This window comes from Solanum stenotomum, chromosome 4 (assembly GCF_019186545.1).
Source record: "Solanum stenotomum isolate F172 chromosome 4, ASM1918654v1, whole genome shotgun sequence".
NCBI lineage: Eukaryota > Viridiplantae > Streptophyta > Magnoliopsida > Solanales > Solanaceae > Solanum > Solanum stenotomum.
The window spans coordinates 62,948,957-63,093,135 of NC_064285.1; the positions used below are offsets into that span (position 1 = coordinate 62,948,957).

The window sequence follows — 144,179 nt, forward strand, 5'->3', positions numbered from 1 at the left end:
TAAGTCAAAACTTCTAACTAGACCTAGTAAAGCTATTTATTCGATTAAAATTACCTACACACTCACACACCATCATTCCAAGGGTATTATCTAACTTAGATTCAACTAATTATGCAAGCATTTTGAATTACCCAAGGTCAAGTTCAACGTTGTGACTTCAAGTTTAAACAATGAACGATTCAAAGTTTGGGAGAAATCGATTACCTTACAAGTAAACAACGTTGGTGAGTGTGTGATCAAGTACAAATGCTCCTAAAACAATGTGGACACCGAACCCGGACCTTAAAAGCTTGATGGAGAGGAAATGGAGATTTTTTTTGGGGGGGGGGGGGGGNGGGGTTATGGCAAAAATGAATGTGGAAGTGATTGGAATCAGTTTGGGAGTGATGGGGGGGAGTTTTTAATGGATGAATATGGGGTAATTGGGAGGTTTGTAACGGTTGGGAAAAAAATTGAAATGGGGAATGAATTTAAAATGAAAGGTTATATTTAATTGGGGTCCGGGTCGAGTCATCAAAAACCTTAACTTGGACCCACGAGACCCCGCCGACGGTCTGTGACGGTCCGTCGATGGGGACCGTGGTTCACTCCAAGACTTAGAATTATTTTGAATACATACCTGGGATCTACGGATGCCATCCACGGTCCGTGGTTGGATCGACAGACCGTCGATGGGATCCGTAGACCACTGCAACAACTTATTTTCTGTAGATTTTACTTTTCGCCCCTGTATACGTAGCAAATATTAGGACTTCCTTTTTATATTTTTTGGATACTTTTTAGACACGGACCCTATTCTATCTATATCTAGCCAACACTAAACATAAAAATTAATAAACACCTATCTGAAAACACTAAAATTTTAAGAAAAACTCATATATCGAAAAGAAACTCCTATAGTTGGCTAGAGTGTACATCTTGGGTTGCATTACCGGGCTGGGACAAAAAATACACCGAACCGGCCAAGTAAACTTAGTATGTGGGACAGGTGTTGATCGTGGGCTTTTCGATGCCGATTCCTTAGCGGGTCGGGGCTGGGGCACCTGGCACAGTTGACAAATTTATGTTAGATTCTTCAAAAAAATATCACATGGTGTGCTAAGAATTTAATGCAAAAGTATAGTGAGTTATGTTGCTTAAATTCTTTTAAAATATCATGGAATAATTTTTGAAGAACCTGACACAAACATGCCAACATTTAATTTTTGGAAGATCAAGCCAACTATTTCTCCATCTCCTTTGTTTAATTAATGAAGCATCAATAAAGCTTTCATATTAATAACCAATAAATATGAATAAAAGTGTATAAAACGCTTCACCTTTACCCCCCCCCCCCAAACACATTGGTTGCATAAGTTTAAGTACTAATATATCCATATAGTATCATTGTAACATCTCGCAAATTGAAATAACTAGGAAAGAGTTAAATGTTAGGGAAAGAATCATTTTTGGAAAGTATATGAAAGTCTGGAAAATTGTGAAGTATGTTAGTTGAGTTTTTGGTCAACTTCAAGTGGCCATAAATCCTAGCTCAGGATGATTTAAGTGTATTTCTATATATGGTTGGAAATCTCTTGGAATAACCTTTCCAAAGCCTCTGAGTTTGCGCGATTCTGAGTTTGTATGAGTGAGTTATACCCTTTGGAAGTTGAGTTGTTGAATAAGGAAAGTCTAATCCGGATTTTGGAAGGGTAATTTAGTCTTTTCCTTAACTAATTATTCTAGTTCGTTTTTAGGAGTTAATTGGGGTAAAATTAGATTTTAGTCAGTTTAGAAAAGTTGAAGTTTCACCCTAGGGCTTGGAGAAAAGAGGAGAAGGGAGAAGAGAAATCAAAATTCGTCAAGATCGTCGAGTTTAACTTGTGGATTTCGTCAAGGGTGATCCTTATGAGGTATGTGAGATCACATAGCGTTGGCTTAGTTTACCCACGCGCCAACCATGATTCAATTCAGCGAATTTAAGTCTTTGAAAGTTTAGAAATTGAGTTCTTTATGAACATTGTTGAAAGTTTCGTTTGAATTTCTTGTGGGCTGTGTTGTTGGAGTTTCTTGCGATTTGATTCTTGTTTCTGGGTGTAATTTTGGTTTGAATCTATCATATATTGAGGGTATAAATGATTCTAAGTATTTGGGGAAGGAACCATTGAAGTTTAGAGGGTTTAGAAATGAAAAATGGAGAAGATAAGTCGTCAAACACCTGGGGAAAGGGGTGGGGAGTCGCGCCAGCCAGCGCGCCCCAAAAAGGTTTCTGAAGTTTCACCCTCGGGGCACCGCACCAGCCAGCGCTACCCGGACCAGCCTCTGAATATCGAGGGCTAGCGCCCCGTGCCTTTCAGGGCGCCAGGGACGCCAGTTCTTCCCATTCGTTCCCCATCTTTTCGTACTTGTTCCTTAACAATGTACCTATGTTTCTTAGTTGATTTCAACACTCTTAGCTACATTTAAACATCATGAAATCATCCATAAACATGAGATCATGAACCTTGAATTCATAATCCAATTCACGGAAAGTTAGGATCAAAGTCAAGAGAAGTTAAAAGTCAAGTCTAGAAGTTAAGAAGCAAGTCAAGAGAAGTTTATAAAGTTTTTCTAAAGTCTTTCACAAACGTTTTAACTTTGCTTTAATACTTAAGTTTCAATTTAAGCAAAGAGTAAAGAGTTGAGTTCATTTCTCAAAAAGCTTTAAATGTTTTTCACATTTGAATAAGAAAAGGAAACACTGATTTCCAAGAGAGCTTTTAAACTAAAGTTTTGAGTAATTATATCAAACAAAAGAAAGAAGTTTTGATTTTAAATCACATGAGCTAAGTATATTTTGGGAGTAGTATTGAGTACCGATATGAAAATGCGAGTTCATATTAACTCAAGTCTCCATAAACTATATTGCCATCATGGGTAGTAAAAGATCATACTTTTTAGATGACTCCTTAACTTTTAGCATAGACTAGTGGATCCACTTAGTTAAGCGTTCTATATGACGGCAAAGTATAGGACAGTTCTGGCAGCATGAGCAAGACGTTATATCACCACTTAGGCTCATAGTGGTGGTTGTCGGTTAGAGAATCTTCCACAAAAACTATATTACTTTATTATATGAGTAAAGTTGAGTTTGTTGTTGCATTTTCTTTAACGAACTAAGTTGTTTTCTACTGTTTTACAAGCTTTCTATATATTGCATATGTTTATTGTTTTATATTGAGTTAAGTTATTCAGGGGTTGAGTAAAGCCAAGGTAAGTGTTCCTTTCAGATCCTTTTCAAGCTTAAGTTGTGTTTAGCATTCCAACTCGCATACTCGTACATTTAATGTACTGATGTCAGTCGGCCTACATCTTATTATGATGCAGACGCAGGTAACCAGGTTCAACATTCAGCGCCTCGTTGATCCAGTTGAGCACTCAGAGTTAGTTGGTGAGCCTCATTGCATTTCGGAGGACTCTTTTTATCATTTGCTTTCAATATTTCATTGTTAGGATGATCGGGGGTCTTGTCCCGACATCCCTCTTTGTTTTAGAGGCTTTATAGACAGTCAGACAGTTAATAGTTCAGTTGTCTTTACATTTTCATTTCATATGTTAAGACTTGAGTTGCCATTTTGGCCAAGTTGAATGTTGACTTTTAAACATTCTAAGTTATTTTATTAAACCATTGAGCAAGTGCATTTGATCATTGTAATAATGCTTAGAGTCTTCCGCTGAGTAAGTAAGCCAAGCCAAGGGTTCGATTGGGGGCAACAATGGTTCTCGAGTGCCAGCCACGTCCGGGGTGTAGGCTCGGGGTGTGACAATCCTCTAAATATTGTTCTTTTTACGGATTGGAATTCATGATTTGAAGTTTATGAGTCACTATAACAATCTAAAATTGATTTTTACAACAATAATTGGATTCACCATCAAATATTTATATACATTTTGTATATTTCTTACTATATACACAAAATTTGGACGCAAACTACTCCTTTGTTTGAACCCGTAATCGACCTTCTAGATCCACCTTGTTTCTTTTAACTTTTAGATTAATTCATTCAATTTTTTGTGCTTTTCCCCGATTAAACATGTGTTCTTGTACACAGATAGATAGGGAGGAAGTAAACATAAGTGAGTTAGAAATGCTTGAAAGAACAGTCTGGTGCACTAAGCTCTTACTATATGCAGGATATGGAGAAGGGTCGGACCATATATAAAAAAATTATTAACATAATAATAGCTACATTTTTACAAAAGGTTATTTCATCTGTAAATACTAATGTCTGTTTTCTCTTTAATGGACTTTATGTAGCTCGAATCACTATAGAAAATCGCTAATCTTCAAACAAAATTCTCAATAGAATCCATCAAAATTTAGTCGTTGGTTATATCTTCTGACAAAAAATCAAGGAGCCAATTCCCAATTAAGCATCCATTGGAAAATAACATTTTTTGGATCAGTTTAGTGAATATCAAATATCAAATAATTATGGGTGATTTCTCTGGCTTGTATTAATGACACAAGGGCACTCATATGCTCCTCATGAGTGCACTGTTAATTATTTTCTAGTTTCTGTCAGTTTCTCAAGATAGATATACATTTATACATATGATTTTTTTTTAAATTGACAAGTGCATGTGCACTTCTACTTAAAGGTGTGGGTCCGCCTTTGATCGTAAATACTAATTCACACATGGTGTTTATATCAAATTAATAAATATATGTATTATGTGTTCACACATATATCTTTTTCAATTAACCACAACAACGTATACAAATTATTACCTTGTTAAATCACTTAATTATGCTAAAGTAGTGTAATTTTATATAAACGTCTGATACAAATAAATTTAATAATATGTTACTGTCTAGTTGTATTGATTGAAATCTCCCACACAATTATTGTGAGTTTAATTCTCATTATTCCCCTTCCTCCTTTCTAATCCTTCAATGTAATACTAACAAACTTAATTATTTTCTTGATCCCTTAATGTAATATGAAAAATTCAAAATTTATTTCTTTTATGAAAAAAGATATATGAATCGATAATTATCTTTCAGCTAAGCTAGCCTTCTTCATTTCTCAAGACCAACAAGGAATAATACATGAATATTCACCTGTTCTAATAACTTATAGTTGCAAAAGAATTTTATAATAACAATAATAATAATATACTCAATATAATTCTACAAATAATAAATTGATTTATGTCTAGAAAAATATATTAAAAAAAGAGAGTAAAAAGACATTTAAAATGCGCTTCTACCTTTATTATTGATCCAACTAACAAGGATTGAAAAAAATTATATTGTTTTAAGTGCACACATGCAACACCAAGTTAGATTCAAGTCATTTTCCTCCTTAGCTCCTCATGTGCTAACATTCATGCATCTAAGTTATAATATTACCAAACATATTATGCTTTTTGGTCCTTAGTTGATACCAAAATTCATTTTTTTTTATTCATAATATTCATAAAGTGTGTTTTGTATATCAATAAAGATTACGGAGGAGTGATGCGATTTTTCAAAAATTTTAATGAGAGATTTTGGTTCGAGTCTTGCACGTATGTAATAATTTTTATTACGGAGTGCTTTATTTTCAATGTAGAATTTTTTGACATGGATCTGAATTTAGACAAATATTTAATCATAAATTAAGACATAAATGTATATAGGTGGATAAGAGGAAGTTGCGCGGAGTACCTATCGCCTCCAACCCTTAAGAGGTTGTGGGTTCGAATCACCAAGTGAGCAAAAAGATGAGAGATCTTAGAAAGGGGCAAACAAAATGTATATGAGCGGTTGATTAAGATCAGTAGCCTAAAGTCAACTTTAATAGAAGACCTTATTTTTTCAGTTCAATATGTTTGTTTTAAAAGAATTAAACTATATAAATATGTTATAAGTAAAAAATGAACCTCATCATCAACTAGACAAAAAAAATCTAAATAAGTCTAAATACCCTTGAACTACTAAAAATTGTATAAAACTACCATTCATTCACCTATTGGCATCCAAATATCCCCGTCATCCACCTACTGTCTCTCAAGTACCCTTGTCATCCATTTATAACGGATTATCATTTAAATAATTTTTAAAAATATGTGTCGATAATCTATTGTTACAATTTAATTACTTAAATTAATTTATAAACCCACCCATTACTGATTGTACCAGACCCATATTAACTACACCAGACCCAAATTAACTGTACCACCCCCAATTGCAACCGATTAAAACAAAGACACCCTTCATTCCCAACATTTTACTTCATTTTCCAACCATCTTCCCCAATATATTAGCACATAATCTCGAAAAACACTACCTAAACTCACACATGTATCACCATATAAAACACCAAAATAATCGTAATTTTTAATGGTAATAAATGAGTGTATTTAGGTAGTGTTTTTTTTTAGATTGTAGGCGAATATATTTGGGAAGGAGGTTTGAATAAATATTGAGAATGAAATGTGTTTTTGTTTTAATTAGTGGGATAAATGTAATTTTAGGCGAATGTAGTTAATTTGGGTCGAATGTAGTTAATTTTTAACAGGTATAATTAGTAACGGGTGAGTTTGTAAATTCATTTAAGTAATAAAATTGTAATCAATAGATGATCACCATGTATTTAAAAAAATTAATCAAATTATTTAAATTATAATCCGTTATAAAAGTGGTCAATATTGGACTCAAATGTGGATGACAGAGGTATTTGAGAGTCAATAGGTGGATGACAGAAATATTTGGGAACCAATAGGTGGATGAATGGTAGTTTTGTACCATTTCCAATAGTTTGAGGGTATTTTAGGCTCTTTTCCGATATCATTAAGATGTATTTTCGTGTGAATAATTTTCACCATCACTTTATCCACAACCACCGACCATCACTAATAACCACCTCTGTTTATCACAACAACAATTGTTGTGGCCAATCATCAATCACCACTACCAGCTATCTTTGTCATCACAACCACTATTGACGACCTTTATCATTGTCAATTATTACTGTCACTCTGTCAGCCACTACAACATTTATCACCTCCATTGTTACAATTATATTCATGGTCATCACTATAAGTGTCACCACCTCTGCCATCACTATATATTGCAACCAATCCCTACTAAGTACTTCCAACTATCACCTTAATCACGACTAACACCATCACCAACTACCACCAACATCATTGTTATTCATCGCACATTCTTCAGACAACACTTATACTAACACTATCAACTTCTAACATCAATCAATTTCACCATCACAATCTCCGCCGTCACTATCATGTCAGTCATTACAACACCAAACATCTCCACCATCACAATCAACATGCACCAACTATCATCAATCACTACAAACATTTCAACAACCACCACCAAATACTAGCAATAGCTAGCCAACTCCACCTCACAACCACCACCAATAATACCCACTGTTACTATCGCGTCAATCACTATTATACCAATCACCTCCATCAACATGATTGTTACTATCCATTAATATTTTTTTATCAAATAATAATTTTATTATATTAAATTTTATATTTTTTAAAATAAAAATAATTATTTTTTATTTAAGTTATATATATTTAATCATTTGATATTCGATATTAAGAGATAAACATAATCCAGATAATTAGGAGCATCAAATGGGAAATGGAGAAAAACTATTGTATGAAAGGGAGACTCACTGACACAGTCTTTTTTCCACACTTGGATACCTCAAAATTTCCAAGGGGACCTTTTTCTCTGTCACATTGTGACACATACCTAAATGCTTATAGCTACAAACAACCTACAAAGGCTACAGTGTTGTGTAGTGCCATAAATACATGGCATGAATTATATAATATAGTATTTTATTAATACTACAACAAAGTAGGAATAATAAATTATACCAGTAGTACTATTACTAATAAAGACTAAAACAGTAGTTTCCCTAGATTGAGCTAACAGTTCAGCAATCTATCACTTTCTATAATCTTCCTTCAAATCTTTTGAGGGTCCCTCTTTCTTTCTTTACTGCTTTGAATACTTGAACAGAGTCTCACTGAAAGAAAAAAAAAGATCTGTACCAAAAAAGCTGCTTGATTTACTGTGCTTTTTTCTTTTAGGGTTTCAAGATTTTACTTGGGAACTTGAAGATCTGTTTTTGTTTTGATGTAATTAGTTGGTTCTGTAGTTTCTTTGGAGAAAAGGGTGATTTGGGTTTTTTCTTGATTTTTTCAGTGATCTAGGACAAGTATGAAGGAGCTGACATTGGTGGTGTTAAGTTGTGGAAGTGGGGTTGGATGAGAAATATGTTTGCCTGCTTCTTGGCTTTTGCTTAGGGTGAGGGTGGGGGTGGGGGGGCTAGACTAGTGCCAAAGTTTTCATCTTTGGCTTTCTTTTTGCTCTTTTATACATATTTGGGGCTTTTCCTTTTTAACTTTTTTTTTGAGTTAGTTGATTTGAGGGAATGAAGGTGTCTACTTCTGGCTTCAATTCTCAGCCTGAGGAAGGTGTGTTTTGTTTCTGTCTTATTTATTTTTGTCATTTTTTGTTTATTGAGCTTGAATTGAAGTATTCTTTGTAATGTATGTATGATGAGTAATTTTTTTCCTTTATTAAAACTTGGGAGTAAACTTTTTTTGATGTTTGATTATAGCAGCAGGGGAGAAGAAATGCCTGAATTCAGAGCTGTGGCATGCTTGTGCAGGGCCACTGGTCTCTCTACCACATGTAGGAACCAGAGTAGTGTATTTTCCTCAAGGGCATAGTGAGCAGGTTAGTAGTAGAACTTATATTTTTATGAAAGGGGGATAGAGGAAGGGAAAATGGAACCAACTGATTCGTATTCCCCGCGTAGAACTTAGTTTATGCCATAAACTCATTAAGTTAATTAAAGCATAGGTCTTTGACATGGTTGGTAGTAAATTCTTATGTTCTGGTTCTTCATGGTGATGCTCCATTTGAACTTTAAACTTCTTTTTTTCCTTTCATTTAATGGTGGGCTATGGGTATAAATAACCTTCAAGATTTAACCTGTGCCTCATGAGGTATGCTACTATTTTTGCACTTCCAGGCATGTTGTGCTTATGTTTTTCTGTCCATACGTGTCGGAAATAGGTATAGGACAGAAATCTTTCTTTCCAACTCTGGAGAACTAAGTAATTCCAGTGGCGATATTAATCTTGGTGAACAGAGCTGAGAAAAAAACATTATATAGTTGTTGATATAGTTCTTTTTTATTAATTTGTGAGATTCTTTCGTTAAGCTATTTCCTAGATTTGATCTTTCTCTTGATATAAGTCTGCATTATTTGGAAATTAAGATGTTGTTTGGCTAATTTTCGATGCAACAAAGAATAGAATGATCCATTGGATTCCTAGAATTTCTCTTATTTATTGGTGAAATGACGTTAGTTGCAATATTTTGTACTGAATTTTTTTAGTTTTGTATAGCTTGTAGACTAGTGGTTGGCACCTTTAATCTTTATGAGTCTTACAGGTTGCTGCATCCACAAACAAGGAAATAAATGGTCATATCCCTAACTATCCTGGATTACCGCCTCAACTTATTTGTCAGCTTCACAATGTGACCATGGATGTAAGTTTGACCCTATACATTCTCTTTGTTGTGACAATCATATGTTTTGGAGTGTTACCAGTGGGTAGAGACTGAAGAATTTCTAAATTACAGGCAGATGTCGAGACTGATGAAGTATATGCTCAAATGACTTTGCAGCCACTAACTCCAGTATGTTACATTCATCAATTCATTCGTTTTGTTTCGAAATTATTTGTAAGTGTTAATTGACTATTTCTCCATAGCAAGAGCAAAAAGACGTGTGCCTTCTACCGGCTGAACTTGGGACCCTGAGTAAACAACCAAATAACTATTTCTGCAAAACATTGACTGCAAGCGATACCAGTACCCATGGTGGATTCTCTGTCCCTCGACGTGCTGCAGAAAAAGTTTTCCCTCCTCTTGTAGGTCCATCAGTTGCACTCATCAGCATCTTTTTCCTTTTTCTTTTTGCTTGAGGTGTTTCATGAGCATTTGGTTTTTCAATATCCTGCTAGTGGGTGTTTGACTGACTTTAATTTTATCTTTCTTTTGCAGGATTACTCGCAACAGCCTCCTGTGCAAGAGTTGATTGGTAAAGATCTTCATGGAAATGAATGGAAGTTCCGGCATATATTTCGCGGTGAGTTTCTGTTCAGAGAGTTGATAGAGTAGTATTACAGCGAAAGACTTTGTTACAATGTTGTCATGGTGGTTGGTACCTTGATTTAAATTGGCTATCTTGAAAGTTCTTAGGGATTTTATATACTCTGCATTATTGTATGAAGTTTGAATTCACTACATTGTGGCGGGAAGTTTATGATGCAACCAATATACTTGCTGACTTCTGATTCTTTCTAAAAACAAATTCTGAATGCCTTGTGTTACCATTCGAAAAACAAAAACAAATTCTGAATGCCAATTCCCAGCTATAAAACTGATCTTACTGTGATAAATGCAATGACTACACCAATGGGTGAGTGCCCCAGTTCCCTGGCCGAATAGACCTTCTGCAGAGTGAACTAGTGACTATATAATACCTTGTACTGGCGGTTAAAACTCTGTTAACCTTTTTATATTTTAGAACTGAGAAGCTTCACTCTTTTCATTTAGCTTCTAAAGCACTGAAGATGACATAAAGAAAAAGTTGAAAATTGAGAATTCTTGTTTATCTCTTAAATTAAATGAAGAACCTAGTGCAGTAGTGTATGAATGTTTTGACTTAGGTTCTGTTGTCTCTTTCCTCTGACGTGGATTCATTATGGATGCAATCTGATCTTTTTCCTAGTTATTATCCTTTTATTGTAAGGCAAGAGGTTCTGGATTCTAGTGTTGAAAATTTCTGATTGCAGTGCTATGATTTATGAAATTGGACACTAATGATCTAATTCCTCGTACTTAGGCCAACCAAAGAGGCATCTCCTGACGACAGGATGGAGTGTGTTTGTAAGTGCGAAGAGACTTGTTGCAGGCGACTCAGTTATCTTTATCTGGTAGATAAATATTATCCTAGCTATTGCAGTTCCTTTAGAAGTTTCTGTAAACCATTTAAGACTCACAGTTGATGTGTATATGTGTTTATAAATTGTATGTATCTGAGCTGCAGATGCGATATGACTGTTCTGTTGCTTGTCTTGCATATCCAATAAGGAGGCTGCCAATTAAATGGATTTGTTATTTGTCTTTCCTTAAAAGGTGCACATTGAGTAGGTGGTTCTGTGGGGTCTGTTACATTTGCCTATGGTCTTTCCTTCTCTGATAGAATGCACAAACATTTGAAATCTCCACGTTTGTGTTGTATACTTGGGAAAGTTAAATATTTACTGCTCGAAAATTTTACAGCCAAGTATAATATATTAAGTTCATGAAGTTTAGGACTATTTAACAATTTTTACCTGTCAGCATGCAGTATATATTGGGTGATGGGTGCTGATGTACTTCTTGGGTCATTTTGCAATTAAAAAACTCTCTTGTTTCACCCTCTCAATTTTTTAGATCAATTTTTTCTACCTTCACGAATGTAGGGGTAAGGTCTGTGTACACAGCAAACCCCACTTGTGAGATTACACTGGATATATTGTTATTGTTGTAATTTTATCTGGCTAAATTCTGTCATCTCCCATCAGGAATGAAAATAATCAATTGCTTTTGGGGATACGACGTGCCAATCGTCCGCAAACTGTTTTACCTTCCTCGGTATTGTCAAGTGATAGCATGCACATTGGTCTTCTAGCTGCAGCAGCTCACGCAACTGCAACAAATAGCCGGTTTACAATATTTTTCAATCCAAGGTAAAGGTTGCGTTTCTGGTTAACTAATGGACTTAAGTTCACATTTGACATTTTAGCTTTGCAATTTCAGGGCTTGTCCATCAGAGTTTGTCATACCTCTCGCCAAGTATGCTAAAGCAGTGTATCATACACGAGTTTCTGTTGGCATGAGGTTCCGAATGCTATTTGAAACAGAAGAATCGAGCATCCGTAGGTAGGTATAATCTTCTAGAATTGTTTTGCAAGTATTCCAAATTACAAGGTCAGTTGGAGAATCAAATCTTTTATTGATAAAGAGGGACATTATATTGAAATGGGAGGGGGTGGACCAGGGGCTAGTACCAATTTCTCATTGAGTTTGGTGTGAAAATATTTCAAGGGATCTTTGAAAATTAAGCCAATTTTGTCTAAAAATGTTCTTGTTAAAATAAGGGAAAATTAGGAGTAGGAGATCATAATTTGGAGGGAGCTGCTGCCTAAATCTCTCCTCCTCAAAAACGTTGTGGGGAACTTATCTTGTTTGAAAGAAATGGAAATGCTTATTGCTAAATAAGTTTCAATCTAGGACGATATGAATTTCAGAGTTGTTTATGATTCAGTTTTTTCTGCCTTCTATTTTTGCCACAGTTCGTGATAATTTCCTAAGAGAAAGAAGATAACTGTCTTTTCTGTTTGTTATCCCCTTTTTCTCTCTAATTGATACAAATAGTTTAATCATGTGAATATATTTGGTCTCAGGTATATGGGCACAATTACTGGCATTGGTGATCTAGATCCTGCTCGTTGGCCAAATTCTCATTGGCAGTCTGTAAAGGTTAGTTCATAGCAGGTGGTCATTTAGTATTAAATAATAGGGATAAGGGTCTAAAAAATACCCTAACTTTGGTCGGATTTGCTGTTGCGATACTAAACTTTCATAAGGACCTATTACCTCCCTAGGCTATTTAATACCGTATTTTTTACCCCCTAAACTATTTAATAGTGTATTTTAAAGGTATATATGTGCCCACGTGGACACATTACTATTTATAATTTTGCATTATTTTTTATGTCCACGTGGACAAATATATATGTTTAAAATACGGTATTAAATAGTTTAGGGAGGTAATAGGTCCTCATGAAAGTTTAGTATCGCAACAGTAAATCCGACCAAAGTTGGGATATTTTTTAGACCCTTATCCCTAAATAATACATTGAAACTATGGCTACTTAAATCCTTTTAATACTTGTGGATTTCTCAAGTGCATGATGTCCATTTTGGTTTAGAATTTCATCGTCGACCCTCTTAATATGCAGGTTGGATGGGATGAATCAACTGCAGGGGAGAGGCAGCCTAGAGTTTCACTGTGGGAAATTGAACCTCTGACAACCTTTCCAATGTATCCATCTCCTTTCTCCCTTAGGTTGAAGCGGCCATGGCCACCTGGACTACCTTCATTTCCTGGTCTGATATATTTTTGCTGTTGTTACCGGGGATATCTGTATTCATCAATTTGATTCAGTTCTAATTTTAACTGTTCACTATCTTCTCATCCATTCAGGTCTATCAAATGGTGATATGACTATGAGTTCTCAACTTCCATGGCTGCACGGGGGCATGGGTGATCAGGGGATACAATCACTTAATTTCCAGGGATTTGGTGTTACTCCATTTGTGCAGCCAAGGTTTGATGCTTCTATGCTAGGTTTGCAGCCTGACATTTTGCAAGCAATGGCAACATTAGATTCTTCTAAGCTTGCAAATCAGCCACTTATGCAGTTCCAACATATCCCTAGTGGTTCAGCATCTTCGATTCAGAATCAGCTTTTGCATCCATCCAATTTGCAACATACTTTCCTCCAAGGCCTCCCGGAAAACCAACTAATATCTCAGGCACAGATGCTACAGCAGCAATTGCAGTGCCACCAATCTTATAATGCTCAGCAGCAACAGTTGCAGCGCCAGCAATTGTATCATGATCAACAACTTCAGGAACCCCATCAAGTACACTTGCAGCGTCAAGATCAGCAGCAAACCAAGGCTCAATTGTGTTCAGCTACTCGGTCACAGCTATCTCATTTACAGGTCTTAGGTTCAACAGGTTCTCAACAAACATTTTCTGATTTAGTTGGTAATCATATTAATACATCTAACAACAGATCCACCATGCAAAGTCTCCTGAGTTCAGTTTCCCGTAATGAAGCATCCACTTTCCTGAACATGCCTGAAACCAACTCTCTAGTGTCTCCTTCCTCATCATCAAAGCGAATTGCTCTAGAATCTCAGATCCCTTCACAAGCTCCATACATAGTGACACAGGCTGAAGTTTTGACGGTGCCTAATACTAAGGTCTCAGATTTTTCCACTTTGTTTTCACCAAATCCTGGCAGACAAGTTTTGGATTATCAAGCTGTAGCAGTTAGCCAAAACAATGCGCTATTTGGAGTTAATGGTATGTCAAACCTGAAGGGTAACAGTCCGGAGAACAGATCTTTACCTGTGCCTTATGCTACCTCTGCCTTCACAAGTACAGTAGGTAGCGAGTATCCCGTTAATTCAGACATGACGACTTCAAGTTGTGTAGATGAATCAGGTGTCTTGCAGTCCTCAGAAAATGTGGATCAAGCAAACTCACTTACAGAAACCTTTGTTAAGGTGAGTGTAAAATTTACTGGGAAAAATATGGCATTTTTTATTTACTGATGATTTAATGGCACATCTTTTTATATTAAAAAAATGTCTAGAAGTTGGGAATATTTGCCAATAATTTCTTGATTCACGTTTCTTGGTTCTGGCAGGTTTACAAATCAGAGTCCTTTGGACGATCACTGGATATCTCCAAATTTAGCAGCTATAATGAGCTGCGAAGTGAGCTTGCTCGCATGTTTGGCCTTGAAGGCCTGTTGGAGGATCCTGAGAGATCAGGCTGGCAGCTTGTATTCGTTGACCGTGAGAATGATGTTCTCCTCCTTGGTGATGACCCTTGGCAGTAAGTATCCAACCACTTGTTTTCTGTGGCAGGCTTGCTCCTACCACTAACATTTTTTGTGTGCGTTGGAGAGGGGGCAGGGTGGTTCTGTGTAGATATCACTTAAGTCAAATTATTGTCCTCGCCAATAGTTCGATATGTGAGGTTTTTGGGATAGTCTTCTGATGTTTTCTTACAGCCTACGAAAAATCAGTTTGGATTGGACCACCTCTAAAATGACTCAGAGGAAAAAGCTACATAGGCAGGTGACATCTCCAGTAACTTTGTCTACGGAGAGACTCGTAGTCGCTTCCTCTTTGGTTTACACTTTTGAACTTCCACAGATTATTAGTTTCTGCTCCTCTTTAGACATTATGAGCAGCTTTTGGTCAAGTGGAAACCGATCGTAGTTTCCACTTGAAATACTACCGATTGCATTGATCAGCTACTTAAAGATATCAACTCTATCGTTTTATATCATCATATTTCCCACTTACACATTTTCAAGTATGCTTATTTTACTGTATACACCAACAATGTAGATTTGTTTTTGAACCGTTACTCTGTCAATGCTATTGCGTATTTGTTAAACCTTTTAGTTATCACATTTTTAACTAATCTCTGTCTTGCTGCAGTGAGTTTGTGAACAGTGTTTGGTACATCAAGATACTCTCTCCACTTGAAGTGCAGCAGATGGGCAAAGAGGGCCTCGACCTACCAAGTGCTGGCAAAACGCAGAGGATCACTAGCAATGGCAATGGCTGCGATGACTTCATGAACCGGAACCACTCGTGTAATATTATGAACGGAATCCCCTTGGGGTCACTTGACTACTAATTTATGTTGCTTGGACACTCAAAATGTTATTGCACCTGTGTTGGATCCTTTGAAAATGCACTACTTTTGGAGGAGGATACGACACACACTCGTTGGCAATTTTGACGAGTTTGAGCAACATAAACTACTAATGAACAAGAACAACTAAGTGATCCCTAAGGTAAATGTACCATGTAGCTGCTAATATCAGCAATTCTTTGTACCTTGTTCTATCAATGTTATTTTGTCATGTATCTCTTCTACCTAAAAAGTAATGGGGTCAAGTCTCATTTGAACCTTGTACACCAGATAGTTTTCAATGTAAATTATTTAATGTTTATTGTTGTTATTTCTGTGGAACTACCTCAAGAGACATCTGTACAAATAGTGTTACTAGCTGAAGCAATGTTTTTTCTACCTGTTGTAATTAAGAATAGACTGATTATTTACAACCTATTGTGCTCAAATTCTAAGACTGGTGAACTTTAATTTGTAAGTGCATGATAACATATCGCTCGGTCTTAATTTGTTTGTCTTACTTTTTTGTCTTCAGTCCGCTTAAAAAAAGAAAGTCTCATTATTTTTTTTTGACAACTCTTTAGTTTAAGACTACCAAGATTAAAAAACATCTTGGATAATACATACACTTTAATTTGACCTCAACTAACAACTAAACACTTTAACTTTGAGTATACACATTTAGAAACCTCAACTTGTGTCCATTGTGTTAGTTGAACACTCTAATTTATGAACTAATCATCTATATACCTCTTAAAATTATGTGTCACGTTATTGTTGGGTGTCTACGAGACACAAGGAGACGAGTTTAATTGTTTAATTGCCCGTTGTGACTAAGATGAGATGTCCAAATGTGCACTTTTAAAGTAAGTGCTTACTTGTCAGTTGAAGCCAAGTTTGAGTGAGTCTATGTGTTATGCCTATATTCTACATTTCTTTAGTTTAAGACCATGAGATTAGAAAAATCTTTTTTATTTTCTTAAATTATTTCATGTCAAATCAAAATCAGATAAACAAATTGGAACATAGAGAGTATACTATAATTGTTGAGAGATTTAAACTTTATATACTGACAATTATTTGTACTAATAAACTAATATTGTACAAAACTCTAAGTTTTACTTTGCTAGAATTGGCCAAATACTAAAAACTAGGTGGAAAACCAGCCTAGGAGCAGATCCACAATGTAAGCGGTAGGTTCAACGGAACTCAGTAGCTTTGATGTTGACCCTTTAATCTTTTATAAATTTTACTAAATATGTATAAATATTAAATTTTGAATCTAGTTATTAGCACTTGAGGTCACTAGAACAAAATTCCGAATTCATAAAGTTCAAATCTTGGATCCATTCCAAAACAATTCAGTTGCTACCTAACTTTTTCACCACTCAGTGATAACCACACCTAAGCTTCTTACTGATCTACAAAGCTACATAAACACTTAAGTCTAAACAAGGACTGGTAGTTGGACCTGTTCTGTTTACCTCATTGAATTTTGTACAAACATATTAACATCTACTCACATTTTGTTCCTCTCAATGCATATAAGGTTGCATTGTTGTTAAGGGACAAAAGATAGTGAGAAAAAGAACAATGGAGAACCAACATCCATTGCTACCTAGTATACTTCACTCAACAGCTAAGTTATCAGACATATCATCGGACGAAATCGAAGAGTTCTTGGAACACAAGAATGTGTCTTTCAAGGTGTATCTCAAGTTGTTTGCTTGGGAATCAAGGCTACTTTGGCTTCTTTCTGGGGCTGTTATTATAGTCTTGATTTTTAACTATATGCTTGGCTTTGTCACACTTATGTTTGTTGGACATTTAGGTTCATTGGAGTTAGCTGGTGCTTCCATTGCTAGTGTGGGAATTCAAGGCCTTGCTTATGGTGTTATGGTATGAATTTAAGTTATATATACTAACAGTGTAACGATTTTTACGAGTTTACCAATTAATACTTATCATAGGGATTTACTTATAATTACCTTATAAGTGATCTGATTTTGTTGATATAAGGGTCATCCTAGTGCATGAAGCATCCTGCATTCACATAGGATCTAGGGAAGGGAAACACCTCAAGGGGTTGTGATGTTTTACATTGTCAATGATAGAACTTAAACTCATAAAAAGTTATTAAGATTGTTAAAGAGTTTCATATAAGTATTGATGATGCACTCGTTATTTCAAATCTTGGATTCGTCTGTATCATATCACTTTGAACTTTTCTTGACAACAGTTGGGCATGGCAAGTGCTGTTGAGACAGTTTGTGGACAAGCATATGGAGCAAAAAGATATGCAGTTATGGGAGTGATATGCCAAAGAGCAATTTTACTTCACCTAGGAGCAGCTTTTCTCCTCTCATTTCCTTACTGGTTCTCAGGGCCATTGCTTAAAGCAATAGGACAATCAGAGACCATATCTGAGCAAGGGGAATTATTCGCCCGCGGATTGATCCTTCAGCTATATGCATTAGCTATAAGTTGTCCAATGCAGAGGTTTCTGCAGGCTCAGAACATTGTTAACCCTATGGCTTATATCGCGGTTTCTGTGTTCATTGTGCATGTTGTGATCACTTGGCTGGTGGTTGATGTCTTGGAATATGGTCTATTCGGAGCTGCAATGGCACAGAGCTTCTCGTGGTGGCTGTTGGTCATCACTCAAGGTCTTTACGTCGTTTTTAGTCCTTGGTGTAAAGAGACTTGGACTGGTTTCTCCATGAATGCTTTCAATAGCATTTGGCCTTACTTCAAGCTAACTGTTGCCTCTGCTGTCATGTTATGGTAATTGGTTCATATCTCACAAACTCCCTTGACCCGGCCCATTTTCCTGTTTAAGTCGACCCTTAACCGGCCTGGCCCACCTGATGCATTTACCAATCCACTTCCTTTAAAAAAGAGGCCCAGACCGGATCCGGCTTGGGGGACTGCTTAGTGATCCATGGACAGCCCAACCCAGCCCAGCCCGGTCACCCGCCACTATCAATCAACAAATATCCCACAAACATACACTTGCATTTGCCAAAAATCTCTTCCCTCTAAACTACACCTAACAAGGGTCGGGGTCGATCCACAATCCGGCCCATTTAACCATTTTCGACATACCCCTTAATTGGCCCGGCACACCTCATGCATTAACCTATCCAATCCCTCTATATAATGGCATGGGCCAGTTTTGCGTATGTGACCTGTTAAGTAGACCAGGCCCGAGACCGTTTAGTGTCCCACAGCCACCCGGCCCAAAATCGGACAGCAGCCCGGCCCGTCTAGTTAAACTAAAAAAATCCCAATGATCAGCTGCTACTATCAACAAATATGCCCATAAACTAACACTGACTTTTGTAAAAATTAAGTTCTAAGTAATAATTCTTGATCTTTTTCCTTCTGAAATGTAGCTTGGAGATATGGTACTTCCAAGGCCTAGTGCTTGTATCAGGGCTACTTCCCTATGCTACAGTCTCACTGGACTCCATCTCTGTTTGGTAATGTAAAGAAAGATAAAAACCTCCTTTCTTTCTCTGTTACCATAAATGACTTTTTTCAGATGATACTCACAACTTTTAGTGACAATAACAGCATGAATTACTGGAACTGGGATATGCAATTTATGTTGGGACTAGCAGCTGCAGCCAGGTACTTATACATCAGAAGGCCAACTTTCTTGATAAGCGATCGGAGTATGTATAATATATGTGTATATCGGTTAGGAAAAGTAAACAGTGAATCCGACTGGCTATTTGTGTAAACATCCCATAATAGTTTGCTAGTTGCACATGAGGAATCAGTTCATTTCAGAGCTAATAGAGACATTATTGTATCAATATTAACATATTGATTGCTGAGAGTCTATCAAAAACAACCTCTCTACCTGCATACATCCTACCCTCTCTAGACCCTACTTGTGGAATTACACTAGGTATATTGTTGTTGTTGTTAACGTATTGATTAATTCACGTACCTGCAGTGTTCGAGTTAGTAATGAGCTTGGAGCAGGACATCCGAGGGTAGCTAAAATGTCGGTTATTGTAGTGAACATGACAAGCATCATGTTCAGTACAATTATCTGCATTATTGTGCTGATATTCAGAGTTGGATTCAGTAAACTCTTTACAAGTGACTCTGAAGTCATTGAAGCTGTTTCTCATTTGACTCCATTACTTGCCATTTCTGTTTGGTTGAATGGCATTCAGCCTATTCTCTCTGGTAAACAAGTCCTTAACATGTTGGCTTTTCGTAGAACTGTTTCGTTCTAGAGTTTAAGTTCTATGCACTGACAACGAAAAGAATATAGTACTTAAAAGACAGTTACATATAATCTTTATAATTACGGTCAAACCTCTTTATAACAACGCCGTTTGTTCAACTTAGCCGTTATACTGAAATATTGTTATAAAAGATGACTGTTATAGAAAGGTTTGACTGTATAGTGATAAGATAACTTGAAACATGTTAAGCTATTCTAATACTACACGAAATATTTACACTGTCGGTGTATATAACTTAAATCGTTTATCAAATTCTTAAATTTTTCTTGAACCTAATTGCTTGCAAAGTTTAGGTGTGGCTGTTGGAAGTGGATGGCAAGCTGTGGTAGCATATGTCAATCTAGCTACTTACTATTGTATTGGTCTCCCAATTGGATGTATTCTTGGCTTCAAAACAAGTTTGCAAGCAGCAGTATGTTTTTTTTTCTATCCTCTTAACATAATTGGATATCCAGACGCGCAAGTCGATCCGAACACCATAATTATCAAAAACACAAAAAAACTACGCCTCAATTTCAAACAAGTCGGAGGCCAACACACAAAGAAAATGAGTGGTTTTTTCCCTTCTTTTTGACAGGGAATATGGTGGGGGATGATTGTTGGAGTTGTCTTGCAAACATTCAGCTTGTTTATTTTAACAGCCAGAACAAACTGGAATACTGAGGTAACTTAGTAGCTGCTCCATTTTTGTTACTACATTCTACGTTTATAAGTCGTAAGTTATATTCAAGCACAGACAAAGGTGGATCTAGAGTGGGTTCAATGAGTTTAGACAACAAACTCACTCACTACAAATCTTAGATTCGCCTCTATACTTTAGTATGCATGCTTCAAATGATTCTTCTTCCAAACCATGTTAGAATTTATTTCATTGTTCCTAGATCGATATAAAAACAAACCATGTTAGAATTTATGGAGTAACGGAACAGAAGAAAGTGGACATACATAATACTAGAAGCGGATTCAGAATTTTAAGTATAAAAGGGTTCCTATAGAGACCTCAACTCCTCAAAAACTCATATTCAAAAACATTTATAGATATTTAGTGATTCTCTTCACATGTATACTCAGGATCTGAACAAAAGCTATTGAATTTTCGTAAATCCATATGTTTGTACTCTAGATCCGCCTCTACTTGTAACGTACTTAAAACTCTCAACTTGTATATTGCAGGTTGCAAAAGCTGCTGATCGTTTGAAGGAAGCTGGAAATAGAGTAAATGAAGATCTTGTAGACAGGCCTTGAAGAGAGTAACGAAGATGTAACAGAAGTGAAGAAGCCACGATAAAGCATTCTAAACAAAATAATACTATAATCGAAGTACAAGAAATAACATATAGTTACAGAAATCGAACAACAAGAAACTACTTACGACTACTAGCATGAAAGGATAACTGAGATAACTCTCAACTACCTTCTAACCATAATCCTTGTACTTCCCTGGCTTCCTATCTATGAAAAATTCTTTAAAAGGCAAAAGAATAGCAAGCATTTCTAGTATTTGGTAGTTAAAAGGACACTAGAAGATCAACAAATCATACAGCTATGTGTTTTGTGTTGAGAAATGATTAGTGATGCATCTGCCAAAATAAAAAGAAAACAAAATACTCATCATTACGCGAAAATAAGGTAATTTATCAGATAATTTTTCTTAAACACAACAATTCGCCAAGGTATTATGAACCAGTTATCACCAGAAGCTGCAATTTACAGCTTTGTATTACAAGAAAAATGCCCTCTATTGCTCAATTCACCTGGAAATGCTAAATCTTCGACCAGGAATGGCTACCCAGTTTTAGCTGATGCTGAAAACACATTTAGAAACCTTGTGATTTCAACGATTCTTCGCTAAGCAACCAGCCAAACAGTGATGGCTCAGTCCCATGTATCGACTAAATTAAAATGTTTCTGTGTAAAGAAACCTAAGAGTTACATTCTGGATATCAAAATGGGAATAAGTGTTTCCTCATCCATGACTGGCTGGAAAATATCCAACTCTCCATGTCGCTCCAGGACACGCATCCTGCAGTCCTCAGCAGCCAGCAATCCGGTTGAATATGCACCATGTACAGAACCTGGGTAATCAGCACTCGTTGCCTCCCCAGCAAAGAATAGGTTATCTACTGGTATTCTAAGCTTTTCATATAGATCATGGGCCATCCCAACAGTATCATAACTATATGATCCCAGTGAGTTTATGTCTGAACCCCAGTGAGAAACAAGATACTGAATCTGCATCAGGACCAGGAGAATAAGATAAAGAGTTAGATATCGGAATTATCATGAAAATATTAGTGAAACTGAAATGGTTTTATAACAGGGAAAGATGACTCAAACTATAATTGAGTGTTGAAACCGATACTGTAACCTACCGAGTTACTTGAGTTATCACTCAAATGAGCCAAAGGCTATTCTTTTTGAAAAGGTCCCACTTATTGCCACAGGTAACATGAAGGTTGACACAAATCACAACAATTAAATAGACAATTTGTACTTTAATGCAATTAAATAGAAATCTGTACGACATAATTTCAAAAAAGTTTATGCAATTTGATTAAATACATCACGTTTGACAAACAAAACTAATGACCCAAGGAAATAAAGAAAAAAAGACAGAAAGATAATGTAAAGAACTCTTCAGAGTCCAGACAATTAGTCAGGCTTCTTCCACTTTGAAGTTAAGAGAATAAAGAAACTAGAGGAAATTTGCATTACTAAAACTGTCAGCCAGTAATATCTTGACGAAGAAGCAATCAACACGCATAACAAAGAGTTTATTCGCAGGATGATACTAAGCAGACAAAACAGAGAAGATAATTTCCAGAGCAACTCAATAAAGTAAAAACCAAGAGATATGGGAGCAAGAAATGTAAGCAAGAAAGGAAGTGTAGCATTACAGGAGCAGTCGCATTGGGAAGAATCCTCTTAAGTTGAGTAAATGCAAAATTAGCAGCAGCTTCATCAGACAGTTCTCCAATGTCACGGGCCAGTTGCCCAGCAGGCATATAAACAAGGACAGGATGGCCAGTAGCTTTGTGAAGATTAAGAAAGTAACTGCACTCATATGAGCTTTCTGCAACTACTCCCAAGAACTCAACATTTGGCCAGAACACGTCTTGAAAGTGCAGAATAATCTTGTTCTCAATTCCTACACCAAGTTCTTTAATGGCAGCCTCTTTCCACTCAGGTAATCTAGGTTCAAACTTGATACAATTTGATTTCAGAACACCAAGAGGAACAGCAATAATGGCAGCATCGGCTACAAAAGTACTCCCATGCTCAACTGTTATCTTCACACCATTATAACGTCTAACAATTTCTGTAACCCTGAGGAATGATTCCAAAAATAAATGAGGGAGTGTCCCTTGTTTCGGGGGAAGGGGGGGTGGGGAGTGGGGGTGAGATGTCAGGAAGGTATTCCTTACCTGTGACCTAAGCGAATGTCAAGCCCTTTTGCTAGTGTATTGATGACAGGCTTATATCCCCGAACCATAAGACCATGCCCACCAGGAAGCAATTCTTCCTGTATAGCACAATCACACATCTTAAGGAGAAACTTCAAACAACATTTTCAAGGTCAATAAACTATAACTCTATTTGATGTCTTTCCTGTCAAACTTTACTTATAGGAAAGCAATTATTACAGTCACACATATTTTATACAAGGGCATTTTCAGAGCTTCAGACATCTTAGATGATCATTTTGACACAGGTATTAGCCTATTAGGAGATCTATACTTTCCTGAGCTGATGTAATCCCTTCACATATTCAAACCAGCTGCAAGTAGAACTCAAATGTTAAATAAACAATCAATAGATAGTCTTTTGGCCTATTTTATGTGACATAATTTGATTAGGCATAGAGCTTACTAAAGTAACTTGACTTATTGTATTAGTAAAAATAGAAGAAAATACTACAGTAGTTGATAAGTTAGTGTTATATGGAAACATCATACCATTTTTTAACTTAGTTCGAATCCATGAAAGAAGTGAGACTTTTATGGAACAGTACTATAAACATGAGCCAGACATCTTAAACATCCCAACATGACGAGTTTGTCGGATTGAAGGAGTATGTGGAATGAAAGCTTGTGAAAAAAGATAACACTGGCTAAAGGCATAAAACTGATTGCATAATTCTTCAGAGCTAGTAACCAGCCGAGTGCCTGGAACTGCAGATAAAGCCTACGGCTGTTTTTGTACACTGAAATTATTTATTCTCTTGGCCAATCATCTTTCTAACTAGTATCTTCTTCGTGAAAGTTGTATTGAATTTCTATATTGGCAACTTCAGTATCTCAGCCAAGTGTCCTGCTCACCAACATTTTTTGTATCTCTATATTGTCAAGAGGTTTTTTTTCTCATTCCCAAGATCTCTTTACTTACTAAATAATTAGACCTATACTAGACAAATGACAAAGATCCCATTTGGTAACAGGAAAGACAGAATGAGATTCTCTTTTTGAACAAGCTGTTGTTTCAGGTGTATACTATGGTGAGACCTAGAAACAGTCCAAATGTCTCTGGAAGACAATAGTCAACGAGAATATAAGCATTATCCAACAAGTAAGCTCTGAAGTAAAAGAGCAAAAAGGAAATTAACCTGGTCCCAACACTTGAGTGATATGGTATCTGCATCCGCAGCAAACCAGCCTTCCATTCTGCATAGGTACCACTGCAACACCTTATGACCAAGGCCATTCAACCTGTATTAACAGTTATTCTCTTAGTGAAAAAATATTCTCTTTTTTCCTCTTTAATTGATTCGGGGAGAGGTGGTCGATATGTTGGAAAAACAGAATTAAGTAGGACCTTAAATCAGGTCTCCTTTCAAAAACCATTGATATAGCACGACCGATAGACATGTCTTCACTGTTTTCTTTCCTAATTAGATCAGTCTGCAGCCAAAGCAAGTCAGCTTATAGTCAGATAATGGCCAAAATACTACATACTATAAATACAGATCCTCTCCTTACAGAAAGAATCAGACATTTCACAAAAATGATTCACAGAGATTTAAGGTGGATAGAGAAAGGGAAAACATGCCTCCTTCAAAATGCTCTCAAAAGTCTCGCCAACCTTTGAGACTAAGTCCTGGGGAACTTGATTACCGTCCATGTCAAAAAGTCCATAACTGGACAATCAAAAGATAAGTTAATTAATTCTCTTACATGCTTAGAAAGGTCACTTCAGAGAACTAGCAATCTCTAATTTTTTCAAAATTCCACATAATGACATGCAGAAGCATATAAACTTGATATGTAAATTTTTATGCATTAATGTGATGCATTTTTTAGAAAGTGGACTTATGATCGGTAAGGACAACTTAGAATACAAACCTTTCCAGATCATGGTCGTACAAAACTGAATTGTCACCACTTGTACGATAGAGAGGCAGTCCTAGTTTTCCAATTAGAGGTGCCAAAGGATTCTCGTTGCCGACGCCATGCAACCTAAACCAGTTAAAACTTCAATATCCATTGGAAGCAAAATGCATCTGTTTACTGTATTATAAACACACAAGTGTTGTTCCAAAAAGCAAAAATTCGCTACCATGATGCACCCAAGTCAACAGGAAAACCAAAAGAATAATCAGTGTGAACACGGCCTCCAATTCTATCTCGTGATTCTAGCACAACCACCTGCAAGAAAATATTAACTAGATGAAATATATCCACCATCACCATTACAGCAAGTAAAAAGTTATAAGATGATCATATTTTTACTAATACATATTTCCGGGGTATACCTGAAATGATGCATCATAAAGTGTCCGAGCAGCTGCAAGGCCTGCAAATCCACCACCTATTACAATGACAGATGGTGAAGCCGCATTCCTCCGTCCAACATTTGAGAAGCAAGGAGCTAGGGAGAAAACAACAACTCAGTTTGGTAAAGTTTTTAACTTGAAAAAAATGATAAGAATCCATAACGTTAGACACAGAAATGTACAAAATCATGTCTGAAGTGATCATATAGACAGCCAAATCGCAAGGTGACAAAATTTTGTATCAGTATAGGCAAAATACAAAATGGCCTAATGGCTTGCTTTTATTAGCTCGCTCTATTTTTTTCTTCATGCGCTTCTCATTCCAAACACATGAAAGCACTGTGATTATCATTTATTGGGTGTCTTATCACTTGTTCCAATTATAATCAAGAACTCAGTTATACTAAAATTAGCAAACTCTGCCTCTTCGATAAGCAGGATAGCTGGTTATTATGGAAATAAAAAAAAAGGCCCACTAAATGGCGTCTAACCAGTAAAAAGTTCAATTGATATGTTACCACTACCAGCATACACAATCTATTAGTAACCCATTATTATTCTTGATATAAACAACGAAAATTATGCAGTGTCACAATGACAGAAACCCATTTTAAAAGCATATTCTGTACAAGTTAAAAACTTCAAAGCGATTTTTATAATACCAAATTGCTGTTTGCTGACATGTTCCAAAAATTCTACTAATAACCTGTTATTGATATAGAGGACGAAAACAGGTAACATCACTGACAGTTGAAAAAGCATATTCCTTGCAAGTTGAAAACTTTAAAAGTCTCTCTTTTTAATACAGTAATAAAATAAACCAAATTTCTCCATTATGATGCTGCAGTATACACATTTTATATGAACAACATAAAAATCAAACATCAATCACCTTAATTCAGCTCAAATAAATCCAAATTTAATTGATCATACAAACTAACGGACGACACCACTTGTGCGACTACATAGGGTATGTTGTTGTTGTGTAGTGTAGCCCAAAAGGTAGGGACAAGATTGCCTACACACTACCCTCCCCAGACCCACTTATGAGACTACACTCAATATGTTATGTTGTTATATTACATAGCCCGGAACACACTACCCTCCTCATACCCCACTCGCGCGACTACACCCCATACTTGACCCGAAACACTATCCTCCGCAAACCCTACTTGTCAAACTACATTGGGTATGTTGTCGGTAACCGGGTAACCGGGTCACAGGTCAAAATTGGTTAAAACCGTTAAGAAAAAGCTATATTTGAAGAGAATTGATCAAAAATTAAAACTTTACGAAAACAAACCTCTCTGCACCTGGCGATTACTCCTGTTTTGAGAATCCATAGCTAAAATGCGATAATCCACAATAAACCCAATAAAAAGATAATCGAAATCAATGAAATTAACTAAGATTAATCGTTAATAATCTTAATCTTAACAACAATCTCAGTATCAATGAGTTAATACTGCAATTATTAGAATCAGAAAATGCGAAAATCCGAGGTGAAAAATGAAGAATAAATATCAAAAAACAAGTAATGAACAGATTTGAATTTGAAGAAAAACCCAGCTTGATCAATACACACATGCGTATTCCAAATCAACCCAGATGAACAAAAAGGGCAAAAATAGTCCAAAAAATTTGAAATTTTTTTTGGAAAAATTCTCTCTCCTGATCAGAATCGAACGAAATTCGTTTCTAGGAATTCCGTTTGAATGAATTTTGAATGAACAGATTGTTAGATCGGAGAGAGAATGAATTGGGAATTGTAAAAAAAAATGAAGAAAAGGAGATGGGCTTTTATGGAGTTTTTGGTTATGGAGGTTGAGAAGAGGAAAAGGGTAGGAATATTCCAAGTATTAATTAATTATTATTAATTTTTTAAAAATAAACTCATTTATAAAAATGAGATATTTCGAGTTTGAATCTTGAAAAAAAAGTTTGGTGAAGGAGCATTTTAACCGTTAAAAAACTTGAGTTTAACTTCACAAGGTAATTGTAACGTCTGTGTACTCTCTATCTTTGTGGGTATGTTGTACTCCCTTTGTTATTTGTTTTTCATTTGACATATTTATTAAGAAAATAATATTAGAAAAATAAGAATATTTTGATATATTTTATATATTTTTAATTTAAATATCATAAGACTAAAATATATATTTTATTTTAAATTTTTTTATGCCAAGTCAAAATAAGACAAATAAATTAAAACGAAGAAAATACGTTTTTTCTATTAAATTTCAAGTCAAGGTAAGCATGCTACTAGTTTAGTTCTTGCGTGATAGCTAGCTATGTTGTTTGAATTCTCTATGTATTTGATGATGAAATTTTTTTAAAAAAAAAAACTTAACTTTATTAAAATTTTTAAAAAATTGAAATTTTGTTTAGCTATATTTTCTATGATAAATATTTAATATTTAAAATATTTATTTTCTTAAGTTAAGAGTTATTTTATTAAAATAATAAATTAGAATTTTAAAAAGTGACCTTTGGAGTTTTCTCTATAATTGTGGAGGGACCATGAGATTGCCTCTTGGGATATTTTCTATTAGTATCTCTCATTAATTAATGGAAGAAAATATAATAACCACAAAAAGAAAAATGATATTTTCTAGCTAGTTTGGAATACTCTAGATCTTATTAAGACCAATTATTGAGAAAATTTACTTTTCATCTATTCAAAGCGTGTTTAGACGAGAATAATATTAAGATAGATAAGTATTTCTCGAAAAATCTTAATATATATTACATTCTTTATTTCTCTCATTGTTATCATACATTGAATATGATATAAAATAATATCAAAATCATAAATTTTCAATAATTACGTAATAAACAATCTCACGTTTTATTCAGAATTATTATCCTTATTTCTTATACCAAACAAATACAAAAGTACAAATGTAACATCTTTTATTCTTAAGGTAGATAATTTTCTTATTTTTTTTGGTTCAAACAAAAAACATTATTTTAACTCCATATCAAAATTTCATATTATTTTGTAGTGAGACAAATTAGAATTGCCATCAAGTCCTTTCTTGTTAGAATATTCAAAGAAGTCCTTCATTGTTGTTGCTCTATACTTTGGAGGATTATCTTTAGATAATAACTCCTCAATTGGTCCATAAATTCTAGAAGTTGCAAATGGCCCTGTGCTGAAGAAACTTGCTATTGATATTCTGGGACCAATTTTATTTGCCAATACTCTGTGCACTATGCTCTTGTATTTGTCATTCGATATAAGCTGAAAAATAAAAAATTAAATGGAATTTTATAAGTTAATATTGACTACTTGTTAAGTTCATTAAAAAGGAGATTTATATTAATTATATGAATTTCATCAATGATCATTCAATTTTTTATTCATAGTACCAAAATTGTGATGGAAAAATCGCTCAATTAAGTCTATAAATTGCACAACATTAGAAAACATAAAAAAAAGTAAAGCTTAAATAAATCCTCAATAACACAAAGTAGAATGTCAAATATATAAATTTGTTACAGTCATGTCAACAATTCACCAAACCTAACTCATGTGATATATAGGGTGATTTTTTTGTTTCAAAAGTAGTATTACAATTTGGATGTAATAAATTAAAAATTAAATGAACACCCATGAAAAAAAAAGGGCAATTTAATATATGTAGCGTATCTCATTCAAATAAGATCCTAGGAAGGGATGGATCCTCGTCGAAATGTAATTTAAGTTATGTTGCTCAAACTCTTCAAAATGATTGTCATAATTGTGTTGGTTCTTTAAAAGATACACGACTTTTAGAAGACTCGTCATGCAGCAGATAATATTTTGAAGATTCCATGAAACATATAATGTAACAACCTAGCCTGGCATATTCATCAAGGATTGATTTCATGACTCAAACCCCTAACCTATAAATCACACATACGAAGACAACTTTACGATTGCGCCGACTCAATCCTTTAATGAACACCCATGAAAATTATGAAGAATTATCCTAAATAGTTGTTCATCAAACTGGTAAAACTAAAAATAGTTGGCCAATGTATAATATATGCATAATCCATATATAATATGTGTATAATCATGTATAATGAGTGTATACTCTACGTATACTGACTAGAAAAAGTATACAGTAAATCTATTTGACTGTTCGTGTAAAGATCCAACAAGAATAAAAGAACACTTTACCTGAAGAATGTCACCAATATTGACAACTAAAGCTCCATGAGTAGGAGGAACATCAACCCATTGATTCTTGTGAAAAACTTGAAGTCCACCAATATCATCTTGCAAAAGCACTGTGAAAAAATCATTATCAGCATGTCTACTTGTGCCAATTGCAACTTCTGGTTGTGGACATTTAGGATAGTAATTGCACAAAATGCCTAGTCCCTCAGCACATCCCATTTCTTTAAGATGGTTTGGTTTTAGACCAAGTCCTCGTGAAAATAATTCAAGCAATGTGTATCCCAAATTCATCACATAATTTGAGTACTCAATTGTAATTTCCCTACAAGAATGTAAAACTTGTTAAATTTAAAGTTGTACTATCAGATCTCTGTATAAACACGCCGTTTGTCTAGATGTTATTTGACTGATATAGTGAAATGATATTAAGATAACGTATAATATAATGTAACATTACATAAAAATCGATTCCAAAGATGACTTGAAATGTTATGTCATTGAAAACTCTCACTATGTATATTATCAACTAATGGTTAGTAACTTGTAACATGTTATTATTCTATTCTCTTTGTCCCCCTCTATGGTCAATAATGCTTTGGTTTTTTCAATAAAAAAGTATACTACTAACATTAAGTGTACCTAATAATATAATTGTTTTTCGTTGTCAGTATATATAAGTTGAATTTTATAGAAAAAGTACCTGCATGTCTCGGGGATTTCCTCGGGATTAGCAGGATTAGGAGCCATGACAGAGTAAAGTGAGTCTCTCCAATTTGCTGCAAGAGATTTCTCACTAAATAGATCAAAATTGCAATTGTACATAACTTTCCTCGCAACATCTCGACTATAATATGGTTTTTTAACGTCGATATCTTGCTCGTGAAAACGTCGTGCCCCACGCAACATTTCGTCTAGGACGGGTACCGGAATACCATGATTGATCACTTGAAAGAAACCCCATGTCTCTGATGCTTCTTGAATTTGTTTCACTATTTCTTTATTGTTGATGTTGATGTTTTGGAGGTCTATTAATGGGAAAATGAAATGTGTATTTTTGGGATTTGTGGTTTCTTTTTCTAAAGCCTCTGGATGAATGAATATTTGAGGTACTTTAGTAATTCCACCATCAATAAGTCCTTTGACACCTGCTTTTGTGTCATCAAAGGCTTTTAGTTCACTAATTTTGTCATAGTTTTGTTGTGTGTTGCAGGCTGCCATTAATACAGCGTGGTGAAATGATTGAAATCTCTCTGCTTTTTAATACCCTTTAGGAAGAGCAAAAACAAATGTATCACTTAAGTTGTATCTTAAAGTAGAGATCTCGAATTTCGAGCCGCTAAATCCTTATGGAAAGCACAATAGGAAAAGATGCGGTCTGTGTTGGTTGAAATCTCTCTCTATTTCTAAAGCAGAAATCACTGAGAACTCAAACTCGAACTTTCGAGCGGAGAGAACAAACAAATATTTCAATTAATTTGTCTCAAAAAGGTAATAAAAAGATAAGAAACACAAATTTTGTTATGATAGAGGTGATTTAGATTTTAGTTTAGTATCAACATAATATAGTGACAATTTTCCTTGGAGACCAAGTATGGTCCTTTTATTTTTTTTAAAAATAAGCACAGTATAATATATGAGGGATCATGGGGTTGGTGGTACTTGGACATCAAGTATATATGGTCCAAGTCAAAAGTTTTTATTTTTAATAACATTAATTTTTAGTGTATGTGCTCTGCATGTGTATCAATAGCTTAACTAATATTTAAAGAATATGTTTATGACATAATTAAATGTAATATCGATGTCTCTAATGGTATCAATATTGATTTGGCGGGAATAGGCATGGTGCTACGTGATCACTTGAGTCAATTTATTGCGGGGAAAACTTATTTCTTGGCCGCGTGGCTAGCCTGTTATTTGTTGAGATCATAAGGTGCGTGAGGCTCTTAGTTGGCTAAAAGGAACGGTTCAGTAGAATGAGGTTGGTTGTGGAAACTGATAATTTATTTGTGAAGCAAATTTTGGAAGAAAATTTGGTGAATTACTCTTATTTTGATTCTTTAGTTTTTTATTGTAAAACTCTTATCAAAGAGGTACATTTTCTCTCTTTGTCGGCTGTTAAGAAATCAACAAATCAGGTTGCTCATCGTCTTGCTAGAGCATCAGTTTCTATGTTTGGTTCGATGGAGTGGGATACTAACTCTCCATCTCTCATTACCAATGTATTCGTTTTCGATTTGAATAATACAGGAGAAAGAACCATTTTTTTAAAAAAGGATATGTTTATGTATATAATTATAATATTTTCAAACTGATAAATAATTATGTTTAAGAGTCTAATAGCAAAACATATGTATGTTCATTTCTTTTGACAACTCTGATTCTAATTCACACAACTCCAGTGGAATACGTTTGATTCCCGGAAATAGTTCCCTTTGCTCTGTTAGCTTTGAGACGTGAGACAGCTTACTAATAGTTCCAATGCTCATCTGCAATTGGATTTTGGACAGGCAACTCAGTAGCAAATGTTAAGATGATGTGATTTTATTTCATAATGAAACGTGGTATATATTCTGGTGTAAGAAAGATGTCGTGTCACCTTTACTAATATATAAGAGAACGGATTATTGCATACCCAAGTTCTTTCACAAATCTCTTTTTCAGGCCAAGACTCTAGTTGTTCTGTTACAAACAGAAGAAACATGTGTCCTTCATAGGCAGAGTTACTGATGTTGTTCTCAGAGTACCGTGATCCCAGTTTGCACTGCAAAAGTATCAAAAACCAAAAGAGTGAAACCACATAATCAGTAATCGAGATATAGACGCTACTTATTACTTTCATAAAGATTGAAGTCAACAAGCTAAACAGCAGACAGTAAGATAATATTCCTAATCACAATGATTTCACAACATCTTATATTTCACATTTTCCTTCAAAAAGAATTACACGAGAACTGAAAGAGATCACGAGGGAGATGAACCTCAACTTCACCCCCAGTCTCACACTGTGCTGCACTTTGATTGTTTCATCTTAATTATTCCCAACTTCCCTGCCATAACAAGAGAGGTATTTACATTAAAAACAGAGATTTCTGAGAGAGCATCAAAATCAAAAACATACAACAAAGTAAAAATCGCGATACTCAGAAAAGCAGAATACTGGCTTTGCAGTAAATGAATACAGATTGAACTTTCCGTGTTTTACTTGGTACAAATATGTAAATGCCCCCGGCAAAAAGTGTATTGCTAAAGTTAGAGCATGATCAAATACCTTGTAATGTTATCAAAGTATTCGATAGATTCTGGTCACGGAGTCATGGTGTTTATACAACAAACGAAGTCCACACTCCTTCACTTCTTCAGAAAAAGCTAACTTAATGCACCCATAGTCATTTGGTGTTTTTCCATTTGCCTTCAATTTATCCAATAAGCCAGTAAGAGGTACCAAGAAAAAATGAATAGCAGGTACAAAAAGATATTCTGAATAGTTGGATAAGGCAAGTTTCTGGGAGATACACGTCACCGGCCTCCCATGATAACAAAACAAGTGAGCTATGCCGTCAATAAATTGGCCAGAGAAACATACAGCAAATCCCAAGAAGTTTTCACTTACATACCAATTTTTAGGCAATTTGACAAATATACTTGTACCATCTTCCCGATGGTGGAACCATCTTGGGATATTATCCCCCTCAGTGGTGAACACTCTTAATGATAAGGAATCTGAAGTACATATGTCATGCTGCAATAACGAGATACTCTGAAACAACGAATTACAAATCAAATCATTGCTCAAATCTGCCGCTAATGTATTTAGTTGTAGTGGAAATTCTGGCAGTTGTGTAAGCCTCATGCAATGTGATAAGTCCAAGGATTGAAGAGCACCAAGTTGGGCTATGCTTCGTGGCAAATGCTCAAAATTATTTCCACCGAGTTTCAACTCTTCCAAAGAGGATAAGGATCCAATGTCTTCCGGAAGTCCTCCATCTATTAAATTGCAGTAACTGAGATCCAGATATTCCAATGAGCGTAACCCTTCAGCCATTCTAACACCTAGAAACTCTTTCATCCTCCTGCACTTTGATAAGTCCAAGGTTTGAAGAGCACCAAGTTGAGCTATGCTTCGAGGCAAATGCTCAAAATTATTTCCACCGAGTTTCAACACTTCCAAAGAGGATAAGGATCCAATGTCTTCCAGAAGTCCTCCATCTATTATATTGCAGTAACTGAGATCCAGATATTCCAATGAGCGTAATCCTTCACTCACCTGAGGGAACACGAAGTTCACTATATCTTCTGATTTTTCTTTATAAAAAGTCAATGATTTAAGCTTGTTCAATCGGACGATGGAAGATGGAGGTCGTGAGATTAGAGTAAAGTGGGCATCAAGGCGCTTCAAGTTTTCTAAATCGCCTATCTCTTCTGGCAATCTTTCAAGTTTTACGCAGAAGGACACATCTATCCTCACTAAACCTTTCAACTTACAAATGCTGCTTGGAAGAGATACAAGGTTTTTTAAACCAAGCAAATGTAGGTCTGTAAGATGAGCTTGGGGATGAATGATCGATAATGGCAGTTCCCTTATCCCAGAGTATCACATTGTAATCTTTAACTCAGGCTTCATTATTCCGAGGAATTCTGGAAATTTCTCTAAACTAGAGCAATATTTTAGATTCAGAGATTTAAGAGATTCTGCATTAACATATGGGAACCTCTCAAGGCTTTCACAATAAGACAAATCTAACCCAATGAGTTTTCTGGAACATCCCAGGGAATTTTGAACCTCTTCAAGACTCCTACATTCTCTTAGATCCAAATACTCTAAATTTGGCATCGCCTTGAAATCTGGTGTTCTCTTCAGGTTTTTGGAGCCCCTTAGATCTAGAAACCATAGAGACGACAATTGCTGCTATTCAAAACACATAAAGAATGAGTAAAGTAGTAAACGACATACTCAGCATGTGAAATTAGAAATTGTTTATTTACTTTATATGGAAATTACATGTTCAGAAACTAGATAAAAACCATGTTATTATACATAAAAGGTAAAATAATAACATGCTTAGCATGTTATTATTTGATGTACATTTGAATATTGCAATTGTACTCTTAAATGTCCCCCTATCTCCCTCTGGACGTTGATGTGGAAAAGAGTGTGAAAACACCTTTAATTTTTAGGCACATTTTATCAAGAACAATGGCCAAAAAACTTAACTAGAAAACAATGGCAAATGAGAAAAGTAGTGCCAAAATATATTTCTTTTTGTTTCTTCTTTAGATGCAGAGGTTGGAAATGCAATTCATAGAGATGAGAACAACCCAAAATAATGTAAAATATCTACATTAATTTGATTTTATGACTTATTTTATTTAAACACAAGATTTATGATTTTAGGACAAGATAAAATATAAAGCATCTCAAACAGAATGGTACCTTTGTTTCATTCCATAAATAATGCAATGAACTCCACCGGAGATCAAGATGAACGAGCCTTTTAGGATTAAAATTTTCTGGCAATAACTGCCAGACAAACCAACGCAAGTTGTTGGAAAGGTACTCAATGGAGCCATCATGACAATTGGAGTCAGATGAAAAGAAGGAGGCCTTCATCCTACTATATTCGTCTCCATTGTGTATGCATAATATCCTAACCATTCTCATATTTTTCATTGCCTCTTTATTAAAGCTTAGTTCTTCAAAATAAGTAAACCAGATTGCTTCCACTGCCATGGTCCCCTAGTAAAAAGATCATCAGACAAATTATAACTTCAGATGTCATGTAAAATGCGCAAACCAATATCACTATTTTTCTTACTCCTTGCTACGACTAAAATGACATACCTGCGAGAATGCTCTCTCTGCCCCTAATTACTTATCCAATTTTTCATTTTTATTTGTCCATTTTGACAAATCAAGAAATGACAAAAAAAAATTTTACATATTATACCCTCAATTAATTAATTTTGAAAAAGGTAGAACTTTTGAAAATCTTAAATTTTTAATGCATCCCCTTCATAATTAATAGAGGTAAAATGGTAAACTCACTATGTCAATCATTGTTTTCTTAATAGGTGTGTCAATTCAAAAGTGGACAAGTAATATTCTATATGCTTTTGGAATATGAAAACTAAAATTGAATATTAATCATTGCATTATTTCGCCTACTTACCATATTGTTGTCTATCACTTCTTTGAAATCTTTAACATTCCATAATCTGCTATATTCTCCCGGATGCTTTTGCATTTTCACTATACATTTACCCATATCTTGTATTAAGTCATGCATTTCAATCTCATTATTTTCAGAGATGATCACAAGAGATTTGTTAACTAGAACACGCAATCCAATTTTTGGTCCAGAATAACAGCTCTCAAGAACTTGCATGACTTTTTCTTTTTCAATTCCTCGAAAGAAACATGCTATATCTAGAAATATCTCTTGTTCTTCGGGCTCCAACCCATCATAACTTATTTTGAGATTTTCAGTAATTTCTACATCAGAGTTTTTCTTTATTCGGACCAAAGCACTTTCCCACTCAGTTATATCCATCCGGTGTAATGAAGAACCCCATACTTTCAGGGCTAAAGGAAGGCCTTTAGCAAAACTTACTATCTCCAACGTTAGATTCTTAAAACGCTCATTTGGAACTTTTTCTTTGAAAGCATATTGATTAAATAGTTTAATAGCATCACAGTCAAGTAGTGTTTCCACTTCAAATACTACATCATTTTCCCCTATCAAACACTGGTCTCTAGTGGTTGCAATAATTCTACTACCCTTGCCAAACCAACTGAGATCCATTGCTAGGTAATCCAATTGGTCTATGTGATCTATGTCATCAAGCACAACTAAAACCTTCTTAAGCCGAAGCCTCTTAGCCAACATGCTCCTCCCCGCCTCCTTATCTTTCACGGAATTATCCTTCTCCTCTAATAGTTTAGAGAGAAGGATATTTTGCAGAGAGTCCATTTTGTGTTTGTTTTCCTTGATATTCTCAAGGAAACAAACAACTTCAAATTTGGACGAGAGCTTATAAAAAATTGTCTTTGCTATTGTCGTTTTACCGACGCCTCCCATACCCCAGATCCACACAATCCGAACATCATTGATTTCCATATTTAGTAGGGATTCTACTTTCTTCAATTGAGTATCTATACCCACAACTTCTTGCAAATAAGATACTGAAGTATTGCACTTAGACGAAATTTGATCAACAATACAATTAATACAGTCTGCATCTGACTCAAACCTGCAAAAAAAAAGAAGAATAAAATAATACTAATATAACTATGTGTAGCTAGTCTTCATAAGTTATTCCATCAATTTAAATTTTTGTGTTTTCGACTCACCCGTCACGAATATCATATCCTTTTAGATTTGCGGCAGCTGTTAGAGCAGTTCTCCATCCTTGCACCTTCTGCATCCCCTCAACATCATCCTTATACCTCGATTCATGTTTGGCAAATGCTTCTGCAAAGCTCTCACTTTGGTATCGAACATGTGATGGATCCACATCATAGAAGATCGGTATGACTGTGTTTCCATTTTCTTCCTCCTTGCATTCCATGATCTTCACTAATTCATTCAAGCACCACCTCGATGTAGCATAATTCCTTGAGAAAACTATGAGTGCAACTTGAGACTCTTCGATAGCTTTTAAGAGTTCTTCTGAGATGGAATCGCCATCCTCTAGACTTTCATCATCTAGAAAGGTGAATATTCCTCTGCTTTTCAAACCTTCGTACAAGTGACCCGTAAATGTTCTTCGTGTATCGGCACCTCTAAAACTTAGAAAGACATCGTACTTCCATCGAGGACAGCATTGTGAATCACTCGCAAAAGAAGAAGAATATACCATGGATTCGGTTAATTTGTTGAAATTTGAGAAGAAAGATAAAAAGTGTGTGGATAGATAGAATTGATGATATTTGGACAACAAATATGAAAAGTTTCCAGGAAGATGGGGTCTACTCCAGTTGTATTGAATTATTGCTATGTGGTCCAAAGTAATATGAACACAATGGAAGCTGTCAAGCTGCAAAGAAAGACTATATGAGTAAAAATTACTAGGTTTTTTCGAACGCGTCTCCTAGACATTATTTATGACCAACATTGCAAGTTGGAGCACTAGACAATTTTCTTTCAGAAGAGAATTACAAGGTAATTTACCTAAAGAGTATAGTTAGTAACAAATATTTCTATTTTGCTTCTTCTTCTTCTTCAAAAACAAAAGAATCAAATTATGAATAGAAAAAAAAAGAAAAAAAAGAAGAAATTTGGTTACCTTGTAATTCTATTTAAAATCAAAAAGAAAATACTCATTTCGTTTCAATTTGTTTGTTTTATTTTTTTGTTTTTTAGTCGGCTTAAAAAAGAATATATCTTTCCTTTTATGTGGTATATGGAGATTAAATATTAGTTATTATAAGTGTATATTTAATTATTTAGTATATGTTTAATGTTTTACACCCTTAACATAACTGAGAAGAATATTTCCACACCCTTCGCTAAACTCCTATCTCGACCACGGAATTTATTGCTCCACAAGTACAGACACCAACTTCCCTTTCTCTTCTCTACCAAAAGTCGATTGAAATTTGTCTTTAATTTCACAGAAGCAGACTGTGAAATTGTATTGACTGGTTATCTATCTTCAATACAATGAAGTCTACTCTTCATGCTTGGCCAGTCACAAAGAAATTGCTAGGACACTACCTTATAGTTTCAAATAAACAAGACTCACAATTTGTTAAGTAAAGTTTCATTTTATGTCTTTCTATTTAGATTATTTTTATTCATTTAATTTATTTTTGACTAAGAAATGTTTTGATCCTAAGGTTAATTTTAATGGATATCAATAAAATCGGTATAATGTTTCAATTAAACTTTTATCTAAGGCAATATCTTCTTTGGATTGGTAAGGTACGTATGCCTAGCCCCTCTAACTAGTAACTTATCCTTATTGATATTTTTTTATTTTTAATAAAAGACTACTAAACACTTTGTCTAGTGATAAATTCGCTATAAAAAAAGAGGTGATTTAGTTCCTTTTACCAGCAAGATGAATAATTAATAAATAGGAGAAAATTCAATATCATAATTCAATGTTTCTGATAGCAAAAGATATGTATGTTCATCTCTTCTGACAACTCTGATTCTAATTCACACAACTCCAGTGGAATATGTTTGATTCCTGGAAATAGTTCCCTTTGCTCCGTTAGCTGGTGTAAGAGAGATGTCGGTCACCTTTACTAATATATAAGAGAATGGATTATTGTATACACAAGTTCTTTCGCGAATCTCTTACTTAGGCAGAGGAAACATGTGCCCTTCATATGCAGTGTTACGCGAAACTCCAAGTTTGCACTGCATACAGTAAAACATAGACGTTACTTATTGCTTTCATAAAGATTGAATTCAACAAGCTGGAAAACAGACGGCTCCTTAGATTTGAGTAGTTAAATGTAATTAAATACTGAGAGTTGTGCACTCCTTACTGTATCGTTGCAGCACGATGAGTCCCTTCTCTGTTGACAAAATCCACGCATCTAATGATATTCAAGACCTTCATATACATAAATTTTTGTCAGATAAAATATATAATAAGAACTTGTTAGCTACCCTCACTGTCTCACTCCATGCTGCCTCTTTGAGAGAGCATCAAAAGTTATATCGGTTATTGCATACCCAAGTTCTTCCATGAATCTCTCTCTCGGGCCAAGAGTCGAGTTGTTCTGTTCACAGGCAGAATCACCGGTTTTGTTCTCTGTTTCCCGGTCTGCTCTGCATAGGCAATCCAGAACCAGAATAAAACTTGTTACAACCACTTATAAGTAATCAAAATATAAATACCAAATTGCTGTTTGCTGACATGTTCCAAAAATTCTACTAATAACCTGTTATTGATATAGAGGACGAAAACAGGTAACATCACTGAAAGTTGAAAAAGCATATTCCTTGCAAGTTGAAAACTTTAAGTCTCTCTTTTTAATACGGTAATAAAATAAACCAAATGTCTCCATTATGATGCTGCAGTATATACATTTTATATTATATGAACGACATAAAAATCAAACATCAATCACCTTAATTCAGCTCAAATAAATCCAAATTTAATTGATCATACAAACTAATGTACGACACCACTTGTGCAACTACACAGGGTATGTTGTTGTTGTTGTGTAGCGTAGCCCGAAAGGTAGGGACAAGATTGCCTACACACTACCCTCCCCAGACCCACTTATGAGACAACACTCAATATGTTAGGTTGTTATATTACATAGCCCGGAACACGCTACCCTCCTCATACCCCACTCGCGCGACTACACCCCATACTTGACCCGAAACACTATTCTCCTCAAACCCTACTTGTCAAACTACATTTGGTATGTTGTCCGTAACCGGGTAACCGGGTCACAGGTCAAAATTGGTTAAAACCGTTAAGAAAAAGCTATATTTGAAGAAAATTGATCAAAAATTAAAACTTTACGAAAACAAACCTCTCTGCACCTGACGATTACTCTTGTTTTGAGAATCCATAGCTAAAATGCGATAATCCACAATAAACCCAATAAAAAGATAATCGAAATCAATGAAATTAACTAAGATTAATCGTTAATAATCTTAATCTTAACAACAATCTCAGTATCAATGAGTTAATACTGCAATTATTAGAATCAGAAAATGCGAAAATCCGAGGTGAAAAATGAAGAATAAATATCAAAAAACAAGTAATGAACAGTTTTGAATTTGAAGAAAAACCCAGCTTGATCAATGCACACATGCGTATTCCAAATCAACCCAGATGAACAAAAAGGGCAAAAATAGTCCAAAAATTTTGAATTTTTTTTTGGAAAAATTCTCTCTCCTGATCAGAATCGAACGAAATTCGTTTCTGGGAATTTCGTTTGAATGAATTTTGAATGAACAGATTGTTAGATCGGAGAGAGAATGAATTGGGAATTGAAATAAAAAATGAAGAAAAGGAGATGGGCTTTTATGGAGTTTTTGGTTATGGAGGTTGAGAAGAGGAAAAGGGTAGGAATATTCCAAGTATTAATTAATTATTTATTTTTTTCAAAAAAATCGTCAGATTTATAAAAATTAGATATTTCAAGTTTGAATCTTGAAAAAGAAGTTTGGTGAAGGAGCATTTTAATCGTTAAAAAACTTGAGTTTAACTTCACGAGGTAATTGTAACGTCTGTGTACTCTCTATCGTATGTTGTACTCCCTCTGTTGTTTGTTTTAATTTGACATATTTATTAAGAAAATAATTATTGAAAAAATAAGAATATTTTGATATATTTTATATATTTTTTTATTTTAAATATCATAAGACTAAAATATATATTTTATTTTAAATTTTTTTATGCCAAGTCAAAATAAAACAAATAAATTAAAACGAAGAAAATATGTTTTTTTCTATTAAATTTCAAGTCAAAGTAAGCATGCTACTAGTTTAGTTCTGTGTGATAGCTAGCTATGTTGTTTGAATTCTCTATGTATTTGATCATGAAAATTATTTTTTAAAAAAACTTACTTTATTAAAATTTTCAAAAAAATTGAAATTTTGTTTAGCTATATTTTCTATGATAAATATTTAATATTTAAAATATTTATTTTCTTAAGTTAAGAGTTATTTTATTAAAATAATAAAATTGGAATTTTAAAAAGCGACCTTTGGAGTTTTCTCTATAATTGTGGAGGGACCATGAGATTGCCTCTTGGGATATTTTCTATTAGTATCTCTCATTAATTAATGGAAGAAAATATAATTACCACAAAAAGAAAAATGATATCTTCTAGCTAGTTTGGAATACTCTAGATCTTATGAAGACCAATTATTGAGAAAATTTACTTTTCATCGGTTCAAAGCGTGTTTAGACGAGGATAATATTAAGATAGATAAGTATTTCTCGAAAAATTTTGATATTACATTTTTTATTTCTCTCATTGTTATCATACGATATAAAATTATATCAAAATTATAAAATTTCAATAAATCATAATAAATACTCTCACATTTTATTCAGAAATTATTATCCTTATTTTTTATTATACCAAACAAATACAAAAGTACAAATGTAACATCTTTAATTCTTCAGGTAGATTTTTTTTTTTTTTGGTTCAAACAAAAAACATTATTTTAACTCCATATCAAAATTTTATATTATTTTGTAGTGAGACAAATTAGAATTGCCATCAAGTCCTTTCTTGTTAGAATATTCAAAGAAGTCCTTCATTGTTGTTGCTCTATACTTTGGAGGACTATCTTTAGATAATAACTCCTCAATTGGTCCATAAATTCTAGAAGTTGCAAATGGCCCTGTGCTGAAGAAACTTGCTATTGATATTCTTGGACCAATTTTATTTGCCAATACTCTGTGCACTATGCTCTTGTATTTGTCATTCGATATAAGCTGAAAAATCAAAAGTTGAATGAAACTTCATAAGTTTATAATGACTTGTTAAATTAAACTCGTTAAAAGGAGATTTATATTAATTCTAAGAATTTCATCGATGAGCATTCAATTTTTGTTGTTCCAACTCTTTCATTTAAGAACACCCATGAAAATTATGAAGAATTAATTTAAATAGCCGTCCACCCAACTAATTTAACTAAAAATAGTCGGCCAATATATAATATATATATAATCCATATACAATTATGTGTATAATCATGTATAATGAGTGTATATCCTATGTATACTGACTAGAAAAAGTATATAGCAAATCTATCTGACTATTCGTGTGAAGATCCGATAAGAATAAAAGAACACTTTACCTGAAGAATGTCACCAATATTGACAACTAAAGCTCCATGAGTAGGAGGAACATCAACCCATTGATTCTTGTGAAAAACTTGAAGTCCACCAATATCATCTTGCAAAAGCACTGTGAAAAAATCATTATCAGCATGTCTACTTGTGCCAATTGCAACTTCTGGTTGTGGACATTTAGGATAGTAATTGCACAAAATGCCTAGTCCCTCAGCACATCCCATTTCTTTGAGATGGTTTGGTTTTAGACCAAGTCCTTGTGAAAATAATTCAAGCAATGTGTATCCCAAATTCATCACATAATTTGAGTACTCAATTGTAATTTCCCTACAAGAATGTAAAACTTGTTAAATTTAAAGTTGTTCTATCAAATCTCTCTCTGTATAAACACGTCGTTTGTCTAGATGTTATTTGACTGATATAGTGAAATGATATTAAGATAACGTATAATATAATGTAACATTACATAAAAATCGATTCTAAAGATGACTTGAAATGTTATGTCATTGAAAACTCTCACTATGTATATTATTAACTAATGGTTGTAACTTGTAACATGTTATTATTCTATTCTCTTTGTCCTCTATGGTCAATAATGCTTTGGTCTTTTCAATAAAAAAGTATACTACTAACATTAAGTGTACCTAATAATATAATTATTTTTTCGCTGTCAGTATATCTAAGTTGAATTTTATAGAAAAAGTACCTGCATGTCTCAGGGATTTCCTCGGGATTAGCAGGATTAGGAGCCATGATAGAGTAAAGTGAGTCTCTCCAATTTGGTGCAAGAGATTTCTCACTAAATAGATCAAAATTGCAATTGTACATAACTTTCCTCGCAACATCTCGACTATAATATGGTTTTTTAACGTCGATATCTTGCTCGTGAAAACGTCGTGCCCCACGCAACATTTCGTCTAGGACGGGTACCGGAATACCATGATTGATCACTTGAAAGAAACCCCATGTCTCTGATGCTTCTTGAATTTGTTTCACTATTTCTTTATTGTTGATGTTGATGTTTTGGAGGTCTATTAATGGGAAAATGAAATGTGTATTTTTGGGATTTGTGGTTTCTTTTTCTAAAGCCTCTGGATGAATGAATATTTGAGGTACTTTAGTAATTCCACCATCAATAAGTCCTTTGACACCTGCTTTTGTGTCATCAAAGGCTTTTAGTTCACTAATTTTGTCATAGTTTTGTTGTGTGTTGCAGGCTGCCATTAATATAGCGTGGTGAAATGATTGAAATCTCTCTGCTTTTTAATACCCTTTAGGAAGAGCAAAAACAAATGTATCACTTAAGTTGTATCTTAAAGTAGAGATCTCGAATTTCGAACCGCTAAATTCTTATGAAAAGCACAATAGGAAAAGATGCGATCTGTGTTGGTTGAAATCTCCCTCTATTTCTAAAGCAGAAATCATAGAGAACTCAAACTCGAACTTTCGAGCGGAGAGAACAAAGAAATATTTCAATTAAGAGTCTCAAAAAGGTAATAAAAAGATAAGAAACACAAATTTTGTTATGATAGAGGTGATTTAGATTTTAGTTTAGTATCAACATAATATAGTGACAATTTTTCTTGGAGACCAAGTATGGTCCTTTTATTTTTTTAAAATAAGCACAATATAATATATGAGGGACCATGGGGTTGGTGGTACTTGGACATCAAGTATATATGGTACAAGTCAAAAGTTTTTATTTTTAATAATATTAATTTTTAGTGTATGTGCTCTGCATGTGTATCAATAGCTTAACTAATATTTAAAGAATATGCTTATGACATAATTAAATGTAACATCGATGTTTCTTATGGTATCAATATCGATTTGATGGGTATAGATATAGTGCTACGTGATCACTTGGGTTAATTTATTCCTGGGAAAACTTTATTTCTTGATCGTGTGGCGAGCCCGTTGTTGGCCGAGATCATAGGGTGCGTGAGGCTCTTAGTTGGCTAAAAGAATGGTTCAGTAGAACAAGGTTAGTTGTGGATACTGATACTCTACTTGTGAAACAAGGTCTAGAAGAAAATTTGGTGAATTACTCTTATTTGATTCTTTAGTATTTGATTGTAAAACTCTCACAAAAAAATTACCTTTTCTCTTTTTGTCCGTTGTTAATAAATCAACGAATCGAATTGCTCATTGTCCTGTTAGAGCATCTAATTCTATGTCTGGTTAGATGGAGTGAGATACTAGCTAACCCTCCATCTCTCATTATCAGTGTACTCATTTTTATTTAAATAATACATGAGGAAAGAACCAATTTTTTTTTAAAAAAAGATGTGGTTATGTATATAATTATAATATGTTCAAACTGATAAATGATTATGTTTAAGAGTCTAATTCAATCCAGTATTTTTTTTCTTCCGTTTTTTAATTATTTTTATTTAAATGTATGCTTTATTGAACAAAAGCTTTAAATTGTGGAAGAAAATATAATAACCACAAAAAGAAAACAAAAAAAATGGAAAGAGACATAAAGTCAACAAATAAAAAGTATCAGAAGATATTTTCTAAGCTGATTTGGAATACTTTAAAAAGACAAATTATTGAGAAAGCTTATATATATGATGATAATTATATAATGTATGGATTATTAGATACTTTTTATCCCAATTTATGTGACACATTTTGTTTTTCGAGAGTCAAATCATTTTGAGTTTGACCTGCAATTTGCGCATGAAATCTTCATTTTTTAAAATGAAATCTATATTTTTGTAAACTAAGTAAAAAAGTACTATAATTCACAATAATTGACAATTCAAAACATGTCAAAAATATATGAAAAATTTACGATCTAAGATAGACTTGTTTGAATCTCGAAATCTGAAATATGTCACATAAATTAGAAAGGACGGAGTAGTACTTATAGTACTTAAGAAATAGTTATATTTGAATATTTACTTTAACGATATTTTAGTTTTATTTTACATACTTTAACCCCCCTATTACTAATACACACATTTAATTAATTTCTTTTTTCGATTTTCTATTCTACATAAATAATATATAGATTTTTCACATAATCTTATTAGAGAATATTTAATATCATCAATCAAACGCAGCATAAAATAATTATTTTTCATAAGTTATTGCAACAAAAAAAAGTAAAATCCCTCTAACCAAACATAATATTATCTAATCCATGATTTTGCGCTGGAATTATTTTTATTTATGAGCATGTTATAAAACTAAAATTATAATTTGGGATTAAATAATAATGATATTATTTAGTGAATATATAATTCTTGGTACATAGAGGTTATAAAACATGTAGTCATTTTTACACTACATACACTTTAACAAATTATTATTTCAATTTTAACTTTAATCTTAACAAAGACTTTGGAAAAAAGAGTTTCATGAAGAAGGGCATTTTTTGTCATTTGATTGTTTTACACCAAAGATTATCTTATCTCCATATTATTATCGTATAAAAATAACACCAAAATTATAATATACTAACCAATTCCGAAATTACTTATATCGAAATAAAAGTTTCAACCAATATACAATAAATAATTTTACACTTTTATTCTGAAATTATTATACTTACTCCTTATACTAACCGCAAAGTACAAATATGACATCTTTTCCTTGGAGTTAAATCACAAAATTTTAATTTTTTTTTGGTTCAAACAAATTTAAAAACATTATTTCAATTTCACATAAAAGTTTAAATTTTGTAGTGAGACAAATTAGAATTGTTATCAAATCCTTTTTTGCTAGAATATTCAAAGAAGTCCTTCAATGTTGTTGCTCTATACTTTGGAGGATTGTCTTTTGACAATAACTCCTCAATTGGTCCATAAATTCTAGAAGATTCCAATAGCCCTGTGCTGAAGAAACTTGCTACTGATATTCTTGGACCAATTTTATTTGCCAACACTCTATGGTCTACGCTTTTGTACTTGTCATTCGATATAAGCTGAAAAAATAAAAATTGAATGAAACTTTATAAATTAATAATGACTTGTTATAGCTTATTCTAAGGAAATTTATTTATCAATAATGCTATGAATTTCATAATGATCATTCAAATTTTTGTTAAGAGGAAGGAAGCGAACCAAAAACACCATATTTGAAAACATAAAAAAACACACACACACACACACAAAGTAGAATATCACAACTCACATGTATAAATTTGTTACATAGGTATATTTATGTCAAACAATTCACCTTACATTAACCCGTGTGAACACCACTTTAAATTATCCATGATATATAAGATCATTTTTCCATTTAAAAAATTAGTATTATAATTTTAACGTAATAAATTAAAAATTGAATGAACACACATAAAAATAGGACAGTTTAATGTACAAAGTATTATGTGTTCAAACAAAGACCTAATAAGAATGCACCCTTTAATTAAAGAAGTGTCATGTAAGCTATATTACTTGGACAACTTTCCAAAAAAAATTACCTCACCTATATTGGATTCTCAAACTTAAGATGCATTATTTTTTAGGATCTGTCATATGCATCTAGTAACATAATACACGTAGAACACCATGTAGGATGTAAAATGTCAGGTAGGATATCATGTAGGACGTATGTGTCTATTTGTACAACTTTATACAAATTTAAGTGTCTACTTGTGCACACTCAAAGTTGGAGAGCATAAATATGAGCTGAAACCAAGTTAAAGCAGACATATTTATGTGTTATGCCTTTTTTAAAAGCATGAGAAACATAAAATATAATCAACCAACTTTGACATATTCATCAATGATTGATTTTATAGCTCGAATCAGTAACTTATATAGATCACACAAAGACAGTTTTACCTGAAGAATGTCGCCGATATTAATTATTAAAGCTCCATGAATAGGAGGAACATCAACCCATTGATTCTTGTGAAGAACTTGAAGTCCACCAATATCATCTTGCAAAAGTACTGTGAAAAAATCACTATCAGCATGTCTACTTGAGCCTAAGGCAAGTTCTGGTTGTGGACATTTAGGATAGTAATTGCACAAAATGCCTAGTCCCTCAGCACATCCCATTTCTTTAAGATGGTTTGGTTTTAGACCAAGTCCTTTTGAAAATAATTCAACCAATGTGTATCCCAATTTCATCACATGATTTGAGTACTCAATTATAATTTCCCTGTAAAAATGAAAAAAAAAGAAGAAGAAAGAAGATAAATTAAAATGGATTTAAGTTATATACATTGATATAGGTTACTGGAAACAACTTCTTATATGTCCTAATCTTGTTGGACATGGTTAATTGTCTGGTAACGACTTATTGCTGACAAAAGATGACAAATATCCCGTAGAATTAGTCAAAGTACGCGAAAGATGATCTAGACACCACAATTTTTTTAAACATTTCACTATAATGATGTAATTTTCTTTGGAACCGACTTTTATATGTATATTAATTAATTATATAGCTACTAACATAAAAAAATGATATTTAGCAACAATTAATTAACGACAATAGATTAATTGCCGCTAAATATGTTTTTTAGTGGGAATTAATGGTTTAACACTTTTTGGAACAGACTCTCATATGTATATAATTATATTGCCTCTATAACAACATTATCCCACTATAACAATAAAAAAAAATATTCAAACAAACAATGTTCAATATAATTAAATTACCTGCATGTCTCAGGCAATTCCTCAGGCTTAGCAGGATCAGGAGCCATGACAGAGTAAAGTGAGTCTCTCCAATCTGCTGCAAAAGATTTCTCACTAAACAACTCAAAATTACAATTATACATAACCTTCCTCGCAACATCTCGACTATAATACGGTTTTTTAACGTCGATATCTTGCTCGTGAAAACGTCGTGTACCACGCAACATTTCGTCTAGGACGGGGACCGGAATACCATGATTGATCACTTGGAAAAAACCCCATGTCTCTGATGCTTCTTGAATTTGTTTCACTATTTCTTTGTTGTTAATGTTGATGTTTTGAAGGTCTATTAAAGGGAAAATGAAATTTGAATTTTTGGGAATTTTTTTTAAGGAATCATGAGGATGGATGAATATTTGGGGTAGTTTAGTAATTCCACCATCAATAAGTCCTTTCACACCTCCTTTTGTGTCATCAAAGGCTTTTAGTTCACTAATTTTATCATATTTTTGTTGTGTGTTATTGGAGGTTGCCATCTAGTTTTTGGAGGTAGTGCGGTGAGGTGATCGAAATCTCTCTAATTTAAATAGAGCAGAGATTTTAGCTTTGAATTTCTGAATCTTTATAAAGATCTAAAACAAATACATTTTTTAAGTTATACTAAAAAAATTGGTGAAATAATTAAAAATTCTTTTTTTTAAGTAGATTTCGGATTTCCAGTTGTGGAATCTATGGGAAAGTACAACGTGAGAAGGACCATGGAATTGCTAAAAGCTCTTAATTTCTATTTTATTAAAATATATGGTTGAAATTAATAAGCATATCTTATTTTTTTTAGTCATTATTTTCCCATAACTTTGTCTTATTCCTTAATTAATTGAGTAATGATTTTAAAAAAACGCATCGCTGAACTATCCTTTTTAAATTTTTTATTATTATTTATTATATTTTAAATTATCAACTATTTCATTTTTTTTATTTGAATTATTACTATTATGCATTAAAACACACCTAGCTAGTTGAGTAGATGTAAATAGTTTAGGTATAATTTTTCTTTTATCATAATCAGTTTTGAATTGTATTTTAATAAATAAATTATGATAGCTTAGGTGGAAAAAAGAAATAACTAATAATTGGCATGCATTTCGATGTATGTATAGAGAGAGAGAGTTGTTAACTAATAATTAATCTTATTAATATTAATACATAGATGGTGATGGCTAGGTAATTCAACTAAAGAAAAGGAAATAACTAGTAATAATTAAGGTATAAAACTCACAAAAATTAATTATTCAGATGTATTTTTAACTATTAATTAATCTTATTAATATTAATGAAGTAACTTCTTTCCTTTTTTTTTTAATAATAAAATCAAATATAATACTATGGTCAACTAGGCAATAAATCAAAGAATGTCACATGATAACATGACTATTGCAGATTCACAAATATATGAATCTGCAATATATAGTAATGCACATCCCATAAAATCTGCCTTAAAAGAGGATTTTGTTTAAATAATAATATTTATTATATTCTGATATCTTTGATAATTACAATGTTGATTTTTTTTTCTATAAAAATATAATGATATTGGATGATTCATAATTTTAGGAAAATAATTTTTGAGTAGAATAGGGATATTTAAGACAATTTAAATGATCTTTGTGATAGAACTATAATATAATCTAAGATAGTATATTTGAATATTTATATAATTATTATAGTACTTATTTTAAATATACCATGATATTTCTATATCTATATATAAAAAAAAAGAATGTTATTATAAGGGTAAAACTAAATACTTAAAATTAAAGAATTTTCTAAAAAAAATGAAACTATGTCATTTATAAGAACATAATTAAAAAAAAAAAGTTATATAAAATGCAACAATAATTTTTCTTATTTTTGATGTTATTTTTTAGAGCCATTGATTCATATAAATGGTTACCCTTTAATTAAGGGACTATTTTCTAAGAGAAACTCACAAAGAATAACCAACTTCTTTTTATATTCAACATTTTTTTTTTCATTAATTCCAATTATTTCATATTCATCAATATATATATGTTATTTCTTTTTAAATTGAAATTGATATATTTTTTTGTAGATTATCAGAGTTAAAAATAAAAAAAAAGATGGCACAAATGGTAAAACCAGCTGATCAAAAGTTCCCACAACATGATCAAAACATGCAAGATGGCCATGTAAATAAAATACAAGTAAGATCCATTTTAATCCATGTCGATTTACTTAGATCACACTTATGAAATTACATCGAATCTTATTCATATTGTTGATCCCCCCCCTCCCCCCTCCCCCTACTATTGATAGTTAATTCTCAAAAAGAGGAAGATCTGGTATATAAATATTATGAATTTTGAATTTTACAATATAAAATATATTTAGTGAATTTCTTAATCTACACGTAATAGCATGATGCTTATGAAAATATTACGATAGGTTTCATTCATCTGAATAGCTAAAAGATAGATCACATATTTAGAGGCTTGCATGTAGATATATTTTAGTTGACCGGATATAATAAAAACAAATTATACAAAATGTATATTACTTAAACTCGATCTGATTTATTATATGTAAATTTAACTTATATTTCTAAAATAGGTTTTTTCATGATTTTCGAATCGCACACTGATATATTATAACTTTTACAACAAGAAATTTTTATACCATAAAGGTCATCTGTCTTACTTTCAATATTACAACACTATATTTTAAGTATGATTGTACATATTCTTTAGATGATTTAATAATGTAAATTTTTCGAATTTATATTTTTCAAATAAATTTCTTATGTTATGTCTTTAATTTAAATTCATGATAATTGAATCACACGATATACGATACAATAACTTTTACTCTTATGTCGAAGCTATACTAATTATTATTATATGATAGGATGGTCAGATAAATCATGATCAACTATGTGATTACCTACATGATCAACAGCTGCAACCCCAAGATGGAGCACAACTTGAAGGCAAAATTGTTGCACTTTCTTTGTCACCAAGACATGCCCAAAACCATGCCATGCACAAGTGATATATCATTTTGTTATAAATAAAACGCGTTGATTTTTCATATGGTCGATCAATCAAGTAGTAATTATTATTTCAAATGATTTTTTGAGATATATAATTATTATGAGTTGGTCAATGATCATTTGAGAAAATCAAAACTCGAAATAAAATTGAGGAAGTTGAAAGGTGAAAATATTAATTTTCATCATATAGTTAGTTAGATATCTTGTTCGAATCAAAATATATTAGGGTAATTAGTATGCTTACTGCAATGGCGTACGCAAGATTTCGCTAAGCAGTGTTTGTCTATTGTCACAATTTGTATGTGAATTTAAGGTTGTGGTCATGACTTTAAGGTATTTACTTTATAACTTTTTTAAAATATATATATTATTAGCTAAATGTTCTTTTCAGTTGGCATATTGTGTATCCATATTAATTTTCTTGAGAAATTATATTTACATGTCTATAAAAAGGAAATTTTTGATGATGCAATATGTTGGAAAAGTATTATTTGATATTCTCAGAATTTAAACTCGAGATTACTAATTAAAAATGGAAGAATCTTTTCGATTTCGCTTGATGATGTGACAGACTGCCTATGTAATTATTTGGTACTTTCCATAAATTTTCCAGCTCTCTGATAATTTAAAACATATTTTTAAGTATTCCATATTCGAATTTTACTCTCTCGATTAAGTTTAGATTCGTTTTTGAATAGATTCACTAAATGCCAGGACGGAGTTAAAGGTTTATATGAATCCTCTACGTCAGAAAATTATATTTTATATAAGAAGTTAATTGTTTATATATAAATTGTAGATATTGAATCTCCTTAGCTTTTTCGTATATTTATTTCCTTATATTTTGAGTTTCTTTAGTGAAAATTTTAACTTCATCATTGACTGTGAAAGAGGGCAACACATTTCTTGCCAAGAGGCTCTCCATTCCAAATTAAAATTTTAAATCCAAATCTTTTATTTGATGATAGAGGGATTCCAACCATTCTACGTACCCAATTAGTCATTTTTCAACTCTCAACATCAAGAAAAATATAGAAAAGAGATAGATTATAAGGGGTCACTTGGTACACAAAATGAGATAAGCAAGGATATTCCATAAGATTATTTTATTCCACCTTTTATGTAGGATAGAAATGGAATAAAATAATTTCGAGATTAGCTAATATCTCAAATCAAATATAAAAAAAAGTTAATATCAAGTTACACCCACAATTATTGTTCTTATCCCACCTAACAAACCAATCTAAATCATAGCTTGTGCATAGACACAATTGGTCATAGAGGATGCACCTTATTTGGCTTATTTTGAAACATTATGAGAAATATCTAAAGGTATTTACCTTGGAAGGATTTTAAAGCTAGTGATGTATTTATTTTTTACTCTTTATCTTTTTGCAATACTTTTTCGACTTGATGCCGCCCCTGAATCCACAAGTACCGACTTGAATACCCCTAAGATAAGATGTCACGACCCAAAAATGGACGTGATGACACTCGTCTTATTCCACCAAGACAAGTCAGCCTAAAACTCAACCATTACAATAAAATGCGGAAATTTCATAATCAACTCAAAAATATCTCCAAAATCTGGTTGTCACGTGTACAAGTCTCTAATGTGTTATAACGAAGTTGAAAGAAAATACATGTTTCAAATGACATTGTTGCTAGAATAGAACAAGATCATAATTAAGAAGAAAGAAGGTCCACTGAGTTGACAAACAGCTACCTCACAAATCTCCAAGAAGCCTCAGAAAAGAAAAGAATATATCACAAAGGTCCGGGCTAGTAACCTACAAAAAAATGTAGTAGCAAGGGGTGAGTACCAAACCACGCGATACTCAGCAAGTAAACCTCTAAACACAAGCTAAGGGGATAGAATACGGGTACTCCTTACACCCCAACCGAACCTCCATAACTACAACATGCATAAAATCAGTCCAACCTAACAGTTCAGAATTCACATAGCACATATCTCAACAACAACATTCTAACAATTACATATCCTCAACAACAAATTCAATATTCACCAATCAAAGTTCCATAGAAAGACACTCATAAGATCAGCAAAACACAATATCAAGTTCACTAATGATAAATATGTGCAATGCAATGGAATGCAATGTCAAGTATAGTGATGCATGTCTGACCTAGTGATACACACCCGCTGTCTCTCAGTCCGGGACCCATGGGGGACATATATGTCCATACATCTATCGTGGCGCGCGATATGTCCCTCGATATATAGTATCCATCGCGGCGCGCGATACGTCCCTCGAAATATAGTATCCATCATGGCGCGCGATACGTCCCTCGAAATGGTACATCCTCTTATCACATAACACTTATCACAACCATGTCTCAGAACCAATGCAAATGACATGTTCACATAAATAATGAGGAGATGACCATTTTCATAACAATACACAATTCACAACAATACAACCGTGATACAACATCAACAATGATTCAACAAGCCTTTCAACCCAGTCTCAAACATCACACATCAACAATTAAACACATTGCCTTTTATTACCCTTTTTTCATCATTAGAAAATAATCAATATGTACAAATCAACCCATCACCAAGTCTCATTACCCCAAACACATATCACAAGGAAATACACGAATTTCATACACTTAACAAGGGTTTAGAAATTCACTTAGCTTGCCTCAAATAATCGAACATTCACTCCGGGACTTAAGCCTTCCCTTTTCGTTGAACTTCCAACTCAAAGCAATCTAGTCAAATAATTAACCACAATAAGATTTCAAAACTAACAACACCCATGTTACTATAGGTCTGACCTAGACCCAAAAACTCATTCCAAATCTAAAACAAGCTCTTAATATTTTCCAAATTTCAAGGCTAAGGTTAAGTCTTAATTCCTCCAATTATTATAAATTTAAAGGTATTCAAATAATATAATACCCCTAATATTTAATTACTTATCTCAATATATTAAAACTAGAATAACAATGTAACCATAACAAGAAAATTAAAGCACGAAACAAAAATCCAATTTACCATCAAGTAACCAGATAGTGAGACAGTGACGTGAATTTGGGAAAACAAAGTAACCACGTATCTTATACTCCTAAAGACTATCTAATAATTTGTTAATTGTTACCCTTAATCGTTATGCCATCACTATTGCCATGATTGTAAGTCAAACTTGTGTCTGTGCAAATTCTCAAGTGAAATTTTACTATTTCTATATAAATAATATTAAGAAAGTGCACTACCTACTACATCTATCAACAGTTAACCAATCAAAACTATTTAACTTTCTCACTTTTAATCCCATGAAATTGTTCCACCTACGCTGCCTAGGAGAACTTCCAAGTTCCAACTCCAATCTCTTTCAGCTAACGCACATAACCACAAAATATATAATTAAGACAAGAATTAAGTTATCCCAATCCAATAATAAGACCTTAAATAAATTATTAAAATTGCCTCATTAATTGTATAACTATAATTAACTAATAGTCCAAAATACCCCTTGTAAAATTTTCGGAAATAGTCAAAATAATTCTAGTACTCAAAATGAGCTAACGGGTCATTACATAAGAGGAGGATAAAAAAGCAGATTTAGTTGTAGGTATGAGTGAGTGAGTGCAGTGAAGGACTCTCGCTGAAACGACCCCAAAAATGCCCGAAAATGTGCTTCGAAAACACCTAAAATTGTAATTTCCATATATCTCAAAATCCGTGCATCATTTCGGAAATTCGACTTCATATTCTTATTCAGGAGGTCAAATTGAGTGGGAAATGAGTCTAACCCGAATTTTAGAACAACCGTATCAAAATTCGAAAATCGCAAAAAATGCGATTTTGAGGGTCAACTTTAAAGGGGCATATCTCTCAGCACACAAGGAACTGGAAGGAGCTCAAACTATCAAAATTAAAGCTCTGTGAGTTAGCTTTCCAACGCAATTTGTTTCACCTCATTCCGAGTTAGGATGAAGGAGTTATGACCATTTTCGTAAAACCTGTCCGGCAGAAAATGCAAATTCCAGTAGCCGAAAACACTGTTCACCCGCCTCAATTTTTTTCTAAGTGTTGGGACGTTTTTATAAAAAGGGGACATATCCATACTTAGTCATTTAACTTCAAAACATCCAAAAACTCTCTCTAAACCCTCTCCAAAAATTCCACCAAGATCATCAACCAAATTCAAGGATCCCAAGCTTTAATTCCGGATTCAAGATTCAATCTCAAGCAATTCTCCATTCCAATCTTCATCAAGAATTCTCCAAAGTTGAGGTATGTGGGTTGATTGTGGAAACCTTCCTTTCCACAAGTCCAACCATTTATCCTCTATTTTACTTCAAGTTTATGGGTCCTTATGATCATTTATGAACTCTTGAATTATGGAATTATTACTACACATCCTATTATGGTCTATTTTTGTATATTATCATGAAATGGAATGATTATATGATGTTTATGGTTTTCATGCCTCCATGATCAAATTATGAAGGTTGTTATATATGTATATATATATGTATGTTGTTGGTGGGCTGTTTTATATGGATTTTGAAATTGGTTGGACTTAGTACTCTTGAAACACATGATTTTATTTACATGAACAAGTAGCCCACCATATGTTTGATAAAATGCCATTTATAGAATTCTTATGAAATGGAAGGTCCAATGTACGTCCTATGAGTCGGATGATTATATAAGTATTGAAATGATGATGAAATGGATACATGTATATGATTTTCTCTATATAGTGTGTGAGTCGACCAAGCCTAGCTCGGGGGGTTGTAGGCCCGGGTAACCGTATCAAGGGGTTGGTACCTTGGTTGCCTAGTACGGGGGGTAGTAGGCCCGTATAACCGTATCGAGGGGTTTGTACCTTGGTTGCCTAGTACGGGGGGTAGTAGGCCCGTATAACCATATCGAGGGGTTTGTACCTTGGTCCCTAGCTCGGGGGGTGGTAGGCCCGGGTAACCACATTGAGGGGTTTGTACCTCTTTCGCCTCTCCAAGGGGGTGGTAGGCCTTGGAAATACTATATTGATGGTCACTCACTACACATATACTATGCCCTACTAAATATGATTTTTATATAAGCATCATTATACATATCATCTCATTAATATGCTATCTATCGGGTACGATTATGCATTTTGCCTATGATGTCCATCCCTTGTTGCATTGCATTGCATCCCATATACTTAGTACATTCAAACGTACTAACGCATACTCTATGCCTACATGATGTCACCATGTAGGGACCGGAGCACCGCTTGACCCTCGTCCTCCGCGTGGCTAATACGATTTTCTATCAAGGTTATTGGTGAGTCCTCCATTCCGGGGACGTTGCTTATGATCTTTTGCTATGTATAAGACTTTTCCTTTTAGTTATGTTTTGACTATGAGGGTGAGCCCAGTTGTTTGTCTTGGCCCCCGCTAAAGTACCTATGTTTAGAGGTGGTGTTGGACAAGTTGTGTATTATGTTTGAGCTTGATTCATCTATGGTATTTATGTATCATTTCTTCTTTTTTTTTTTTTGCTCCCTTAGTCCCGATTTCCCCCTTGATTATGCTTATCGCTTATGGTCATTTTAATTGCTTCCGCGACCAATGATGTGTAAGATACGCTATGAGGCTTGTTTGGGGTTCCTTCGGGTTCCCCATTCGCCGGTCACGTCTAGGCCCTAGGCTTGGGTCGTGACAAACTTGGTATCAGAGCACTAGGTTGATAGATCCTCGGAGTCCAACACACCGCGTTGATTAGAGTCCGATTCATGGTTGTGTTGTGCACCACAATTATGAGTAGGAGGCTATGAGACGTTTTAGGAAATGTTTCACTTCTTCATGTTCTAAGTCGTGCGGTAGAGTTGAATTAAGTTCTTTTTTTCCCTACGGTTGTTCTTTGCTATGCTAGATCATGCCTAATACAAGAGGAAGACGAGCCCGCGCACCCGAGGAACAACCGACCAATGGGGATCTTCGGGATGCCCTTACTTTATTTGCACAAGCTATGGCTAATCAAGCCAACCACGGGGCCCAAACCCCTCAGGCTCCTACCCCGGCATCTCGGGTGAGAGACTTCGTGCGGATGAATCCCCCGGAATTCTATGGGTCTAAGTTAAATGAAGACCCTCAAGAGTTCATTGATGAAGTCCTCAAGATATTAGCTATCATGGGCGTGAAGTCAGAAGATAAGGCGGAGTTGGCGGCCTACCAACTAAAAGGGGTGGCCCAAATATGGTACAACCAATGGAAGGAAGAGAAGGGGGTAAACTATGTGGTGCATTGGGAAGAGTTCAAAACGGCTTTCCTTAATCGATTCTTTCCTCTTGAGCTTAGGGAAGCCAAATTGGTGGAGTTCATGAATTTAAAACAAGGGTCTATGAGTGTGAGGGAGTATGCCCTCAAGTTTAACCAACTTTCAAGGTATGCTCCACACTTGGTTGCCGACTCACGGTCTAGAATGAACAAATTCGTGATGGGTGTGTCCGACCTAGTGAGTGAAGAATGCCGGTCCGCAATGTTGATTAGTGACATGGACTTGTCCCGCTTGATGGTCTATGCCGAACAAATGGAGGAGGAGAAGTTGAGGAAGAGGAGGGGTCATGAGGCCAAGAGGGCCCGTTTTGAGGGCAAGTTCCAAAGTAGAACGGGAGGCCGGTTTCATCAAGGTCAAGGGTCTTCTCATGCGCTCCATAAGGGGTTTGCCAATGATGTTCCAAGGGCCCAAGGTGTTAGGGGTATGGGTCCTATTGATGTATGTCCGAAGTGTGGTAAGGGCCATGGTGGCCCGTGCTTGAGAAATACCGGTGCTTGCTATAGTTGTGGGGAAATGGGGCACAAGGCAATGGATTGTCCTCGAAATCGCAACAAGGGTAAGGAGGTCCGTCCACAAGGTGCCAATGCGGTTCCTTTGGGGAGAGGGGGCCGACAAGATGGTGCCCCAAGGCACAATCGATTTTATGCTTTGCATGGGAGGCAAGGGGTCGATGAAGTCCCCGACGTCGTTACCGGTATGTTGAAAATCTTTGACTTTGATGTATATGCATTAATTGATCCGGGTGCCTCTCTTTCTTTTGTCACCCCCTTTGTTGCCAAAAAGTTTCATGTTGAGCCCGAATTGTTGCGTGAGTCATATAAGGTGTCTACTCCTATTGGTGCATATATTGTTGCTAGGAAGGTCTATAGAAATTGTCCTATTTGCATCTTGCATAAAATATTGCCTTGTGATCTTGTTGAGTTGAACATGGTCGATTTTGATGTTGTTCTTGGGATGGATTGGTTGCATGCATACTATGCTTCCATTGATTGTAGAACCCGTAGGGTCAAGTTCCAATTCCCAAGTGAACCCATTCTTGAGTGGGAAAGCCAAAATGTGGTAGTCAAGGGTAGGTTCATCTCTTGCATTAAAGCCCGTAAGTTGATCTCTAAGGGGTGTCTCTATCACCTTGTGAGGGTTAGGGATGTGGAGTCCAAAACCCTTCCTATAGAGTCGGTTCCGATCGTAAATGAATTCCTTGATGTCTTTCCTAATGACCTTCCCGGTGTTCCTCCCGAAAGGGAAATAGATTTTGGCATAGACCTCCTCCCCGATACTCAACCCATTTCTATCCCCCCTTATCGTATGGCCCCGGCGGAGTTAAAGGAGTTGAAGGAACAATTGAGGGACTTGTTGGAGAAGGGTTTTATTAGGCCTAGCCAATCACCATGGGGTGCACCGGTGTTGTTTGTGAAGAAGAAAGATGGGTCCCTTAGGATGTGTATTGATTACCGGCAACTCAATAGGGTCACCATCAAGAATAAATATCCTCTTCCTAGGATTGATGACTTGTTCGACCAATTGCAAGGGGCTAGCCACTTCTCTAAGATTGATCTTCGGTCCGGGTATCATCAAGTGAAGGTGAGGGAGTGTGACATTCCCAAGACAGCCTTCCGGACTAGGTATGGGCATTATGAATTTGTGGTCATGTCCTTTGGGTTGACCAATGCACCGGCTATCTTCATGGACCTAATGAATAGGATCTTTAAACCCCACCTTGATTCCTTTGTTGTGGTCTTCATTGATGATATTTTAATCTATTCGCATAGCGAGGAAGAACATATGGGTCACTTGAGGGTTGTGTTGCAAAGATTGAGAGAGGAGAAGTTGTATGCCAAGTATGAAAAGTGTGAATTTTGGTTGAGGGAGGTTGCCTTCCTAGGTCATGTGGTGTCGGGGGATGGTATTAAGGTAGATCCTAAGAAGACCGATGTGATTAGAAATTGGCCTAGGCCATTGACCCCGTCGGATATTAGGAGCTTCTTGGGCTTAGCGGGTTACTATCGGAGATTTGTGAATGGGTTTTCTTCTATTGCTTCTTCCATGACTAAGTTGACACAAAAGAAGGCTAAGTTTGAGTGGACCGACGAGTGTGAAAGGAGTTTTCAAACCTTGAAAGATAAACTTGTGTCCGCTCCTATATTGTCACTACCGGATGGGCTTGAGGGATTCGTTGTGTATTGTGATGCTTCTAGAGTTGGCTTGGGTTGTGTCCTAATGCAAAATGGTAAGGTGATAGCCTATGCGTCTAGACAACTCAAAGTGCATGAAAAGAACTATCCTACGCATGACCTTGAATTAGCCGCGGTGGTGTTTGCTTTAAAGATTTGGCGTCATTACTTGTATGGGGTACATGTTGATGTGTTCACCGATCATAAGAGCCTCCAATATGTCTTCACCCAAAAAGACCTCAACTTGAGACAAAGAAGGTGGCTAGAATTTCTTAAAGATTATGATATGAGTGTGCATTATCATCCCGGTAAAGCTAATGTGGTGGCGGATGCTTTGAGTAGGGTGTCTATGGGTAGCCTAGCTCATGTTGATATTGGTGATAGGGAAATGGCTAGGGAGGTGCATCGGTTGGCTAGGTTGGGGGTTAGGTTGGAAGAAATTAGTAATGGTGGTGTGGTCGTTGTTGATGGTGCTAGGTCTTCCTTGGTTGATGAGGTGATAGCAAAACAAGATCTTGACTCTTCCTTGTTAGAATTGAAGGCCTTGGTGAAAGAGGGTAAGGTGGAAGTTTTCTCCCAAGGGGGAGATGGTGCCCTTAGGTACCAAGGTAGGTTGTGTGTGCCTTGTGTTGATGGTTTGAGGGAGAAAATTCTTGAGGAGGCTCATAATTCTTCCTACTCCATTCACCCCGGTTCCACCAAAATGTATAGAGATTTGAGGGATGTGTATTGGTGGGGAGGCATGAAGAAGGACATTGCCAAATTCGTCTCCGGTTGTCATAGTTGTCAACAAGTCAAGGCCGAACATCAAAGGCCGGGTGGTCTAACCCAAGACATAGAGATTCCTACTTGGAAGTGGGAAGAAATTAATATGGATTTTGTAGTTGGTTTACCCAAGACTAGAAAAGGTTTTGATTCTATTTGGGTGGTGGTTGATAGGATGACAAAATCGGCTCATTTTCTACCGGTAAAGACAACATATGGGGCGGAAGATTATGCAAGGTTATATATTCATGACTTGGTAAGGTTGCATGGGATTCCTCTATCCATCATATCGGACCGTGGTACTCAATTTACTTCACACTTTTGGAAGTCCTTTCAAAGGGGTCTAGGTACGAGAGTTAAGCTTACTACGGCCTTTCACCCGCAAACGGATGGACAAGCCGAAAGGACTATCCAAACACTTGAGGATATGCTTAGGGCTTGTGTATTGGAGCTTAAGGGTAGTTGGGATGATCATCTTCCATTGATTGAGTTTGCCTATAACAATAGCTATCATTCTAGCATCGGTATGGCTCCTTTTGAGGCTCTCTATGGGAGGCGTTGTAGATCACCGGTTGGGTGGTTTGAGGTTGGTGAGGTGGCCTTGTTAGGACCAGATCTAGTTATGGAGGCTCTTGAGAAGGTTAGGATGATTAGAGAAAGGTTGAAGACGGCCCAAAGTCGCCAAAAGTCCTATGCCGATGTGAGGAGAAGGGCTCTTGAATTCCAAGTTGGTGATTGGGTCTATTTGAAGGTGTCACCCATGAAGGGTGTGGTTCGTTTTGGTAAGAAGGGCAAGTTGAGCCCAAGATACGTGGGTCCTTATAAGGTGATGAGGAGAATTGGCAAGGTAGCTTATGAGTTGGAATTGCCTAGCGAAATGGATTTGGTTCATCCGGTATTTCATGTGTCTATGTTGAGGAAGTGTGTGGGTGATCCGAATGCCATTGTGCCTCTTGATGTTGTGGGTGTTGTTGAAGATAATTTGACCTATGAAGAGGTTCCGGTCCAGATTTTAGATAGACAAGTGAAGAGGTTGAGAAACAAAGATGTGGCTTCCGTTAAGGTCCTTTGGAGAAATCAACAAGTTGAAAGTGCTACTTGGGAGGCCGAAGCGGACATGCAAAGGCGATATCCTTATCTTTTCCACTCCACTCAAGCTTAAGGTATTGATCTAAACCCTTTATAAAATCTCAGGTCTTAAGTTCAGCCACCATGTCATTGCATACATTCATGTTTAAGTTAACAAGTTCATTGTGGTTTTACAACTATGTTGAAGTTTTTGAAATGAGGTGTAAGTGCATTGTTGCATCCCTATGTGGGCTGAATTTGCCATGTTTGTGTTTCTCATGTACGTTTCTTTGACATTCGGGGACGAATGTTCCCAAGGGGGAGATATTGAAACGACCCCAAAAATGCCCGAAAATGTGCTTCGAAAACACCTAAAATTGTAATTTCCATATATCTCAAAATCCGTGCATCATTTCGGAAATTCGACTTCATATTCTTATTCAGGGGGTCAAATTGAGTGGGAAATGAGTCTAACCCGAATTTTAGAACAACCGTATCAAAATTCGAAAATCGCAAAAAATGCGATTTTGAGGGTCAACTTTAAAGGGGCATATCTCTCAGCACACAAGGAACTGGAAGGAGCTCAAACTATCAAAATTAAAGCTCTGTGAGTTAGCTTTCCAACGCAATTTGTTTCACCTCATTCCGAGTTAGGATGAAGGAGTTATGACCATTTTCGTAAAACCTGTCCGGCAGAAAATGCAAATTCCAGTAGCCGAAAACACTGTTCACCCGCCTCAATTTTTTTTTAAGTGTTGGGACGTTTTTATAAAAAGGGGACATATCCATACTTAGTCATTTAACTTCAAAACATCCAAAAACTCTCTCTAAACCCTCTCCAAAAATTCCACCAAGATCATCAACCAAATTCAAGGATCCCAAGCTTTAATTCCGGATTCAAGATTCAATCTCAAGCAATTCTCCATTCCAATCTTCATCAAGAATTCTCCAAAGTTGAGGTATGTGGGTTGATTGTGGAAACCTTCCTTTCCACAAGTCCAACCATTTATCCTCTATTTTACTTCAAGTTTATGGGTCCTTATGATCATTTATGAACTCTTGAATTATGGAATTATTACTACACATCCTATTATGGTCTATTTTTGTATATTATCATGAAATGGAATGATTATATGATGTTTATGGTTTTCATGCCTCCATGATCAAATTATGAAGGTTGTTATATATGTATATATATATGTATGTTGTTGGTGGGCTGTTTTATATGGATTTTGAAATTGGTTGGACTTAGTACTCTTGAAACACATGATTTTATTTACATGAACAAGTAGCCCACCATATGTTTGATAAAATGCCATTTATAGAATTCTTATGAAATGGAAGGTCCAATGTACGTCCTATGAGTCGGATGATTATATAAGTATTGAAATGATGATGAAATGGATACATGTATATGATTTTCTCTATATAGTGTGTGAGTCGACCAAGCCTAGCTCGGGGGGTTGTAGGCCCGGGTAACCGTATCAAGGGGTTGGTACCTTGGTTGCCTAGTACGGGGGGTAGTAGGCCCGTATAACCGTATCGAGGGGTTTGTACCTTGGTTGCCTAGTACGGGGGGTAGTAGGCCCGTATAACCATATCGAGGGGTTTGTACCTTGGTCCCTAGCTCGGGGGGTGGTAGGCCCGGGTAACCACATTGAGGGGTTTGTACCTCTTTCGCCTCTCCAAGGGGGTGGTAGGCCTTGGAAATACTATATTGATGGTCACTCACTACACATATACTATGCCCTACTAAATATGATTTTTATATAAGCATCATTATACATATCATCTCATTAATATGCTATCTATCGGGTACGATTATGCATTTTGCCTATGATGTCCATCCCTTGTTGCATTGCATTGCATCCCATATACTTAGTACATTCAAACGTACTAACGCATACTCTATGCCTACATGATGTCACCATGTAGGGACCGGAGCACCGCTTGACCCTCGTCCTCCGCGTGGCTAATACGATTTTCTATCAAGGTTATTGGTGAGTCCTCCATTCCGGGGACGTTGCTTATGATCTTTTGCTATGTATAAGACTTTTCCTTTTAGTTATGTTTTGACTATGAGGGTGAGCCCAGTTGTTTGTCTTGGCCCCCGCTAAAGTACCTATGTTTAGAGGTGGTGTTGGACAAGTTGTGTATTATGTTTGAGCTTGATTCATCTATGGTATTTATGTATCATTTCTTCTTTTTTTTTTTTTGCTCCCTTAGTCCCGATTTCCCCCTTGATTATGCTTATCGCTTATGGTCATTTTAATTGCTTCCGCGACCAATGATGTGTAAGATACGCTATGAGGCTTGTTTGGGGTTCCTTCGGGTTCCCCATTCGCCGGTCACGTCTAGGCCCTAGGCTTGGGTCATGACACTCGCCTCCCCCGCCCATTTGAATTATGACATTATCGACTTGCTTAGAAAGACCTCTCTTTTGAAATCAGTCCCGTCCCTAGATGTAGTATATTGAAACTTGAGTGGACTCTATATGCTAAAATGGATGGAGAAACATTTTGGGTAAATACTTGTCTTTATTGCGATTGTTGAGTGTGCGAACAAATTCTTAATTGGTTGTACGGAAACATATATTTTTCTATAGCGGTGTGACAATTAATAGACATAATACATAAATATGTACTTTAACTTGACATCAGCTTACATTTATGTCCTCTAACTTTGGATGTGCAAAAGTAGACACTTAAATTTATATAAAGTTGAACAAATAGACACACACATCCTGTATAAAGTTGAACTTGGATGGCAATTTGCGTGCTACGTAATGTCCTACGTGTGTTATGCCACATAAGACTCATGTGTCTACTTGTTCAACTTTATACAAGTTTAAGTGCATCTACTTATGCACACCCAAAATTAGAAGACATATATGTAAAATGAGATCAAATTAAAAAGCACATTTATATATTATGCCCAATTAATATTACTTTAGTTTTGTATAGCAATTCTTGTTGTAAATGATGAACTTCCTTAAACAAATAAATAAATATTGTCTTCTGTGTACACATTGGATTACCATTCCTTTCAGAAGTAAAATGCAATACTCTCTCCGTCTCATATTAATTTTCCACGTTATCACAAATATTTGTTCTAAATTACATACAATTTTATAATTTCTTTTTTTAGAAAGTATATACATGTTTGTAAAGTTACAAAACAAAGTTTCTAAGTGGTTAATAAGTAATTGTAAGATAGAAGAAAATATAGACAACTAATATGGAATGCAAGGAATACATCTTATGACAATCAAGTAAATTGTTGAATGGCTATTGATACACAAGAATATGTAAAAAAAAAAAAAAAAAAAAAAAAAAAAAAAAAAAACAAACAAACAAGGACTTGCCACAAGATTTTGCAGTTATAAACCTAGCAAACTATCAACTATGATATCATTGTAGTCCAACACACATGAATTTCCAATGCCATTGCACCTCCTATAGGTGTGGGCGGAGCCAGGTTATCGCAAGGGGGTATACATATATATGGTCAAGAATCTCCTTGGCTTCTTCGTATGTTTTCCTTTTTTATATTTTGGGTTCCCTTGACGAATATCCTGACTCCACCACTGAGTCTGCTAAAGGAATAATGCTATCTATTCAAAACTAAAAAAGTAATTCATGAGTTCAAATCTTAAACTTATCTACTTTAGTTGTAACCATTTCTATGTGCCTTTTGCCATCTCCATGCTATTGCTAAGCTCTCTTCAAGCGTGTATCTCGCGATCCAATTCAATTCGTGTCTAATTTTAGAAGGATCACTGTATACTTCAGCATAATCTCCTGGACGTCGAGTGAGGTATTCAACCTTTATGTTAACTCCTGTAGCTCTTTTACAAGCTTCGACGAATTGTTTCACTGAACTACCTGTAGTAGTAACAACAAGCATCATACAAATGTCAAGTGATTCCTTTTAACTTAGAAACAGAGAAAGCAGAGGAAGCAAACCTCTTCCTGTTCCGACGTTGTAGATACCAACTTTGCTAGGTCTTGCGTGCTCTAACGCTTTGACATGAGCATCGATTAGGTCAGTCACATCGATGTAGTCTCGTATACAAGTTCCATCTGGTGTGTTGTAATCTACTCCTCTTATCTGTAGTTAATTCACCATATAGAAGAAAAGAATACATTGGTACATATTAGGGACATTATAACAAGTTGGAAAGCTTCAAAGGTATGTTGCTCGGAGTTCACACCTGTGTCAGATCCTTAAAAAAATGCACTACTATTTTTGAAGGATCCGACATGCACCCCAATCAGCATTTTGGTGGACTCGTAGAAGAATATTACTCATACGTGATACACATTTGACAATGTAATGAATTTTTTGCACTATCAATGTATTTTAATCACCTGTAGTAGGTAACATGTCTTATTTTCCAGGTTATTTACCCGTCATTATCTCAGGGGAGACTTGATAGTGAAGAAAATTGTTTTAATATTGTCAGTGTAGCGTGTGGAAGTTAAACCCATATATGTTCTAACCTTCAGCCCTGGAATTATTCCCCTGGCTGCATCAAAACAAGCACCAGATATCCGTCCTTGCTCGCGCAATTCAGGTCGAGGAGCTTCTCCTAACCTTCCTTCAGGATCTGATCCAATTACATTGAAATACCTGAATTATTTGATTCAAGAATCGTAAGAAATTGGAAACAAACAAACTTCTTTTCTAGAGTACGACACTTCTGGAAAAGACTTTAAGCAATGTGCACTGACAGTATATAGCTTTTCTTAAAACAGTAACCAACAACAGAAGGTAACACTTTATATCAAGTCTTCGAGAAATAGACTGAGAATCTGTTATAACAAGTTCAATTGCATCGATAGTGTGAAAATTCTATACTGTCAGTATATGTAATTTAAATCCCGTAGGTAAAATATAAGAAATCATTGATAGCACAAATTACCTTAATATCATGACAGCAACATCAGAAGTTTTTGAGAAGTCCAGTATGATATCTTCAGCCATTTTCTTTGCTTTTCCATACGGATTTATCGGTGCCTGATTGTTCAAAGTTAAGTCAGTACACCGGAAAAACTAGAATGATCGACTACAATTATAATAACCAAACAATTACTCCACAAGTCCGCACCAGCAAAAGTGTCAAATTGAAAAAAAAAACTGGTTCCAAGTTAACATCAAAGGAAGTGTTCTTAATAGACACATAAACTACTATATCGAAAATCAATTTAGCGTAAATTGCCTAATAAGTAACTGGAATGCAGTTACTGACTTGTGGGGTTTCTTCTGTAATAGGCATTTTCTCAGGCTCTCCATACGTAGCACAGGTACTCGAATAGATTAGTGTCTTTACACCATATGTTGCCATTGCCTTAACTAGTAGCAATGTATTCGATGTGATATTGTGATAATACCTGCAAAATACTCGAGAATATCACTATAAAAGAATAACAAGGGTTTCTCATAATTTCGATCTTTCTGAATGTATGAAATGCACAAGCTCGGAAACAATAAGTACAAAAGAACACTATTTTCAGACAACTGCATTGGAAGATTAGTTCTTGAAATGAAATCTAGGTTGCTCGGACTCTCCAAAAATGCTTATGTACCCGTGTTAGATCCTCAAAAAATGCACCTATTGACATTTTTGAAGAGTCCGAGCTACATAGAATGAAATCATTATTTTCGGTGGAAGTATAAAATGCATCAAACTGAACGATTTTATACAGTCAATATGAGTTAGAGCTTCAGAATTTTGGGGAGTACCTGAGAGGCTCTTGTGTACTTTCACCAACATATGCAACAGCTGCAAAATGCATCACAGCATCAAATGCATTTCGTTTAAATATCTTGTTAACCTGAGTTACCAGTTAAGGATGAAAACGCCAGCCTATAATCAAGACCAGGGGCGGAGCCACAATATTAGAAAATCCATTAAATATGTATAAATATTTAATTGCGAAAGCAAGTCAATCGAGCTATGGTTTCGTTGATAGGTTCAGAGCCCATAAACTTCAAATCCTGACTCTGCCTCTAAATTAGACCAGTAAAAGAGGTGATGTGAAGTGATCAAGATAAATGCGGAAAGAATAAAAGAAAACATTAAGGATACAGCTACTGCATCTCCTAAATCTGCATAAATAAACTGAAGTCGTCCTGGCTCAGGAAACAATTCTTGAAGAACTTTTACAGCGCCCATGTTTCCACGCGAAAGGTTGTCCTGTTCAAAAGAATCCCGGGATTATGCACAATGTCAAAAAAAGTTCAAAACTTGATTCGTGAAGGGGGGGGACGGCTGAAATGATTAAGTAACTTACCACTATAGTTACACGGTATGAATCCTTTAGGAGTCGAACGGTAGCATGAGAACCTATGAAGCCAGCTCCTCCAGTAACTAAGACATGAGTTACACCAGGTTCGCGTTGAGCAAACTGAAAATTTTAAATGAAAAAATGACTATTAGATTCGTCGTTATCAAAACGAAAAAGAATCTAAAGGTAAAACATTTGCATAAGAAAAAATTGTATGTTTGAACTAGCCCTGCTTCAGCAAAATATAGTTTTGATATCACTAAGTGAATAGAAGTGCGTTAACATTCTCTCTTACCAATTTAAATTTTTAGATGAGATGACCACACATTTAAACGACATTTAAACTGTTGTGGACCATAGATCACTTGAAATTCGGGGTTGAAGAAGTAAATGAGAATGCAATGCATAAGATGAAAACTTCGAGTAGAATTTAACCTTCATGAAACTACTAAAACCAGGTGATGTTCTGAATATAAGAAAACAAATTGCAGTAATGCCAGCGGCCAAGAGCAGTTTTCTAGTAATATTGTTCCTTCTCTTGGACACCACCAATATATCCATGCCTGAAAAAAGAAACGTGTAAGCGCCTTTAGCATTCCTAGAGTATTTTTCCACTTCAAACTTCATGATTTTTAGATGAGAAATTGGAGTGATTCATCTTATATCCATTTGAATCATACTATAAATGATAGTTCTTCCACATTACACTAATACTATTTAGGGATAAGGGTCTGAAAAATTATCTCAACTTTGGTCGAATTTGTTGTTGCGATACTAAACTTTCATGAGGACTTATTACCTCCCTAGACTATTTAATACAGTATTTTAACCATATATTTTTGCCCACGTGGACATAAAAAAATAATGCAAAATTATAAATAGTAATGTGTCCACGTGGGCACATATATACCTTTAAAATACACTATTAAATAGTTCAGGGGGTAAAAAATATGGTATTAAATAGTCTCGGTAGGTAATAGGTTCTCATGAAAGTTTAGTATCGCAACAGCAAATTCGATCAAAGTTGAGGTATTTTTCAGACCCCCTTATCCCTACTATTTATGAAACTAGTGGTTAATGACCATGTATATGTATCATTTTGCAGCTATTGAATCTGTACTAGTACTTTAAAAGTCAAATTATTGCATTTAAGGCAAACTAGTTAGGAGGGCGTAGCAGTCACGAATTAGGATAGAAGGACAGAGGGTACTGGAGTGTTGTTGTCGTAGTAATATCCTTATTCTTGTAAGTTGTAGTTACTGCTTTTGATATCCTTTATCATTTGTGCTTATTGTGCTTCAGTTATCGCACTATGTTGTTATTGTTCTTTTGACTAGTTGCTATGTTTTCCTCACTACTTTTTTTTTCTTCCATACCTACTTTGATTTGCTGTACTCGAGCCAAGGGTCCTTCGGAAACAACCTCTCTAGTAAGGTCTGCGTATACTCCATCCACCCTAACTCCACTTGTGGGATTTCACTGGGAATGTTGTTGTTGTAAGGCAAACTAGTCTTAAAGAATACGAAGGCTATTAAAACTGAGGGAAAAGGCTCCAACTCCTAAATTCAAAACTAGCCAGAAATGCCCATTTTGAGCTTGTTCAGGCGGATGTTCCCATTGATCTTGACTTTACAAATTGTGCTTCTTTCTAATTTCCATACAAAGTCTATCCTATGTTATATTCATCATTAGCAAATTTTCTCGTATTTGCTCTTGACCCTATCCAATCCGAAGCATAATGGAGGATAATTTTAAACCATTATAAAAAGTAGAGAGGTAACGTTTGGACCTTCTATCCACCTGGTCCACACTCTGGACCTCAATTAGAGTTGAGCAAATACGAGACGATTTGCTAATGGTAATGCTATGAATAACATCAAACTATAACGAAGGGTAAAATTAAGAAATATCCATAGAGGAGTGAATCTGAACCTTTTTCCTAATATTAACCCAAAAGGCTCACAAGATTGACTCTAAATTAACAAAAAGACATAAAAGGAGAGAGCTCACTTACTTTTTTCACTAAAAAAAATAATTCTATTACCCAAAGCAATTGCTTTCCTATTGCAAAAATCATACTTGCAAAACTTCACTCACCTTCACCAAGAAAAACCATGTAAATACTTATTCTGACTCGATGTTTACATCAAACTAAGCAAATTGACCTTAGCGGTTAAAAATTAAAGCAAGAATATACATCACCACCTAACTATGGTTAAAAAAAATGAACGTATGTATGAAAAACACTTATCTTGCATTATTGATCTGGTGTAAACATAGAGTATGAGAAAGTTTTACGTAGTACTACCTCCATCATATTTTACACGATACACTTTGATTGGGCATGCATTTTAAGAAAGAATGAACAAACCTTTGAAACTTATGATCTAAAACAAACTAGAGATATTTGTAGGGATATAGTAAAATGAGAAATTTAATGCTAAATTATTCTAAATACATAATATATCTTCTTTTTTTAAAATGATCCAATAACTTCAAGAGAGAACAAAGAACCTTAATTACCAGAAAGAAATGATAAACAAGAGAAGCGATTCAACAAATTTTATAAATATAAATTATAGAAAGCAAGAAAAAAAAGAGAAATGAAGATGAATAAATGGTGCAAAAATAGATCTAAAGCCTCAAAATAAGGGAATATTAATTATTTTACAACTTTGAATTGTCATAATGAAGTCCTGGTCTTCTGGGAATTGAAGTGTTTTATGACTATTATCTTTATTACAGTTAACATAAAATGAGGCATGTACAATTAACTCTTTTTTTTTAAAATAAGTCTTGCAATTTTATTTTATTTTAAAAAGTTAAAATGGCGAAAATCATGTAAGAGTTGATTTATTTTAGCATCTCACGAATGATTATAAGGAGGATCATTTCAATTTAAACAACAACGTGATTGTTATTATGTTGATACTCACATATTATGGCACGTCACACATCAATATATAGGAGGTTCGCGCCATAATGAAATGGATGTACAGGTTTCATCAACCAATTGGCGATCCACACGACGTTGACCTCGCCCCCCTCGAGGTCCTCTACTACGTACCTCATCCCTATGTACAGCTTGCCTTTGACGACGTCGAACAGGCACAATAGGTGGTTCCTCGTATTCAGTTGGTGGTGTATAATCTGGAGCAAAGCTCAACCGCGTCCCCAGGGAGGCAGCAGTCATAGACTCCACTGAAATGCGGCTGAACTTCTCTGCCAAAACCTTCTCTGCATCAGACGCGGTAGGATCATTCCCGACACTGAGAGCCAACTTATATGAATTTTGATGTCCTCGAGCCTAAAACAAATTAAAAGATAATACATGTCCGTAGTCAATGGTCTAAGATACGTGTAAAATATCAAACAAGTACAATGATGTACGATACATACCAATGCCTCATGTCTGCCTGCCATGTGTTGATATCCCCTATCCACATCATGAGTTGGATTTCCTATAAAAATCCGTGAGTGACGGTGATACCAATCAAAGTACTCTAATCGTGACCTTGAAGCTTCAATCAATAGCTCAGCACGAATTATGTTATCTCGACGATGTGCCCAAAAAGCAGCCATAAACTCAAAATAATGTATATCTTGTTGTGTTACCCTAAATCGCTTGTCACGCTTGAAATGAAGGTGGTCAAATGTAGTGCATGGTCCAGGAATATGTTGCTCCCTACCAAACTGTCTTAGGACACGGTCTACCATGTGCCACTCACGATAGATTCCACAAATTAAGGGTGTTTGTGCCATCCAAACATCTCGGCCACGCTGGCACCACTCAGGGAGCCCATTAATGATAGTCTCTGAATAAGGCTCCCAAACAAACTATAGCAGAAAAACATAAACATTTAATAAATTAAACAAATTCTACAATTCTATTCGAATAAATACTCAATCAAAAAGCAAACATAAATTACGATAAATCACCTGGCCATCATTTAGGTTGTCTAATACATCCCTGCAAATGGCAAGCACACCTCGCACCTCATTTTGGCGAACTCTACAACGAGTCCACTTTCGTGCAAGTGCCGTAAGTGGCTCAGGTGGAGACATAGGTTCTCTTGGAGGACGCAATGATGGTTGCATCGGGATTAGTCGCTCCCAAGCCCAGACCTACATTAAGAAAATTTTAAAACTATAAAGATTATAGCTATCAAAATAAGAGAGGCAAATAAAACCACATAAATGAAAAGTCAAATACCTGCAACAAAGAAAGAAATCCACATACATCACTTGCTGCGGACATTGAAGCACGACATAGACAATTGTACAGGTACGACAATGCGGATGCTCCCCAAGCTTGTGTTCCCATTGTGCTAAGGTCCCGCATATCTAGTAGAAAGTCTAAACTAAGTTTACAACCGGACTTATCAGGAAATATTGTGCCACCGCACAACCATAATAGATACAACCTAACTCTTTGTTGCACATTAACCTCGGCCGATTGGTCTGTAATAGCATCTAAGCCGTCCATATATGCAACTAAACTACCTACATACAACCTACTAACGCCAGTAAAGCAATTCTCATCAGGTGCCCAACCAGTAAGCTCGTAGATCAACTGTTGCCACCCCTGAACAGAGATATCTCTAGCACCAGCTTGAAGCAAAGGGTCACCATCTACACACATGCCAAACATGAGCTCGACATCCTGCAATGTGATCGTTGCCTCACCTGTACGCATGTGGAAAGTATGTGTCTCTGGACGCCACCTCTCAATTAGTGCAGTAATGACTCCCCAATCATATGGAACACATCCTACCTCTACAACTCCCCTAAATCCACACCTGCCAAAATAGTCAAGAATACGGGGATGCAAAGGACGATGCTTCAAATGTTGCCATAATTCATGATCTGTACGACGTGGATGTAGACATGCTTTCTCTCCCCTCAAGGTCCCATTCCACACACTTTGTGATCGATGTTCCGCCTGCAACGTTAGCACATCATAAACTTCTGGACCAGAATGTACAGTCACTTGTGGAGGATCCATACCTATAAACAAAAAAATTAAAGACACACAATTATGAGTAGTATTTTAGAAAGAAATAATCACAAGAGAATACAAAACTCAATTACTTCTCTTACTCTTAAAAGTGAAGATATCTTTTTTACACATTCAACTCCATCAAAGAAAAAGTTAATTTTGGGATTATAGTCAGTAAAGACAAGTACATAAATGAATGTATAGCATATTATAAATTTTCTTTAATTTTACCTAGTATATATTTTTTATTTGTTGTATATTTTCAATTTAGGTATTTTGCACTTAATCAAACACTTATTTCTTATTGTGCTTTAGACTTAAAGGTTTAACAAGGCCTCCTATATCCAATCCGTTCCATATTAGTTGATCGTTTTTCATTTTATACAGTGTTTAAGAAATCATAAATAAGATAATCATTTTTACTAATTTACCCTTTATCCATATTGATGGACATCAAAATAATTTATAAAAAAAAAATAGGCCTAACCCATCGGTGGCCCCCTAAACTTGCCACGAAGTTTCACTTAGGCACCTCAAGTGGGCTATGTTCATTTTAGACACCTCATGTAGGGTGTCGCTGTGTCATTTTGACACTTTTTGCTGACTAAGCACAGTACGTGTGCTACACGAATTTTGAGCGCGTCAGAGACTTTTTTTGTAAATATCTCTTCTCCTTCTTCTTCCTTGCTTTCTCCCTTCCATCTTCCCCACCTTCTACCATCCTCCATCACCACACAACTTTTTAAAAAAATTCTACAATATTTTACTAGGTTACACTCTTTGATTCTTCCATCTTCTTTGAAAATTGAATTTGCATCTTGATTCATATTCAAAAACAAAATCGATTTCAAGGGAACAAAAAAAGAAATCAACTTCTTTCAAATGGAAAAATTGATTTACATTCTTACCTTCTCCATTGAAAATTAAATTGATTTCAAGGAATAAAAAGAAATAAAGAACAACCTCCAATGAAAAAAAAAGAAATTTATTTTACATATCCTTCATTGTAAATCCCAATTGTAGTAGCACAAGAAATCATCTTCTTTTAAATGTCATATAAAAACTTTTCGATTTGGTATGAGTTCCCTTATTCTCCAAAACGTATTTTACTTTGTAAACTAACCTATGTTCTTGCCTTTTTGATGGAGAAGAACAGATGAAGGGGAAGGAGGCGCAAGAAGAAGAAGAAAAGAGGTGGGGGCATGGGGTTTGGGATCTGGAAGAAAGAAAAAAAAAAGTAAAATTGAGATTTTTAAAAATAAAATGAAATTTCCACGTGTCACGTACCAATTCGTTTATTTTTCCACATAAGAGGCGTTTGGATGTACGCACTTAAAATGTGGTTTTGAAAATATAAAAAGTGTCAAAATAACACAATGAGGTTTGACATGAGGTGCTTAAAATGAACAAAGCCTAGTGAAAGTTGGTGCCAAGTTTAGGGGGCCACCGATGAGTTAGCCCAAAAAAATATGCTCGATAGCATAGTAAGTATGAATAAATATCATTGGATAAATAGATATAAAGTAATTAATGAACTCTTATAAAAAGAAAATTTTCTAACATCTAAATTTGTTTAGCCTTCCAAATAGTATTAATTGTAGGGGTAAAATGAATATTTTTTAATAAATTATTTTTACCTTAATTTAGTAAGTGAAAAGCAATTTAAAAACAATATTTTTAACGAGATAATCAACTAATATATGACGGAGAGAGTATTGACTTTGTATTCTTTTTGGACTAATTACTAAATTTCACCAAAGCTTTAAGAACACCATCCCAACATAGAAGCAAGTTAATAATTCCTTAAAAAATAAAAATTAATACTCAATTAGTTGAATAACTAAACGTTCACCTCTTATAAGAAGTAATCTTAAAGCAAAAAATTAAATTCTAAAGCAAACTAGGACCATGCATTTCAACTAAAAATCAAGCACAACCATAAAAAAAAATCTACAAAAATCAGATATCATAGATCTACCCTAACTAAACAATATTACATGAAAAAAAATAATTAATAACAACTCGAGCTAGCAAAAATACCTTAAAAATCGATTTTATCCTGTAAAAAGCTTGAAATTTCAACTGAATTTTTTGCTGTGTTGAGAGTTGAGGCACCACAATCGTAGGGACGAACAATATTTCAACCAAAAAAAATGGTTTTTTTTTTTTTTTGCTTTAACTGATTGTGAATGAGGAAGATGAAATTTGGGGAGAAAATTTTTCAGAAAAAAAATGTCTTCAATGGAGGAAATGGGAAAGAAAGAGAAAGCTATTAAAAGCAAGGCGCACCGCTGTCTGCGACTCGCAGTTGTGGCAGCTTTTATTATTGTTTTCGTTTTGATTTGATATAAAGTTTTAAAAGATTAAAGAGGAGTTTTGAATGAATTGTTCGTTCTTAATATATCAGGTAAAAAGTTGAAATTAAAATGTTGTTAAAAAAGAGAAGGGATTGTTTTTAAGATGAATTAAAAAGGAAAATAACGCAATCAAATTGAAATGGAGGGAATGAATAATTGAACAACTCATTGCTTAGGGTGATTATTGTTTGGTCCAATTTTAGGTATTATCAATTTTTTATTTGTAAACACCTTAAATCGATAATCAAATTAATAAGATATTGTTGGAATTGATGCTTTCTTGTCCAACTTTCTTCCCCCACCAAATTTTGAAGCAATGTTATAAGGGATCTATCAAACGCAACTTCAAGTTTCAAAACTCACGAAACTACCATTCATAGGACTTTTAAGTTTTCTCAAATAAAACGCATGTCCAAACACAAACTTCAAATTTCAAAAATCACTACTTCGTAAACTTAAATTTTCAAGTTCCAACTTCAAAATCTACAACCAAATGAAAGCTCAGAGAAGTAACCTCATCTAAGATGGCAAAAGCTTTAGTTCAAAAGTAAAGCTTTTTTCAGCCAACATATTAGTGTTGCTGATCTATACAGTTCTAGTATTCAAAGCAACAGTCCCCTGTTTTTTCTTACATACTGTGTACCATATAATAGACATGAATTGCTAAGAAGCAAAACATTACACAGAAACACTACTCTAACATACATGAACTATCGATTTCGATTGGCTGGGAAAAATTCAGCACTTACATCAAACGAGACATGTCGTTATACCACTGAACTAGCACTGGTGTTGACATTCAGTCGCATACAGTGACGAGCGATTAGAATACACAACCCTTTTCATATTGCGACGACTGAAGAAGACAACATATACCTACAGTTTATCCAACATGTTAACACTGGTAAAAGCTATAATGTTCATTGCCATACCTGAACCATTGACGGGGGATGACAACTTTCAAATCAACTCAGTAAACAAAATGGGGAAATGTTACAGTAAAATAATAGTCGATGAACAAGAGCATGTAATTACTATTACAGTTATCATCCATGCTAAGTTTCAAGTCTAGCAAATGTATCCTATCAAACCTGCAGAGTTACCATTACGTCCTATGAGCCAACGTCACTTCAGGTGAACACCTTCTTCCCCGATCAAGAGAGGGGAGATAGCCAAGTCAGAGTGCTCCCTAAACTCCACATAAATGGCCTGTACATCCTATCTTTCCAGCTTTAATCCAAGTTTACAGAAGAGCAATGAAAAATAAGCTCTTTGGATGAGAAACACTAAAAGGAGAGACCAATAACCCCATCACTTTCTAACATTATACACAGTTACGTAAGACGAGACTTGTCACAAACGAGAAAGGAAAAAGGGAAAGAACAAAACTTTTACTTCAAAAAAAAATGAAGAAAAGTTGAGGGAAGGAAGGAGAAAGAAGCATGGAAAGAAAAGGCAGGGAGAAACGAAAAAGAAGAAGAAAAAGAAACACAAGAAACACAAGTTAGAAGGGGAAGAAGAGCTTTATGCATTAAAATGACGCCCCACATACCCTTGCTTCTAGCCTTCAACATTTCTACTGGCATGGAGGTAAAGCACAACGTTGTGTTCTGAAAAAGGCAGCCAGATGGTGATCTTGAGAACTATATGCAGTTGTGGCATCTTAGCATCTCCACTAACAGCTTACAGATTCAGGATTTACTTGTCCACTGCTTTCACCATGAGCATTGAATCCAGTTACAGGCATGGACCTCTGAGCAAAATTCAACAACAGCTTCCTCTGGTGCTCATTTGTGTGTGGGAGACTAGCATGTAAGAGTTCGACTGGCATTTCTCTGCTTACAGCTCTTGCAGCTTCTGAACCAATCAGTTCTGTGTTTGACTGGGCTGGTGAAGCGAGCGATTGCATTATAGAGTCATACTTACTCAAACAATACTTAGTAAGTAAACCAAAAAAGGCATCAAACGATGCCTGCCAAAGGGCAGGGTTAGGCATGCTGAAGCTGTTAACAGCCTGAGGATCAGTCAAGAGATAAGTTGCCCTTTCAAGAACAGATTTAAGAATAACAGAGGCTCCATCTCCAGCAGGGCTTCCAAGAGGGCGAAGAGGTGGCTGCTCTGAGGAACAAACAACAGCAGCTAGACAAGCACTAAGCAAATTAAGGTCCATGCCACTTGTACATGCAGAGACTGTTTTTGCAAGTGCAGTGATAGTCTCAGCAGCTCCTAGATCAGGTGGAAGGCCGCCAAACAAAAACCTTAAATGGCGAAAAATTGTCATGCAAACTATTCTTGCAAGCTCACCACCAGGTACAAGAAGCTGAAGATACCTTGAAATGAGTTTCCGGCCTTTTGGTAGAGACACCAACCATAAGAACACAATGTCATCTTTAGGGGTCAGCCCAACTGAACTGCCACTTTTTCCAAGCGGGTCAACAAGCTGAATTGAGGCAGCCATGCCTTCCAACAGAATCTGCCGCTTCCGCCTCAGCTGAACACCACCATCTTGCGGCTGACTAAACTGAAGTAGCCTATTGATGTCATCAACCTCAAGGAGAAGATAAAAACCATCCTCTACTGTAATTCTAGCAGCAAGCATTGGTTCCTGCTCCAAAGATTTCTCAGACATCTTCTGATCACCACTCCCATTACATACAAATCCCGGTGGATCATATTCAAGAAGAGGACGAGGCCTGCGGATGGAAGAAAATGAAATTTGCCCCTTAGCATCAACATGGAGGTGAGGCTGCGAGTCTGTACTATTGCGTGATCGTGAAGGTTGCTCCTTGTTTGGACAAAAACGATGTTTTGACCTCGACTCAGCTGCTTTCTTTGCAAGGCGAGCTTGGTAATAATAGTCGTCCGCATATGGATCATTGCCATGTGTTGCAGGATGCTGCATTTTCAGGATGCTCTCTATTTCATCACCAGTCATGTACTTAGATCTGAACTTGGGAACATTATTCTCACTTTTTTGGCTACCGCCTTCAGAGCCTAGTTTAGAAAAGCGCACATTCTGTCTACCTTTATGTGATGACTTAGATTTTGAATCTCTAAAATCAGCCAACCCATGCTTACCGAGGTGGGCAGGAGAAGGAAAGGAATTAAATTGGGAAGGCAGTGCAGAAAAATGAGCTAAAGATGGTTGAACTGAATGATGCAATCTTCGCTGCTGCAGTTGCTGGGAAGAGATTAACAGAGGAGATAACAAACCATTCTGAGGAAATTGATGCGGAGATAAACTATTTAATAGTCTAGAATGATCCCCATGGCTGAGACTCACGTGACTAGTCCAGTGATTTTGCAGACGGGTATCAAGAGAAAGACTGGGAGGTATCCATTGTGGCATGTTTCCACCATAATGAAGCCCATGAGACAAGCCTGGTAAATGGATATTAGGATTTGACAAAGTGGAGAGATTGGCATCTGAATAGGGAGACTGAGGCCCAGCAGCAAGAGATGGCATGCTTTGATGAGATGATAGACTGTATGGTGAGGCTTGTAGAGATCTGCCAACCGGAGGAGGGAGAGAAGTGAAAGATGACTTTGGCAATAAAATGGGTTCGCTTGAGAAGCGCTGAAGTTGTGGTTGCTCAGGATTTGAGGATGTTCTATACAACGGTTTTGACTCTGACAGATGCACAGGAGAGAAATAAGACTGTGAAGACCATCTTTTGTTTTCCTGGTGACATTCAGTGTCAGACAAATGCTGATCAAAACAATCAGGAAAATCAGTTTCCTTTGCCCATTCAGCTGCCGACGAACCTGCAAACAATTTCGGTCAATCAAAGAGAGCTACATGGAAACTCATCATTAGAATGACAATCATTAACAATAGATCTAATCTGGAATATGTTTCAAAGGCAATCCAATTTTTCCTAGATAGTCTCACAGATTTCCTTTTAAAAAGACGAAAGATGGTAAGGAGATGATTTCAGCATAAGTCAATAACTTTTTGTATTCTCCCACTTAATGCTCAACACAACCATTTGATAAACAACAAAGCAGAGACATAACCACATGTCACACACATAAGCAGAGAAAAGGAGTACAAATGTGTAGAAGCCCCAAACTTAGATCCTATTACATTTCGTTATACACAAGTTGCCAATGAAAAATAATATGCAAGACAAATAAATATATAAATAAATGAGCAAGACAACAAAAAAAAAAGAGACTTTGGAGACAACAAAGAAAGAGAAACTTTATGATATTTCAGAAATTTACAGACTTGGACTAGTGGCCCAATATGCAGGAGAGCAGATAGTGTTAAAGGAATATGATTTCTATTACAAAGTAGCATCAGATAAAACTAGCAAGAAAATAGTGAATTTCATACAGCAGAAAGCCCAAGAGATTTTTTTCAATATAAAAAAGTAATATCAGATATTGACTCAAAGATGAATCCACATGTGCACTTACTTTCCCTCGAAAACGATCCTGATCCACGATCACCAATAATTCCTGGATGCCTAGGTCCTGCGACATTTCTGTTCAACTGGAGAAAAGAAAAAAATCATGTATGCTTTAAAAAATAATCATGTAAGCATACTTGACTTTGCAATATGCAGAAAAGATCGGAAGGTAAATCGAAGACGCATGCCATGCAAAACCAAGATCTTCAAATTTTAAGATATTAATGATCAAATCAAGTACATTTGAGACAGCCTTTCCTTTTAGTGCCATTCAGAGTACTAGAAGACTATGTAAATCAGAAAAAGAAAATTATTAGTTCCAAGTGTGCTTAAAAAGCTCTGTTTCTCTTCACCTACGCCTCAAGTTCAATATTTTGCAACTATCCAATCATTATCCCCTTCAAAGACAGGACACTAATCAGATTGATACCACAGAATAGTTTCACATTTCTAAGAGAAGATGCTACAATAAAATTTACAAGCCACAGTTCCAACACCCTTACTAGTTAGTAGTAAGTTGTTTGACTTGCAAGCAAGTTATTCGGGATAAAATAATCCCAGATTGTTATCCTTATTGCTGATACCAAACGACCCCTTAGAGATCGACAAATTACATATGAGCAAAATTAACCGGATTTCTATTCAGAATCAAGAAGAGATAAAATAAAATAGCATAACCAGCTATTATAATGAACAGCAACACTTAATAAGGTACACTTGTGATCAAACCTTTGAAAATGTAGTTGCCAGATCATCTATGTCAGATAAAGACCCCAAAGCTGATCCCTGAAAATAAAGCAGTATATTAGTATAGGCAGCAAAAGAGGTATAACTACAAAGAAAAGTACAATACGTCAACAGTTTATCAAAGTAATAAAAAATATAGCATGCTCAAACCACCAAAGGCACAAATTCACAAGAGATGGCACCAAAAATTTTTAGGGATCAGACATAAGCTAAATGCAACTTAATGAGAGTGATATGAAACTCCTGAGCCAGAAGAGAAGAAAGTGGGTCAAATAAAAACAATAAGTACTCCAAATATAAAACTATTAATTGGCAACGAGACAGCACATCCGCCAGTTATAACAAGATAAACCCATTGATAAAATTCCAAAACCAAATTAAAAAAAAAAAAAGGAAACTTGCACTCTTTTCCCTCAAGTTTGAGCTAAACGCCAATCTTAAAACTTGTACTAGCAATCAACATTTTTCAGCCTAAACTTTAATGAACGAGGAAATATCGTTCATCGTGGGTACCACAGACCTAATCAGAGTGAAGCTAAAAAAACCATGCCTTCTGCCACCCTTTGCTGATTACCTCACTACCACTTCTCCAAACCAGCACAAACCTTAATTGCAGCTCGGAAACTTGGACCAAAACTTTAAAACCACCATCCTAACCCTCCAAATAGCCTCATAGATCAATGATGAAAGGAAAGACTATAGTGGACTCCTGATTGTAGAGTACATGGGAAGGGTTTCAGGACTCTTAAGTGACAAAGCAAGAAAAGAACTAGGCAGAGGACAACAAAATGATAAAATTCCCATTTTTCTTTTTATTGATTCACCAGTAGGAAACTAAAGGATGTCATCTCACATAAAATTGGAAGTAAAATGCAATGAGCACAAAAGTAAACAAGAAACAAAGATTGGAAAATGAAGTAGCAAATCCAAGGACCAATTTATGCTAATTTGCTCCTGGTGCAATATATGTATGATATCAATGTTTCAGTACCATAAATGCTACAGAAGACCTAACTACAAGTTCTCATAACTTGAGCGCCCATAATTAGTAAGACCAAAGAAGAAAATAAGTTTATCTCTAGTATTTTCGGTAATAGAATGTGTAGATGCCAAGTTTATTTATTTCCTTTTTCCTCATTATATAAAGATAAAAAACAAATGTCAATGTCCAAGAGTGGCTACATGACCACACTTTTCATTAAATACCAAACCGTCATTAGGCAAACATTTCATTTCAAATCCAAAACAGAGTAACAGAAGGATGTACCTCATCTTTTTCAAACAAATGGTACTCATGTGTATCGACATCACCAAATCCACCATCCACCACGGGAACACAATTGTTTCCTTCTTCCTCTAGACCACCCAATTCAACTTCCTCTCCTGAATCTCGTCCAAAAAATGCATATTGGGATGCATCGAAGAGTGCACTATCTGCTTAACCAAAGGAAAAAAGTCAAAATTTATACACCGTTTCCACATCCAAAAACAAGCACGGATTTTCTTTTAAATGTAATACAGGAAACTGTAAAGAAAATTGGTCATGAACCTAACTCAACCCTAAAAGCTAGCTAGCTCAAGAGTTGAGGACTGCCCAAGCCATCCCTTCACCGAACGATGTGGGACTCTTCAACCGAAACACGGATAGAATCAAACAGTAAATTGGATGAATTTCAGTAAGAGCATCAAGACAGAAAAGAAAAACAAGCGGACAACAATAGCAACTATGCCTTAATCAAACTAATCAGGCTGCTATATAGATCTTCTATCTGCATTCCTCTCAATCCAACAAATTTCAACCAAAGAAAACACACAATTGAAAAATGAACTAGTTGAGATGCTATCCGAATCCTCTATATATATTCCCTCAATTCTGACTCATTGAAAAAAACAAACCACTTAGGAAATGAACTAGTTGAATCATCTATATCCATCCCGTAGAGCATCATGCCTGAAAAGAAAAACAAGAGGATAACAATAGCAACTACGCCTTAGTCTCAAACTAATCCATTTGCTATATGAATCTTCTTTATGCATTCAGCTCATTCTCACTAAATTCAACCAAAAGACACAATTTAAGGATGAACTAGTTGGGTCTCTGTATGAATCCTCTATATCTATACCACCCATTTTAAACCCCCACTTTCCACTTAAGAAACGAACTAGCTGAAATCCATATAGAATAAAACAGTAACTCAAATGAAATCCAAGCAGAGCCGAATCGGTTACTCTTCCATATATGAATCTCCTATATGCATTCAGCTCATCCCCACAAACTTCAAGAATGAAGTTGGATCGTTCTATTAATCCTCTATATATGTTTCCTCTTATCCCATTTAACAAACAAAAACTTCACTTAAGAAATGAAATAGCTGAAACCCAGATAGGAATAAAACAGTAACCCAAACTAAATTCAAGCAGAAGCATAATCAACCCAAAAAAAATAAATAAATAAAAAATAGCAACTTCGCCTTTATCTCAAACTAATCAAATAGCTATACAAATCTCATATATGCATTCAGCTCGTTCCCACCAAACTTCAACCCAATTTAAACAAAAAAAAAAACACAATTCAAGAATGAAACTTGGGTCCCATCTAAAAAAACAAAAAAAAAAAATAACCAGCTGAATCATCAATTAAAAAAACCCATTTAAGAAGGGGAAAAATGCAGTGAGCTGACCTGAGATGGAGCTCGAAGAGTTAGACAAGTCCATGAAATCTTTGCAATCGGATCTCTCCATAATAATTTAACAAAAATCACACAAAATAAATTGAAAAAAAAAAAACACCAAACGTAACCATATGTTCACCGACCGGAGAAGGAGAAAGATTGAATCTTTCACCGAATCAAAGAAAAAAAAATCCTCTAATTGGCTAAGATAAAAGCAGAGGTTTTTAGGGGTTTCGAAGAAATACAGAGAAAAGACATAGCGTGAATATGCACATTACGTGTTTGGTTAAATGCGTGTGTGAAAGTAAGGGAAGAAAGAGACGGGAGACTTCCTTTTTGTTTCACCAAAGGTGAATCGTGGTGTATCGGTGGGATGTTTTATCTTTAATTAGAGCTTAGAGGTTTGGGCTTTCAATTTTATGTATAGAGAAAATTAGTAAAATTATTCGTGTTTCGTGCGGGAATTTAATATCATGAAATTTATAAAATAATACTTAAACTTATCAGTCATTAAAACTAAAATACAATATTATCTTACATACAAGATTATGTAGTAACAAACATTAATAATGTAAAGTAAAATGAAAATTATTACATCTTATTATTTATCCTTAATAACATAAACATAAATTAATGATGGTAAAAAAACATACCAGGATCTGTAACATAAATAATGATGTCAGTGAGCCACTCAACATGAGTAAAGTACACAAATATTTAATTGTGAAGAAGAAGAAGAAGAAGTTCAGAATTTTCGTTGTTTTAAAATGAGAAGAAATGTCTCTATTTATAGATAACTATTTGGAAAATGTGTGAACAAATGTTTATTGTGCCTTATCGGAAAGGTTACAACTATTTGGAAAAGTTGCAACCCTTCGGAAAGGTCGCAACCAGAACTTTTCATAAAAGTCGCAACTCTTCATTAAAGTCACAACTTTTCATAAAAGTTATAGTTTTTCATAAAAGTCGCAACTCTTCATTGAAGTCGCAACTCTTCATAAAAGTTGCAACTCTTCATAAAAGTCGCAACTTTTCATAAAAGTCGCAACTCTTCATTAAAGTCACAACTTTTCATTAAAGTCGCAACTTTTCATAAAAGTCGCAACTCTTCATAAAAGTCACAACTTTTCATAAAAGTCGCAACTCTTCATTAAAGTCGCAACTATTCATAAAAGTCACAACTTTTCATGAAAAGGGAAGGCTAGTTTTGGAAATAAATAAATTAAAAGGGAATTTTGGTTTGTGGTGACGTCACATAGGCAGTCATAAGGTTCTCTTTCTGGGTCTTGCAGTCACCCACTAATGAGTCTTGTATTGCGTGGTCTGAGTTTTATCGGTGTTTAATGTGGTCATCAAACACTGATTGTGAAATCAAAAAAAAGTGAGAGAAAAAATAATGGAGAGAAGGAAGAAATCTTTTTTTATTGTAAATTTACTGTTATGTGCGTTTTGGACAAATTATTCATATGTGATGAGTTTGATATGACGAGCTAAATTGGGAAAAAAAAATATGACTCTCCTTTGAGGGATACTAATAATACTTTCTCGGTTCATTTTTTACTCAACATATAATTAATATTAATTAAGTAGTGAAATAATAATAAATTTGAGAATATTTATAAGTAAATTATTAAAATTGTGCATCTCAATTGAACGTTATAGGCTGTTCTCTCTAGTGACCGCTTTGTATACTACTATTCTGTCAAGAGAAACTCTTCTTAAAATTTCACTCAAAAAGTACTGAGTTGGAATTCTATTCTAACTAGTCCATCGTGCAAGTCTCTCACTAGGGGTTCTCGATGCCAAAAGCATGAGAGAACTCTAGTGCTTACTCAAATATTACAAAAATCAAAATTAAATTTTATCAATAACTAAAAGATTAAATATTACTAACCTATTAATTATTTAGGTTACGAAGTAGGCTTAGCAATCATTTGGTTGCTGGGTAGAAAGGGAATTATTTTTGTATTATACAAGTACTAGTGTTTGATTTGTGGAATGAGAGGATAACAATTTCGAAATGTGAATGATTATTTTACTTCACATTTGATTGATGGGATAAGGATAGTGATCTTATGGAATATACTAGAATAATGAGATTATTAGTTATCTCTTTTAGAAGGTGGGATAGCTAATATCGTAAAATATTCTTATTTATCTCATCCTACATATCAAACGAGTCATAATAAAAATCATATTTAATAGATCGTACAATACTAATTTATAGTGAAACTCGTAACTTTGTATTCTTCAAATAGCTAGATCGTACAATACTAATTTATAATTTTTAAACTTATTTTGACCTATAAAAGCATTTTAGATATTTATAAAACACGTAAATAAACTAAAAAATATATACTTATGAAACAATTTGAAAATAAGAATTATATTTCAATTTTTGTAAAAGCTCAAGTTACTTCAATTCCAAATAAAAAGATATAAAGGGATAATTAATTTCCCAATCTTTAGCTTGAAGATAACTCTAGTTAATCATGTCAAACACAAGTAGTTAATTATAAACACAAGTATGTAAGCAAGATAATTAACTTCGTAAATTAATAACAAATGTATATATTATAAAAGCAATATAAATAAAGTACACTAATGATGAATTAATATATAGCTATTTTTCGACTTACGTGATCTTTGGAGTGAAAATTTAGAAATTAAATAACTTTTATGATTAAAAAGATTAACTTTATTAATCATTTTTTAATACTTTAGTAATCATTAAAATAATAAACTTGAAAAAAGGGCTAGTAGAGATTGGTGGTGGAGATCGATTGATTGTGTCCTTTCATTTTTAGTATTCAACTTGGAAGAGATTTGCGTCCATTATGGTCTGAATTCAACGGATCTTAATTTTATATACCTTACATATTACGATAATAATAATAACATACTCAATAAAATTTTATTAAGTGTAATTTGGAGAGGGCAAAGTATATACAGATTTTATCATTATCTCGTGAAGATAGAGAAAGTATTGTCATTACTCATTAATAAGAAAAGCAATGCAAAGTCTACAAGAAAAGAATACTAACAAACATCAAAATACTGTGATAATCGAAAATACATTCAATGACAAGAACTATAAGGGTATGACTAGTACTACGATTACTATCCTTCTACCCTAATACGCGATATTTATTCCTTCCTATCTAAAGTCATATCCTCAGTAATATGAAGTTGTGTTATATCTTGTGTAATCACCTCTCTCCTATATTTTTTCGGTTCATCTCTACCCCTTTGAGTGTCCTTTACAACCAGTCTTTCACACCTCCTCACTGAGCATCAACACACCTTCTTTATATATATCTAAATCATCTCAATCTCATTTCTCTTATCTTGTCCGCCACATACTCCCAACTAATATATTATGTTTAATATTTGATGCAGTTGTATGTGGATAAGCTGGTCAGACACCAACATAATCTTAAGACAAAAAGTTTGTGCCAAATATTGCTTTCTTAATTTATTAATTATACTTGGACATTTTCTTATTATCTTAAAGACAGAAAGTTTGTGCCAATTGCTTTCTTAATTTATTACTAGGACTTTTTTTCTCTTAGGTCATTTGGTGGTTGGTTAGAAAAAATATAATATGTGTATTATATTTTATATAAGTAATATTATATTTGATAATTGATTACAATTATGATATTTGTGTAAAAACTTGCATAATTAATATAATATATATATTATGCATGAATCTGTATATAATTTTATGCAGATTAAAAAAAAGAAATAAATAACTCAATAATTAAATCATGTATAACTAATTTCAATATAATTTTTTCATAATTAACTCTAGCCTGTTGCTACTTGCTCCCGCACATCACGGACAAAATCAGAGAGTAATCTTTGGTGTCAGATGAGAAGCACATGATACATTAATTGTGAGACCAAAAAAATTATATTATCAAAAATCATAGGAAACTTTGTGTGTGTTTTTAATTAATAATGGACAAATTAAATAATGCACATAGATGAGGGAGTACATTAATATATGTTAGCTAGTTGACTTACTTTGTTCATTTTTTTATTTTATTTTTTTGTTTCTCCGATATCCATATTAGAGTTTGACTAAATTTAAATTCGTGCATTGTCGGGCAAACTAATTTATAGGGCCGATGGCACTTCCATCACGAGTTTTTTTCTACTTTGTCCAACTTTGTTGTTTTATTAATTATTTGTGTGTTCAATGCTCAATGGAATGAAGGAAAGTCATAACATAATTGGTAAAGTTATTGTCATGTGATTAAGAGGTTACGAGTTCGAAAAACTATGAAAACAATTTCTTGCAAAAAAATACAAGGTAACATTGTGTACACAATAGACTTCAAACCTTGTACATGTATATCAACCATATAGTATATATGAAGCATATATTATATTGTTTTGGTATACAATTTTCACATCCTAACACTAGAAAGGAATGTTGTCAAGTTATCCATTGCTTTAGAGCTAGCCACTTTCCCCATTGTCATCTCATTTAGCCTATCAATTCTTTCACTCATTCCATCATCCTCCATGACCTTTCTCAATCCTCCTTCCAAATCTTTCACTCCAAAACCATCAATCATGACCCCGATTCGCCATTTCTGAACAATATAAGCGCAGTTTACAAACTGATCACCCGCAACCGGATAACACATCAATCGTTTCTTGGACTGTATAGCTTCCATAGTCGAGTTCCATCCACAGTGCGTCAGATAACACCCTACACCTTCATGCTGTAGCACATCCATTTGTGGTGCCCATGACACAATCTTCCCTTGTTTTGAAATCCTCTCCAAATAGCCCTTTTGTAAACCTTGTCTCCATAATGGGCCTAACACCCAAATGAAAGGCCTTTTTGTTGCTTCAAGTGCCAATGCCAAACTATTAACTTTTGCTTCACCAATTGGACTCACCCAACTCCCAAAAGAAATATACAATACTGAATTAACAACTTGTTTATCTAGCCAATTCATGCAACTTAAATCTTCCTCCCAAAAACTTGAATTCTTGATTGTTACATGAGTGTTCAAAGGCCCAATTGGGAGTATTTTGGAATCAAAATTTGTTGTATTTTGGTCTTTATTATTGTGACATTCATCTTGAAAAGTGTTTATTAATAACCACTTGAGGGTTTTTGTTCTCTCCATTGTTCTTGTCCAAAACTTGAATCTTGAAATTCTTGCATTTGAATTTCCAATAAGCCATGGTAAATCTTGTAGTCTAATTGTAGGTTGATCAAATGAGTGGCAAATTGAATCATTGTGTAATGGACAACCTGTGGCATTGTCAATTATTGTTACTCATACAATTTCTCAATTAAAATAGATTATAATCATATTGAATGTTATAAAATTTAAACCATACACACAATTTTTATTATGAAAAAGGTTCAATTTTGTCCTCGTAACATCTGGATTTGCTTAATTTTGTTGTATGTTCATATGCTTATTATGAACAAATCATCTTATATTTTTCCTTTGATGACATCGTTCCAATGTGAAATAAGCAGATTGTAGGTTAATTCTGCATGTTTATTCGAGGATTTTTTTTAAAAAAAAATTTATCCTTTAGCTTTTGATTATAATTTTAAAATTATTCTTAATTAATTAAGAATAATAAAACACATGGAATAATGGTTATCATTGGTGGTTGCATGTGAACATAACAAATTATCCTTTAATCATGTATGCCAATTTCCAAGTTGAATAAATAAAAGAACAACAACAAAAAAACAGATTTAAAATAAAAACTTTATGAAATAAGTTATATTTTTTTTTTTAAAAAAAAAACATCATTTGATCATGAACCTCTTATGATTGACTTTAATATGACATCCAGTGGCAGAGCCAAAAATTTTAATAAGGGAGTTTAAAATCTGAGAAGTAAACACATAAACTAGTGAAAGGGGGTTCGACATCTATTATACATACCTAAAAAATAATTTTAACTATATATAAATAGTAATATTTTTCGCTGAGGGGTTCGGAACCCCTCATTATATGCTGTCTCCGCCCCTGATGGCATCATGTTAGAATGAGATAAGTTGACCTTGACCTAATCATTATTAGTACTATTTAATTACATTAATTAATTGCTCCTTAATCAAATTGTTTTTTTATTTGCTTTAAACAAATAACCAATCGACACGTATATATCAGCTTCTTGGATTCCTGAATAATCTGACTAGATATTTATGTTACAAGTTACTTGCATTAAAAGGCTAAGTATATTACTCAATTAAAATATTAATTTATACTATATACTACTTGATTCACATCAATCACAAATTTTATTTAGACACTCAAACAATTATTTATTCCAATGAATGTCTGAATACATGATAAAATGTTCTTACACTTTTAATTTAAATTTTGGGGGAAAATCATTGTGTACGTTCTCAAGTGTGCGCCTATTAAGAAGCATTTCCTTTAATTATACACATTAATCGCAATTGGAACAAGTCTGAGGTTTTATAACTTATTGAGGCTAATGTTAATGCATATAATTAAAAAAAAAAAAAGACACATTTGAAATGGTTAACTTATTTATGTAACGAGCATTTACGAATACACAAAAAATATTTACAATTTGAACCAAAAATCTCCACTCATAAAAATACTTTATTAACCTATGCAAGTCATAATATACAGTATAGTATATTAATTATTATTAAATAATCTGATTGTGTTTTTTAAAAAAATTACAATGATCAAGAAATTGAAAGAAAAATAAAGAAGGATCAATGAAAGAAATAAGTATATCTGAAAAAACTATTGATTGTGATAGGATGAAAATGATCCCTTTATGTTTTACTAGATGCCTCGAGTTTAAGTCTTGAACATGAAAAAAAAATCCCGACAAGGAGCACTTTTCCTTTCTTGGGTCTTACGTACATAATGATTAATATTAATTAGTCGATGCTCTAATGCAGGGATATATCAGCCGTCGAGTAAAAAAAACAATAAAAGAAAAAAACTATGTCTACAAAGATCATTGGGGGTTTGTGATGGGAAGAATATAGTCCCTTTATGTTAACATATAGGTCTCGAGTTGATAAAATCCTAGCAAGAAGCGCTTCTTCTTTTAATAGGCTTTACATGACACAATTCCTAATTAATACGTGAGAACGCTAAAGTGATTGAATATCAAACATCGCGTGAAATAAAACTCGAAAAAAAAGTATGAATATTACCTGTTTCAGAGATGATTCCATCATGTAACATTTCTGGAATTGAATTAATCAATTTATAAGTAGCTAACATGGCTGGCCAAAATCCAGCAACATGAACACCACACTTATTAGCAATTTCAATAGCCCATGAAGCAAGCAAATCAACAATTAAACACACAATTCCATCTTCTTGATCTCGAATTATCGTTTCGAGTTGACATGGCATGTAATTTTCCATAGACTTTTCTATCGCGAAGAAATCGCGACCTGAAGACGTTGTTAGTCCATCTTGATCTAGTCCATCTGAAATAGACATGATGGAAATATTCACATCTTTAGAGTCAATTTTTATGAAATTTGGAATTATAACTATTGGATTAATGCCATGATTAACTAGCAATGAAGCTAATTTAAGCATTGGTGTTACATGACCTTGTGCTGGATATGGAACTAGAAATACTTTGGACTTTTTTTTGCATTTCATGGTTTTTTTTGTTTTTTCTCTCTAAGTTTTTTTTTGTTTATAACTCTTAAAGGGACTCACTATGCAAGTCATAATATATAGTAGTTATTTGTGGTGTGTGTGTTTAAAATTTGGTGGGGGTGGGGGTCTAGACTAAGAGGTAGAGTAGGGTTGGAGGGAGGGAGTTGAATTAATATCTTTATCGAAAAATTATATCGTGCAAATTGTTTAGGATAATATCTTTTAGCTATATAAAAATTGTTGGATTTTTACTTGGCGATGCAACTTTTTTTCTTTTTTTTGAAGTTTATGAGTTTTAAATTTAGAAAAAGAAAGTTATTTGATTCTTGGTAAATAATTTGTATATACTAATTGATTTTTTAATATAAATACAAAATATGCACTAAAATCAGAGGCGAATCTAGGATTTTTCAAATATGGGTGCACCCAGAAAAATGTATTAAGTGGGAATTGATCCGAACATGAATGCACCAAGAAAAATGTATTCAGTGAGAATTGATTCTTAATCCTCAAGGTCAAAAGCTCAATATTTAACCATGTGGATCAGATAGACTTTTTATAGTACGAGTGTCAGAATATAATAATATATAAATTTTAAAAAATATGTACATAAAATATCTAGTTTTACGAAGAGACCATAAATTCCGATGCCCTATTTTTTACCGTTAGATTCGCCACTGACTAAAACTATTGTGTTTTGCATAGGGATGGATCCAAAGGTTAGCTTACGTGTTCAGAGGAATTCCATACATTTTGCTTATATTCATGAGTTTTATATCTTGAATATATTTCTATTTTTGCAGAATTCGTAAGTAAAATATTAACTCCGTCTCTAATTATAATATTCTAAATATATTTTTGACTCCATCACTTCGGATTACTTACTTTTGCAAGTGGCTTACACAATTGGATTTCTCTTTGCACGTGGCAACTTGCTTACAAAAAAGGAAATTAAAGCTTAAACAAACATTGGAGAATTAATTAATTCTTGATTAATTATAGAAAAAGGTTAGTATTAGGTACAATGGCACTAAAAGGTAATTAATGATACTCCCTCTCCGTTCCCTAATTACTTGTCTATTTTTCTTTTTTTAGTTATCTATGATTACTTGTCTATTTTGACAAATCAAGAAAGAACAATTATTTTTACCTATTATATCATCAATTAATTACTTTGAAAAATGTAAAACTTTTTGAAACTCTTTTAAGTTTTTAATTCATTCATTTCATAATTAATAGGGGTAAAATGGTAAACTCACTATGTCAATCATTGTTTTCTTAATAGGTGTGTCAATTCAAAAGTGGACAAGTAATTAGGAACAGTAGGAGTATTAACTAATAATGACATGTTTGGCCAAATTTCTCATAAGTAAAAAGTGTTTATTTTATTTGAGGTGTACGTTTGATTAATTATTTTTTTTATGAATAGTCGCAAAAGTTATTTTCCGATTTTGAAAAGATTTTTTTTTGTCCAGAAGCACTTTTGAAAGTTTGATCAAATATAAATTGTAATGATTAATATTAATAAAAATATTTTTCAAATTAATTAAGTAAATATAAATTATTATTCTCCAAAAATACTTCTGATGAAAATGCGTCAATTTTTTTAATAAAAAAAATAGCCAAACTATAGCTTGGTTGGTGCATAAAAAGCTCCAATCTATTGAGTATAACATACTTCTATCAAAGCAACGATTAAAAAAGGGCTAGTACCAACATGAGTTGTGGTGCACTGGTGGGAGTGTTTCACCATTAATTAGAGGTCTCGGGTTCGAGCCCTGGGTATGGAGAAAATCATGTTGGGAGCGTCACCCCCTAATGGGCCCTGCAGAGCGCGATCCAAATTTAGTCGGAGCTTCAATGTGGACTCCGAACACTGGATGGAAAATTAAAAAAGGGCTGGTCCGTCAAAAGTACAGTTCCTTTTGTATCAAAAAAGGAAAAAAAAACGTGAATATTTGGCCATCTAATTTATATACCTATATCAAAAGGAGATTAAAGTTTTTATTTTCTCTTTTCTCTTCCTTTTCAATAATAATAGTGTTTTGATTAAAAATAATAACATTTTGATCAACTTGCGCATATTAATTATTCTATCCAATATCTATTACACTTTATCAACCTAGAAATCGAATAAATATGCATCAAAATTGTTATCAAAACTATGTTCAAAGCAATAAATTAGAAATATAGGAAAAAAACACTTTGAGCCCATAATTTTTTTGTATGTTCTTAAAAAAATTAATCCACTTACTGTTGTTACAATTATTGAATTAATTCCTCTCAAAATCGAATGGAAGAAATATTCCAAAATTGTGGTAATACAAATTACAGAATTTTATCAAACTTAAATAACAAAGCAAATTACATGATATTTACTTTCCCTTTGAAAACAACATATAAACAAGGAGAGAAAAATTACATAACATGACACCTGCTCTTTTCTCAAACTCTTTAAAAGCTAGAAAAAAATAGTTATATATAAACACAATAATCTTCCTTTTTGTATCTAACGAGGTACAAAATTCATTTTTTTTTTTAAAAAAAAACATTTCTAATATTTCATTTTCCTTCATTTTATTTTCTCATTCACACCTTTACTCATCCCCAACAAAATAAAACTAAAAATGAAATAAAAAATAACACTAATATACTTTGGACCGCATAATTTAAATCAAAAGAAATCAAAGCTCAAAAGAGCTTTTTTTTTTTTCATGGGTGATTTCTGCATGCCACTTGCTGCCAAGCCACATAAAAGTTCAAAGGGCACATTTATTTTATATTATTTTAGGAACATGCGAATGTTGTGGCTATATAGATAGATAGATAAATTTACGTCGATATTAGACTCTTCAAAAATATTATCATATTTATATTGGATCTTTTAAAGGTATACTATTTGTAAAGGATTCAACACACACTTATCTTCATAGAGATAAATAATCTCTGCAAGCTTTTTGTTTCACTTTATAAATATACAGAAGAAAAAGAGTAAAAAATATCCTTAAATTATTTAAAATAAGTCAATTTTTATCTTTCTGTACGTCTTTTGCTAAAAAGTTCCTCGCCATTGTAAGTTAACAAGCTAAAAGATGTCCTTCAACTATTCAAATAGCTCAAAAATATCCTTCTTTCATACGATTGTTTCAAAACAAAAGAAAATGAATCAATTTTCCGCTTGAATACTCTTTGAAATTGAGCAATTTTGCAAACTCATTTAATCTTAAACTTTTTTAATTATATACTCGTTGAAATAATTTATAATTATAAAAATATCTAACGCATGTTACGTACGTTCTTCTAAAGATAGATAGAAAAGATTAGAAAGAATTTCAGAAAGTCATTCTTACCTTTCAAAAGCTGTGCGAAGTGGCCCCCAAAACAAAGAAATTATAATTATTTTTTTTTATTTCATATCTATTCAATCATCACTTATTTTGTGACGGAGAAAATATCGCCTCACTTAAATGCATAAATTAACCACGTGTTTAATTTGTTTCTTGAATTTGAGTCCACATCATTATTATATTGCTAAAGCTCTATGTCGGCAGAATAAAACATTTTAATTTGGGCAGCACACAAAATTTTGGGTAGAAAAATAAATTCGTCAAATGTTTACACTGAATCAATCACATACAAATAAATATTTATACAAAATTTTGCGTAGCGTTAGCAATGTACATCTACTACTATAGTATGATTGGTTCATCGTTTCAAATCATATGCTTTTTTTTCTTGTTAAATTTGCAGAAATTAATTGAAAAGAAAAATTTTATATGATACATCCAATCTAAAATAATGAAGCTACATAATAACTTGTAGACAATTTCAATAATTCTCTTTAATAAATTTGAATATTAATTGTTAAAAAAAAAGAACTAGGTCATAGATATTCTCTCATTATAACATGATTAATATTCAAGTCAACCCTAATTAGAGGTTATTATTCTTTAATTTTGAAGGATACTTAATTATATGACTTGGTAATGACCTAATTAATGGGCATGACTAAATCAACACATGTACGTTGGAGTTCTTGACTATTGGTGTTCACATTGCACAATAATTAAAGAATCAAGAATTTCGATAAGAATATTCAAGATTTAATATCTGTAAAATAATATGTATCTATAACGTAATATAATTGTTTGATAAAAATATATTAAATTGACGACCCTTAACCAAATATAGCTCTCAAATTAAGGGTAAAACAAGAGATATATTGTGATACACTAAAAAATTTCAAGAAACTAACATAATAATTGCATCATATATATGTTTGTTGGGAAAACGTTGTTCATGTTGGACTAATAGCCCGTTTGGATTGACTTTAAAAAAAGTAGCTTTTAAGTCAAAAATAAAAAGTCAAACTGAAATGACTTTTAAGTACAAAAAAAAAGAGTAGGGGGGAACCTATTTTTGGTTTCTGACTTATTTTAAGACATTTTTTACCTTGCCAAACACTTCGTAATTTATTTTAAGTTATTTTTTATATTTGTCAAACACTTCCAGAAGTCAAAAACTGACTTAAAAGTAGGTTTGACCAATTTTTAAGCCAATCCAAATGAGCTCTAAGTCAGTTCAAAGATATTTTTATTATGATATGAGATATTGTCTGTCTTATAACAAGTATGTACGTTTTTTTTTCTCAAAAAGTCGAGTATTTATATATCTTATATATCATTTCCTTTACCTTTCAATTACTATAATATATAATTTCGTTCGTGCGCAAGATTTCTTTTCAAACCAACTAAGTTTTACATGCCTATATTATCAAAATTCACAAGCTACTATAAATATATATAGTATAGTAGAAACCCGTATACAAAAATTAATTCACTTCGTGCCATCCACATCTATGAGTATTTAGTATTTACGATCATCGAATCTCACAACTTCTCCTTGTGTGTATACGTCTTCAAGCAACGGATAAAGATAGTCCTTCTCAGCTAACAATATAGGACTTTATACACACCTAATAATCCAATTCATACCTGATATTTAATTTGCATCAAACAAATAGGAAACTTCGTTTATTATGGATGAATATGTCATGATAATAATATAGAATTTGTTAGTATTAGGCTAATTGGATTGCTTAATTATAAAAGGCTCTAACTAATTTTTTGAGTGTGACACAAATTATTATTAATTAACTTCTTTAATTAGCTAGACTTCAAAAGAAAGAAACGTTAATTAGACTATCTAATTAAACTAAACTTTACTTTTGCAAAAGAAGTAATTAAGTTCAAAGTGTGAATTTAGGATAAATTAATTAGTAGTAATGTGATTAATTAATTAATTCAGTTTTTGGTGTTTGCATATGCAGAGACAACTTTGATAGCTTTTCTTTTTCACTTTATAGGAAAAAAAATTCCCACTTTATAGATCGTATTAGATTGTCTCCTTTTTTTCTAGCACATGCACTATTGGTTTGGTATGGTATGAATGGTACGGAATTTAAAATTTTAATTCGGTAATTTGGGTTTTTAATTTTTTTAGAAATATTATATCATTATCATGCCAAATTAATATGGTATGGTTCTGCAGTATTTTGTGATATGATAAAGTGGTATAGTTTGTTCAACTTCGATTTATATATACTTATATAATAGAGAATTATGACTTCAAATTTTTAAAAACGTCTCAATGATATAATATTAACACCTTACACATATGTAGAAATATATATTTTAAAAAGTAAAAGTAACTCCCTTTGTTATTAAATTACACAAAAGACATTCAATAAGATAAAAGTAGTTAAAGTTCCAACATCTAAATATTTAATTTTGTATTAATATTAGATCGTATATTTGTTAGTTTTATCATATTATTTATGAACTATTTATGTAACTATACACTTTGATACATATTCAATATTTTGATATTTTATTTATAAATGTCGAATATTGTATCAATTGATACCAATTTTTTTTCCAGGATATATACTATATATCACTCAAATACCATAATCCAAAAATCATGATATCAATTTTTTTTTTTAATTCGATACGATAATTAGGTATCTACCGTACCCTGCCACAACTATACTTGTTCATATATAGTTGAAATTTCAACCAAAAAATACTATTATCTATTCTTCCTTCCTTTTTTTTTTTCTGAGAAACGCAACGTTTTCAAATGAATATATAAAAAGTAAAAAAAAAAAGTTTTTTATATTTTGAAAGAAATAATCATGAACATGATAGATGACCAATCAACAATTGAATAATAATAAAATTATTGTACTTTTTAATCAAGTACATGAATCATTATAAATTTCATCATAATTAAATAGAGTTGAAGCCCCCACTTGTGGAATTCTCTCGATCAATCATTCATAACTAAATTATACCAACTTTTTTCCAATTATTGAATTATTAGTCTATATTTTTTATCACCATAATTAATTTTAAAAATCCAATTAAAATTGTAATTGTATCGCAAAAATTTATTTAATGGCATTTTTTTTTAATCTTTCTTTGTCTATTATTCACTTTTTCCTTGGCATGGAGAGTGGAGGAGTACCACATGACGCGGAGACAATTGATACAAAAAGCAAAGTTAAAATTTTAAGTTTATTGAATTAATTTTCCACTATTAATTTTGTCATTTATTTTCATATTTAAAACACTAGCTACAAATTACAATCTGGTGTCATAAACGCACAATTAATTTTGAATTTGCAATCATAATTAGTTTTGAAATACGTAAGTTCTTTGGTTTAATTCTACGTACGTACAATATAGCTAGTCATGAATTTATTAATAATTTATTGACGTCTTAAATTGTAATTAATACAATGTGAATATTTTTTGAAAATTTTATTTTAAAATATGTTCTTTTCTTTTTATAACATAAAAAATTTGAGAAAAAAAATGTCTTTTTGTGTAATTTTGTTTTTAACAATCAAATAAGATATAACATCTAATGCTATTAGATGTATAACAATCATCCAAAGTAGCAATTAAAAAAAATAATCAAACAAACGACACCATTATAAAGAGACCAAATTCTGTTTGTCTTTGAATTTTTTTTGGTCAAAGTATGACCTGTTTGGATTGACTTAAAAAAAGTAACTTTTAAGTCAAAAATAAAAAGTTAAACTGAAATGACTTTTAAGTTAAAAAATAAAAAGTAAGGGGAGACCTACTTTTGGTTTCTGACTTATTTTAAGTCATTTTTGACTTATTTTAAGTTACTTTTTATATTTGCCAAACACTTTCCGAAGTAAAAAACTGACTTAAAAGTAGATTTGACCGATTTTTAAGCCAATCCAAACGGGCTCTAATTCCATAGATGATATATGGTGAGAGTTTGACTAATGAACAACTTGTATTTTTCAAGTCCTACAATTCTTTTAAGAATTAAATAATTTATCAAGTGTTCAAGATTTTTTAAAAATCTTTTAAGTCACAAAAATAATACAATATCTTTTCATATATGCAATTTTTTTTACATACATGGACACATGGTTATATGTTTGAATCCCATAGGAAATTTTTTATAGTTTAAAATTGACAGGTTAATTTTTTAAGTTAAATATTAATAATTGAGTGATTTTTTAGTTATAAAAATAATTGATTGACTTTCTTAAAAAAGGTACACTAATTTGAGTAAGTTTTACCTTTTGAGTTGTGCCCAAATTAACCAACAATAGCACAAATAGCCATTTTAAAAAGAAATAGTTGAGGTTCATGAAATTTTGCGAGTAGAGTCGCTTCAAAATTAACTTTAACAAATTATAGATATGTGTAAAAAATTTGGCTTACCGAACCTAATTTAATAGTAATAGTATGAAGTTGACATTTATGATTGAACTTTAAGCATATACTAATTTTGTACATCTTTGATAAAAAGTTCTATTTTCACCACAAACAAACAGATAGATAGGGATGGGAGCATTCTCTCATAGGGATGTCAATTGGATGGCATGGAGCGGAGCAGGGGCCAGAGGGGACGGATTGAACTTAATCAATAAAATTTTTAGTCCGTCTCACCTTACTCCGCATAATATTTTTTTTCATTTTCAATTCACCCTACGCTGCATCACATGAATATGTGCATCATAATTGTTTAGTATTTTTTTTTTCTAGTTAAGTTTGGTACTATAAATAAAATTCATAAAAATAAATTCATTTTTTTTATTAAGTTGTATTAATAAGTGATTTAAAATTTTATTTTTTAGAGGTCAACTCGGAAACATGTAAGAAATTGTATTTTATTTTATTGAACCATTTTCATTTACTATCTTGAATATCTTAGTACCTTTAAAGAAATTATCTAAATAAATAAAGTTTTATCACTCTTATAATATGTAAACAATTAAAATTAAGTTTGAACCCACATGAAACCACATATACTCGCAATCCGCCCCACATCATTTTTTTAAAAACCCACTTCAAACCCCCCCGCACAACCTTAAACCGCCCTACGCCGCTCCGCATGAATCTGTCCATCATGATTGTTCAGTATTTTCTTTTTTCTAGTTAAGTTTGATACTAAAAATAAAATTCATAAAAATAAATTCATTTTTTTCATTAAGTTGTATTAATAAGTGATTTATAATTTTACTTTTTTGAGGTCAACTGGAAAACATGTGAGAAATTGTATTATTTTTTATTGAACCATTTTTATTTACTATCTTGAATATCTTAGTACCTTTAAAGAAATTATCTAAATAAATAAAGCTTTATCACTCTTATAACATGTAAACAATTAAAACTAAGTTTGAACCCACATAAAACCACATATACCCGCAAGCCGCCCCGCATAGCCTTAAATCCACCCCACTCTGCATCCGCCCCACCCCATTGTCATCCCTTCTCTCTCATATAACAAGTGAAATTTGGACCACCAATATGGATTTTAGTACAGTGGTGAGACTGTTCCACCCTTAATCAGAAATTCGGGTTTAAATTTTGGACATGAACAAAATCTTATTGGGAGCAACATCCTCAAATAGGTTTTATAATATACGATCTAAATTTAATCGAAACTCTAATACAAACACAAAATAAAATAAAATTTGGGCCATTACTAGTCCTTATCTTACTTTATTATCCACACAAATATCTTATCTTATTGTCAGCCAACACACAAAAAGAGAAACAAGAAATCAGAATACCTAATCTAAGCTCAAAATTGAAACTAAAAAGCAAAAAAACAACAACAAAAAGACACACACACACCAAAAAAAACACAAAAATAATGGATGGGATTCAACAATTAGGACTTCCAATACTTGGAATTATAGCAGCAGCTGCTGTTACATTTTATGCAGTCAGCTTCTCAGAAATTAGAGAGGTATGCTAAATTTATTCCAATTCTTCTTCCTTATTGAACTTCTATAATGCGGAGCCAGAATTTTACCAAAACGTATTTTTATATTATGTTGTTTGATTTTTTTAAAAAAATGTCGACATGTGAATGTTAAATCCTCCAAAATAGTTTTTTTTAGTTCACTAATCTTTGGAGGATTTGACACAAAGATAGAGCTAGCATTCTGATTAATAATTCGACCGAGGCCAATAACTTTGATAAAAATGTTGTTAAAAAATCAACTTAATATGTATAAATAATTTTCTTTTTTTGGGAGAATTCACTAATATTTGGAGGATCTGACATAAGGGTAGAGCTATCATTCTGATTACTAGTTAGGCTGGACCTAATCGCTTTTTTATAAAAAATCAACTTAATATTTATAAATAATTTATCAAGAGCTTAATAACTTTTTTTTATTTAAAATTAGAATTGAACGATATGAGTGTGGAAACAATTTTGAATACTCCGGACAATATATCTAATATATACAATGTGATTTTTCAGCAAAAAAGATTCAGATGAACCCCTTTTGCCCCTACTTATAACTTAGTGAATATGTGTGTTTAATACCAACAAGGGTTGTGGTGGAGTGGTAAGTACTCCTTCATCCTTAATTAGGAGGTCTCGGGTTCAAGCACCCTTGGGTATGGAGTCGCCGTTGTTAGGAAGCGATTTACCCCCAATGTGGGACTTCTCGTTGCGAATTTGGATTTAGTGGGACTTCAATGTTGCTACTTACTGCACACCGGATGAAAAATAAAATAAAATGTGTGTTTAATAATTGCAAATTGCAATCATTTTTTTATTTTTTATTTGGAAATTGTAGAAATCATTAAGAGATTATGAGGATGGAGAAGAATCTGAAAGTGGTGGATTCAAGTATGTTAGCTCTAGCGAAAGGAGAGCTAGAAGAAAAGCTGATAAACAGAAACCAAAATCGTGATTTTTTGTTGCTCATATTTTTATTACATTTGTTGTCGTTGGAATCAAAGACGAATTCAGAATTTAATTTTTATGGATATTCGAGATACCACTAAATCTGTACTAATTGAGTTATTGAGTTCGAAGTTTAATATTTATTATTTTAACTACCTTGCTTGTTTTTTTTTTTTTCGTAAGAGATGAAATATGAGCGAATTGGATCAAACTTGACTTAGACAAAACAAGTCAAATTTTAAAAAGGTTATGATTCAATACGCTTAAAGTTTGGTTGGATCAAAATAGATTTAGGTCAAATAATCGGTCATAATTCAACTTAACTTATCTAGCATGTCCTGACCGTCATACATTATGACCGATTGTTTGACCTAGTTTATTTTGTTAAAAAGTTAAAAACTTAGCTTCAAATATTTCTTTTTTCTTTGAATCTCAACCAAATGATGTCCAAGCACGTTTAGATGATTAAAAGAAGAGAGGTAAAGAACAATTGATTTTGATTGATGACCAAAATAAAACTAGTCTAACAAAGCCAACTAGTATGAGATCATGACTTTGAATAATCAAACGCCTATCGCGAGTCACTAGAAAGTCAAATGACTTTCTTAGCCAACAACTCATAAGCCTAGTTAACAATATACAAAACAATTTGACTTGTATTTTTTTTACTCTTTTTTTCCCCATGAGCTCTTTTACTTCTTTTGAGACTTGAGTTCTTCCACTCTATTTTCAGTATCCTTCAATGCTTTCCCATATTTGATTATCAACTGCAAAAAAAAAACACAAACGGTTTTAATCGTTTTTCAGCTTTTGTGGAACAACGACATTCCCACCGTGTTCTCACTAATAGGGTCTGGAGAGAGGGTAGTGTGTACGCAAACTTACTTTACCTTATGAACATAGAGAGGTTGTTTCTGATAGACTATTTCAACTTTCATGGAACGTTTAATGTTCATAGTTGTTACAAACATGACGTTGTTGTGTTTATGTCATGTGACAAACACAACAAACCGAGTTCTAAGGTTATTGAGCAAGAAACCGAGGGAACTAGCATTGAAATTACCTCATCAATTTCTTCCAGACTAAGAATGTAGGGAGGAGACATCATTATGTTATCACCAGCAACGCGTACCAACACTCCATGCTTCTCACACTGTGCTCCAAAATATGCACCGATACCTATGGAAAGAACGAAGGATAGGTCAAAATGAGATTAGAGTTTCAACTTCATCTCGGATAAGATGAAAGAGCGAAAACATACCCCATTCAGGAGGGAAAGGATCATTAGGAGATTTGTTATCTGTAAACTCTGTACCATGTAGCAAACCAGTTCCTCTTATCTGGAAAAAAAAGATCGAAAAGTGAGCTAATAAAATGAACGTTAGGTAGTTAAGACGTTTGAACTGATTCTATCGCGATGATTACTGTACCTCCCCGATTATGGGACTATCAGAAAACACTTTCAGACTTTCTTGGAACTTTGGTGATATTCTGTTTACTTGCTCAACAATATTTCTTTCCCTGTAACGAATTCGAGTCTTTTCAGTGCTTAAAGCAATAGTAAGTACAACACCCCTAGCTAGTTGTGAAACCACTATTTTCTATGTTGCTCAGACTCTAAAAAATGTTGTCATGCACTCGGATCAGACATTCACATGTTGATATTTTTGATGAGTCCAAGCAACATAGCTATTTTGACATATTTCTTTCAGTCCATATCTACAAAAGGTTGAAAATCATAAAAGAAAAGTCGCGTACTTGTAGATCTTCAGTGTTTCCAAGGCAACTGCACACGAGACAGGGTGCCCCGAGTAAGTAAATCCATGGGAAAATGTACCTATTGAGGAAAACAAAGTTAGGAACAAACTTGGTTACCCAAGAAACAGAGGATTTGACGTCTTATCGAATGGACAATGTACTCACCGAGCTTGTTGCTTTGAGAATATATGACATCAGAAACTTCTGGGCTTACAAGGACAGCCCCAATTGGCATATATCCGGAGGAAAGAGCCTGAAAGTGTAGTTAAGAGAGACGGATTCAGAATCCTGAGTACACGTTATAATATGCGTAGATTGGATAGAGTTATATGAATATCTCTACCTTTGCTACAGAGACAAGATCAGGTTTAATGTTGTACTTATCACATCCGAACATTGTCCCGAGCCTTCCAAATCCACATATAACCTCATCCGCGATGACAAGAATGTCGTACTTCTTTAGTACAGCTTGGATCTAAGAATGAGTAGGATGTAAAATTCATAGTAGTTATTCTTTCCTCATCCAAATTTTTTTGAAAGTTCAACGAAAACTAACCTTTTCAAAATAGGTCGCGGGAGGAGGTATGACACCTCCTGCCCCCATGACTGGTTCCGCAATGAAAGCAGCTATCTAAGTGTCAACAAGTACATTAATCGGAACATCAGTTCATCGTCCATATATAATGCATAGGAAACAGGAAAACATGATCAAAGTTGATAGAAGTTACTGTTTCAGGTCCCTCTTTGAGTATGAGATTTTCCAAATTATTCGCCAATCTTGTCGAGAACTCCTCTTCCGTCTCACCTGACATACACATAACATACACATTTTTCGTAAAATAGTTCATGTTCTGCACTCTGACTGATCTATATAAGATACAGATAAAATAACAAGTATGTAATAATAAAGACCTGGCTGATGAAAGCGCCAATAATGAGGACAGTCAGTGTGCAGAACAAACGGAGCTGGTAGATCGAATTGTTGATGTAAGGCAGGAAGACTGCAACAGAAAATATTAACATAACAGATACTTCAAACGAATAATTGATTGCTCGGAAAGGATTAGTATATTACCCAGAGAGACTGGCGGAAATGAGAGTTGATCCGTGGTATCTGTTTGAAGATGACAAGCATGAAGATTATGTTAGACAAACATAAAACAACACAACACATACAAAAAAAGCAGGGGAGTTGAGGAATAAGATTACGATTTTGTTCGAGCAATAAATTTCTTTTTGTCTGGCCTCCCGAGTGCATTGTTGTAATACCATACCAGTTTCACCTACATATCGAAACGTAAGGATCAAAAGTTAGTTAATACCCTAAAAATCATTCCTCAAAGAGACGTATCCTTGAGTTAGCTAACCATAGCATTTACTCCCTTCGTCTCAATTTGTTTGTCTTACTCATTCCCAAAAGAATATCTATCACTTTTCTTTTCTGACAACTCTTTAGTTCTAACTTTTCACATGGTCAATAAAGAGCATTTTGGTACATATTACATATCTTTAGTTTAAAACCACAAGATTCAAAAGTCTTTTTTACTTTCTTAAACTCCGTGCCAAGTCAAAATCAACGGAGGGAGTATTACTTAGCAGGCTAATTGTGTAACAACCTGTGTGTCATTGGCTTCTGATCCGCTGTTTGTGAAGAAAGCCTTCGCCATTTTATTTGCAGTAAACAGATCTAGGAGTTCCTTCGCGAGATCCTGTATGTTCGAAAATAGAATCAGTATGATATCTAAGTAAAACTTAGCGAAATATGGACAGTGAGGAGACTTCTTTTATCTTTCATGATGAGTTTTACGTACCAAAGAAGGTTTTGTGCTACGGTTCCAAAATGAATGGTAAAAGGGCAACTCGTTGAGTTGTTTAGTTGCGGCTGCAACAAGACGAGGCTCATTTCCACCTACAATAATGTGTAACAAGACATCTATGTGTTAAATATTTGGAAGAAACAGCGATATATGAAATGTAACGCAGACAAGGACTCTGAGTACCTAAAGATGTGCACCACAAACCAGCTAGAGCATCGAGGTACTTCTTCCCGTTAACGTCATAGACATAAGAACCCTATGACAAGTTGCATAAAATCTGTTAAACACCGAATTCAGTAACTTCTCTAGACAGAGAAAGATACGAATCTAACCTCGGATTTTTGTATGACTAAAGGTTCCAAATCAGTAGTATGCCATCCTGCAGTGAAGGGTGCCAACATATCATGCCCCTTATATCTGCAAATGTCAAGACATTTGATTACTCACAAATTCGTTAACTTGTTTGAGAGACGCTATATACATTTTAGACTGCACGCGTATTGTTGGTATATAATTGCAGCGTTCTTGGTAAAGGGTCAAAAACACACCTGAATGATTATCGAAACAAGCCTCAACTATCAACTGTTCCCTGTTCCTACCTGAACGATGGTGATATTTCAGGTAGGAAAAGGGAACAACTAATGTTGAGGTAGGAAACTTGAAAAAACGTGATACTTCAGGTGTGTTTTTGATCATTAACTCATAACAATGTATAATGTTCACGATAAATGAAGATAGAGACTCAAGTAGTTAAGAAAGGAAAACAAAATTCACCCTCTAACATCAGTTGCTGAAATGTCATTCTTCAAAGATGTCTCAGTGCTACTCCATCTGACCTGTATTTGATCACTAACGATTTGTTTCTGCAAATTGCTAACAGCAGAGATATGCTTTACATGAGGACCAACCTGTAAAACTCGATAAATTAGGAACCATACATACCAAACAGATATATAGATTGATCAAGAACAATGATAAAGGCCCTAAAACTGTTTGTTTAACATACAAAACGGTAAACTACAGATGTTTTAAGTTTCTCAGGAGATCCATGACATATCGTTCTGTCTATTAACGAAGATAATTTGATCTTCGAGTCTAAACAAACTGTGAAATGACCTGATTCACAGTTGATTATACCACATTCTCCAAAGTGAAACACATAACAATCGTCCGTCCATATCAAAAGCACAACAATTTTGGAAAGTCCGAGCTGTGTTGAATTTGAACTTTAACCAAGTTGGGAGGTCAACTATATGAGTCCTCAATCAATAGGAGAGCCAGAATTCTCACTAAGGAGGTTCGTTCAACATGTATACTATACATACATAAAAAAATTAAAAATTTAACAATGTATAAACAATATAATTTTCCACCGAAGTAGGTTCAGATAAACCCCCTTGGCCCTACCTCGCTCCACCCTGGTCCTCAATGACCATATCGCTCCATTTAAACATGTCTCAATCCAAAATGACTACAAGTTATCCATTAAGCTTCAAGAATACTCAGAGGCAGGGGAGGACCTACAAGCTTATCTACGCATTCAACAGAACCAAGTAGCTTTGACCCATAATCCAATAAACGCATGACCTCGAAATCCTAACTTTGCCTCTACTTGGGAGGATCATTTTAAAGTTTAAAAAAAACATAAAAAGGAGCAAACTTTACAATGAAACGCATTCAAGAACCAAAAAAAAAATCCCCTTTATACAATTATACCAATATAGCATAATTCAACAAAGATTTTAATAAATAAATTTAAAAAATTCACATAAACCTAAAAAAAAAATAAAAAATCCCAAGAAAAGCCATAGTACAAACCTGATTGGTGGCTGCTACAATTCCAGATCCAATTAAATTAGTAATCTTGGCCATTAATTTCCCTTCAAGAAAATTCTTGAAAAATTATAAAATAATTATAACACAAAAACCTCCCTCTTTCTATATGTTCCCTCTTCCTTAAAGTTTTAATAATTATAAGATTTTATATAAGTTGAAGAGAACAAAGAAAACAAAGAAATTAGAAAGAATAGCAATTGACAAGTGATAACATATGACTCAACTTATCTTGTCTTGTCCTAAAAATTGTATAAAAATCAGTATTTATATATGGACAAAAAAATTGTAAATGTTATAAATCCTCATTCATCGGATATTCAAACAATTTTTTTTTTAAGGTTTGTATTATTTTTGGGAGGGAGAAAAACCACAGACTTAATATACATTGAATTTGGACACTTAGTCATACTTTTTTTTGTAATTTATGTTGTTTGAATTTGTAATGTACATTGAATTTGGACACTAGTCATACTACTTTCTCCGTCTCATAATATTTGATTACTTACTGAATCAGGGTAAAATTAGTTAAATTTTTCTCATTTTACCCTACAATTAACGTGGCTTTTGAAAATCAAAGAATTTTTTTTAAGAGGCTAATTAATATGAACAAAGGGCAAATAGTAAAGTTGATCAATCTATTAATGATTTCTTAATCACCGTGTAAAATAAAAAAGTGTCCATCTAATATGATAAAGAGGGCGTACTTTTTTGTATTAATTTATGCGGCAATGTTTGAATTCTGAGAGTCAAATAAATTGTTTTGACTGTAGTTTTTTTTTTCTCTGTGTTTTAGAGATTTTGAGTTATTAATTATTGTGACTTGTAGTAAATTTCTTTTATGTACTTTAGTATTTCTTTTAATTTTTATAATAAATTTTAACTTTTGAAATCAGAATGGTGTCACGTAAATTGAAATGGATGAATAGTAAATTTAGATGAATCATCCTCAAAATCTTAATATAGAGATACTTCAGGTACATTGTATCTGGTCATTAATCATGGTATTGTTCTTTGTACTAATACAAAAGCATAAGGTACAATTCAAATTTAGTTAATTTGCATGGATCAAATTCTTTTAACAAATACTAGCCTACATTTTTGTGTCATAGGTGAGAGTTCGATTCTTCTCCTTATTAAAAAAAAAAAAGCGTAAATAAATATTTATATAGTCTGGTCACTTATAATTGCATATGTATATCATTAATTAGTGATTAGATAAAAATGGTAACTAATATACTATTACCGATTAAAATTGTATTAAAAGTAAAGTAAGAATCTTTACACTAAAATCAATTATCATTAAATTAGTGACAGATAAGAATGGTAACTAAGTATATGCTATTACATATTAAAATTGCATTAAAGTAAAAATCTTTACACTAATATTAATGTAATATTTTATATGCACAAAAGTAAATATAAAATCACGCATCATATTTAGCATAACATGTTGTAGACACTAAAAATTTGTGGGAATATGTAAGACATGTTCAATTCTAGTTGGGACTCTATCAAATGTATTCGATTTCAAATAGAATTTTTGGAAGCTATTCGATCTATCATTAACCTTAATTTATGCCTATATAAAAGGTATTATATTCCCTTGAGAGACATCTCGAATATTTCGCAAATTTATAGAATATTCATAAAGAGATCAAATTCAAATTATCCTAGTTCGAGAAATACGTCATTAACAACCCTCGAATCTTAATCAATTCTCGAGAGAGAAGAATCAATGGAGGAACAGATTTAAAACCATAATGTTTATCAATAAAACTATGTTTCTTCATATTTTATTTGTGATTGCAATTTATTTTTCTGTCACTTAAAATTTATTATAAACACATGTCATAATAATAATAAAATAAGAAGATAGTATGAAAGTGATATTAACTAGGGGTGTTCACGGTTTGGATAAAAACCGATCCAAACTTAAAAATCAAACCAAACTGATAAAATAAAACCGATTTTATTTGGGTTTGATTTGGTTTAGTTTTAGATTTTAGAAAACCAGTAGTATTTGGTTTGGTTATGATTTTATTCAAAAAAAAACAAAGAAATAACCGAACCGATGAATTATATACATATAATTTATTAATATACATACTTAATATATTGTTTTTATAAACAATTTTAAAGATCTTATATATGTTTTCATTAAAATTTCTTTTTACTTTACTTATTGAAAGCCCCAAGGTGAAAACATTTATCTTATTGATTTCATTTATATGAGTGTCTATGACAATCTTTGTGGGACTAAAAATGTTATGGTCTCCTCCTTCTAGGCCAATATAGTGAATTTTAAAGCTTTATTGATAGTAAATTCAATGATCGAAAGGTTGGTAATTTAAGTCATTCTAACTATTTTTTGTTTTGAATGGATTGTTGTCACTTTTTTCACATTTTGAATGAATTGTTTCTTTTATTTTGTGTATGGTTAATAATCGAATAACCGAACCAAACCAAACCGAAACTGATAACCAGCAAACCGATAAATGTATATTATATTTTGTTTGGTTTGGTTTTGATAATTTTAAAATCGATTAAGTTGGTTTGATTTTGATTTTGACCAATAACCGATCTAAACCGACCCGTGAACACCCCTAATATTAATAATAGTGAATTATGAAGATTATTATAGTAATATAAATTAAATGTGTTTTATTAAGTATATATAAAAAGGAATAGAGAAAGATTCCATAATTAGGTAAGAGGTAAAGAATCTTTCCAACAGATTACTCTAATTGATCCTAATATTATATGATGAATATCCTTAGATAATATTATTTTATTTTTATAATATTCTTAACACTTTGTATTCTATCTTTAATAATAAATATTCCTCTTTAATTTATATGTGGCTTGTGCAGGATGCTAGTTAAATTATTATATGAATAGGAATTATACACGTATTCTCATGAGTCATGAATATTTAAGTTTAAAAAAATTAGAAAAACAAAAAAAAGTGGCCAATGTCTAAACTATTAACATTTCATCCCATATGAATGTATTAAATATATGTCCATATGGTTCAAAATAAAATAGACTAATTATATAGTGTAATATCTTTTAAGTGATTTAGTTTACAAAATAACCTCGAAATTAAATGTATAGTATGTAGGATAAAAGATTCGTAACATTATAGAGGCGCTCGTCATATAGGGCAAATAGTAGTATTTAAACAAAGGCATAGTGTTTTATTGGATTTAGAATTTGAAATATATGAGTTTTTATAATAATTAAAAATTAATATAAAATAATAATTAAATTTTACAAGTAAATATTTATAGATATTTAATAAATTTATTTATTTATATACAAGATTTCAGCAAAAATTATTGAGTTCATGTGCATACGGTAGATTCGCCCCTACATTTTATTTGGTTATAATTGCATTTGCCAGCATGGATCAAAACACACTCTTGGGATAGTTTGGTAGTAGTAAATTAGTAATATACTAATATATATTGAGTTTAGTTATATATGTTAGAATCTATTATTTTTTATGTATGGATTATTTATGAAGGATTTAGTTATTCATGTATCAGACAAATGTCAAATTAAATGTGTTGAATTTGTACATAACAAAATAACACCACAAATATGGTATTACTTGAGTAATATTTAATACATGAATAATTTAACTCCTAATAACCAGATATCAAATGATTCCACAATTTTCAAAAAAAAAAAAAAACAAGGGAAAAGAGTATCAAGAGTCAAGCCTTTCTTCTTCATATGAATATTTTTGGATTAATTGTTGAATCATATAGCAATAAATTGCCTAAAATAAGGGAAGAAAACAAAAGAATAGACAGCCATTAGTGCAATCAAACTCAGCTCCCTCTAAGTGCAAGTCATAGTCTTTCAAGTTTCCATAATTGGTATCGACATGAATTCTGATAAGATGGTTAACATAATTTTTCTATTTTAATTAAAAATTTCGGCTTTGAGTTTGCAAATAAGAAAAAATTGCATTGGGATCGTCGCCCCAATTAAATTGAGTTTTGGACGTTTGACTCTCAATTTAATTAGACTCCAATATGAATATCGAACATGAGTTTTAGGAAAAAAAGGTTTCCATTGGTCAATTACTACACTAATGGGAGAGGCACATAGTGGAAGAAGTTGCATGTGATTGTATTAAATATTTGGTAAAATAAGGTGACTATGACAATTGACAACCAAATGTCTAGCCTACCTTACTTTTAACTTTTTCATTAATTACTTATATTATATTAAGAGATGACATTGATTAAATTGTTTGCTTCCTTAATGATATTACTATGTAGGGTTCACTTGTCTTTTTCTTTTATCTTCTTTAGTTTTATTTCGGGCTAGAGTATAACTTACGAGTTCGATTGTAGTTAGTAGTTTTGATTTGTTAGAGTATAACTTATGAGTTCGATGTATTCAGTAGTTTTGATTTAAATTATGTATTTTTAATCCGGATTATCTGATCTCTCAGTTTCTAGTTGATCTTTCTTGATGGAACAGGTCGAAGGCAGTAGGTACAAGGCTGGAAGTTCAATTTACAAGTCTCCAAAAAGCCCAAAAAGGGGTTGTATACTTATTGTAGACATTCAGTATACATTGGTATACATGGTGAAATGTTGATATACAGTCACAAAAATAGAAGAATACAGGTTCGAAGATGAAATACAGGTCAAAAGTTGGTATGCAGGGATAATATAGAAGTACGGACCCAAAATATAGCCCGTATACAGTAGTATACATCAAATGTATACCCAGATTTTTCAGGAGCGAATTGGGCCAAAGCCCCAATTGAAATTACAGCAGGTTGAAGGAAAGTTCAAATGGACCAAAACTCAAATTCTTTTGCATAGCAGGCCCAATCAGATTTTAGGGCAAAAAGTGGGTTGAAATAGGACAGGCTGAAAGAAGTTGGCCCTGTCAGCCCAATTTGAATTTGGGTAAAATGGCCCAAGTTTAATATCTCTTCCTTTAATTTTATTTATTTATTGTTTGTATTAACTTACTTTGTTTTGACTTGATTCTATTTAATTAAATTTCCAAAAGAAATTCATTTCTTTTTTTTTATATGTTTAAATTGAAATATTTATATTTTATTACTTAGTGTTATGTATTAGTGTTATTTATTACTAAAGTAATTTTGTAAAATTAATCAAATATTTTAGTCAAGTCGTTGGTCAATCCCATGTTAGCGGACATTTCGACGGCCTAACACCTTTTCAAAATGTAAATTGAACCTCGAACCCCTCTTTGGATTTCAAATGATTTTATTTTGTTTAATCTTTTGAAAATCTTAAGTTTTCTTAATTTCTTTAAAAAATTAAGTGGCGACTCTCTTTGAAAATCAATTTTTATTTAAACTTTAAGTTAAGTGATTTTTAAAAACTAAAAGTTTTTTTTTATTTCATGAAAACAGTTAGGGTAAAACTCAAACTCTGACTGTTCCTCTTCCTCTTCCTCATCCTCATCCTTATCCCTTGAAGAGTCAAAATTTACTGAGAAGAATCACTCCATTAAAATGGATGCTATGCAGCTTGTCAACACACATATCAAATTCTTAGCCTTTGATTTTCTCACTCTCAAACCAATTCCCCACGAATCCACCATTTTTTCTCACAAGGGGAGACACCTCTCGCGTGCAGAGGCATGGGTATCATTGTAAGCAGAGATTTAAAGCTTAATAGATTATCAAATTATACATTTACAATAGTATCAATTGCATACTATAGATCAATAGAAACTTTGTGTCACTTCTCCCGTTGGATCTAGGTACAGTTAGCAACACCGATGAATCAAAAGGTTAAGCAAACATCGTTGCGGTGAGAGCCCTGACCAGCCACGAACGTAATCAGAAAGTTTCAATAAGTGGAGATTTACGCATGTATTTGACACATTATTGATGTATTTGATACATTATTGAGATACAATTATATTACTCCCTTTGTACCAATTTATGTGACACATTTCGGATTCAAGATTCAAACAAGTTTATCTGTGACCGTAATTTTTTCCTATATCTTTTAAATATTTTGAATTATCAATTATTGAAACTTATAGTACTTTTTATGTAGTTTACAAATATATAAATTTCATTTTTAAAAAATTGAAGATTTCATGAGCAAATCCTCGGTCAAACTTAAACTGTTTGACTTTCGAAAAGCGAAATGTGTCACATAAATTGGGACAAAGGGAGTATCTAGTTTTTTATCTGTGTATCTTATTAAGTGTGTATGTATCTAATAAATAAATTGGAGATTTACGCATTATTGGAAATTTACGCATGTATTTGACACGATTTATTTTGTCATGTATCCGAGTCTTGTCATATGTATATGGTCTTCTATCACGTATCTTAATATTATCATATATTTTTGTTGTGTCATTACAATGTATCTAATTATTTTCATATTTATCTGAGATATATGTTTTTGGATATGACGTATGAAATCGATACTTGATACATCAAAATATACATATAAAAGATACATGAAACAATATTAGATCATATAAATAGATACATGAAATTAATATTAGATCATTTAAATAGATACATGAAATTAGTACTACATACTTCTATGATACATATGAATGTACTTGTATGATACACATGTATCTAAGTGTTTAGTTGGTTGGATACATTATATATTGATAATAGATATATCAAATTAATGAATTTATAAATGTAATAAAATGAACTAATCAAATTACATGATCAAGATATACATGTTTTTGTCTTTTATTAATAATATATAATAAAATGAAATTAATTAAACATAGATATAATCCTTGATTTTTGCCTTATATTAAGAGACTTAATCAATTTAAATTTTCAGAATTAATTGTCTATGTATTTTAAAAATCTTCAATAACTCCTCTAACTAAGGAAATTTGTTAAAACCAATTAATTGAAATAAATAAAATATGTATCTCGATTTGAAAATTCGACAGATACATGTATATCGCGGATTCAGGCTCATGTATCCTAAGCACGGAATATGGTAGAGGTAAAACTATCGGAAATCTTAATAATTAGAACCTAAGCTAGTGGGATTTATATAGTTTGCCCTAAATAATTGTAATTTGATGTTGGAGGAGAGTTTTGAATAATGTTTTCCTTAGTTTTTTAAGGGAAATCATTTTCCTTTAATTTGAGGAAAAATAAATTGATTTGGAAAAACATTTGTCAAAATATTTAAACCAACCAAAAATAAGAAATTAGACCAAACGCACCCTAAAATTGGAAATTCAACTTTCTTTCAATATTATTTTTTTCTTCTTCTTCGTGCCATCATTGAACACTCTTCATTTTTCATTCGCTATTTTCAAATTTATAATAACATGATATATAAACTTTGAGTGTATATTGACCTAAAAATTGAATATTCTACTTTTACTTATTATTAGCAAATCAAGGAAGGATAAAAGTAATTTTCAATAATATCCTTAGTTTATGCGTTAATATCTTTAAAAAATATAGTTAGTAAATATGTTTAAGATTCTATCAATTAAAAGAGGCAAACCAGTAAACTTACTATATATTTACTTTTAGTAGATTACTCGAATTAAAATTTAAACTCAATTTGCATGATGGAGAATTTCTAAAACAATACTTGTCCATTATACTAACAATATATATATAACAATATTTGCCCACTTTATGAAATCCATGGATAATTTTACACTTAGGGTGTGCTTGGTATGAAGGAAAACATTTTCTGGAAAATGTTTTCCAATTTTCTCATGTTTGGTTGGGTTAAATGTTTTGGAAAGTGTTTTCCAAATCAACTCATTTTCCTCAAATTTAAGGAAAATGACTTTCCTTCAAAACTTAAGGAAAACATTTTCCAAAACTCTCTTCCAACTTCCAATTAAAAAAGTCCCTAATTTACTCTTTTCATTGACTATACTCATTTCTCTATTATGTTTTCAAGACATTGTATTTACTATATTCAAAGGGTGATATGGTAAAATTACCCTTCTATTTATAGTTTCTTAAGGGGTGTGTCAAGTCAATAGTGGACAATTATTGTTGGACAGATGGAGTAATAAATATATTCGAACAAAGGGAATATTATATTTGAAGTACTCCCTCTATCTCTAATTACTTGTCCATTTTTGAATTGACACACCCATTAAGAAAACAATTATTGACACAGTGAGTTTACCATTTTACCCCTATTAATTATGAAGTAGATAAATTAAAATCTTAAGATTTTCAAGAAGTTCTACATTTTTCAAAAAAATTAATTGAGGGTACAATAAGTAAAAATATTTTGTCCTTTCTTAATTTATCAAAATGGACAATTAACTAGAGATAATTAAAAAAGAAAAAATGGATAAATAATTACAGACAAAGGGAGTAATTTTTTAAAAGATGAATAATAAATAAATTTTAATGAAAAAGAGGCACAACATGAATTTTTGTGCCTAACTTGGGAAGCACATCACACTTACTTCCCTTGTCCATTGGGTTTTTGGCTGACATGGAATTTAAAGGAAGGAAAAATCCTTCCGCCACAAAATTTGGTTAGAATTTGATCAGAATGGTTTTACTTATGCTATTTTATCTTTTTGAATATTTTTATTCTTTTAATTTTAATACATTTTAACTAAAAAATGGAAAAAATATCAGTTTATTTTAAAATAAAAAAGATATTATATACTTTTTAAATTTTTTGTCAAATTCTAGCTAAATTTTCTGGCCATTTAGCATTATCCGAATTTATATATGAAATTTATAGTACTATAAAATAATGAGATACATATCAAAAATAAAATTAATTTTTAAATAAAAACTAAATAATTGGGGTGGGAGAGTACATGAGAGGAAGTGTTGGAGTAAGGGGAAAAAATATTTTACATTTTATTTTATAAATTTTTTTTTTTGGTTGGGGAGGGGATAGTAATTCTTTAATCTTTAACTTTAATTAATACTAATAATTTATTTAATTTTTGCCAAGGTGAAATGTTTTGTCCATGTAGAGTGTGATGTGATAATTTTTTTAAATAAAAATGAGAGTTGTGTTAGCAAATTAATAAATGATGATTTAGGTATGAAACTCACACTCTCAATAGTTTGAGTATGAAACTCAAAAAAGAGAATAATTTAGATGTGTTTTTGACCTTTATCTTCTCTAAAATAATTCAGAACTACTTATGTAATTATAAATTATTTTTTCTAGTCCATATTAAGTGAATTGTTGATTTTTTTTTTATCGTCAAAATAAGTAAATTGTTTAAATTTCAAGAAAATTATTGGTATTTTTTTTTCATTTTTATCCTTTAATGAGATTCTTTACTACTTTACAATATTTATAAAATAGTTTGAAAATAATCAAAAACTAGTAGTGAAAAGTAACCATTAATTTATATCCTTAAATAATTTTTTTTTAAAAATATGTAGTACCCCAATAAATTACTTAATATAGACTAGAGGGAGTACAAATTAACATAAATTTTTAAAGAAAAATTGGGGGAACGAATTTAAAAAGAGTGCATAAAATGGTATAGTTCCTTGCGACTAATTATTGTTATTTATTATTACAAATAAATATAAAAAATTTATTGTTATTATAAATAAATAATAAAACTAATTATTCTGCTGACCAAACGACCCAGGGCAATTTCGTCACTTACAATTTTTTTCAGAAAGTCAATAAGTCAATACATACTGGGAGAAGTAAATTAAGAAAATTGTTGAAAGCTAAAAACGTGGATCTAATTAATGTATTGTGTTGATTTGTCAGGATTATTAAAAATAAATAATTTAAAATAAAATTACGCGTATAAACAAATATATATTAGTTAATTAGTTAACATAGCTATATTTTATCTTAGTTGCAATTCGTGACCTACTTTTAGTTATAATTACGCGGCTCAACTTTTTAGTTTTGTATAGTTCGAAATTTTTATGATATAATTTGTATAACTTTTGTATAATTTGAATTTGTATAATATAATTTGTATAGCTATTTACACTTCTAAAATTTGTAATTGTATAAATTCGTTATTTCGAGTTTATACAAAAATAACCGAGTTATATAAATGTACTTGCGAATTAGACAAACCTGCGAATTATACAAAATCCACGAATTATACAAACGAGGTAGCTTAAACTATAGCTACAACCTGTAAATATACAAACTATAGCTATGGAGCATAATTAAATTTATTATACTTGCTATTTGCGAAATTCCCCAATAAAAATCAATATTTATTATTATTTTTTAAAAGATAAGAGGCAATTAAGTTGTCTATTTTCAGATTTATGCTAGTTTGATAAATGTGAAAAGAGATTAATGTGGTGAAATAACAAATACAATTAATTTAGTCAATTTATTTCTTAATGTATACTCTTAATCAAACTTATTTTACTTGTCATATTTGTCTTATATAAGGGTGGCAGAATGAATATTTTATATGAAAATTCATTTATATTTACTCATTTTAAATAAATTGGCTATATAATTCATTCAAAATGGATAAAAAACGAATAATACTTATATTATCCATTTAAAAATAGATAAATAAATGGATAAAAGATGTTAATTCATAAAAGAAACAAATGATAGTACTAATATTCTTCTTTGGTGGTAGGTGGTCAGGGTAGGGGTGGGTTGGTAAGAAAACTTCAAAAACAATTAATCTTTTTTTTGGGGGGATAGGGCCTTAGGGGGCATGGTGGGGAGGGGGCAGGAAGAGTGGTCGGGTGATAAAAAACATTAAAAAAAAAATTTTACGATTAAAAAAATTTGATTGATTCTCGAATTTCGAAGATCACGATATAAACTATCTCCTCGGATTGATGTACACACGGTTATACATCATATTATATAAATTTGAAAAAGATTTGGCTTCTCGATATTCAATTTAAAAATATGTCAGAATAGTTCAAAAATAAATAATTATAGGGAAAAGTGTAAAATGTTATTATAGACTCCCTTCGTTTCTTTTTTGGCAAACTACATAAATTCTACTAGTTTAGCTCCTAATTAATCAGATTTTCCGTAGTTTTATATATGGATAAGGGTTTAAAAAATATTCAATTTTGGTCGGATTTGCTGTTGCGATACTAAACTTTCATAAAGACCTATTACCTCCCTAGACTATTTAATACCGTATTTTTTACCCCCTGAACTATTTAATAGTGTATTTTAAAGGTATATATGTTCCCACATGGACACATTACTATTTATAGTTTTGCATTATTTTTTATGTCCATGTGGGCAAATATATATGTTTAAAATACGGTATTAAATAGTCTAAGGAGGTAATAAGTCCTGAAAGTTTAGTATCGCAACAGCAAATCCGACCAAAGTTGGGGTATATTTCAAACCCTTATCCCTTTTAAATATTACTTCCTCTACTATATTTCATACTTAGGATACATGAGTTTGAATCCGTAAGATACATGTATTTGCCGAATTTTAAAATTGAGACACTTATTTTATTTGTTTAAATTAATTGCTTGTAACTGATTTCCTTAATATAAGGCGGAAATCAAGGAGTGTATCTATGTTTAATTAATTTCATTTTATTGTTATTTGAAATAATAAATTCGTTAATATTATTAATAAAAGACAAAAAAAACATGTATATCTTGGTCATGCAATTTGATTAATTTCATTTTATTACTCTTAAAATAATAAAATTCATTAATTTGATTTATCTATTATCAATATATGATGTATCCAACAAACGAAACACTTAGATACATGAGTATCATACAAGTCCATTCATATGTATCATAGAAGTATCTAATATTAATTTTGTGTATTTGTTATATGTGTCTAGTATGAATTTCATGTATCTATTTATATGATATAATTAATTTCATGTATCTATTTATATGATATAATTTTAATATCACGTATCTTTTATATGTATCTATTATTAATTCGATGTATCAAGTATCAATTTCATACATTATATTCAAAATCATGTATCTCAGATACATAGCAAACACACATACAATTATGTGTCTAAATATGAAATGTAATTGAAATACACGAATTTAGGAACAAATCACGACGGTGGAGTATTTATCTTATCATTAATCCAAAAAAAAAGAGTTAAGAAAATCAAAATTCTCCTTTTCTTTAAGGTTTTGAAATTTTTTCTCATAGATACATATAATCTTAACTCAGATACATGAACTCTTAACTAGATACATGTACACCTGATGTGTATCCAACATTGTTGGATTTGATGTGCATCTAATGGTGTATTTTTTCTGTTAATTAAAGCTTGGTGTAATTCTTTCATTTTGATTGTGTCGTTCCTATACTTAGATCTATTCTCGACTTGAATGTTGGCGTATGAAGAGTCGGTCTCTGCAATGAGAAATTTATGAGTAAAATGAACAAATAAATGTTGTTTGATTTAGTATAATATTGTTAATGTGTAGTACATTTAACAAGAATCATCCGATTTTGGGAATGTTCAACCATTAAAGTGTTTGAGAAACAATAAATTTTAAAATATAAAACCTAATTTGTAAAAAATTTAACAAATCTCCACTGTATCTGGCAAATATTCATCATGATATGTAAATCCCCAAATCAGAAAATGTTTAAAAAATCAATGGAAAAACCAAAAAGTTTACATGTCCTAAACCATGAATCTTTGATAAGCATAACAATATAATAAAAATTGAAGTAGAAAAAAATGTACCCATACATGTATCTGGTTAGCTTCCATTGCGTCTTGTTGAACTTAAGAGTCGGATCCTACAACCATTACAAAATGGTTATGAAAAGAAACAGATAAAATTTTCTTTATCGAAAATTTATTGTTCATTAACAATCCCTTAACAAGATTCATACCATTTTTTGAATTATGAGCCATTAAAATGGAATAGAGAAATAACAAATTAAACTCAAAGAATGTAAAAATTCTAAAATCTATTGGCTAAAAAAATTTAAATGGAGAAATAACAAACTCAAACAATGCAAAAGGTGTATTGAACTGCTAAGGAAGGAGGGGGTAATGAGGGATACGTGTGGGAGTGGGGAAGAAGGGGTGAGGGTGGGATAGTGTGAATAGGATACAAATGTTTTGCGATTGGGGAGGGAAGCAACTGAATTGAAGAGAGATAAAATTAATTTGAATTATTAATGTCCCACTAATTAAGGAGATTAATTTTAAGATAATTATTTACTACCATTTTTTAAGAAATTGTGTATCTGATTTAATTTTCTAAAATATATGGTATATTTATTAAAAAGTGGTACTCTATGTAATATTTTTAAAGTAGAGATAAAATATGTATATATGATAGTATAGTATGTCTATATAGGTAGTTTTTCCTTCTTTTTATCTGTCATTTTTATTATAAATAATTGATCCATAATATTTATCATTTTATAAAATCAATGCATAAATTGCAATAATCTTATTATTATATCCTTGATAATTAATTAGTCTTGAAAATAGATATTCGACTAACCTAGAAAACTAATAAGTAATTAATATTCATTGTAATTACTTCATACATTGATTAATTACTCTCACCATTGATTACTCTATAGTCTATAAAATCTGATTTTGAAAAGGAAATCTCAACAAACAAATTTAAAATAAAAAAAAGTTATTTATTTATCACTTACTGAAAGTTAACTTCAAAAAAAGTATTTAATAAAGTTAAAATTAAAAATTTACTTAATTTCTTAATGCAAGTGAACTCTAAAAATATGACATATAAAAAAAACCGGAGGGAGTAATAATTTGTCCTTCTAGAGCAAAGTGTATTGTTTTTTTATTTTTTAATAAGACTTAAATAAAATAAAGTAATTTAGAATAATTAATTTTAAATAAGTATAACAATTTAATATAACTCTGCTATCAAATTTAATAAAGAGCCTCTTTTACATCAAAAGATCAAGTGGAATACACTATGCAACAAATAAAAAAAAAAAACAATTAATATGAAATTCGAAATATAAAATATGATGTGATTTTCAAGATTCTAGTCAGACATTAATTAAATGTCACAAAATTTAATGAAGTGGTGTTTTGTGCTCCCTCCCGTCCAAAATATTTCAATGAAATAATTTATAATTTTCTTTTATCATCCTCGATCCGATTCGATACAGATGGTGGGAAAGATAAAACAAACTTGTTAGTATCAAATTCATATAATTTAGGGTTTGTTTGACTATGCATTTAAACACGATGAATTCAAAATTTTTCTATTAAGGAAATACAAAATATTTTTCATTTAAAAATAAAATCAAAAGATGTAACATTTTCTGATAAAAGTAACTTTGTATCCAACTAGATTTGAAACTGGATTAAACGTTCTACAAAAACATCCAATTTAATAATTATTCAATACACTTATTGTTTTCAAGATTACAACATGAATTATTTATTTGTAACACAATGATTAAAATTAGTTACCATCACTAGAGAGTGAGAGCTTCTTGAATTTCACAAGACAATTTTCAGGAGGATAACATCTAGCCTCTGGATTAATTTGCTCAACCCTGCATGAATATTAAATATATCGTTTAATTAAATTAAAATATGATTTAATCAATAGTTTATATTTCCTTTTTTATTTTATATATTCCATCCATCTCAATTCATACGACAAAATCACGAGTATAAGAGTCAAAATATGGTATAAATTTCACAATAAATTCATATATTTTAGTCCCTTTGAAAATATTTGGTAGAAAATAAAAACAAATTAAAAAATTAAAATTAAATATTCAAAATATAATTAGTGATTTTTTTCATATTATAAGTATGAAGCTATTTAATTACCTGTAGTGAAGAAGATAATAATGAAGAATTACTGAAATTTGAAGCTTGGCCAGATTGGATCCGGGGCATGATTTGGGGCCCATTGAAAAAGGAAGAAAAATGCCTGGCTTAGTTTCAATATCCTGTCAAAATTTCACTTGATCATTAAGTAACAAGTAATGTGGGAATGATTTTCGTAACTTACAAGTGAAATTGAGATAGTTCAGATATCTGAAAAGGAGGAACACATGCGTTGTCCTGATGATAATACACTTTTTAGCTATGTACCGCTGAGAATGGTAAAGCAACTAATATCCTATCTTCTACTCCCAAGATACAAAAGATTGACAACGATGTTTAAGGAGAGGTAGAGATAGATTGAGGAAGATTTGAAAAGAATTGATTAGCTAGCTAGATATGACATGATTCGTCTTTAACTCATCAAGGATATAACTCTAAATAGGAGAACATACCGAGGTTCAAAATTAGGGTTGAAGAATGTTAAGAGGTTGTTAATCGATTTTTTTTCTTCCTAGTGGAGGGCGTGGTTCTAGTTTAGAGCACATTTCCGATATTATTATTATTATTATTATTATTATTATCTATTTTTAGATGAATTAAATTAGATGAGTCAAAATTAATAAATAAGACATTGAACAAAACATATTTTTATGAGCTAATTTACTAATATTCTTATGTATAAATAAATTCTCGTCATGAGTTTAAACCCTACTGCAAATAAAATACCCAATATTCAAAGTGGTAAAAGGCAAACACAACTTATTACCTAACATATTTTGAATCATACATTATTAACCCTCAAAAATTTCTTGATTATAAAAAAATTAATGTGGATTTTTTTTCTTAAACATAATTAATTAAGATGCATATCACTTACATCCCATCTTGAAGGATTAAATTCCTTAGGCTGAACATAAACATCAGGATTCATATGAATATTCCATACAACTGCAAAAAACTTCCACCCTTTGGGTATGGTGTACCCTACACATACAAGAGATAAATGAATGAATGAATTATTCAATTTTCATCGTTTCAAAATATTTATCGTATTTTGATTTTTCGATAGAAAATAATAATATAAATACAAAAGAATAAGGCAAAGTACCAACCATTTATGTTAAAAGTAGTACTTGTGTCTCTAAGGAATACCGTTTGATCACTAGCAATACGTAACGTTTCATTAATTACCTGTCAATATTAAAAGAGATAACATTAATAAATAATAATGCATGTTAGTCCAATTTTTATATTATCACTTCATCTTCTTCTTTTTTTAATTATTTGTATTGATGACTTTTTGTATAATGGTATTATTTATCTGAATATTTATTATAACAAAATACTATTATAGAAAGTATATAACATCATAATATTGTCTTACCTTACTAACAAACGTCATTTGTCTAATCTCATCAAAACTAAGTCCAGCATTTGAAGATGCTCTTCTCTTTACTATTTCCTCTTGTTCCTCCTGTTATAAAAAAAAATAATTAATCAAATATCGTCATATAAAATAAAATAAACTAGGGGTGGCAAATCCACTCATGAATACACTACCCACCCAACCCGCTTAGGTTTGGATCGACCAATTAGACGAGTTGAGTTATGATCCTTTTGTTATCTCATTTTAGCCCCAAATTTTTGGACAGATTAACTTAGCCCAATTTAATTCGTCCAAATTTAACTCAACCTGTCTAATTAGACGAGTTGAGTTATGACTCGTTTGTTAGCCCATTTTAGTCCAAGTAAGTTTTGGACTAATTAACTCAGTCCACCCGTCCAAATTCAATTTAACTCGCCCATTTGACACCCCTAAAACAGAATAAAGAGTACTTACTTTGGCTTTCTCCAAGAAATGGGGATGCTTTTGCAAGTGAAAAATTGCCTTGACAGACATAAGAGCAACAGGTTCAAAACCAGCAAATGAAAACAAAACTAGGATTTCAATGATCTTCTTGTCACTCAATATATTGGCTTCATAATCTTGATTAGTGTTTGATAACAACATATCAATTATGTTTGCCCTTGGCATTGATTTTCCATCCTTCATGGCTTCTCTTCTTTCATCTATTAGTTTTTGAAATATCCCTCCTAGTACTTTTCGAGCCTGAAATCATAATAAACATATACAACACGATAAATATTAAATGAAAAGAGTGATCTCATAGTTTTTGGTCTTTGACATGAATGTTGCACTCTATATTATGTTTAGTACAACCACAAATATCATGATAAAAGATGAAAGGGGTGATTTCGGGTGTGTTCGGTATGAAGGAAAATGTTTTCCTGGAAAATAAGTAGACTTTGGACTTATTTTCTCATGTTTGGTTGGTGAGTATAAAATATTTTTCGAAAAAGATTTTTATGTGTTTGATTTATGAATGATTTTTTTTTTTTGAGAAAATATCTTTTATTCTTACTAGAGAGAATAATTTTTGAATTGAAACTGAAAATATTTTTTTAAAATAAACTTAAATTTTTTGGGGGGAGGGTGGGGTTGGGGGGTGGGGCTGGCGGGTAGGGGATGGGGTGAAAAAATAAAAATTTGAAATTGAAAATATTTTTTAAAAACAAACTTAAATTTTTTTTTGGAGGGGGTGGGGGGCTGATGGGGGGTCGCGGGTAGGGGGTGGGGTGGAAAAATAAAAATTTGAAATAAAAAATATTTTTTTAAAAACAAACTTAATATTTTTTTTGATGGGGGTGGGCTGGCCGGGGGGTGGGGTGGGATGAAATGAAAAATAAGAATTTGAATTAGAAAATATATTTTAGAAACAAACTTTAATTTTTTGATTTTTTTGGGGTGTAGGGGGGATGGCTGGGGGAGGGGGTCGAGGGTAAGGGAGGGGGTGGGATGAAAAAATAAAATTTTAAATTGGAAACATTTTTTTAAAAAAACTTAAATTTTTTTGTGGGGTGGAAGGGGGTTGGCGGGGGAGGGGGGTAGGGGGTGAGGGTGAGATAAAAAAATTAAAAATTGAAGTCGATTTTTTTTTTTAAAAAAAGCTTTAATTTTTTTTTCAACAAAAAAAATTTGATTTTTTCAAAAGATAAATAAATTGTAATTTGAAGTTGTAGGAGTATTTTGGAAAATGTTTTCCTTAATTTTTGAGGGGAAGTCATTTTCCTTAAATTTGAGGAAAATAAGTTGATTTGAAAAACATTTCTAAAACATTTTACTCAACCAAATATGAGAAAATTGAAAAACATTTTCTGGAAAATGTTTTCCTTTCATACCAAACACACCCTTCGTAGTTCTTGATTTGTGAAAAGAGTGTTGCACTTAAATTAAATCAATAGTTCCTTAAATGAATTAGCCATACAATTCAATAATGGTATTACAACAGAACAAATATCTTGAATTCTAGTCTCTCTAATCACCACCATCACCAATTATTAAAAAATAAAAGAGGTGGTGGGTGGGTGGGGGGTCCCACACACGTAATTACGTATGTAGAAAATATATAATACATAAATATGCCATTTAACTTGGCTTCAACTAATATCTATGCCCACTAATTTTGGGTGTGTACAAATAGACACTTAAACTTGTATAAAATTAAACAAGTAGACACATGTGTCCTGCGTAACATAATACATGTAGGGCATCACGTAGGACACAAAATTGTCATGTATGCCACTTAAGACAAATGTGTCTATTTGTTCATTTTTATTCATGTTTAAGCATATGTTTGTGCACACCTAAAGTTGGAGGGCATAGATGTCAGTTGAATCCAAATCGAAGGGCTGATTTATATATTATGTATATAAAAAAAAACATGTTATTCTATCTAAAATATATAAATATGCCATTTAACTTGGCTTCATCTCACATGTGTACCCTTCAACTTTGGATACACACAAGTAGACACTTAAACTTATATAAAGTTGAACAAGTAAACACACACGTTCTTCGTGACAGTTTGCATCCTACATGATGTCCTACGTATATTATGTCATGTGTCTACTAATTCAAGTTTATACACACTCAAAATTGAAGAGCACAAATATAAACTGATGGCAAGTTAAAAAAACACATTTATATCTTATGATTATTAAAAATTTAAAATGAAATAAAAATAATATTAAAAGTTGAACACATCTTACCTTGAGTCCCTTATGATAAGCAAATCCTGGGAGATTAATTGGCAAGTTGTGAACACCACGAATTACAGCAGTAATCTCCTCAAACATTTGATCAAAAAGTTCTTGATTAACCTCATCACCAATAAGAAGTCTCATAAACACCTCAAATGGAAGCCTATGCATCTTATGGAGAAACTCAATAGGTTCTTCCGTAGTAGCGTATTTCTCTAATGTAGTTCTCACAGTTTTATCGATATAATCAAAATAATCGGATAATAATCCATGACTTTTTACTGGAGCTGTTAATCGACGAAAATATTTATCTTCTTCAATCGAAGTTGTTAATCCAATTAATTTTTTCATATAATTAGGCAAACCTCTTTCAAGATATTCTTCATCCATTAAAACTTTTCTAATTATTTCTGGCTTTGTCACCATAATTGTTGGCTTCCCAAATATGTATGCCCTATACATTCCTCCTGTCCCAAACCTTTAAAAAAAAAAAGCAAAATTTTGTTCAATTGGACTCTACAAAAATGTAATTGTAATTACAGTTGCAGTACTCATGTCAGATTCTTCATACTATTTTTAAAAGATCTGACACGTACATACTAATATTTTCAAGAATTCAAACAACATAGCAAATAAGTACGATAATGAAAATAATTAATTTACCTAGTAGCAAAGAAATCAAGGAATGAATTTGGATCACCACAAATGGAAGATTTGAAGTAAGAAAGTGTGTTGCCAAAATATGGCAAACCCATATAACCAAGAGGGATGTTATATTTCTTTGAACAAAATTTGATTGCATAATACCAACCATTAATTCTCATTAATATAGCATAAAATGTGAAAATCCCAATTACTAAAGCTATGAAGAACAAGGCTAAATTGTAGAAATCCATTGTTCTCTCTCTCTCCTTCTCTTTTTTTTTTTCTTAGAATAATTTGGATGACTTCGTGAATTTGATTGGGGGTGCTAACTGGCTACATTTATTTATTTATATCCAAAAATATGGCAACAATGATGATGTGACCAAATATGTAAAAAGACCACATTAACCTTTTTCCTTTCAAATATAGTTAAATCTTTATTATTCCCTAATAAATTTGCAATAAAAAAAAATACAATCACGTGAAAATCATTTAGCCCCCCAAATTTTGGTTAATATAAAGGTTTCATTATTGGTAAACTAAAAATATTTTTTAATATATGATCAATTATGTTTCGGCCACGTCATTAATTAAATTACTTTTTAAAAGAAAAAAAGGCTCAAATATATTATCGAACTTTGAGAAAAGATTTATTTATGTCATCTGTTAAAATTTTGGTTCATCTATGTTGTTTCAGTTAGCAAATAATGACATAGATGAGCCAAACTTTTAACGAATGACATAAATGAGTATTTTCTCAAAGTTCGATGACATGTTTGAGTTTTTTTCAATCATCCTCCGCTCTTTGAAAATTTACGTTATAAATCGAAATTTAAGATTCAATTGAAATCGTTCCACCTTCACCAAAAAATTAAAAATTTCAACAATTTTGATCTTCTCTATATAAATTTTCTGTCTCATCTATAAACTATCTTGTTGAGAAGTCCTTTAAATTGTATACCATAAATGTGAAGCTTATAGATATGGTCCATGGGTACGGCCAAAAAGTAGGAAAAATTGAAGAAGGGAAAAACTAAAATAATAATAATAAATAAATAAAATGAAAAATCATATATTAATTATATACGATAATTCTTTAAGATATTTTTGAAGAAAAATCATAGTTATTTGACTAGAAACCTAAAAATAAAATAAAATAAAATAAAATAAAATGAAGTACCAACATTTAACCTTCTTCTACACAAGCTTTATACCTTGTTTGGAGGGTTGTTACCCGTTGTACTGTCTTGTATTATTAGTTTAACTGTAATGTTTGTTTTGATTGTTTATTTTGATTATTAGTTAAACCTTATTTATGAACAATATTTTGAGAAGAGCTAATAATTCCTACATCATTATGGTTATTGGCAAAATGAGGATTTTTATTTTATTTTCATTCGGTGTCCAATACTCGTATTGGAGCTCGACTATTTTGAATTTGCTCTGCATAGGACCCCATTGGAGGGAGAGGGGAAACACTTCTTATCAAGAATTTTTTTAATACTAAAAACTCAAACCTAAAACCTCTAATTAACGAAAGAAGCAACCCCATCTGCTACACCAGATACGTCGATGGTAAATGAGAACTTTTTTACCATAATAATAATGTTCCTAACGTTGGGTCCCAATATTTTATGTGATAAATTCAAATATGCATCTTGTTTCTTCCTAATTTGTAGCAATAATTTTCTACATTATCTTGTCGTATTTAATCTTTCGTTTTTTACTGACATAAATCATTTTAATAAATTCCACTTGATGCATTGGCCACGTGAAGATTTGTTTTGCAGGGTTGTTGGCTTTAAATTTAATATTAATAGTATCAGCTTCAAAAAAATTTATTTAGATAGTTTAAATAGGCCTAACCCATCGATGGCCTCCTAAAGTTGGCACGGAATTTCACTTAGACATCTTAACTAGGCGATGTTCATTTTAAACTCCTTCTGTTGGATCTTGTTGTGTCATTTTGACACTTTTCGCTGACATGGCATGGTGAGTGTAATATACTCAAAGTTAGCGCGTGAAAAGATTTTTTTTTACCAAAAAATTATTTTTAAAACACTGTTCATCTTCTTCCCTCTTTCTCTGTGATTATCTCATCCACCACACACCATCAACCCACCGTCGTTGTATTATCGCCATTAATCTTATTAAAATCGAAGCAATTTTTAATTTTACAGATCTGAAAATCACCACAACCATCATCTTCTTCTCATTCTTTTTTCTTTAGATCCAACAATTAAATTTCAGTGCCACGAAATGATTACTCTATTTCTTGTTCACATATTTGAATCCTCTGCACATACGAGAAATGCAAAAAAAAAAAAAAAAACAATTCTTCCATTGTTAGTTATAACAAATTTAATAAACTTTTTCAATGTTGTTAAATTCTTTTGAAAATGATTCTTGAAATGATGATAGAGTGAAAAAGGGGTTGAGGTTGGGGTGGGTGGGGGTAAAGAGGATGGACGATCTAGTGGGGGTGGAGGAGCGGTTGGGATTGGGATGGGTGGAGTGGAGAAGACGCCTGGGTTGGTTGGGTGAAGAAGACAAGGGTGAGTTTTTGAAAATTAGAAGTGATGAATTTCTTTTTTAAAAAAGATTTATTATTTGAGTTTGAAATGCCACATGTCATCAAATCAGTGGTTATTTTTCTTTTTACTTAAAAGTCATTAGTTTAGAATTATTTTTTATATATATGACATGTGTCTTTGTTTAATTTGTCACTTTGACACGTCATCGACGAGTGTTTTACACACACTTTATAGTTTTGGGTGATTGTTAAAAAAGTGTCCAAATGACACAACGGAACCCTACATAAGGTGTCTAAAATGAACATCGCCCACTTAAAATGTCTCAGTGAAATTTCATGCCAATTTTAAAATATATATGAAGTAAGGACGTAAAAAATACGAAATAACTAAAAAGAGCGGTACGGTAAAGGATAACACTAATTTTAGCTCACAATTTTAAATCGCATTAGCATATTCTGTTTAACATTTCTTACTATATCGAGTCTTTTCTAAAATTTATTGTGCTTTTTTTCCCTTCCCCTTCCCCATTTGCAATGTTCAATTTTTTTCTGAATTAATATCATTTCAATCACATGTTATCTTTGAAATAATATTTTTCTTTAAAACCAATTTTGGAATTCACCGTGGGGGGACGCCATAAAAAAAATAAAGGCAAACCCCGTTAGGGAGAATCGAACTCATGACCATGGACATATACTATAAGAAAAATGTGTATTACATGGAGATTTATTTTGGACATTGTGTACAAAAATTCACAAGAAACAAAGTTTTTTGCAAATTTTTTTACCAAAAAAATTCAATGATAAAACCTTCATAGGTAATTATTTCCTCGAATTTAAAATCTCCAACTGATTTACCTAGAGATTTAAATTTCACATATAAATTACTTGTGAATTTTTCTACAAAAAATACTAAAAATACCTTGAAGGAATTTCTTACGATTTTTTTCGCAAATAAAACCGCATGAAGTTATTCTAATAAATTATTAAAAAAGTTCTTGTAAACAATATTAATTCTTATCAATTAATGATTTTGTTCACCGTCCGCCCTCCATTATTAAACTACTTAATCCCTGCACACTGCCCATCCCCATCGGTGTTTTTTTTTTGGTCAAATTAATTATTTTTTTGTCAGATTAATTGCTCCTTAAAATTACATTCTATCAATATTCTTAAGCCTCATTTGTTTCATTAAGATTAAGACATTTAAATTTGAATGCACATCTAAATATTAAGATATCAGAATTTGAAAGCACATCTGAATATTGAGATGTAGTTTCTGGATCTGAAGGATCTGAACACTGATCATTAATATTGTTCGTTTTCAATATTTGAATATGCATATTTATTTATTTTTAAAATTAGAAATTAAACATTATATCAATAAAAGTTATAATCCAAATCCAAGATAACTTCTTCCAAAAAATTGTTTCAAGAATAAGATTATAACCCACATAGAAAAAAAATGATTTGTTTTCTCATACAATTTTTTCTCAGAAACAATAATAACTTCTTTCAAAGAAGTTTTGACAACAAACGAATTGTGACAAGAAGAGTTCTTCATAAATATCAATTCATCCAAGAATATTGTTTATATTAAAAAAATAGATAAATACTTGTAAAAAATTATGAAAACTTATTTATTCAAAAGAAAAAAAATGGTATTTGGTTGGTAAAGGAGATGAAGAAACTTGAAATTGCCCAGAAGAGAAGCAATGAATAAAATAATTTGTTTAAGAAAAAACGCTTATTATTTTAATATAGTTTGAATGGTATTAACACTATGTCTGTGTTATATATCTGATTCATTAAGACTCATTAATAGGTTTTTAAAAAAAGAAACAAATAGACTTAATGAACTGAATCTGAATGATTAAGATCCAAACCTAAAAACCAAACACACTTAATGGGTTGAATCTGAATGATTAAAATTTAGAGCTCCATTAAGTGCAAACAAATGAAGTCAGTCATAGTATTATAAATGCTAAATATTTGGTGTCTTCTTTCAATGTGGTATAAAAGGGAAAGATCCTTTCGGCCATAATTTTTGGCTATAATTGGCACAAATGCATATTCACATTATAAACTGATTTTCTTTATGATTCTTTATCAAATTTATTTATTAATTATTTTTTAATAATGAAAAAGATTCCCAATACATAGGAAATGGACTAAATCTCATATTTCTGAATTGCTCAAAATGGCCAAATGTCAGCATGTTTATAATTTCTTCTTCTTTCTTCCTTTTATAAATAAAAGAATCTATAAAAAATACAAAATTTGAATTAAAATTAGAAGATAAAGTTTAAAATTTAAATTGCAAGATAAGCTCGCTAATAATATTAAATACACCATACTTAATTCAAATTTAAGATTTATAAAATAATGTAATATATAAAAATAAACAAAGGATTGGCCTTGGTCAATATCAACACAAAATAATAATAGAAATTATAAGAATCATATGGTCCATACTTAATCCACTCATCAACAACGACAATAGAAATTATAAGAATCATATGGTCCATATGTATTGGCCTTGGTCAATATCAACATAAAATAATCATGTATTAATGTTGTAGTTTCGCATCCTTCTGTAATGTCTATTTGATAACTTGTGATTCGTTACTTATATTTATTATTAGAGAAAATACATAAAGTTTCCATTAAACTAGTACATGTTTTTTAAGAAGACACCTAAACTTTGCGGGGGTTCTATAACCCCACCTTAAATAATTTTATATTGCTATTAACATAAAATAAATTATTTTTTTTTCTCTTTTTATTATACTTTTCATTTTTATATTCCTTTCCTATTTTTCAAATTTTATTTTCTATTCAATTCTTTGTTTCTCATGTCTCTTTCGACGACATTGACAATTATTTTCATTGTCGTATTTGATTTTTGAAAATAGAAATGATGAGAAGGTAATAAAAAATTACAAGAAAAAATATAGAGGGTGATGGTTTGTAACGATTGGGTTCCATCATTATAGAAAAAAAACTAACGGGAGAAAATTTGGGGCCGAAAAAACTTTTCGTAGTATTTGGATTTTTTCCAACCTAGTCCAGAGTTGGATGAAATCGGAGTCATTAAGGTGAGGGAAATCTGGTATCAATCGAGTGATTTATTTATGATTTTGATTACATGAGTGGATAAATAACTCGTTAAGAAATTCGTACGACTTTACGAAATTGAATTCGGGCGAGTAGAACTCCCAGAATCGATCTTAGCATGAAAGGGATTTTCTAAACGTCGTTGGTTAGAGGTGTGTTGTGAAATGGGGGTCTTGGAATTATTAAAATAGCTCACTGATTCGTGCAAGCCGCTTTGGCGGGGCCACTGTAGCGGGGTGAGGACTGTTGTTGCGTGCCAGACGCTACTTAAAGTTGTAAATAAATCCCAAAACGACTTTATTCTGCACTATTCAAATTTTAGAGCTAAGGAACGAACCCTAGGCGACTCTTGAAAGTTTTCCACCATTCTTGAGGCTAAAGGTAAGCTTTTTGCTCCTCGAATTCGTTTTTTGATCCGTAAAACATAATAGAATAGGTAATTATCGGTAGGGGAGGGTTTGATCTGTAATTTATGGTGGAAAAAGCCATAATTTGGATTTTGGGATCATAAGTATGATCTAGGGTTGTTAGAATTGTAAGTAATCTGGGTAATTAGCGATTGTTTATTGATTTTCGTATTATATTGATTGTTTGTAGACCGAGAACAAGCGGAACGAATCCGAAAAGGGAAGGATCAAGTTTCTTAGGGTTTCAAGCTTCTTTCGAAGTAGGTGATGGTTGTGATTCTATGATTGTGTGATGTATGTTTGTTCTTGCTTCATTATGATGGATGTATGTATATGAATGTTGCATTATTGATCACACTTATTGTAAATGAGATAGATGAATGATGATTGCCATGAAATCATGACTTAAATGTATGATCTTGAAGATATACTTGTGATTGTGATTGTGGTGTGTTGAATGGATCGGTTGCCACGTTCCGGCATAACTAACTTGGATCGATTGCCACGTTCCGACATAATTATGGGATCGGTTGCCACGTTTCGGCATAATCATTAGATCGGGTACCACGTTCCGGTATGCTAACTGTTTGGGTTTGGATTACATGAGAGGACCAATGACTTGTCATAATTGTGTATCTTGAGAAATGTAAAGTGGTTTGTTGTTCGTAAATGTGTTAATATTGTATATATTCGATATATGCATGTGATTATATTGTTGTAATGGCTTATGTATGTTACACTTAGTGGNTTATTGTAATGGTTTATGTATGTTACACTTAGTGGGATAGCTGCGTGATCCTACCATATGTTGTGGTTGTGTACTGATACTACACTTGTTCTTTCTTTGTTGAGTACAAGGCATCTTCAGGCGGCTATTGACAGACTTCGCTTAGAAGATCAGTGATCGACGTTCTAATTCAAGGGTGAGCCAGTTCTTCCAGGCTGCCATGAGTTCTCCTTTCGTCTATGTCCACATTTCGGACTTAGACTTTTCTAGTTAGTTGTTAGTTCATTAGTTTGGGGTTGTAACCCTTCTTGTTTAGACTTATGGATCAGGTTAGATGTTTTGGTACATTGACTTTCAGGTTCTAGGTATATCTTCCCGTATGTTTAGTTGATTAGACTTTTGTTGAAGTTAATGGGAACTTCAGTTTTAGATATTATTTTCTGCTTTCGTATCCTTAAATGTCTTAGTTTTGGTTTAGTTGCTTGGTTTGGGTTGTAATAGTGGTTCTCCCACCGGAGAGTTAGTGTGGGTGCCAATCACGATGATCTGGGTCGTGACATGGTTACTCTTGGCCACCATTTTTTCTGGTGTAAAAACATTTTCCGATGACAAAGATATACTTTTTAGATTGCATTGGTCATGGATTTCATTGTTGGTGTTTCATTTTTTCAACGGAAAAGGGTCAAAATTGCTCCTGAACTATGTGAAATAGACCACTTATACCTTCGTTACATTTTGGGATAAAAAATGCCCCTGCTGTTATCCTAAGAGACCACAAATACCCTCAAGAGTTAACACGCCAAATTTTTATTGACGTGGCAAGCCATGTGGGACTAATCGTTCCACCTAGCGTTGCCAACTAGGATTAACTACAAAAGAACTAGACCTTTAGCGGCAACAACAATCGCTACAAAAGCCCAAAAAATCGTCACTAAAAGTTTTTAATATTAAATTCTAATTTTGTGTTTTTTTCTTCATTGTTTTTAAAAAATAAAAAATGATATCGATTAAGTAGGAGTTTGAAGACACTATATGTTTTATTTTTATGTCATATGTAAATGTATAAAATGTACAATGATGCATTATATTGTAGGAGATTTGAATCGAGAAGTAACTTTGATGATTTTCGTAATAATATTGCATTTTTTTAATATTGATATTGCAAGTTATTTATTTTAGAAAATTAGGTTGCAATCGAAAATTAATTATCATATTTTTTTGTTGAAAAAATAGGTTTTACTAGCGAATGGTTGTTGGAGCCTTAGTCACCACTAAAAATCACTCATAACCTTTAGTGGCAATATTTTGGGAATTTGTGGCGACTTTGTCGCCACTAAAGGTCAAGTTCTTTTGTAGTGAATCTTAGTTGGCAACGCTTAGGTGGAGGGATTAGTCCCATGTGTCTTGTCACGTCACTAAAAATTTGGGGTGTTAACTCTTGAGGGTAATTGTGGTCTCCTGGGGTAACGGCGGGGGTATTTTTGATCCCAAAATATAATGGAGGGTAAAAATGGTCTATTTCGCATAGTTTAGGGGGCAATTTTGACCCTTTTCCGTTTTTTCAATAAAGATGATGAAAAGATAAAACAAGTCAAAGGAAAAATGGAGAAGACGGCTAGTCACCATTTTATTCGGCGAAAAAGCGTTTTTCCGACAATAAAAAATGACATTTTTCCTCCACTTTTTGGTCCACCCAAAAAAATATTAATTGATATGAGCTTGAAATAATCACAAATTAGATTTCGTAACAATGACACCCATCTTGCTTAATCTTCTTGTCACTTTTCTTTTTATTTTTATATTTGTGTTGGAGAGCTTTAAGGAAAGGGTAGAAGCATGTGAGAGGGGGGAGGGGGGTGAATTTATTTTTTTCTTTTAGAAAAAGTTAGTCTTTTTCTTTTTCTATTATTTAGATTTATGGTACTTTTAATACGTGGCAATCAAGAATTGGTGCGTGACATCACTTCCTTTCTTGAAAGTGGGGTAGATCGAAAAATGAGGCAATAGTATTATTTTAAAATTGTTCGGGAGGCCGTATGACCCCCACAAAGTTTAAGTGTCTTTTCGAAAACATGTACCAGTTTAATGGGGACTTTATGTATTTTCAATGTAACATCTAATTAAGTAATCTTATTAATTACTATATTTAAAAAATTAAACTACATATTTTAAAATTTTATATGTGATTAGAAAAAATTTCACTAATAACAGTCAAAATTTAAAACACATTAAATATGATAGATACCAACACATTATAGGAAAAGAAATCTGAAATATAATTCTTACTTAAGTATTACATGTAATAAGTAATTATTGAAATTGCAAACATAAAAGTTTAGTCATTTTTTTGCTATGACTTAAGTTATGCAATTTTATTCATAATATAACTTTTCTGATGATAATCTAAATGATTTATTCATTTAAAACTTTTTCTATCCATCTCTAGAAGTAGGACAAGAGAAAGTTAATGTGCTATTTGAAAATTTTACCTAAATATTTTATTAGTAGAACAATACAAAAACCAATGGCATTTAAAATTCAATATCACTAAAAGCTCACCTTATATAAATTTTGCCCTTAAACTGCATATAAATGATAAGAAAAGAATTTCTAATAATTAAGAGTTTTGAATTTAAAATTTTCATGTTTAAATAATTTTTTAAAATAAAATTGAAAATATTTTAATAACGGCAGTCGCTATGCAAAACACTTTAAATATGATAGATTTCAACACATTATAGAAATCATAGATATCATATAGTACATGAGTACCATCGGGTATCGACTTCATTTAACATCAATCCAAGAGAGTCACATATTAATGTTGAAGTTTTGCATATTTATTAAGTATTATATTATAGAAATATTAAATTAAATATTTAAATAATTAAGTGATGACTCTAATTAACAGTAACTCAAGAGAGTACTCACTCGTTAATATTGTAATCTTATGCTCCTGTGTTATGACGATGGATAGCGTGTGAATAAATTTATATTTGTTATTAACATAAGTAGTTTTATAAATTTTATATGTCTAAATAAATTTAAACTATGTATTTAAATAATTTTTGAAATACAATTCGAAAATATTTTAATAATTACAATCAAAACTCAAAATACTTTATAGTGTTGATCCTAATTAACTACACTAAACATTTCTACATTATGACTCAATTAAAGATAGGCCCTTTATGTTTTATAAAAACACTTAGATTTTTTATATTATGAATATCTTACATTCGTCATTCTCCAATAAAGTTATCCATATTTTTTTCAACACATTCATACCTTGTATAAAATAGAAATCTTACATAACTGAAATTCTTCTTAAATAGTTATATATAAAATAATTTTGAAGTGAAAGAATAATAAAAATAATATTGTCAAATAAATTACAAATAACATACGTATTTAAAGCAAAAGAAAGTTTTTATTAATAGTTGGTATATCTTATTTGTCACGACCCAATGTCACAAGTCGTGATGGCACCTATGTTCCCAACCAATAGGTAAGCCAACCCAACTATTTACCAAGCATAATTAACTAATGAGGTAAAGAGACAAATAACGAGTAAAATTCCAACACTGAATTCTTTATAAATATGAAACGCGGAAAGCTAAAATACTACCCAAGAATTGGTGTCATCACGACTTGTGACATTGGGTCGTGACAAATTTGGTATCAGAGCTCTAGGTTCACCGGTCTCACGAGTACAAGAGCAATGTCTAGTAGAGTCTTGCGGATCGGTATGATGACGTCCATACCTATCTTTGAGAGGCTATAGGACATTTAGGAAAGTTCTGTTCTTTCATTCCTTATCGTGCACACTTTACCTTGTTGAAATTCTAATCTTGATATCTCATTCTCTCAGATGGTGAGGACTCGTACATCTGCAAGTGGTGATCAGGACCCTATTCCTGCGCCTGCTTCTGGGAGCACTATCCTAGGTAAAGGCAGAGGACGAGGTCGAGGTCGAGGTCGGGGTAGGGGTCGTATTGCAGCACCTGTTGAAGGGCAAGTACCAATAGCTACCCAGGGCCGTGATAGGACAGTACGTCCTGATACAGATGTTATTCATGGGGATGTGCAGGATCATGTCGAGGGGGATGGACCAGCTTAGGCTCCACCCAGTATTATTGCCACCCCAGTGCTTCAAGATACCTTGGCTCGTATGTTAGGACTTCTAGAGGGGATGGCTCAGGCGGGAACTTTGCCTGTCGCCTCTGATGCTTCACAGACCCATGTTGGAGGTCAGACTCCAGATCCGATGGTTGCTCCAGATTCTCAAACTCCCAGGACCCAACCAGCTGCTGTTGTAGCTCCCCGTTTAGATAGTATGGAACATCCAGGTATTTCATCACACTTGGCGAACAGGCCTTCCATGACCATTGATGAACAAAAGATGTTTGGGAGGTTCAGACTAATGAATCCTCCTACGTATACTGGTGACTTAACTGAGGATGCATATGAATTTATAGTTAGTTGTCATGAGAGGTTGCATAATCTTGGATTAGTGGAGTCTCATGGAGTTGACTACACAGCGTTTCAGATGACTGGCTCAGCCAAGCAGTGGTGGAGGGATTATATTAGTAGTAGGCCAGCTCGATCCCCTCCACTATCATGGACTCAGTTTACTCAGGTATTTCTAGCTAAGTTTGTTCCACGCAGTGAGAGGGAGCGTAAGAGGGCCGAGTTTGAGGGTTTGCAACAAGAAGGTATGTCAGTCGCAGAGTACGAGGGCAAATTTCATGCCTTGGCTAGGCATGCTTCTATGATACTTCCCACAGAGGCTGAGAGAGTGAGAAGGTTTGTTAAGGGGCTGATTATTCCGATTCGTCTGGGAGTTTCTCAGGTTACTACTTCTGGTGTGCCGTTCCAGAAGGTGGTAGATGCTGCTAAGGAGTTGGAGATGATTCGACGTGAGGGATTTGAGCAGCGTGAAGGCAAGAGGACCCGTCATTCAAGTAATTTTGGTGGGGCTCTGCCTAGGAGTCGAGGTTACTTAGGGAGAGGATATCACTCTCAGCCTAGCAAACCATTTATGCTGCTATACCAGCGTCTGAGGCTGGTTACGCTGGGCATAGTTCTTCGAGTTGGGTGCATACTTCACAGGGTTCATCTTCTAGACCTGTAGGTCGTGGAGGACATTCTAGTCATTCAGGTTCCTCTCATCAGCCTATGTCACGTAAGGGTTGTTTTGAGTGTGGTGATATGGGACACTTTGTGAGAGATTGCCATAGGACCAGACGTGGTGGCTTGCATCAAGGTTCTCAGGCTTTGACTTCCAGGGCTGCACAACCTCCAACTAGGGGAGGTATACATAGTGGCAGAGGTGGTTCTCATTCAGGTAGAGGTGGTTCTTCTTCTGGTCGAGGTGGTGGTCGTGGAGGTTCACAATATGAGGGTAGTCGTCCTTACTGCTATGCTTTTCCGGGTAGGCCAGAGGCTGAGGCTTCAGATGCTGTTATCACAGGTATTATTCCGGTTTGTCATCGACCAGCTACTGTATTATTTGATCCAGGCTCTACTTATTCTTATGTGTCCACATATTTTGCTTCGAGTCTGGATATAGTATGTGAGTCTCTTGATTTGCCAGTACATGTTTCTACTCCTGTCGGGGATTCTGTAGTGGTAGATCGGGTGTATCGATTATGTATAGTTACCTTGATGGGATATGACACTCAGGCAGATTTAAAGGTTTTAGATATGGTAGATTTTGATGTGATTCTTGGTATGGATTGGTTATCTCCTTATCACGCAATTTTAAATTGTCATGCCAAGACAGTTACATTAGCTATGCCTGGAATTCCTATAGTAGAATGGAGAGGTTCACTTAGTCACCCTCCTAAAGGGGTGATATCATTTCTTAAGGCCCGTCACTTTGTAGAGAGAGGATGTTTGGCTTACTTAGCGCACATTCGAGATACTAGTATTGAGAATCCTATGCTTGAGTCTATTCCGGTGGTGAGTGAATTTTTAGAGGTATTTCCTACAGACTTACCAGGTCTTCCACCTGATCGTGATATTGATTTTTGTATTGACATAGAGCCGGGCACTTAGCCTATTTCCATTCCTCCTTATCGTATGGCACCGGCTGAATTGAAAGAGTTGAAGGAGCAGTTGCAAGATTTGTTGAGCAAGGGTTTTATTAGACCGAGTGTATCTCCTTGGGGTGCTCCAGTGTTATTTGTGAAGAAGAAGGATGGATCTATGCGTATGTGTATTGACTATCGGCAGTTGAATAAGGTAACCATCAGAAATATGTACCCGATACCTCGTATTGATGATTTATTTGATCAGCTGCAGGGTGCTTCTGTTTTCTCCAAGATTGACTTGAGATCCGGCTACCATCAGCTGAAGGTTAGGGCGGAGGATATCCCTAAGACAGCTTTTCGAACACGTTATGGCCATTACGAATTTTTGGTGATGTCTTTCGGATTAACCAATGCCCCAGCAGCTTTTATGGACTTGATGAATGGAGTGTTCAGACCGTACTTGGATTCTTTTGTTATTGTTTTCATAGATGATATATTGATATACTCCCGTAGTAAGGAGGAACACGAGCATCATTTGAGGATTGTGCTTGGGATTCTGAAGGAGAAGAAGCTCTATGCAAAGTTCTCAAAATGTGAGTTTTGGCTTAGTTCGGTAGCATTCTTGGGTAGTATTTTAGCTTTCCGCGTTTCATATTTATAAAGAATTCAGTGTTGGAATTTTACTCGTTATTTGTCTCTTTACCTCATTAGTTAATTATGCTTGGTAAATAGTTGGGTTGGCTTACCTATTGGTTGGGAACATAGGTGCCATCACGACTTGTGACATTGGGTCGTGACATTATTAAAAATAGTTTTTATTAATAGTTGGTGAAGCCTCTACTGTCCACATAGGTCCACCCCTGTATATTGATGTATCAAGTAAGTGTATTTGTTGTATTCATCTATACAGTTAGATTGTATCTTCTCTCACCCCATTCTGTTTTATGTATTTCAACCCCTCCCTTTCTGTATTTCTATATTTTGGAGGTGTTATATGTGACTGTATTTGTTGTATAGATATGTGCTTTTAAGTTGTATCCTCTCACTCTCACACACACATTTAGTATTTCTATATTTTTCGAGGTGTCAGGTCACTGTAGTTGTTGTATTTAGACATGTATTTAGGTTGTATCCCCTCTCTCCCCTACCTCTCTTTTTGTATTTTTATATCTTTTGAGGTGTCAAGCGACTATATTTATTGTATTGATCATACGTGTATATAAGTTCTATTATGTATTTTCACCCCTCTCACTCTAGTATCCGTTACATTGACCCTTTCGCTCTAGTATCCTTTGCATTAATTTGCTCTTGTATCATTTATATTCATTCGACCTTGTATCACTTGTCTTCATTTGTTTAAATTTATACAATTTGTATTTATTCGCTCGTGCATCACTTGTATTTATTATTTTATGTATTACTTGTATACACCTATTGGTTTGTAGAGATACTAAACCGTTATAGAACCATTAAGATATTGACTTATCGGTTATTGATCATTATCGATTCGGTTATCGATTTAACCGTTGAGATTTGACATAAAAAAAAAACATTGAAAATTACTGGGAAACCAAGGAGACAAATCAAATGAACTATGCACATGAGTTCACAAGTTACATCTTGCTCAAAAGCAAACACTTTTACATTGTAGATTAACCAAGAGTTTGAGACAACCACAAATAAAAGTAGGTAATCAAACTCTAAGTCATGGACTTTATATACAAAAAGGTATAAATATAATTATTTAATTTACTACCCGTTAAGAAAAAACCTCAAACTGTTAAGAACCGATAATTCGATAACAAAATAAATCAAAATCGTTATCACAACCGCTAAACCAATAATCCATTATTAATAAACCAATAACTTTGTTTCAGTTCGAATTATCGATTTCAGTTCGATTTTAAACTACCCTAATATAACCCATAAGTCAAGAGATAAATAGTCAATTTATTGTCATACTTTATTTTTTGTTTTAACCTAATAGTTTAGGTCATGAATGGCCATGTGAAGTGGTCCTTCAGTAACCCCACATTTAGTAGCGGAGTCAGAAATTTGATTAAGAACTGTTAAAATATAAAAAAAAAAATATAAAAAAAAGTAACACCATATAGAAGTCAAGAAATGTCAATATGTAATATAGGAAAAAATGTTTAAAATGCCCTTAAATTATCTGAAATGATTAAAATATATATGTTTATGGTTTGGTTCAAAAATGTCTTTACCATCAATATTTTGGTTCAAAATTGTCATTGTTATTTAATGGGTCAAAAATGCTCATTTTCTAAATAAATATATTATTTATTTATTTATTTTTAACACATTCTTTTTCTAATAATATTTTTTAAAATTAGCAAATGTTTATCGTACTTCAGTTCAGAAAAAATAAAAAGTAACATTATTTCTTATGTTATTATAATTATTTTTTATCGTTATATAAACAAAAATTAATGATGGATTTACTATGATTTTATATATATGACATATATTATCCATCGAAAGGATACATGCAATTATTCTATTTTATTTGATAAAATGATATTAAGAAGAAAAAAAAAATTCCTACATTTTTATTTGTTAAAGTAATTTTTAAAGAAAGAGAACAAGAGTATGGTTCTATAATAATATTTTAATTAGGAAGAAGATGTGTTTAAAAAGAAAAGAAATAATATATTTATTCGAAAAAGGGCATTTTTGAATCAAAACATTGACTACAAGGGCATTTTTTAGCCAAATATAAACATACGATATTTTTGTTCATTTCACATAGTTTGAGGGCATTTTTGTCCCTTTTCCATATACCATATATATATATATATATATATATATATATTTATTTATTTATTTTTAATTTAATTTTATTTATTTATTTATTTTTCTTAACTAAACAATATAATTTCCCGACAGATTGGTATCAATCGACATCCTTCAAATATATATGACTTCGCCACTGTCCACACCTATAAAACTACTAGATGCCATTGATTTGTGCTAGCACGGATCCAACATTTTGTGTTATAATGCCTTTATATATATATATATAGATAATATATTTTTACTTAACTAAACAATATAATTTCTCGACAGATTGGTATCAATCGACATCCTACAAATATATATGACTTCGCCACTGTCCACACCTATAAAACTACTAGATGCCATTGATTTGTGCTAGCACGGATCCAACATTTTGTGTTATAATGCCTTTATATATATATATATATATATATACTAGTTTTTTGACACGTTCGTTGCATGTGATTATCAATTCCAAAATATATGTTATAGTAAATAGTATTTGCTTATTTAAGCGAAGATTTGAATAATAAGCTTAGCAAAAAATAATATTGCAGATTCTTTTGTGAATGTTCAATATGGATCGTCATAGATATATATCTTATTCACACAAACCTATGAAGATGGTCAATGAAAAATTTTATTTGTTAAATGCAATAATGTATATATTTATTTCAATTTGATGAGGTTCAATCATGTAATTAGTCTTATTTCACTAATATTACCTTATAGACAATATTTGCTCTGCATTTTTCTTGTCATCTAACCAAATGTGCTTTGCATGTGTATTCCACGTTAAATTGTTTTGATGTGATATGAACATGTGAAGAAAACAACTACATTTTATATATTCACATATTTGCACATTTGTTTTCGGGTTTTTTTTAAACAAAAAAACTCAGAACATTTTAAAATAATATATTTTGAAGTTAAAAGATCTTGTTAAGTTCATAATACATTTGTGACATATATAAGACTTTAATTTAAATACAAATACCTACCCACTAAATATATATTTGCATTAATGAAAATATTTATCTCATAAAATTAACTATTAAATAAATTATAATAATTAAACTAATACAAACTTCAATTGGCGTTATTACACGTCTTAGAAACTCTTCTTCATCTAAAATACTGAAATATTAAGAAATAGTAAATAAGTAAAACAAAAGGGCAATGTTTATATAGTAATAACTATTTTAAAGCAAACTTCATGATAGTCTAAATCACATAAGTAACATTGATAAATAAAGTCATTATTTTATCTTGAGCATCAAAAACAAATCATCACAATTCTCTAAATTTTGAAAAAGATATTGAGAAACATATATCTACATCACAAGAGAAATTGTTAACAAAAACAAATGAATTTAGACTACATCATGTTAACTTCATATATTTGAACATTACATACTAATGTATTTATTAAGAAAAAATAATTATTATATCATCAAAATTATTTTTCTCTTAGGATAGAACGACTTAGTTCATCAGAATAGTGGTACCTCATATTCCGTTAAACTTCAAACTCACTCAACGACAATAAATCACACAAAAAAATTTAAAATGCAAGAAGAAGAAGTGTAGAAGATTAGAAAAAATAAAAATGAGAGGGAGTCCCTCTATTTATAGTCAACAAAGGATAGTATGAACAAATGTTTTTTGTGTCTTATCTAAAAAATCATGACCTTTTAGAGAAGTTACAATACTTTGGAAAAGTCACAACTTATTGAAACATTCACAACTCTTTGGAAAAGTCACAACTCATAAAAAATCACAACCCTTTGAAAAAAGTCACAACTTATCGGAAAAGTCACAACTCATCGAAAAAGTCACAACCTAAGTTAGGAATGTTATAGTAATTTAACATTCAAGTTAGAAATTCATGCTTTTAAGGTAATATATATATCAAATTTTGTTTTCCAAAATATAATCTTTCTATGTTTGGGGTGTTTAGTCTGGCTTCCAATTTTGTCTGAGGCTTAAACAAAGTGTTTCTCAACAGAGTCTGTAAATATAAGTCTTTGTCCTTTTGTGTTGTAGCGCTGCTTGAGCTGGAAGCTCTTGCTTTGTCTTTTCCTGTATCATGCTGAACAGAATAATTAGTTTTATAAGCTTGCTAAGTTGATCTACTAAAGAATTATCCTTTCCTTTTATATGTTCTAGAGTTATATTATATATTGACGTAACGTCTAGAAAGTTTAACCATCATTTTTATTACTACTTTTCCCATTTATTTTTTGGTGAAACTTTACAATGGCCTCACAGTCAGTTCTTACTAGGATTTCTTTTTTATTTATAATGTATAATTTTAAAATGTTTAGACCGTAAATTACCACTAGTATTTCTGCGTCTATACTGCTCATATTTCCTTTTTCTTTGTATTTCCCGCTTTGATAAGCGCATATTTTTTCATCTTTTTTGTCTTCATACTTATTTTTCTTTGTTTTTAATACCGCTCCCCATCCTTCTAAACTTCCATCCGTTTCACTATAATGGTGTATATAGTTTGCTACTACTATTCCTTTCCATACATCTGTTACTAAATTCCATAATTGAGGGTCATGAAGTGCTATATTTAATATTTTTCCTCTATCTCCTCCATCTTGGAGTTTGATAGGAGCTTCTATTGGCATTCTTATTCCTATGGGTCTAACCATTTCTGGTTCTGTCGCCGGGTCTTGTCTGAAGACGCGATGTCGTGGTAAGT

At 32.8% G+C, this 144,179-nt stretch overlaps 13 protein-coding genes and 2 pseudogenes across 15 annotated transcripts; 4 read left to right on the forward strand and 11 right to left on the reverse strand.

The window, feature by feature from the left end:
* The first annotated feature begins 7,825 nt into the window (after positions 1 to 7,825).
* On the forward strand, positions 7,826 to 15,888 carry LOC125861678 (auxin response factor 6-like). Of its 2 annotated transcripts, none has more exons than XM_049541529.1 (14): positions 7,826 to 8,469; positions 8,619 to 8,734; positions 9,458 to 9,556; positions 9,650 to 9,706; positions 9,781 to 9,939; positions 10,073 to 10,157; positions 10,917 to 11,007; positions 11,641 to 11,805; positions 11,876 to 11,998; positions 12,523 to 12,598; positions 13,081 to 13,228; positions 13,326 to 14,419; positions 14,563 to 14,753; positions 15,368 to 15,888. In XM_049541529.1, exons 1-14 carry the CDS (start codon positions 8,427 to 8,429, stop codon positions 15,567 to 15,569), a joined length of 2,649 nt encoding a protein of 882 aa, XP_049397486.1. In that variant the 5' UTR covers positions 7,826 to 8,426; the 3' UTR covers positions 15,570 to 15,888. The 2 variants fall into 2 exon arrangements, with proteins under 2 accessions (XP_049397486.1, XP_049397487.1); XM_049541530.1 differs by having other exon boundaries at positions 8,622 to 8,734.
* A 1,271-nt stretch (positions 15,889 to 17,159) lies between these two features.
* LOC125861215 (protein DETOXIFICATION 41) lies at positions 17,160 to 21,139 on the forward strand. The gene is made up of 8 exons (XM_049541160.1): positions 17,160 to 17,465; positions 17,806 to 18,350; positions 18,962 to 19,048; positions 19,143 to 19,199; positions 19,531 to 19,769; positions 20,125 to 20,243; positions 20,409 to 20,495; positions 21,005 to 21,139. The coding sequence occupies exons 1-8, from the start codon at positions 17,160 to 17,162 to the stop codon at positions 21,074 to 21,076; spliced, it is 1,512 nt and encodes a 503-aa protein (XP_049397117.1). The 3' UTR covers positions 21,077 to 21,139.
* Positions 21,140 to 21,446: 307 nt separating this feature from the next.
* LOC125861216 (polyamine oxidase 2-like) lies at positions 21,447 to 40,529 on the reverse strand. Of its 2 annotated transcripts, none has more exons than XM_049541162.1 (10): positions 40,271 to 40,529; positions 25,581 to 25,696; positions 25,385 to 25,473; positions 25,171 to 25,284; positions 24,878 to 24,965; positions 24,644 to 24,729; positions 24,435 to 24,537; positions 23,257 to 23,354; positions 22,729 to 23,158; positions 21,447 to 22,063 (listed from the first exon to the last, which is right to left on the reverse strand). In XM_049541162.1, the coding sequence occupies exons 1-10, from the start codon at positions 40,308 to 40,310 to the stop codon at positions 21,761 to 21,763; spliced, it is 1,467 nt and encodes a 488-aa protein (XP_049397119.1). In that variant the 5' UTR covers positions 40,311 to 40,529; the 3' UTR covers positions 21,447 to 21,760. The 2 variants fall into 2 exon arrangements, with proteins under 2 accessions (XP_049397119.1, XP_049397118.1); XM_049541161.1 differs by lacking the exon at positions 40,271 to 40,529 and adding an exon at positions 26,905 to 27,404.
* On the reverse strand, positions 28,586 to 31,282 carry LOC125861218 (1-aminocyclopropane-1-carboxylate oxidase homolog). The gene is made up of 3 exons (XM_049541164.1): positions 30,470 to 31,282; positions 29,770 to 30,091; positions 28,586 to 28,845 (listed from the first exon to the last, which is right to left on the reverse strand). Exons 1-3 carry the CDS (start codon positions 30,985 to 30,987, stop codon positions 28,591 to 28,593), a joined length of 1,095 nt encoding a protein of 364 aa, XP_049397121.1. The 5' UTR covers positions 30,988 to 31,282; the 3' UTR covers positions 28,586 to 28,590.
* Positions 32,576 to 37,629, reverse strand: LOC125862772 (TMV resistance protein N-like; annotated as a pseudogene).
* Positions 40,530 to 41,795: 1,266 nt separating the features above from the next.
* On the reverse strand, positions 41,796 to 43,867 carry LOC125861217 (1-aminocyclopropane-1-carboxylate oxidase homolog). Its single transcript, XM_049541163.1, has 3 exons — positions 43,259 to 43,867; positions 42,558 to 42,879; positions 41,796 to 42,192 (listed from the first exon to the last, which is right to left on the reverse strand). Exons 1-3 carry the CDS (start codon positions 43,774 to 43,776, stop codon positions 41,938 to 41,940), a joined length of 1,095 nt encoding a protein of 364 aa, XP_049397120.1. The 5' UTR covers positions 43,777 to 43,867; the 3' UTR covers positions 41,796 to 41,937.
* A 2,263-nt stretch (positions 43,868 to 46,130) lies between these two features.
* Positions 46,131 to 48,691, reverse strand: LOC125861655 (1-aminocyclopropane-1-carboxylate oxidase homolog). The gene is made up of 3 exons (XM_049541510.1): positions 48,177 to 48,691; positions 47,352 to 47,673; positions 46,131 to 46,486 (listed from the first exon to the last, which is right to left on the reverse strand). Exons 1-3 carry the CDS (start codon positions 48,689 to 48,691, stop codon positions 46,235 to 46,237), a joined length of 1,089 nt encoding a protein of 362 aa, XP_049397467.1. The 3' UTR covers positions 46,131 to 46,234.
* A 16,161-nt stretch (positions 48,692 to 64,852) lies between these two features.
* LOC125863008 (uncharacterized) lies at positions 64,853 to 101,051 on the forward strand. Its single transcript, XM_049543145.1, has 3 exons — positions 64,853 to 64,890; positions 99,878 to 99,977; positions 100,822 to 101,051. The coding sequence occupies exons 2-3, from the start codon at positions 99,882 to 99,884 to the stop codon at positions 100,936 to 100,938; spliced, it is 213 nt and encodes a 70-aa protein (XP_049399102.1). The 5' UTR covers positions 64,853 to 64,890; positions 99,878 to 99,881; the 3' UTR covers positions 100,939 to 101,051.
* LOC125863007 (UDP-arabinose 4-epimerase 1-like) lies at positions 64,898 to 68,389 on the reverse strand. The gene is made up of 9 exons (XM_049543144.1): positions 68,259 to 68,389; positions 67,830 to 67,943; positions 67,625 to 67,732; positions 67,279 to 67,370; positions 66,785 to 66,926; positions 66,458 to 66,552; positions 66,036 to 66,165; positions 65,499 to 65,643; positions 64,898 to 65,417 (listed from the first exon to the last, which is right to left on the reverse strand). Exons 1-9 carry the CDS (start codon positions 68,382 to 68,384, stop codon positions 65,200 to 65,202), a joined length of 1,170 nt encoding a protein of 389 aa, XP_049399101.1. The 5' UTR covers positions 68,385 to 68,389; the 3' UTR covers positions 64,898 to 65,199.
* Positions 69,850 to 75,138, reverse strand: LOC125863001 (serine/threonine-protein phosphatase 7 long form homolog). Its single transcript, XM_049543139.1, has 6 exons — positions 74,863 to 75,138; positions 72,037 to 72,830; positions 71,763 to 71,948; positions 71,223 to 71,660; positions 70,760 to 71,130; positions 69,850 to 69,920 (listed from the first exon to the last, which is right to left on the reverse strand). The coding sequence occupies exons 2-5, from the start codon at positions 72,826 to 72,828 to the stop codon at positions 70,780 to 70,782; spliced, it is 1,767 nt and encodes a 588-aa protein (XP_049399096.1). The 5' UTR covers positions 72,829 to 72,830; positions 74,863 to 75,138; the 3' UTR covers positions 69,850 to 69,920; positions 70,760 to 70,779.
* Positions 76,153 to 83,266, reverse strand: LOC125863000 (protein PAT1 homolog 2-like). The gene is made up of 5 exons (XM_049543137.1): positions 83,023 to 83,266; positions 81,609 to 81,775; positions 80,324 to 80,380; positions 79,602 to 79,677; positions 76,153 to 78,944 (listed from the first exon to the last, which is right to left on the reverse strand). Exons 1-5 carry the CDS (start codon positions 83,081 to 83,083, stop codon positions 76,855 to 76,857), a joined length of 2,451 nt encoding a protein of 816 aa, XP_049399094.1. The 5' UTR covers positions 83,084 to 83,266; the 3' UTR covers positions 76,153 to 76,854.
* On the reverse strand, positions 87,361 to 90,697 carry LOC125863006 (UDP-glycosyltransferase 82A1). The gene is made up of 2 exons (XM_049543143.1): positions 90,209 to 90,697; positions 87,361 to 88,291 (listed from the first exon to the last, which is right to left on the reverse strand). Exons 1-2 carry the CDS (start codon positions 90,669 to 90,671, stop codon positions 87,429 to 87,431), a joined length of 1,326 nt encoding a protein of 441 aa, XP_049399100.1. The 5' UTR covers positions 90,672 to 90,697; the 3' UTR covers positions 87,361 to 87,428.
* A 438-nt stretch (positions 101,052 to 101,489) lies between the features above and the next one.
* Positions 101,490 to 106,601, reverse strand: LOC125863002 (gamma aminobutyrate transaminase 3, chloroplastic). The gene is made up of 18 exons (XM_049543140.1): positions 106,325 to 106,601; positions 105,281 to 105,414; positions 104,839 to 104,923; positions 104,690 to 104,762; positions 104,501 to 104,598; positions 104,306 to 104,398; positions 103,899 to 103,972; positions 103,765 to 103,803; positions 103,602 to 103,690; positions 103,418 to 103,494; positions 103,246 to 103,320; positions 103,033 to 103,164; positions 102,855 to 102,942; positions 102,690 to 102,768; positions 102,362 to 102,452; positions 102,193 to 102,271; positions 101,995 to 102,110; positions 101,490 to 101,698 (listed from the first exon to the last, which is right to left on the reverse strand). Exons 1-18 carry the CDS (start codon positions 106,376 to 106,378, stop codon positions 101,624 to 101,626), a joined length of 1,551 nt encoding a protein of 516 aa, XP_049399097.1. The 5' UTR covers positions 106,379 to 106,601; the 3' UTR covers positions 101,490 to 101,623.
* A 14,019-nt stretch (positions 106,602 to 120,620) lies between these two features.
* On the reverse strand, positions 120,621 to 126,147 carry LOC125863003 (beta-amyrin 11-oxidase-like). Its single transcript, XM_049543141.1, has 8 exons — positions 125,870 to 126,147; positions 125,216 to 125,684; positions 122,946 to 123,215; positions 122,490 to 122,579; positions 122,218 to 122,296; positions 121,983 to 122,089; positions 121,106 to 121,227; positions 120,621 to 120,822 (listed from the first exon to the last, which is right to left on the reverse strand). The coding sequence occupies exons 1-8, from the start codon at positions 126,100 to 126,102 to the stop codon at positions 120,729 to 120,731; spliced, it is 1,464 nt and encodes a 487-aa protein (XP_049399098.1). The 5' UTR covers positions 126,103 to 126,147; the 3' UTR covers positions 120,621 to 120,728.
* A 10,359-nt stretch (positions 126,148 to 136,506) lies between these two features.
* Positions 136,507 to 138,695, forward strand: LOC125861656 (uncharacterized; annotated as a pseudogene).
* The last annotated feature ends 5,484 nt before the right edge of the window (positions 138,696 to 144,179 follow it).

Bases quoted from the DNA above. Each gene is read 5' to 3' on its own strand.
- LOC125863008 (XM_049543145.1), top strand. From the start codon at position 99,882: ATGGATGGGATTCAACAATTAGGACTTCCAATACTTGGAATTATAGCA. The intron at 99,978-100,821 runs GTATGCTAAATT...TGGAAATTGTAG, and splicing joins GCTTCTCAGAAATTAGAGAG to AAATCATTAAGAGATTATGA.
- LOC125861216 (XM_049541162.1), bottom strand. From the start codon at position 40,310: ATGGATTCTCAAAACAAGAGTAATCGTCAGGTGCAGAGAG. The intron at 24,966-25,170 runs GTTTGTATTCTA...TTGATTGTCCAG, and splicing joins TACGACCATGATCTGGAAAG to TTATGGACTTTTTGACATGG. The intron at 24,730-24,877 runs GCATGTTTTCCC...CTTTGGCTGCAG, and splicing joins TTGAGAGCATTTTGAAGGAG to ACTGATCTAATTAGGAAAGA.
- LOC125861215 (XM_049541160.1), top strand. From the start codon at position 17,160: ATGGAGAACCAACATCCATTGCTACCTAGTATACTTCACTCAACAGCT. The intron at 18,351-18,961 runs GTAATTGGTTCA...TCTGAAATGTAG, and splicing joins GCCTCTGCTGTCATGTTATG to CTTGGAGATATGGTACTTCC. The intron at 20,244-20,408 runs GTATGTTTTTTT...TCTTTTTGACAG, and splicing joins AAACAAGTTTGCAAGCAGCA to GGAATATGGTGGGGGATGAT.
- LOC125863006 (XM_049543143.1), bottom strand. From the start codon at position 90,671: ATGAAATGCAAAAAAAAGTCCAAAGTATTTCTAGTTCCATATCCAGCA. The intron at 88,292-90,208 runs GTAATATTCATA...ACAATGCCACAG, and splicing joins TGGAATCATCTCTGAAACAG to GTTGTCCATTACACAATGAT.
- LOC125863007 (XM_049543144.1), bottom strand. From the start codon at position 68,384: ATGGATATATTGGTGGTGTCCAAGAGAAGGAACAATATTACTAGAAAA. The intron at 67,371-67,624 runs GTATCCTTAATG...CTGGTAACTCAG, and splicing joins ATTTAGGAGATGCAGTAGCT to GTTAACAAGATATTTAAACG. The intron at 66,553-66,784 runs GTCAGTAACTGC...TTGAACAATCAG, and splicing joins TTACAGAAGAAACCCCACAA to GCACCGATAAATCCGTATGG.
- LOC125863001 (XM_049543139.1), bottom strand. From the start codon at position 72,828: ATGGATCCTCCACAAGTGACTGTACATTCTGGTCCAGAAGTTTATGAT. The intron at 71,661-71,762 runs GTGATTTATCGT...TTTCTGCTATAG, and splicing joins ACAACCTAAATGATGGCCAG to TTTGTTTGGGAGCCTTATTC. The intron at 71,131-71,222 runs GTATGTATCGTA...AATTTGTTTTAG, and splicing joins CAGGCAGACATGAGGCATTG to GCTCGAGGACATCAAAATTC.
- LOC125861678 (XM_049541529.1), top strand. From the start codon at position 8,427: ATGAAGGTGTCTACTTCTGGCTTCAATTCTCAGCCTGAGGAAG. The intron at 11,999-12,522 runs GTAGGTATAATC...ATTTGGTCTCAG, and splicing joins GAAGAATCGAGCATCCGTAG to GTATATGGGCACAATTACTG. The intron at 13,229-13,325 runs GTCTGATATATT...TCATCCATTCAG, and splicing joins TGGACTACCTTCATTTCCTG to GTCTATCAAATGGTGATATG.
- LOC125861217 (XM_049541163.1), bottom strand. From the start codon at position 43,776: ATGGCAGCCTGCAACACACAACAAAACTATGACAAAATTAGTGAACTA. The intron at 42,880-43,258 runs GTACTTTTTCTA...ACATTCTTGTAG, and splicing joins GAAATCCCTGAGACATGCAG to GGAAATTACAATTGAGTACT. The intron at 42,193-42,557 runs GTAAAGTGTTCT...TTGATTTTTCAG, and splicing joins ATATTGGTGACATTCTTCAG to CTTATATCGAATGACAAATA.
- LOC125861218 (XM_049541164.1), bottom strand. From the start codon at position 30,987: ATGGCAGCCTGCAACACACAACAAAACTATGACAAAATTAGTGAACTA. The intron at 30,092-30,469 runs GTACTTTTTCTA...ACATTCTTGTAG, and splicing joins GAAATCCCCGAGACATGCAG to GGAAATTACAATTGAGTACT. The intron at 28,846-29,769 runs GTAAAGTGTTCT...TTTATTTTTCAG, and splicing joins ATATTGGTGACATTCTTCAG to CTTATATCGAATGACAAATA.
- LOC125861655 (XM_049541510.1), bottom strand. From the start codon at position 48,691: ATGGCAACCTCCAATAACACACAACAAAAATATGATAAAATTAGTGAA. The intron at 47,674-48,176 runs GTAATTTAATTA...TCATTTTTACAG, and splicing joins GAATTGCCTGAGACATGCAG to GGAAATTATAATTGAGTACT. The intron at 46,487-47,351 runs GTAAAACTGTCT...TTATTTTTTCAG, and splicing joins ATATCGGCGACATTCTTCAG to CTTATATCGAATGACAAGTA.
- LOC125863000 (XM_049543137.1), bottom strand. From the start codon at position 83,083: ATGGAGAGATCCGATTGCAAAGATTTCATGGACTTGTCTAACTCTTCG. The intron at 81,776-83,022 runs GTCAGCTCACTG...TTGGTTAAGCAG, and splicing joins CTCTTCGAGCTCCATCTCAG to ATAGTGCACTCTTCGATGCA. The intron at 80,381-81,608 runs GTACATCCTTCT...CTTTATTTTCAG, and splicing joins ATTTGTTTGAAAAAGATGAG to GGATCAGCTTTGGGGTCTTT.
- LOC125863003 (XM_049543141.1), bottom strand. From the start codon at position 126,102: ATGGATTTCTACAATTTAGCCTTGTTCTTCATAGCTTTAGTAATTGGG. The intron at 122,297-122,489 runs GTAAGACAATAT...TAATATTGACAG, and splicing joins AAATGACGTTTGTTAGTAAG to GTAATTAATGAAACGTTACG. The intron at 120,823-121,105 runs GTAATTAAATAG...ATATTCATGCAG, and splicing joins TATTATCTTCTTCACTACAG to GGTTGAGCAAATTAATCCAG.
- LOC125863002 (XM_049543140.1), bottom strand. From the start codon at position 106,378: ATGGCCAAGATTACTAATTTAATTGGATCTGGAATTGTAGCAGCCACC. The intron at 103,495-103,601 runs GTCTTTATTATT...TGTGTATGTCAG, and splicing joins TTGGCGCTTTCATCAGCCAG to GTGAGACGGAAGAGGAGTTC. The intron at 101,699-101,994 runs GTAATTTCAATG...TTTTTTTTGCAG, and splicing joins GTCTGGAAGAAATTGATGAG to TTGATAATCAAATATGGGAA.